Source organism: Amblyomma maculatum, chromosome 1, assembly GCF_055883805.1.
Source record: "Amblyomma maculatum isolate TAMU_Amacu chromosome 1, ASM5588380v1, whole genome shotgun sequence".
Classification (NCBI taxonomy): Eukaryota; Metazoa; Arthropoda; class Arachnida; order Ixodida; family Ixodidae; genus Amblyomma; species Amblyomma maculatum.
In genome coordinates, this window is record NC_139344.1 from 395,740,047 (window position 1) to 395,884,225 (window position 144,179).

At 47.3% G+C, this 144,179-nt stretch overlaps 1 protein-coding gene across 3 annotated transcripts; it reads left to right on the forward strand.

Moving 5' to 3' along the window:
* Positions 1-16,707: 16,707 nt before the first annotated feature.
* Positions 16,708-109,976, forward strand: LOC146208635 (uncharacterized). Of its 3 annotated transcripts, none has more exons than XM_084595573.1 (19): positions 16,708-16,918; positions 17,723-17,891; positions 23,056-23,277; positions 26,601-26,688; positions 26,850-26,971; positions 27,603-27,750; positions 30,641-30,764; positions 45,905-46,045; positions 56,795-56,957; positions 58,572-60,575; positions 64,099-64,640; positions 65,779-69,775; positions 70,452-70,655; positions 77,907-78,079; positions 82,173-82,520; positions 90,890-91,059; positions 91,751-91,918; positions 96,300-96,349; positions 108,977-109,976. In XM_084595573.1, exons 2-19 carry the CDS (start codon positions 17,730-17,732, stop codon positions 109,187-109,189), a joined length of 9,039 nt encoding a protein of 3,012 aa, XP_084451699.1. In that variant the 5' UTR covers positions 16,708-16,918; positions 17,723-17,729; the 3' UTR covers positions 109,190-109,976. The 3 variants fall into 3 exon arrangements, with proteins under 3 accessions (XP_084451699.1, XP_084451696.1, XP_084451703.1); XM_084595570.1 differs by having other exon boundaries at positions 16,708-16,914; positions 108,977-109,975; XM_084595577.1 differs by lacking the exon at positions 91,751-91,918 and having other exon boundaries at positions 16,708-16,914; positions 108,977-109,975.
* The last annotated feature ends 34,203 nt before the right edge of the window (positions 109,977-144,179 follow it).

Sequence of the window (144,179 nt, forward strand, 5' to 3'; positions counted from 1 at the left end):
TACGATCGTTTCTCATTTTACAAAAGTTGTTCAAAGTAACGTTTGTTGCGGCACGCACTACATGCCGCACTAGAGTTTCTGGTGTGTGACCATTTTTACAGGTTTCCAAGGCGGCATCTCGCAGAAATGAAATGCTTACGGGGATAGCCTGCCACCGGATTTGTATCTTGTAGGCCGTCATTTCACCCGCCACCGCTTCGGTGGTGGACAACGGCATGGCCCTATGGGGCTGGGACTGGTTCAAGTAAGCTGTGCAGTTCGGGTAAATAGGTGGTATGGCATTGGACACCAGATGAAACCTGTCACTGTCAACTGTCGAAGTCTTTCCTGTTGCTGCATCAATTTGTGATAGCTCCTTCATTAGGTCTTTCTCTTGGATGTGAAGTTCACAAACCTGGGCAGTGTATGAAAAATATGTAGTTACTTATTGTCGGTATATGGACATACTATTACATAATTTGCGTGTTATTAAGCATTCCAGCACAGTACTGAATACTTCTGCTCATTATCCCTGGCCTGGTCAAATTCACTAAGACTGCCAGTTTTTTCACGTCAAACATTATTTAAGCACTACCTGACCTTCTGGTCGAGCACGTGGGACATGAGGAGTACGGCATTAATTTCAGTTTCTCACCATTGAATGCACGCTGGGTGTGAAATACTTCCGTGTGATTACTCTAATCCACGATTCATTTTTTGGAAGAAGGCAGCAGAGCAGGTAACAACACACAACATAAGAAGCGCGCACAAACACAAGGACAACGATTCATTCCTACTGGCATTCTTTGGAAATGCGAGAACACGCACCTTGGCTATAGAATAGCAGCTTGGGCATGTTGGTTATGCATCTTGAGGATACAGCGCGGAACGTGGACGGGAGCACAAGATTAGAAGACGGCACAACGAGCGCTGTTGTGTCGTCTTCTAATCTTGTGCTCCCGTCCACGTTCCGCGCTGTATCCTCAAGACGCACCTTGCGACCAGTTTCATAGTTCCCGCGACACCCAGGAACACAACACCGCCCCATGTTACGCCACGTCAAGCGTAGTTTTCTGCGCAACGCCATATCCTCGTTTCAAGCACTGGTGATGCTAATCACACTTCAATATTTTGCACGTACTAATACATGCAAAAATGCATGCACACGATTGAAAGCACACTTGAGCACGGGAAAGCAACCCAAAAATAACGTCAACGCGGAGCTGTGAAGCACCAAGCTAAACCATTGATTGATTGGAAAACATTTATTGTCAGCAATGAGCGATTTGTGGGCGCTAGATGGCCTCAAGACCGTTGCTCTCGGCGACCTTTTGAGCCTACTCAGTAGCCCGAACTTGCGTTAACGGGTCTGAGCTGGCCAGTATAGCCTCCCACCGCTCAAACGAAGGGACTGGTATTAGGTCTGCTGGTGGCGGCGCTTTTTTTGCAGCTCCATAATATGTGAGCATATCCTGCTATTTCACCGCAGTGTTTACAATTTTGATTGTATTGTGCTGGGTACATGTGCGCTAATTTAGAAGGGCTGAAGAAGGCACGCGTTTAGAGCCGACGCCAGATTACTTCTTGCTTTTTGTCTAGTTTCTTGTCTGGTGGAGGATATATCCGCCTTTCTAGTTTAAAGTGATTATTATAGTGTAGTCATGAAATGAGATTAGTGAATCTCTCGAGAAATTGGGGGAATCAACCTGGCTCACTGCTCGGCTGACATAACCTCGAGCTATACTGTGAGCCAACTCGTTTCCTTTGTTCCCCGAGTGTGCCGGCACCCATATATTAATTCCACCTCTTTTTGGTTCCAGTCTTTATATCTTAAAATTCGCTCTGTCTCTTTGGAGATCATACCCCTCGCAAAATTGTTCGAACCTGTTTCTGGAAAAGTTCGGAGAAAGCCTTTATTGGCTCATACTGTCGTCGAAAAAAGCTGTCCAGGCGAGCGGCGCACCTGATTAGTCGACAGAGAAGTGACATCACCAGCCACCAAAATCTAAGCGACCAACCAGAAGTCTCATCTTGTCTAGCGTTCCTGCCATCTGCAATCCCACACTTGCACGCGCGCCAAGGAAAGCCACGCGACAGGAGCGATATGGTGTACCGTCCAAATGTCAATGGTGTTGGGAGAAAAGGACAACTAGCGTGACGTAGACTGCTTGGGAGAGGAGGATATGAGCAGGCCTTGTAAAAGTCGAGAAGGTGTTGGTCCTTGTCGGTGTTTTGTTTTCTCTCCTTTTTTTTCTTTCGTTATACTGGAGGGTGGCTGCAAAATGTCTCTGCAAACCAATGCGCGGGAAGGATGAAAGGAGGCCCTTGGCAGTAGGAGCGCGGCTTCCAGCTGGGGGAGGGGAAGCGTCTAACCGTCCTAGCCGTCTAGCCGCACGCTTTTTCTTCGCAGTGAGGGGCTGGCAGGCTAGCCAACCTAGACAGAGCGGTTTTAAACCAGCGGCGGCTTGGAGCTGCCCTCGGTTACCGCTGTGCTGACGTGCGCCGCATGGGCTCTGGCCTTACGACCGTTTTTGTGCGATGTGCCTCGAAGCAACAGGTATGTAGGACCTGCTGCTCCTGGTGGTTTTTGGATACATCGCCTGATGCGGTGAGTTGCTCAGCTGGCCTGTTTTTGAACTTTGAGTGTTAGCGCAGGCATTCTTACTTCACGTAGGTGAAAAAGACGCATCCGGCGAACGCCGGAGCGCTTTTCGCGATGGTAGGCGTGAAGCGCCTCAAGCCCTTTACTTTTTTCGGTCGTACCGCAAGGCATGACCACGGTGGAACTCACCAAAATACTGGTAAAACACTTCTCGAAGACGAAGTTGGGTGGAGTACAGGTCTTTATACGGAGGGAAGTTTGAGATTTTTCTCAGGACGCGAGCATCTGTTGAGAGGTTTTTGGAAGACCCCGTGGTTGATGTAAAAGGCACAGCGGTGACATTTGAGTACTGGGGAACGCGCTCGAAGTTAGTGGTTAGTGCGCATCTTCGGGTACTCCTCGAAGCCCCACGATGTGGAGTTGACGAACGCGCTAAAGCCATATGGCAAGATCGTCAGCGTGGCTAGGGAGAGTGTCGCCGGCTTCCCGTTTGTCACCACTGGGATCCGGCGCGTGAAGATGTAAATGACAGCGCCAGTTACAAACTTCTTGGATGAGATCGACACGACCATCCAATGCGAATATGAAACAGTAAAGAGATGGTTTGGTTTGTGGGGTTTAACGTCACAAAGCGACTGAGGCTATGAGAGACACCGTGGTGGAGGACTCCGGAAATTTCGACCACCTGAGAGTAAGGAGACTATGCCGCCAGTGCGGCTATGAAGGCCACAGCTGCGACACGCCGCAGTGCGAGCGTTGTGGCGCGTACGGCCACGAGAATTGCAATGCCGCGTGCCCCAAATGTGGAGAAGATCACTCGATCAAAGTGTGCAAGAGGACGTTCGCGTCCGTGTTGGGAAGTGAATAAGACACGGAAGCGCCCGCGGACTACTGGGTACAACCAGCTGCCACATGCCTGCCGGCGATCGTCACAGTTGAGAGCCAGAATGAGAATACGAAGGAGGACGCGTCCTCAAATGCCGCTACCGAAGACAGCAAGGAGGCGCCGACCTACGACGTCGTATAAGGAAACCGAGCAGAAGAACGCAGAAGAATCCCATGAGATGCTCCCAGTGTCCGCCGCCAACAACCAGACGGACATTGCTGAGCCTTCTACCGAAGCCCAAGAGGACTCGTCAGAAGACGTTGACACTGAAGCTAGGCACGTGCCGCCAACAGCCATCACGGGCGAGAAGCAACAGTATGAGGCCGCTACCGCCGCTGCGTCGAAGAACCACATCTCCGCAGCGGAGGATGAAACAGACATGGAAGCAATCAGCGCGCGCCCAAAGCGCAAACGCAGTCCCCCCAAAAAAAGGCCAATAAAACGGCTGACTCAAAATCTTCAAAATCATTGGTGGACGCCCCACCCACGAAGCGCGCTTTCCTCAAAAACCCGCCTCCGTCAAGCGACAGCGACTCCGGGAGTGACGACGAACCACCCCATGTATGCACCTGCCGGTCGCCACCGCGCGATCTTAGTAAGCTGCGCATGCGCGAGAAGAAAGAAGGTAGGTGAGGAAGTGCCAGCTTCATAAATAAGGTCACTTCGATTTCATATAGTAGCGCTAGCAACCTGTTTTTGCCAGCACACATTTTGTACCCACCTTTCATGAGGCACAAGGCATTCATGGTGCAGGAGAGCCCATGAGCAGAAGCTGCGACTTAGCCAAGATCCCAAAATCGCTGTGCAGCAAGATTATTTCGGCATACACTGAAACAAAAAATAGAAATGGTTGCTTTTGCTAAGACAGGACTATTCGGGAGCGAAACGGAGGCGCACTCGAAAATGAGCCGCCGGCGACCGATCGAAGCACGGGTATTGAAGGGACTGCTTCCTGGCGCACGGAAAAGAGCTGCGTTGATCCTCTGCGCTTCACTTGAAGCCACCGACTCACAGCAAGATGCCGCAAAAAGAATTGAGATCACTTAGCAATAGCGCATCGATGCAGAAAAACTTTCCAGACAAGCTGTAACGTGAGAAGAGCGGCGCCATGAGCTCTCCTAAGTTGGCGAAGAAAGTACGGGATGCCGCCGTAAGTGTTTTGCTCTGCATTTTCGCTGTACTTACGAAAGTCTGAAGAAACTTGCAAGGATGGGTGCCGCCCAGTCTATTTTGCAGAATACATTCCAGTCCGGTCAATCTGAAACAACGCGGCGCGAACAAGCCTCCCGCTTGCTTGTACCACTGCGCGGCAAAATTGAAAAGGTTGGTTGGTTGGTTTGTGGGGTTTAACAGGAAAAAAAAAAAAAAAAAAAAGCACCTGCAGCTGCGGAGGCGACGATAAAAAAAAAAGCGTGTGGGTCCGAGAGTACAGGCAAGCAAAAAACAAGAATAGGCAATGTTTTACGTCACATCCGTCAGATTACACAGATCCTCCTCGCCTACCTTCTTTCTTCTCGCGCGTGCGCAGCTTATCAAGATCGCGCGGTGGCGACCGTCAGGTCATGTATGCCATCTCTGCAACGCTACCAATTGCATTTGTGTTTCTGTAATCTCCGATGAGACCGCACTCTATCATCAAACGTCCTTTTTTTTCATTGGAGACTGGAATGCTAAGGTGGGGAGTGAAGATTACCCCGGAAGGAGACTGCAGCCATGAAATTAGGAGACGCCTGCTTCTGGGAAAGAGAGCCATGACTATCCTTGACCGCCTAGTAAAGAGCAGAGACATTAGTCTGCCAACCAAGATCCGTATAACTCGTGCTATGGTCTTTCCAGTTGTGATGTATGGATGCGAGAGTTGGACTGTGAAGAAGGCTGACCACCGAAGAATTGACGCGTTTGAATTGTGGTGCTGGCGGTCCACTCTTGAGAGTTCCTTGGACCGCCAGAAGATCAAATCAGTCGATATTGTCGACCATAAACCCTGACTGCTCATTGGAGGGTCAAATTCTAAAGTTAAAGCGCAGCTACTTTGGTCATCTGATGAGAAGAGAGGAGTTGCTGGAGAAAGATTTGATGTTGGGAAAGGTTGAGGGTCGCCGGAGAAGGGGTAGGCAGCGAACGCGATGATTAGATGGCATCCTCGAGGTGCTGCCGATGAAGTTATGTGATGTTAGGAAGATAGTGAGAAACCGGAAAGCGTGGCGTGATATGGTCCATAATGTCACGAAGAGTCGGACATGACTGAACGACTGAACTGAACTGAACTGAACTGAATCTCCGATGATTCTTACAACTCCTCATTGGAGTCGCCCGCCGCGACTCCCGATGTTCCTGATTCCTCACGATGCGGCCGCGCCTCCCCCTCCTTCCTAGTTGCTACATACTAGCATTTTCACTTGTTCTGGCCACCTGGAATATCCGCGGCTTCACCAAAGCCGCGAAGCAAGTTGAGACTATCCACCTAGCCCGAAACAAAAACATCGATATCCTGGCTTTGCAAGAGACATATATCCACAAGCAAGAGCAGATAGCTAATTTCGATTCTCAATTCGGCACCCGTTCGTATTGGAGCTTTGGAAGGAGGGGATCCGGGGGAGGGGGGGGGGGTGAAACCGGTCTGTCCGCAATTCGCCACGACCGGGACAACGCAGGCCGCTATATATCAACCGACCTGAACAACGGCACCCGCATCATTAACATATATGCCCCATGCCGCTCTGGAAAACGCGATTTCTTTGAGGGTCTTGAAGAAAAGTTCATAGGCCCAGCCCCGTCATATTCATGGGCGACTTCAACTGCGCCCTTCACATAGAGGACCGCCGATCCCTTCGCGGCACACCCAGACGCATAACACGAGACCATGGAGGCGCCCAAGCCCTCCGAAACCTTGTTGAGGAACTGGACCTCAGACAGCTGGCGTCTGCTTCAACCTGGCCGAGCAGGCATGACTTGGGCGGGCCGTGGTCTACAAAGCCGTATAGACCGTGTGTATGTCTCGGCCCACATAATTTCAGCGCCACAGTCCATTTGGGTATTCCCGACAGCTCTTAGCGACCACCGGCTTTTAGTGCTGCGTATGTGTGCTGCTGACATCATTCCAGGTTCCAAAGGGATCTGGAGGCTAAATACGCGCCTACTCGATATTGAAGCCACACAACGAGACAGTTTCAATAATAAGGTGATATATATTTCCCTCCATGAATGCAGAAGAGTGGGATCAGATGAAGAATTCGGTGAGGGAATGCCTGCGTGAGGGGGGAAGAGAGTCGCAAGAGAACAGCGCGAAGAGATCCGCATTATTTCGGACGCGATAATCGTGCTCCCCCCCCCCCCCCCCCCCCCCTATCCCATGGCCCCAGCATCGCGCCAGCGCTCGTGGCACTCCGCAAGGAGCTTCATCAGCTGCTCAACCGACAGTCGGATAAACTGCATGCGCGCAACAGCGCGCGCCGAACGCTGGGAATGCGAGGCATGGTGTTCGACACCTTTTGCGCCGTCGCCTCGCAACTAAAAGCCACACACTGACAGCAGTGCAGGACCCCGTCTCAGGCATTATCATAACCACCCCAGAAAAAGTGATGGATAAAGCACGCAGCTTCTTCCAACAACTATATATACCGCCGAACCCCGCAATCCGAGCTCTTCCCCCCTCCATAGCCCGGAAGAAAAGCCCCTTGTGGACGCGACATGGCTCACCGACGAGGAACTGTACGCAGCACTTAAATCAATGAAGTTGAACAGGAGCCCAGGAACCGATGGCCTACCACCCGCCTTTTATAAACACTTCTGGCCGCTCTTGAAAACGCCTTTCACCAACTTATTGAACACTCTACTGGGAGAACGGAAGCTCAGCTCCAGCATGAACGAGGGGCTCTCGACCTTACTGTGCAAAGACAGCAACAGGGCCATGGACCTTACAGCATGGAGATGCAGTGGTCTGAGAAAGCCACTGCATCTCAGACCACATGCTCCAAAATGAAAGGGAGTGAAATTCCAAGTCTACTACTTGAAAATAGTGTTACCTCAACATCTCAGATAAAAAAAAATTACCCGTCTCTTATATTCCGCTTTTAGTGTCACGACTTCTCGCAGCAGTTCAGAGTTGGAGCGCCTTCTTATGTCAGCCTCAGTACAAACACCGCACGTACTACGGAACAACAAATGGGTACGGATATATATCAAGTCAGTATCCGAGCTCAGCATAAATGCGCACATCTATAATATTATTCATGGCAGTCAGCGAAATCGAAGAAATCTATAGGAACATATATAACTGTCATCAATAAAGGAATGGGTCGCCAGAACTTGCAAAATTTCTTTTGGATTCACCCATTCAAACATACAACTGAAATATCGTCAAGTTTTGCAGGAGGTCATGTTTAGCTGTGACACCCGGTGCATTGAAAAAAGAAAAAAGAAACGGCATCTGTTGTCTCTTGTCAGCGCGCGCTTCGCGGGGCACCAAACAGGAGGGCAACCCCCGTTTCTCTCTCTCTCTCTCTCTCTGTGTTCGCGCACCGCCGTCTGCATGCGAGCCCGCGATGGCCGCGCGGCCGCTTCGCCAGCGCCATTTGCCAGCGCTCGCTCGGTCGCGACACTCAAGCCGTGACGTAAAATCACGTGAGAGAAGCGAGCGCGCTCATTGGTCCGTCTTTCGTGGGGCGGAGTCCGCCGCTCGCCGGACCGGCGGCGCCTTGGAGCAAAACCCCACGGCGCCGGCCACCCGATTTCGGGGAGTACTGGCACCATCAACTCCCCTTCTCGGGCGAGCGCCGGCGCGACGGAGGCGACGGAGGAGAGTAAAACCGGCTGTGAGAATGAGGTCCGCCAACCAAGACATAGAGGAGGCCTCGGCGTCCCAGACCTCACGGCCCTGACTAGAGCGTTGCACGTGAGATGGGTAGCACGAGCAGTAAAGTGCGACATACCACTGACAAGGCCCCGCCGGGGTGGTGCAGTGGTAAGACGCCCGACTACTGTGCCGGAGTTCCCGGGTTCGAACCCGACCGCGGCGGCTGCGTTTCGATGGAGGCGAAACGAAGTGGCGTCCGTGTGCTGTGCGATGTCAGCGCACGTTAAAGATCCCCAGGTGGTCAAAATTACTCCGTAGCCCTCCACTACGGCTCCTCTTTCTCTCTTTCCACTTTCATTCCCACCTTTCTCCCTTTCCTTACGGCGCGGTTCGGGTGTCCACAGAGCAAGTGTGACAGTTACTGCGCCTTTCCCTTCCTGTGAACCAATTTATTTAACTTAACCACTGACAAGAATGTTCACCACCTACTTCTTGTCAGCCAGGTTCACAGGCTTTATCAGGGAACCCCTGTCGCATACCTCCCCTCGCGCTAGGACGCCGCTCACGTTTTATCGTATGGCTGCGGAGGATTCGCTACTGCTGAGAGCCTCAGAGTGCGCAACTGAAGACAGTACTAGGCCTACTGACTCCACCTCTACCGAACCATCTACACAGAGATCTAATGTCCGCCGAGCGTCCCATGTGGAAATACATCTCTGCGCACTTCCTGGATGCACGCCGCGCGTCATTCATGTGGCGCTACGCTCGCTGCATTTTACCGATCCGGCGCCGACCCTTTGTGCCGACATTGTCTGCATCCATCGATGCATGTCACTTCTGTGGAGTGCGGGAGACTGCGGAACACATTTTTCTCGAGTGTATCCTCCCTGCCTCACTCCTGGATCGCCTGAAAGAACTTTTTGAGCGGCCAGGAATACCATATGCCACCGTAAGGTATCTCAACCCGCTGCCCAGCAAAGCAAGAAAGTAGTTCGTCTTGACTCTCGTTAGACGAAAACACCCTGTCTCCTTGAGGTGAAGAAGAAAATTAGGAAGGAGCTGTGGTTCCATCTTGAACGGGAAAGACGCCAGCTCGGCAAGAAAACGTTCTATGAAGAATGGGGCCACCCCATGATAATTTTCAAAGAAGAAATTGGAAGAATTGAAGTCAGATATTAGATTTTCACGCGTCAGGCTTTGACCCTCCAGGGTGGCAGGGACGTGGTGCACTGGCACTGCGACTCCGCACCGGTGGGAATAAGCCAGATTGCATGAGCCCCGTGGCTGGGAAAAGCCCGCTCCCCGAACCCCCCCCCCTGTGGTGCGGGAGGTTTTGCCTCACAGGACTGCACCTGGTGCATCCTTCCTTCCATCTGACAAGGCAAAGCACTGAGCTGTATATATGCACGCTCGCTTCCTTCCTTTCTTCTCGTTTTATTAATGCGAAAGCATTACTTCGCTATGTTCACAGATTTCTGTCCGCAGCAGTTGTAATTGAGAAGTAGTATGTATGTATGTATGTATGTATGTATGTATGTATGTATGTATGTATGTATGTATGTATGTATGTATGTATGTATGTATGTATGTATGTATGTATGTATGTATGTATGTATGTATGTATGTATGTATGTATGTATGTATGTATGTATGTATGTATGTATGTATGTATGTATGTATGTATGTATGTATGTATGTATGTATGTATGTATGTATGTATGTATGTATGTATGTATGTATGTATGTATGTATGTATGTATGTATGTATAGGGTGTTGCACAATTAGAGGCGCGGTGTAGAATGCTTCTCCCAGCTAAACCGCGGAATCCTCGCAGTTCAAATTTTGCATAGAAATGGTATTTTGTTGCTAGTATTTTTTAATACCAAATTTGTTTGGGGTACTTGCCTGATTCGATCAAAAGAAGTCAGATGTTCCCATCTTATGCGGCGGCGACAACGCCAGACGAGCCACTGCCCCAACAATGGTACTGGTGGCGCCACCTCATGCTGCTTACAACAACTCAAACCTTCTGCCAAAACATTCGCCCGCTCTTTTTCTGCTACAGAGTTGTTGTAAGCAGCATGAGGTGGCGCCACCAGTACCATCGCTGGGGCAGCGGCTAGTCTGGCGTCGTCGCCGCTGCATAAGATGGAAACATCTGACTTCTTTTGATCGAATCAGGCAAGTTCCCCGAACAAATTTGGTATTAAAAAATACTAGCGACAAAATGCCCTTTCTGTGCAAAATTTGAACGGTGAGGATTCCACGGTTTAGCTGGGAGAAGCATTCTACATCGCGTCTCTAATTGTGCAACGCGCTGTATGTATGTATGTATGTATGTATGTATGTATGTATGTATGTATGTATGTATGTATGTATGTATGTATGTATGTATGTATGTATGTATGTATGTATGTATGTATGTATGTATGTGTGTATGTATGTATGTATGTATGTATGTATGTGTGTATGTATGTATGTATGTATGTACGTATGTATGTATGTATGTACGTACGTATCTATGTATGTATGTATGTACGTATGTATGTATGTACGTATGTATGTATGTATGTATGTATGTATGTATGTATGTATGTATGTATGTATGTATGTATGTATGTATGTATGTATGTATGTATGTATGTATGTATGTATGTATGTATGTATAATTTTATTAAAGAGCCGGCAAACGACGGGTTAAAGCGTCGTGACGCTGGCCAAGCGTCGACCCGGGGTTATGCCCTACTCTGAACTACCTCATTAGGCCAGTTTGTGGTGGGTTGTGAGTGTGGGAGGTTAATGAGTGTCAATCGATAGAGGGTGACGTAATGTTGTGTTCGAAAAAATAATTTGGCCAATAAGTTAATTAGTAGTTAATTAGAATGACTGGTTCACAGCAAAGGAAAGGCACAGTATCAGCCACACTTGTTCTGTGGACACCTGATTGATTTATCTGATTAATTTATAGGAAGGGAAAGGCGCGGTAACTGTCTCACTTGTTTTCTGTGGACACCTCAACCGCGCCGTAGGGGAAGGGAGGAAGGCGGGAGTGAAAGTGGTAAAAGAGAAAGAGGAGCCGTAGTGGAGGGCTACGGAGTAATTTCGATCACCTGGGGATCTTTAACGTGCGCTGACATCGCACAGCACACGGACGCCTCTTCGTTTCACCTCCATCGAAACGCAGCTGCCGAGGTCGGGTTCGAACCCAGGTACTCCGGCACAGTAGTTGGGCGTCTTACCACTGCACCACCTCGGCGGGGCGTGGACACCTGAACCGCGCTGTAAGGGAAGGGAGGAAGGTGGGAGTGAAAGCGGAAAGAAAGGGGCGCTGGTAGTAGGTATGAAGGATGTGACGCCATGCAACCGGGGGGGGGGGGGCTACTCTGCCCTGATGGGGCTGGTGCCGGTGGGTCACCGCTGCTTGCGGCGGGGGCTGGCCTGGCACCAAATTTTTATCTGTTGTAGGCCGTCATTGCACATGCCACCGCTGATGGTGGGCGACGGCTGTTGTTGCGGCGCGCGTCTTTCTTTCCCTCTTGCTTTCCTTTCTTCTCTATTTTCTCTTCTATCTGCACGAGGCAGCGGAGGTGGCTCAGCTACAGAGCCAGTAGCAGGCCTGTGCATTTTCTTTTCCTTCTTCCTACAGCCACAACAACAACACACGCAACCGGAAGTAGGGCCGAAAAAAGGGCATAGGAAGGGATTGGAGCGCAATTTGAAAGTACCGAAGACTGAAATGGGTAAACAATGAATGAATAAATGCAAACTTTTATTTTCTACCGAAAAAGGGCCCTTTGTTTCCCGCCCACGGCACACAGGCCAAAAGGCGGGGGGGGGGGGGGGGGGGGGCTCGGGAGGATTGATTGAAAACTTTATTTAGTGTATGGGAGTTCTCGGAGTTGTGGGTGGTCCGCCTATTCCGGCAGCCCAGTGGCCTGCGCCGCAGCGTGGGCCCTGCGAACCAGTCATCGTTGTTGGTCGGGGTCCTCGCTGTGCGGAATGGCCTCCCACTGCTCCAAATTGGGATTAGAAAGTTTATCGATAAAGGGATTTTGGTATACCGCGGCGGCTTAGACGAGACCACAATGGCGCACAGGCCTTGCGTGATCTGGTGGAGGAGTTGCACTTAACCGATGCTTGGCGCGCACTCCAACCTGGTCGCGCCGGCATGACCTGGTCTGGCCGTGGTCTCGAAAGCCATATTGACTGCGTCTATGTCTCTGCTAGCGTAGCTGGTTCCCTGCACTCTGTGTGGGTATTCCCCAATGCCCTAAGTGATCACAGGCTGCTTATCACGCGCTTGTGTGCGGAATGCCAGGGGGAGCTCGGAGCGAAAGACGAAGTGAATCGGCTCCGCACTGGCAGGAGATACCTAGAATTCGGATCGTGGAATTTCGCCCGTACCGGCTCAGTTAAGCTAGCCCCAGTGACCAACATCGTGACAATATTACTCCACGAGAAAAGGGTTGCTGGAAATTAAACACACGACTTCTGGATGACGAGCGTGTCCAGCAGGAAGCGTCAAAGTTATAAAGCGTTACGCCTCCCTAACATGGATGCAGAAAGCTGGGATAATATGAAAACCTCCATCAAGATTTGCTTCCAAGAGTGGGGGAAGAAGATGGTGCGGGAAGAGAGAGAAGAAATCCGAATAGTCTTGGATGCCATCATCGCGCTCTCGGCCTCATTTTCTCAGGGACCAAGCATCCCCGCGGCGTTGGCCACCCTGCGTAAGGAGCTCCATCGTCTACTAAATCGGCGCTGGGACAGACTTCGCTCAACAGCACGCGCTGAACGATGGGAAACCGAGGCACGGTGTTCGCGTCATCTGCTACGCCGTCGCCTTGCCAGAAAGAACGAAACTCTCTCTGCAGTCGAAGATCCACTCACCGGCCATATTGTTACGAACCCTGAGCAGGTATTGAGTTTAGCACACGATTTCTACATTGAACTTTATGCTGCTGAGCCCTGCACCCCCACATCGTTCCAGCTACAGGCAGCAACTGACGCACCTAACCTGGACGACACATGGCTGTCGTCTGAAGAGCTACACACAGCCCTAAAACAGATGAAGCCAAACAGAAGCCCGGGTATGGACGGACTCCCGCCAGCCTTTTACATAAAGTTTTGGCCGTCGCTAAAGACCGCTTTCACCAACTTAGCAAACGACGCCCTAGAGCGAGGGGAACTAACTCCAAGTATGAACGAAGGCCTCATCACACTCCTGTGCAAGGACACCTCCAGGAGCAGCGACCTTAAAGCTTGGAGGCCAATAACCCTTCTAAATACGGACTACAAGACAATTGCCAAATGTCTCTCCTTACGCCTGACGCTTTCTCTATCCTCAATAGTTGACCCGCACCAGGCTTGCTGTGTCCCAGGCCGCTCGGTAGAACTCCATGGCATGGCTCTGAGAGACCTTTTGACATGGATGAAATCGCGCAGCCTCAATGGCTTTCTTTGCTCTCTGGACCAGGAGAAGGCATTCGACCGCCTGAGTCACGAGTACCTGTTTAGGACACTTGAGCTCGCGCGCATTCCCGTACAATACATAAATATGTGCAAGGCGCTTTATGCCGCACCACAAGCAGCAGTCATTGTACAGGGGCGCATCTCATTGCCATTCCCCGTGGAAAGAGGTGTCCGACAAGGTTGCCCCCTCTCCCCGTTGCTCTATGTCATAGCGATTGAACCCCTCCTGCAAAAGATTGTTAGAGATGGCGACATCCGCAAAACACCATTGCCAGCGGGCCCTCCCTGCACTCCAGTGTTCGCCTACGCGGATGACGTTTCTGTGGTGGTGCCAGACACAACATCAGTGCAGAGACTACTTGAACTAACTACGGAGTACTGCCAAGCGAGTGGGGCTCGCCTCAGTCACAAGAAGTCCACTGTTATGGCCTTGAACACGACCCCCTCCCCTACCGCTATCCAAACGATCTCTGTTACTCGCGAGACACGAATCCTCGGATATTTCTTCGATTCCGGTGGACCAGCGCCTAGAAATTGGAATAGGGCTGAAGAGCAACTATAAGCATCAAAACCCACAATCTTGGTGCTCTAAAATGTCCCCTGACCGCGCAGGCCACCATCATCAAGAAACTGCTGATTTCTACCCTCAGCTTTGTGGCCAGCATTCTTGACATCCTCCCAGACAAGAAAAAACAGCTACAGAAACATATATACCGCTTTTTGTGGCAGGGAGCCCCCGATAAGGTAAAGCGAGCTATTGTCTGCCTGCCCAGATTCAAAGGTGGCTTGGGGCTGCCCGGTCTGGATATTCTCGCAAGGGCTCTGCACATCAAATGAACCTTGTCAAATGGACATTCAGAGCCGTCGAATGCGACATGCCGCTAACAAAAACGATGGCTTCGTACTATCTGTCGACACGGCTGCGAACATTCACCGAGAAGGCCATACACCACAACACCCCGCATGCAGGGTCATCCTTGCCATTTTGCCGAACCGCAGCCACGGACTTAAGTACCTGAAAGAAAACTCGTCTGACGTTGACCCCCGAACCATGCACCTGAAAGATATTATCAATATGATCACCCCTCCGCTCCCTGCCCGCCTGCTACATGCCATGTGCAGAAAGACCCAGTTGGCAGTACATAACCGCCCCCTTCCTCGATGCACGCCGAGCCTTCCTGATGTGGAGGTTCGCAAGAGGCAACCAATCAGAAGGCGTGCCTTCGTCCCTGCGACGTCGGGGATTATTGACCTGTGTCCCTTCTGCTTGGCGCGAGAGACAGCGGAGCACATCTTCCTTGCCTGCCTAATTCCCGCAGCACTCCTAGAGCGTCTGAGAGATATGTTCGGCCTCCCCGGGATCCCATACCCTACCGTGCGCTACTTCAACTGCTTCAACCCGCTTCCAAAGGAAAGGCGCAAGAAGTTTGTCTTGACACTGGCAGAGGTAAACTATTAGGTGTGGTTGGCCCGCTGCAAAGCGGCCTACTCGAACAAGACTCCGAGCCTACATGAAGTGAAGGCCAAAATCAGAAAAGAACTATGGTTCCACCTAGAGAGAGAAAGACGCCACTTAGGGAGAAAAGGTTTTTGAAGAATGGGGACACCCCATGGTGATCTTCAAAGAAGAAAACGGAAAACTAGAAGTGAGATATTAGAAGACTTGCTCGCGTCAGGCTTTGACCCACCGGGGTGGTGCGGACGTGGTGCATATGCACTGCGACCCCGTCCCAGTGGGAACAGGCCGGATTGCATGAGCCCCTGGGCTGGGAAAAGCCCGCTCCCCGAAACAAAAAACCCCCCAAACCTTATGGTGCGGGAGGCCTTGCCTGGGGTAGCCGTAGGATGATGATGGTCGCAGGTTGAGGTCTGTACCCTGACAGGAGGATCGCACCTAGTGCATCCTTCCTTCCATCTGACAAGGCAAGGAGTTCACGGCCTCAGCCGCCAGGCGGATGGCCTGCTGCTGAACGGCGGGGTCTCCGCTGCGCAGCCAAACCTTCTCTACTATTATTGTTCATGAATGAATTAATGTGAGGTAGAGGATGTGACGTCACGCAACCAGAAGTAGAGCCGTAGAAAGGGATTGGCACGCAATTTGAAAGTACCTAAGTCTAAAATGGAACTTGAACTTGCAAACAAGAAGTGAATTAAGCAACTAGAAGCAACCAACAGCAGCAAGCATACGTGCATTCGCATTACTCCAATGTAGATTCAGCAGTGCTCTTTAATTTTTTTTACTAGCAGTGAGGCATGGGCTGATTTGGCCTGAGGTGCAGTGGAGGGTGCGCTAAAGATTTGTCTGCTTCTGTGTGCAGCGGCACAGGGCTCAATAGGCCGCTTTTGCACCTACGCCCGTAATGTGAAACAACTGTAAAGACAGAAAATTGTCTGTCCATAAGCTAAGCAACACCTTGTATATATTTCACAGCTTAATTACGTCAACGTTTACGCGTCCTTAAGATATGCTCTCAGTCTAGACAGTTATTTTCCGCCACTAAAAAACTGCGCGTGTGAGGGCGCACGAGCGTGCAAATAATTACTCATGCGCAGGTACTCAATATATTTGCGGCCCCGCATACGGTCAGTATACACTCCACGTTTTCATTACAATGAGGAAAGCAAACGCACAGTACCTGCGTCGCTTCGAATACCAGCCACCCGCCAAACCACTGGAAGAAAACGAAATGAACGTACATGATCGGCGCCACCTCTCCGCATCGAGGTCGAGCTTTTTACTAATAAGCAACGCGGCAACGCGCCTTCCGGCTTATATGTTTGCTTGGACGGGAGTTAAAAACTTTTCATATTTAATAAATAGAGGCTTCGCAAAGTGTCCGTCTCGTACGTGCTTCGACGAAAACGAAACCGAAAAAAAGGTTTTGAGCTGTTCTGTCAGCGCTGATAGCGGTGAGCGGCGAACACGGCGGCAATTGCCAATTGGCCAATCGCGAAGCGTCGTTTTGTACGCTGCAGCGGCTGCCAGGCGGCTGCGCGTTTTGAAGCGATTTCGAACGTTGGTGACGGCGTCAACGGCTCTGTAGCGCTGGACGTGTTGCTAGCGTTGCGCTGTTGACAGTTGAGTCGTTGAGCTTCGTTGAATTTCAAGTGCGTAGTTTGAGCGGAAAGTCCATTTGTGCACTGTCTGTTCGGCTTGTCCATGGAGACTTGAAGTAATCGTGAGTACGCATAGTTGTAGGTTCTACCTCTCATAGGCTTCTGATTCGAACGCGTACGCCAACGGCGTCCCGTAAAGCAGTGCATTAACGGCAATAGTTTTTAAATCGTCTTCCTTAATTAGTGAGCTGCAGTTGCAGTGCCTTTTAGAAAATAAAGCTTCGTTAACAGGTTTCCAAAATAAACGTCTTCAGTGTCTTTGATAAACGAACGTTGCGCTGCATTAGGCTGGCTGTGTCCAACCAACTAGCTCCAGAAGTTAACTGTCAAGTTACAAATGCTGCAAATGCATTGTGGTATGCGAGCAAATATGACATTTTCTGTGCTTATGGTGACAGTACGTTTTGCATTGCTACTGTACAGTGGCTTTTACGCGTTCGTATTAGCACTGTTCATTGCGAGTTTTTAAAACATTATTACAATCTCATTTGTGATTTCTGGGCTTTGTGTAGGAAGGTATTGCTTCAGACAATTACCACCTTGCCGACTAACTGCTCATGGCGAATAAGTTCTTGAAGGAGTGGGCATAGTTTGTGTTTGTTGCTCGCCCTCTTTTTTAAAAAAAAGTTTCGACTTGCTGTCGCAGATGAAAATATTTGTGAGGCGTAAGAAATAAGCCTATGCCTCCACCGAAAAGCTGCCGCAGCGGCCGAGACTCGATCCCGCATCCTTGGGCACAATAGTCGAGCACCCTAACCACTGCACCATTAGAGAGATCTTTTTTTCTTTTTCATCAAAACTACGGCTACGGCAATTGAGCATTGGACAACTGAGTTTGTTTCTAATCTGTTGCTTTTTTGTGTACGCCAGGGGAGACATGAGTTGGGCGGATGGAGCCTGGAAGGATGGGCTCTCACAAGTGGCACTGCGTAAGGTCGAAGCCTTCGAGCTGCAGGTCACTCGGCTGCAAAAGGATTGCCAGCAGAAGCAGACCCAGGTCGACTACCTACAGCAGCAACTTGACAAAGAAAAACGCAAGGTATGCATGGCTTCATTGTAGCACAAGGTAGTTCATAATTGGGGGATTTAGAAAACACGCTGGTTTTTGCTGTCGTCCTGGTCTTTAACACGATGGGCACTGTGACATACGGTCGAACTGGTATAGGTTTGGGAAATAATTTGACGTTCATAATTTCTTACGCAAAAAATTGCAATAGATATAAGCTTATCTGTACCATAGTGGCAGGAATATTATTGGAGGCAGAAGTGCCCAAGATGCCGAACCACTGACCGGAACAGGGAGAGCTACAGTGTTGCGCTGTCAGTGGTGGTTCACCTGGCTAGAGGTCAAAGAAAAGTGCATTTGCATCCTATTTTGTGTGCAAGACTGCACTGGCCGGCTCACTTCATGCGAGTCGATTTTCAACTGGAACTCTTCCACAAGGGGCCAATCAGTGGGCATTAGCTGAAAGCATCTCTACACATGCTGTTGTGCTAGTAATAGCATTTGTCTTGCCGGGTGGACATATGCTTTTTCGAGGAAGTGTGCATTGAATGGAAAGCATTTTCTTCTTCGTATTATCTTTAATAGCAGCATCTCTCTTTTTACAGTCTGTTCCCAGAAACTAGACTTTGTTTTTGATGTATGAGAAAGTGGTACGCTTTCCTTTGGTCAGGGTTATAAGAGTTTCAGAGCAGGTCATTCAAGACCAGGGAGTGTACTTGGCGAAAGATAGTAGCAGCGAATGCGGTGTTCCATGCGCAGTACAGATGCCGATTTGCGAAGGTGGAACCCACTGTGCTTATTGAAAAAATAAAAAATAATGCTCACATAGCGACATCAGTTGAACAAAAACTAGTCTGGTCAGGGACAGTCTTATCAGAACAGGAAATAGTAGATGCTGATGATAAAATAAATACATTAGGGGGGACGCTTAAAGGGCCACTGTCCAGGGAAGGACCTTTTAAGCGAAGGAGCTCAGTGTTTCGATCAGGTACCGGAGATAGTCTGTGCAAAATGCTACAGTGACACGTGCGCCGCAAAGCTACGAAAATACAAATCAAAGCTCTCTCATGCTCTCCTTCGGGAAGCCAGCTGCCCTGTTTCCTGCGCTGGCCCGTCGAGCCACAGTTATGACGTACTTCCCGAGAACGACGTCCATTGGTCCGTTTCACTGACTGACGGGAGAAGGATGGGTGTCTACTGCTCGCTGCACGCGTTTCCCTCACCACGGCCAGACTGAATCCAGCGGCGCGTGCTTCCTGCCCCCCCCCCCCTCCCTTCTTTTTTTCTTTTTTCTTTTTTTTTTTTTTTTTTTTGCGCCCGCGGAGTGCCACGCCCCACCTCCCGCCAAATGCGGAAGAGGAAGGAGAATTTGTCTTGCGGAGGCTAGACGACCTCGGGCAGGAGAGTGAAAAACATTTGCGAGGGAACGGAAGGAGAGAAGCATTACAGAATCGGGTGATTGCGGTAGCTGTAACTGCGTTATTAGTTACTCTTTTGAAAAACATTTTGTGGCCTTACTTTCTAGGGGTGAAGTCTCACAGTCACCGGGGAAGAAAATATTTTCGACCGGAGGGTGGACAGTGGGCCTTTAAGCGCTAACCGCATGAGGCAACAATTCGCGGTGACATGCGTCGTGCAATGGGCTGAGGGCCGCAAAAGCATTGCTGCTCGTCGCTGTCGCTCGGTTTCTGGGTTTTTAGAAAATTTCGCGTGTCGCCCGGAAGCAGCTCGTGAGGCAGCCAAACGCAGAGGGCTTTGGGGTGCTCACCTTCCGTTCTGGCTTTTTTTTTTTTTTTTTTTTATTGCGCGTGAAGTTTGTTTTCCTTGTCCAGTTTGGATGAAAGTGCCTGCGCGCGCTCATTTCGTCTGATCCCATGTATATATGAGTGCATCAAAATAATTCAGTAAAAACTTGAAAGGGTAATAAAAGAAAAAAAAATGGCGTAGCGAGATATTGTTAATTTCCGAAAGGAGCAGGAGAAAGTCACTGCTTGCAATGCAAGTCGGCATCACACCGCTGCGCTGTGACCCTTTAAAATGCGATGCGTTACAAGAAATTTCATCAGTGTTTTATCGTACTTCATGCTGTTTAGTGTTAGAAATGGGATATAGCGTGACTGCACTCCCCTTGACTGAATGACGAGGCGGTGGTAACAGAGCAAAGCTGAAAATGCGCCTCTCTGTCGCTGAGCCCCGTCGCTCCCCGCGGTATGACCAGCGCAACGACAGGCGTTGGCGGCGGCGTCGCGCGACGAATCGTTAGGAGTTGTCGCCTCATGCGTTTACCGCTTTAAAGGGAAGCTGAAATGCTTTTTTGAGAACTTCCTAAGATATATGTGTCAAAATAAATGAAATTTGTAGATTAAACTCCCCAATTTGTTGCAAAGGTAAGACAGCATTGACTATTAAAATTGTGACAACCTTCAGGCTTGTACCCAAAACACTGCAGTGATGCGGAGAAACAGGATGATGACATCATTATCTGTGGTGGTCCAAATTTCATATGCTTTCTCCCAGCCCCTTCTGTCAGTTGTCCGACGATGCCAAAAAATTTCCTTGTGACCTTAGCGTTCGTTGGCATTGGCCTCCTTGCTCAGTGCAAATGTTTAATCCCGAATGCAGAAATTGGTCTTATTCGCACTTGGACTTGACTTGGGCAAGCCAGCTTGAAGCACCAAGCCTACTTCAAAATGCCCGAGGTGGCCAGCACGTTTCCTAGACGCTCACGTCGACTTGCTTCTTCAAGTCAAGGGCATGCTTCAACATGAGAGCCTGTTGCTCATCTGTGACCTAAATGAACAATAAATTCATTCCTGAAACGCATGTTGCAGGCAAGAAAAGTGCGTGATTAGGAAAGCATAAGCAGACACGTAAATTATATCAGATTTTTGCAGATGAATGCTTGCAACGAGCACTGCATATCAGTGCTCTCTGCTTCTTTTACATGAATAGTGTTTGCGGTTGGCAACTTGCCTGGCTGATAGCCAAACACGCCATGCATATGCAGTCTTTTCATCTTGGCATTCATTGGACTTGGCCGCATTCTTCCAATATTCCCTTCTGATAACGACAATGTCGCAGCTACCCCTTTTGCAGCTGGCATCATCGGGGTCCCTACTCATCACTCTGCGCTGCAGAGAAGCCTGAGCGCTGAAATAGTTTTATTTGGTGATTACGTCGCCAATTTAAATGCTAGCACAAAATGGCACTGCCCGCTTATTTACGAATCCCTTAATTTGTACCTCTAATATATCACACATTCTTATTAGCATTCAGTACTAAGCTATCACATTATCCAGCTGCCGGTCGTTGCCGGCCACTTGACATATAAAGCTCCGCGGTTCCAGGCGAAGGCGAGGAAATATTCTTCCCACTGGCTAGCATATGCGCCTTGCCCCTGACCCTAACATTGTTACCGAGCTCCCAAAGTTAATGGTTCTGCAACAGTAGGCGCAGTTGCAGTGGGAACATAGGATGCTCTAAATAGTGCAGTGAAAGTGAAAACACTACGTCATAGCAGAGGAGGAGAAAAGACAGAGACGTCCTCAAGTCTCCTTTGGTGGAGCAGTCCATTTTTTACATTTCTAAGGGTGTGCTGCTCATAGAAAACTCGCTGATGCGTCACTGAGCTGCACACGCCTTATAAGCTCAGTTTTCTTTTTCCGTCTTGCCGTTGCTGTTTCCTTAGTGCTCCAAGCTCATCGGATTCCCTGTCAAGAATTGCTTCTAAGTGGGCTTGGTTCGGAAAGCGTGACATAAAGGTTCGCGTAGCACCCATCAATGTAATGATGAAGATGGCATGTCGAGGCCTGAAAAATTCTTGCTTTTAACGATGCAGTCATGAAAAATGAAGGTTTCCCTGGTGTGTGATCCTCGCAGCTGCCACCTGTTCGGTCAGCAACAATGAACAGGAACCTATGCAAAGGCCTCTTGCAATCGATAGTTTCTCTGGGACTTCATTTTTGTCAAAGGTCCTTTCACTTGAGTATATGTGCTAGTGGGGCCACATTCAGGAAGATGTGAATTAAATATACCGTAAACCAGTCAAAGCTTACCAACAAACTTTTGCCTACAAAGAAAATATTGTAACCCACCTTCCCATCATTAGATACTTAAAATTAACGAATTGTTTGTTTCTGTCATAACCGTATAAACGGTTGTAAGGGCCATGACCCCTATTTCCCAAAGCAAATATTTAAAAAAAAACAGCGTAAGGTCCACACCCAAACATTGTGCGACCCTCGCGCAAATAGCCTTCAAAATGCATGTGCACAGGAGGAGCTTCCAGATTCCGCCCACGGATGGTGCCTGAAGTCGTGGGCCATCATCAATATCATATTTTCCCTCTGCCGTGAGCTTCCGCAATCTATATTAGCGGTATCGCCAGCCTCGGCCACCTCTGCTTTGTTTTGTCACTATCAAAGGCACGTGAGTAGTGGTGGTGTGGCTGGCATGGTCGCATGCCGTAGTTGCGGCTCTTAAAGTGACGATTGAATGGTAGCGAGTCATGCTGCTAGTGACGATTGAATGGTAAATAAACAGTGCGCATTCACAGATTGGTCTGTTCTTACTTGGAAATTTTTTTTTTTTATGTCGCGTGTTTGGCCGCACCTTGAATATTGGCCCTCGAATCTGAAAAAAAAAAAAAAAAAAAAGTACGGCCCTTACACGCTTTTATACAGTAACAAAGATATTTTGTTGGCACTTTGATATTCTTATAAATGGGTTTGACTTTGTGAAAAGAAAAGCATTTTGCATTTGGAATGAATTGCAGCTGGGGGAAAAGAGTCTTAAATCCAAATTTTTATCTGCCCGATTGCAGTCGTAAAATTGTCAGGAAGCATGCATTTCTGTGTGCCGTTTCCAAATATGCCATTTCATTTCTTTCAATATGAGTCATTCTGCAGCTACATAACAAGGTACTACACTAGTTTTTGCTCAAGGCTTTTGGGAAGTTTTGGGGGCAGGGAACTTGCTAAGATGCATGCTATGTCCTGTCATCAAGGAAATAAATAAGGATAACAGTTTTCCTGCGGGTGTCATTGAACTCTGTTGTTAGCATTTTGAATATGCCACTTCACAACCTGGAAGAGCAGTTCCCACTCCTCTTTCTGAAGTGACAATCCTAGACTGGTTTCGTTGCCCAGCTTTCACTGGAGGCATGATGTAGAAGCACTGTTCACTGCGTCTTTCACAGAATGACGAGCAAAAGGGAGCCCAAGGCGGGCTTGTGCGAGACGTGCACACGCTGGAAAGTGAGCTGACTGAGCTGAAGGCCAAGTACAGCAAGCTACAGCAGGAGCTGGCAGTGAAGGACGCGCAGCTCTCCCAGCTAGAAGGCCAGGCGAAGGCGTCTTCCAGCCAGCCACTCTTGGAGCCAGCCTTCCCAAGCACCCCTGCTGGCCGCAGCAGGCTTCAGGTGGGTATTCTGCCACGTGGCACTCGTGAAGAGAGGGAAGCCCTTCTTTGTAAGTGTGCACCATAGCTGGCTTCTGATCATGTTTTAATAATTTCAGGGCTTCCTCCTTTTAAAAACGCTTCTTTACAAAATATCTTTGTTTTTTCACAGCATGTGCTTTTATGGTTGAACATGTATCGGGGACAAAATTCCCTGGATCGCACGGCTGGCGATTTTGGGCTAGAAACGATGTAAACGAATTATCACGTTCTTTTTCTAGTGCACATGACAGAACTCAAGTCCAACTTTCACATTGACAAGTATGGTCCGAGACTACTGGCCGATACGAAAGATATGCGCTTTTATTGCAGTTTGCATGGTTACAGATAGTACATGACTGCTGGCAACCATTCATCTTATAAGCTACAAATTTATGCCAACCCCAGCGGTTTGAATATTGAGGTGACAGTTACATGCGGTTCAGCAGAGCCCAGTCGCTCTGCAACAGAAATTTTCTTTTTTTTTTTTTTAAACAAGGAACAGAACAGCAAAAGACGGGAGGCTGAAACCCAAGCTGCACTGCTTGGCGTTATGATAATCGGAGGTCACTATCATTGCTGGCAAACTTTTCTTGACCATATAACTTTCGGAGGGCAGCGAGTGTCGGTGTGTTTCTTGCGTCACAGCAAATGCAGCATTGTCCGGGGAAACCACACAGGTTGATGTGAGAGAACAGCTGGGGAATCTGATAGATTTGGACAGAGCAGAACCTGCGGGGAATGCTCTCCTAAATTAACACGAGCCCCTGAAATATCTCTGGTGTTGGCCTCTGAAGCCCGTCCATATGCACTCTACGCACTGCTACGAATCCACCGGCCTCGTTGGCAGAGATTGCAGGGAACTTTAGAACCTTTGTTGAATGTGTTTGGTCTTTTGTGGTTGCGGAGTGAGGAAATTGTGCACAAGGCGATGGCTATAGTGCCTAACTATTGCACTAACTACAGTAAACCCTCTTTAACTCGAAGTTGTAAAATCCGGGAAAAATTTTGAGATGAGCAGAGTTTCGAGTTAAGCAAAATGCCAAACATTTCTGGCGATCAGTCGCGCGCCGCCGCCGCCAATGCACGCCGCATGGAGCGACTGAACTCTGCGACAGAGGTGCGTTTTCAGCGTTGCATTGTTATTGCCGCTTCGTCGTTCGGTCAGGGGAGTACAATTACGCTATATCCCGTTTATAACACTAAACAGCATGACGTACGGTAAAACAGTGATGAATTTTTTTGTAACGCATCGCATGTAAAAAAAAAAAAAAAGTAACAGCTCAGCGGTGCGCTACTACAATGCGATGCAGGCAGCGACTTCCTCTTGCTCCTTTTGAAAATTAAAAATATTTAGCCACACTAGCCTTTTATTTTCCTTTACTACCCTACCAAGCTTCTACCGATTTGTCTCGATGCGCTCATATATGCACGCATCAGACAAAGTGAGCGTCTGCAGGTTCTTTGCTCAAACCTAACTAGGAAAACCAAATTCGCTCGCGAAAAAAAAAAAAAAAAAAGAAAGGAAGAAAGAAAAAAACAAAAAAAAAGCCAGGACGGAAATTGAGTAGCCCAAAGCCTTCTGCAATTGGCTGCCTAGAGAGCTGCTTCTGGGTGATACGTGAAATTTTCTACAAACCCAGAACCTGAGTGCGACAGCGACGAGCGAAAATGCTTTGGCGGCCCTCGGCCCGTTGCGTCTGTCGACGCTCCACTGCACAGAGGGAGCTTTTGTAAATAAACAAAAAAGAATTCTCAAGAAAAACTCAACTTTATAATTTTTGATGGAAGAACTGGGTAATGCTTGCCCGCTTTGCGTTGGCATTTGGCCCGACAAAGGCATCCTTGAGCTGCTAAACGCGTCGCATAGGCCGTTGGTCGCTGCCGCTGCATTCAACTTTGTTGTGGAGCAAGCGTTGCGGACACCACACATACAACAAAAATCAGTCAACGCTTCGTGCACATAGCACGACGAAACAGAACCACACAATCACTAAATCGCTCTTGCCGGTATGCACGTGCGGAGGGCAGCTGACCGAGCCATGCCCGATAAGACCCATCAGCCCCTGCGCACGATCGGCGCTCACGTGACTACTTCCAAAGCGATAAACGGCTGCGTCCGCGGGAATTTTGTATTCGCTCTTCGAACGTGACTGTGTTCGGCACTCAGCATAGGAACAAAGCGCTTGCTCGGAGCCCCTATCACCTTTCGGTAATGACCTTTGCCTTCTGTTCTTCCGGTCAAAATTTCGAGATACCCGCATTACGCCCAAAAAATGCTTCGAGATAAACGGGAGCTAATACATAGCACCTATGGTGAAAGCGCGGCGTAGAAAATTTTCGATTTGACCGATTTTTCGAGATATGCGAGTTCGTGTTAGCGAGGGTTTACTGTATAGCACTAACTATAGCATAGCACTATAGCAACTATAGCACTAATTGTGCTATAGTTATCTGTGGGGTCTCTCTGGAAGTCACATACTGCTTGACGACTGTTAGAATTGAGTAGCATCTGATTTCGCTGTTGTAATTTTGTTGAACGTTGCACCTTCTTCATAGGCTGTTTGATGGCACACATGGACCTCCCATCCCTTTTCTAATTAATGCAACTTAAGTGCCCTTTAATGAATCAGTTTTCAATATGGCTGCAAAATTTTGTTTTACAGCGGTGGCCTTCCGAGATGCTTCATGTGTGGGGCAAGAATGGATTTGGTGTCTTAGTATGCCTTATGGAAACGTCCTGCATTGAGTTAGCCGGTGCCAGAAGATGATGTTACCTAGACAAGCCTTAGGTTACAGGCTAAGCTGGGCGAGAAGTTAGGCTGGTGCTCTGCATCGAGCTTTTGGGAAGGCACAGAAGACGAGGACATGTAGTAATTCTGAGCTTGAATTGCTCTGTGGGACAGGCTTTTGCGTGCACCACTGAAATATGGCAAGATATGGAAAGGTGAAAAGCGCCAGATGTCGCACTAATATGTCGCACAAATGATGTGTCAAGCGTCGAGTTACACTAGTTCATTTTCCTACTGTTCGATTTATTCTTGATAGCATTACAGATACTAAACAGACACAGCAGTCGCCCAGAGCACGAGTCCCAGAAATACTTCCTAAAAGTGGTGCTCTTCATGAACGTAGCTGTGGTTCAAAACTCTAATTTTGGCTCACATTCTTTGTTTACTAGTAGATCAAGAAATAACACTTACCGTATAGTGAATGGTTTGCAGCAGCTGTGATCTTGTTTATTAGTATACTGTTTGCGCAATCTTTGTTGACAGAATTCTGATGTGCAGTTTTTATTTTCACCAGCGGTTCGGTCACGGTGACACTCCGGTGGCAACCCCCAGTCATCGAGAGCTCCAGAATAAGATTGTTGATCTGGAGGCAAGGCTCAGAGGTAAGTGACTGCAATGAACATTCTGCTTGTGCAAGCATTGGATAAGATGACCGGGTGCCATTTTGGTGCACAGCTGTGTGTCTAGGCTGGAGCAGTGGCATGCAGGACGCCATTTCAAATGTCCCTCTAATTAGTATGCTGTGACCTCGGCACATTTACAGAGAAGCAAGATGGCATCCAGGCCAGTTCTATGCTGAGCACCCCCTTGAGGGCACAGTCTTTGGACCGCAACAACCATGAGATGGACCGGCTGAGAAATGACAACATGCAGCTACGTGGCCAGGTGGGTGGTACTTTCCTAATGAGAGGAAAAAAAAAAAGCGTGGGTCTTGCGCTATAAAAAAGTATGTTGGGCTGAAGATCGACAGTTACCAACTTTAGTTCTCGCTGGCCCAGGCTGACATCCTTCAGGTCTAAGCAGGCAGTAACACTTCCTTTTTTCACCTGATGGCTTCCTCCTGAAACCTCCTTGCCCATCACTGCACGAAAGCCTCTCCCCCCGCCCCCCGCCCCCTTCCCTCTTCCCCACTCGAGAAAGGGTGAAAAATTTCCAGTGCACATAAAAAACTGTGCATATTTGCCATTGTTTGGCAACCAGTTGCTTGTAAAAATTTGGCCCAGTGCAAGACTCCAAGGAGGAGGGCTCCAGATTTTTCGACCACCTGGAGTTACCTAAGGTACATGAAGTCGCGCAGTACACGGGAGCCTTGCTTTTTGCCTCCATCGAAAAGCGGCTGGCACGGCCGGGAAGAATGATGCTTTCTTCAGAGTAGAACAGGGGACCTTGTCTGGGCAGGGGCCTATGCTTGTCTTGTTACTGTAGTAGCACTTCCCATGCATGGCTGACTGCACCTTTGCACCCACTTGGTGTTGATTGTCATTTTCTGCCCCTCCCTTGCCCCATTGACGGACAGGTTCAGGAGCTGGAGCGGAGGGCTCAGAAGCTGAACCAGCAGATGGAGTGCCAGACACACAACAGTGAAGCTGCACGCAAGGCTATGGAGCAAAAGAACCGTGAAAAGGAAGCAGAGCTCAAGGAAGACCTACGCCTGATGTCCAAGGGTCTGTGCTTGCTCCTACAAATGTACACTTATGACACAGAATGCGCCACCGTGCACACTGACACAGCAATAGATTGTTCCGCATTAGTGATGCTGGCAGATAATTTCATCGAGTTCGAAAATAAGGAGAAAGGTGCAGTGGAACCTTGGTTATGTGTCCCTTGTCCATGCAGCAACCTGCATTTTATGACTAATTGACGTACACCCAGTTAACCTGTCATAGAGATGGTGCATTAAAAATCTGCATTACACAATGTAAACATTATATGCATCCAGCATCATCTCATGGCCAATGGGAAATGAGGAGGCCTGAAATTGACTGGAATGAACTCTTTATTGGGCTGACAGGCTTGCGCCCACAAAAGAACTAAGCGATCGGCGGCGGCGATAATAGCAAGCGTGCTCGGCGGTCGTCTATCTACGAATGCCCGTTGCATTCATCAGCGCTCAATTTATAGTGGGCGGAGAATCGTCTAGATAACCGGCCAAGGGAACCTGGAAACGTCTCGAATGATACGGAAACAGTTGTGCTTCGCTGCGATCCTTTGGGAAAACTCTTGCCGCATCTTGGGCTACAAAGAAAGCGATAAAATTGTCTCACGACAATGAATATGAACAAGTTCGTCCCATGCATTAAATCATAGTGATAAGGCCGCTTGCTGGCGGCTGTTGAGAAACTTCCAGGGGTTTGCGGCAATATGCTCGTGCAGTTTGTTTGTAAGTTGGTTTAACTAGTACAGTTGAATCCCGCTATAACGAAATTCACGGTGCACGAAAAAAAATTTCGTTCTCGCGGAACTTCGTTATCGCAAAAATTTGACGTGAAACGCAGAAAGAATTGCCCAAGCAGCAGCAAAGGCGTTTAATGCCAAAAATCTGTAAGCTTGGTTTGCTTACGCTTCACGGCGAGCAATGCCGTCACGCGATTTTCGCACTCGGTCAGCAAACCCATTGCAACATCGTCGTCTCGGACAGCAACGAAATTCCTGATGACATCAAAAGCGTCCATCACCTGTACGGTGGTTGCCGCAGCCGGCGCTTCCTGTACGTCGTCGTCTTCTTCATCGGAAGAGTCCTTATCATTCCGGGCAGCTTTTATGATCTGCTCATCACTCACATCTTCGTGAACAACAACACAAGCGTCAGCGCCGATGTATTCGTCGAGCTCGAGATTAGGCGGCACGGTTCCTATTTCTCCCAGCGTTTTCCAGGCGGCCGCGATCCCCGGAGCCGGTGACGCCTCTTCGTCGTCGTCTGTAACGCCTGGTGTTAGGCCAGCAGAGTGTACGGGTCGACCTTCGGCAAATCCGGCGTGCCTGAAACAGTTCACAATTACTGAGCGCCCCAGTGTGCTCCAGGCAGCAGACATAATCTGCAGTGCCACGTACAAGTCCACCTTCGTGTCTCGGCCGGTTTCAGTGTTAAAAAGCAGCCGCTGAATTAACCTCCCGCGGTAAGCGCGCTTCAGGCTAAGAATCACGCCCTGATCGAGAGGCTGTAAGACAGACGTGCAATTGGGAGGGAAAAACCTCAGCTCCGTGTTAGTGAGCTTGACTTCGTCGGAGTGATGCGCTGAACAATTGTCCAAAAGCAAGCAAACTTTACGGCCCTGCCGCTTCATGTCGCGGTCGAATGCCATCATCCACTCGGTGAAAATAGCGCGGGTCATCCATGACTTGTTGTTCGCCTTGTACTGCACAGGTAGGCTACGAGTTCCCTTAAAACAGCGCGGCTTGGCACTTTTGCCTATGACTAACGGCGGACGCTTGTCCGAGCCATCCATGTTTGTGCAAAGCAGCACTGTGATGCATTTTTCGCTGTGTTTGCCGCCGTGACAGCGCTGCCCCTTGAAGTCGAGCGTCCTAGCCGGCAACATCTCGTAGAATAGCCCGGTCTCGTCGGCGTTGTAAATGTCTGCAGGCGCGAAGTTGCTTAAAATTCCGGCCATGTTACTCGCCTTCCAAGCAGCTGCTCCGTCCACGTCTGCTGACATTGACTCGCCGCACAACACTTTTCCAACGATGTTATGGCGGGCCTTGAAACGGTTTAGCCAGCCAATGCTGGCTTTAAAATCATCAATGCCAAGTAGGCATGCATAGATCAAGGCTTTCTGCTGGACGATGCTTCCGGACAGGGGGACGTTGCTGGCTCGTGCTTCCACAAACCACGCATGCACTGCTTTGTCCAACTCTTCATGGAGGGGCCGCGTCACCTTTTTGTGCTTCGAGGATGTGCCTGAAGCAAGTGCCATTCTCACGCTGTCCTTATTGCCTAGAATCGTTGACAGCGAACTTGCAGGAATTCCGAAGTCTTCAGCAATTGCCGCTTTCTTCCTTCCGCTTTCTGCTTGGGCGATTATTTGAGCTTTTTGCTCAAGGGAAAGAGTTTTGCGTTTTTTCACTTGCGTTGCCATCGTGTCCTGCGGATGAAAACTCGTCGTTGTCGAAGAGAAAGGCAGCGAGTGAACAACGCGACCACGACACAAAGCCAAAATGGCGGAACTGCAATCACGTGATTTCATGCTTAATGTGGCTTTGGATTTGACTTGGACTTCTCGCCAATAAAACTAGTTTCGGTTCCGATTTTGAACGCGAAAATTTCGTTGAAGCGGAAACGCTCTGCAAAAATGGTTCGTTGTGCAGAGAAATTTAGGCCATTAATTTTTATAGGATACTCGCGGGGAATAAAAAATTATTCGTTGTCGCGGAAATTTCGTTGTGGCGGTATTCGTTGTGGCGGGATTCAACTGTAGGTACTAGTTCATCAGATTTGCTAAGGGGGTTGTCTCATACAAGAGATATCTAGTAGTGAGTAGTGTAGTGACTGGCTCCCAAGGTATCTTTCCTAAGCTCACTGTGTCTACTCTACAATGTCCCATCTTCCACCTCCAGAGAGAGACCAGCTTCAGAAGGAGCTGAGCACCACCCAAGCTCGTCTCCAGCAGGAGCTGACCGCTGCCATCAAGTCCCTCGATGCCACCAAGGCCCAGCTGGAACGCAGTGAGGCCAGGGTGTCGTGAGTGTCCTGCTCAATTTGGCATAAAAGTAAATGTGTGAAGGATTGCATTTGATTGAAATTTTTGGGTGCTCCCATTACCTCTTTTTCCTTTTTCTTGGAAATGCAGTCCTAGATTATCAATGATGTGAATCTCACTAGCTCGAAAAAAATGTTTGCATTATCAAGAGCGGAGCAAATCTTTACGCATTAGTGCGGGAAACGTAGTGAATGCCTGGACTGTAGTTGTCTGTAGTGTGTTAGAGATGGAAACTTGAACAGCAGCCACAATTTGTCTTGTTTTCGGCAAGTTCTTTGCTCGTGCACGCAGTCAGGAGTGTCTAAAAATAGCTGCAGAGTCGTGAGGTATTCCATGGCTGTTCTCTCAGTGCGATGCAGTACAGTGATACAGTGAAATCTTGTTGGCACAGTCCTACGTAATACGTCTTTTGGCATAATAATGCAATATTTTTTTTCGATCCTGGCCGACACTTTATACAGTTGAACCTCGCTACAGCGAAACTGACTGGGCACATGAAACAATTTCGTTGAAGTGAAAATTCCGTTTTGACAAAGTTAGCCCCGAAACACTGTCCGATAAAACTATACACTTAAAACATACTGATTCAAGCAAAAGCTTTTAGAGAAGCAAAGCAGTGTGGACTTGCGGAAGGGCAGATTGGTGGTGGTATACTTATTTTGCTGTTAAATAAATTTTAAATACATTAAATCCAGTCTCTCTAAGCAAGAATTTCGTTAAACTGGAAACACGGCCAAAAAATCTATCGTTGCGGAGAGACACTTGTTCCCTTTGCTTCTATCCTGAGCTGTCGAGGAATAGGAAGTATGTGAAACGGCGTTCGTTTTAGCAAGTTTTGACTGCAGGGTCAAGGCATTCTCGTATGGCTAGCGCAATCGTGTTTTCACATGGATTCGGATATGATCGCGAAAATATGTGAAAAACTCGCAGGGCTTCGAATTTCCCTCCAAGAGGCAGCGACCAGCATACGGGTGGGATAGTAGCCCGCATAACACTCCTGGCCGATGTTTCAATGCTATTTGCTAGCGTGATTAAGGGGGGACCCGGGTCTTTGCAGCCGAAAATTGGTCAGAAAATGGGATTTTCACACTTCTCGTTTTTGCGATTATGAGATCCTTCCGCAGCTATCTCCGAAGTTTCGTCGAAAAATATCGCCTAATTTGCGCGTTACAGCATTCCAAACACGAGAATCTGCACGTGTGGCCCTTTAAACTGAGGTCAAATCGCGCCAAATTTCGATCTCCCGCCAATCGAGAAATATGCGATCCGCAGGCATAATCTTTGTGTCGTTCGAAAGATCGCAATTCAGGCCATTCCTATATCTCGGTTGGTGACCATGAGCGAGCCCACAGAAGCGGAAAACAAAGCGACAAAATTGCGTGAAGCACGCCCTGCTATTGGACTCCCACCGCACGTCAGCAAAATGGCGAGCTTTGGTTGGCTGGCGGCGTCGACTGCTCACGGTCCGGCGCCATTTTGAAAAGGTCTCTCCTAGGCCTAGTCAGCCTAGCGCCGTTCCCTCATCATAACCACAACGCGAAATGCGCTTCGTTATTAGCCTGAAAAAGTAGCGAGAGGAAATAAACGCGCCGGCGACGCTGCATTGCCACATTTGGTTATCTGCAATCAATGACGAAGCGCCGACGCGGAGTCCGCGATGGCGTAGCATAGCCGGTCGTGCTCAGTGCGACAGCGAGGAGCGGCACGATCTGCCGCGCACGGAATCGTGATGATGCAGATGAGCAAGTGCAGTTTTCAACGCCGGGATAGATCGCCCTGTGAAGCAGTGAAGTGACCAGCCGCAGTGGTAGTCTCGAAGCAGCGTCCCGCAATGCGCGGAACATAGAGAAGAAGATTGCGCGGAATACCAAATCTTGTCAAAATAAACTTGCTTCTGAATGCTACGCGGTGCAAGACGAGCAATGGGCACTTATCACTAGTTGCAGGCTGACTGCGTTTACAGCATGAACGTGAGAATGGCGATCGCGCGCCAGAACTTAGCACCAACTTTTGCGGACGTCACAATGCAAACGCACTAGTCTTGGTGGCGGCTTCGAGAGCATGCATTCGCCGGCAATTTTATTCGTTCGAGGGCAATTATATCGGTGGTAAATGATGCACTGACATCGAAACCCAGTCAGAACTCACTTTAATGAGTTACTGTTAGCTGCATATTCATATATAGGCTTATTGCACCACTTGGCGACTCTAAATCATTTAGAAATAGAAATCTTCTCCACAAGATCTTAAGTTTAATCACCAAGGCTCCTACAAACAAAAGCGCACCAAGAAAAATGACTGATTATGTTCCTGGAGGGTTCTAATACAAAGTGTATGCTATTTCATGTCCAAGTTTGCAGTAAATAAGTTCAGGCTATGTTTTGAAACTTCTTTCCTCGTTTTCTGAGAAGTGTTTTTCTTAGCATGACATATGGTGTTGCCCAAGGTATCTCTTGATGTAGTGGTCAGATTTCAATCATTCTTGATGTATATGAAAGCTTATACATCCTTCTGTGCAACTATAACAAAAAAGTACTAATGTTTCTTAGCGAAATTGAATTATTTTAGCACTTCCATAGAAAAAAAAAATTGGCAAATTTATGCACACCTTATTACAGGCTACAGTTCTTGAACTGCTGCTGCTAAAATTATGCTGATGATATAGTTGCACTCTGGGGTTACAGGAGAACAAGTAGACATAAAATTTTTGCCAGAAATAATGTACGAATTATTAAAACTTGGGCAGAATTCTGATTAATAAAACAATTGAAATCTTAAAATCTAACAGAGAGAGGCAAAAATGGATTGCATATTTGTTTTTAGGATGCCAAAATACACGAGCCACAAACATTTCATCTCTCCAAGTTACATATTAACAAAATTTGGTCAAAGACCAGGGTCTCCCCTTAACCCTCTCCCCTTCCACTTTTGGCATTGAAAATGGACTATTTTCGTAGTGGGCCCCTCAGTTTCGTGCCATCGTTGTCACAGTTTGCGGCGCTAGCCTTGGCAACCTGCGTAGATGTTATCACTTTATATTGCCTTTTAAGGAAATGTCGTGTGGGGGCGATGCTCTGGCCGAAGCTTTGGACATTCTTTTTGGATTTGTTGTGGAGACAGGTGACGAAACCGTGACTTGTTTCTACAAGTTTCCGAAAAGCTTACTACTGGACATTGAGCAACAAATATTTCGGTGCAAAATTTGAAATTAATTTAAGTAAAGTAAAGCACGGTAAAAGTTGTGCTTCATTCGCGACCTTTTGTTGCTTGTTTTGGATAATTAGAATTTTGGATAATACGTTTCAATTTTCATCAATGAGATTTCGCTGTAGTAGTGATGTCTCTTGACAAACAACCCCATTGCATTTTGAGGATGTATTACCTAATGGACTGTGCAGTTAAGCATCCTCAAAATATGATGGTTCAGTGTACTTTGAAGAACGAAGGAAGAATTTCGAAGCAAGAGAAAGAGAGAGATGCATAATCAATCAAATGGGTGAAGGCATCTCAAAATAGAACTAAGAGACCAGTGGCGCACAAATCAGTGTTCAAAATGGCGCGAATTGCTGATGGCATGCCCGGCGACAGTGGCAAGATGTTGCTTTAAGAGAAATGAAACTGAGACTACGCTGCTGGGCTTTAAAGCACACCTGAGCTGCAGAGGTTATGCGGTTCTGGTTATGGGCAGTGTGCTCAGACCATTGCTGGCTTTGTGGACCATTCTTCGATACGACCATCCATCTAATTCAATGACTGCAAGCTTGCCATGTTTGAATTAGCCAGCGTCCAACGCTATCCGACTCTTTGTTCACATTATCCGAATTTCCAAATTAACAGGGGACGAGTTCTTTAGCTCAAGGGGGACGGGGGTCTCGAAAACTTATTTTGTCAAATTATCTCGTTGAAGCAAATGTCATGCAGGAGCAGCATAGAATGGTTTTAAATATGCATTAATGTTTCAAATATTTCATCTGGAGAATATATGGCAAAATAACATAAACTAATTAGTTTCTTATAGACCATTATTTTGGTAATTTCTCATTAAAAAAGAGGCCTTTAAGAACATGCAGACACTTTTGTAAAGGTCCATCGCACATCGTAAAGTTTAGTCATTTTGTTGATTGCACTAAATGGATGCCAAAGTTTGCAAAAAAAATATGGGAAATAATTAATCCAAATTTGGTCTAATTGCTAGTAATCACATTTTTGAGGAAAAAGAAAAGCTTTAGGAAATGGCTAAGCTATTGCTGAAGATAACCATACCAAGTTCGCTGAAATCTGATCATGCAAAGATTTATCAAATGCTTTTGTGAGACAAAGGCATCTGACAAAAAAAGGCAGCCGGAGAAAATTGCATTTGAAGTTTTATGGCCACATGGAAAAAACTCTAGGCTTTATTGTGTAGACCGGTTGTTGCTGAACACAAGAACACGGACTTTGTTGATGGGGGGACACCCCTCTAGACTTATTCCTTTTATTTATTTGCAGATTTGTACCAGATTTTCACCGTTCGCACATTTTTTATGCGGATTTTGAAGTGGCAAGCAGTTTTCACCTATAGCTGGTAGATTTAAATACATTGGCAAATGTTGGGTCTTTTGTTTGGAGGAAACATGGTTAGTAAAGATTAGACCTTGTGGAAAAGATTTTTTTCTTTAAACAATCTAGAGTCAGGACTACAGTAAGGCACAAATGAGCATTCGAGGATGATTTGGACGAAAGTTGCTGCTTGTCTAACTTGGCAAAGAAAAAGCTAATTTTTGTGATAGACAAATGGTTTTGGATGGTTTTGGCAAACAAGCAGTGGCTAAAAGTTGCTGTTACTTCAGAGTGTATGAATATTTTTTTAGCGAGAAAAAGGAAATCATAGCAATTATAGAAATTATAGCAAATAATGATTGATGACCTAGAAAGGAAAAGTAGAAAGGTAGGCTTGAAAATCAATATGCAGAAGACTAAGGTAATGTTCAACAGCCTCGAGAAGGAACAGCAGTTTACATTAGGTAGCGAAGTACTGGAAATAGTAGGTGATTATGTCTACTTAGGACAGGCTGTAACCGCAGATCCGGACCATGAAAAGGAAATAACGAGAAGAATAAGATTGGGATGGAGTGCATTTGGCAAGCACTCGCAGATTATGACTAGCAGCTTACCGGTATCGCTCAAGAGGAAAGTATACAACAGTTGCATCTTACCTGTACTCACCTATGGGGCTGAAACGTGGAGGCTAACCAAGAGAGTTCTACTTAAGTTAAGGACCACCCAGAGGGCTATGGAACGAAAAATGGTAGGGGTACCATTAAGAGATAGGAAGCGTGCAGAGTGGGTCAGAGAAATAACTCAGGTTACCGAAATACTAGTGGAAATTAAGAAGAAGAAATGGGCATGGGCAGGACATGTAGTGCGAAGAGAGGATAACTGATGGTCGCTTAGGGTAACAAACTGGATTCCAAGAGAAGGAAAGCGTAGCAGGGGGCGGCAGAAAGTTAGGTGGGTGGATGAGGTTAAGAAGTTCGCGGGGGTCAAGTGGATGCAGCTAGCACCCGGGTCAAGTGGAGAAATATGGGAGAGGCCTTCGCCCTGCAGTGGGTATAGTCAGGCTGATGATGATGATAGCAATCACTGCAAAATGCTGTGTCAAAAATGCAGTTTTGAGAAATTGCAATTGACGAAATTGAGAATCAGTTGTTTTTTTTGCAACTTCATGATTACGCTACTCTTACGTGGCAGGAATCAATCACCTTGTGGAAATTGTCCGCGCTTCTCGCCGTCGCGCCAGGCACTGCCAGCTGTTATAGGGCCATTGCGGAGTGTCTGCACCGTGTTGCTGGTTGCAGATAACAAGATGCAGCAATGCCGTGTCACCGGTGTGCCTCTTATCTAGTCGCCGTGGCTTCTCCTTTTAGGCTAGTATGACTCTAGAGTATAAATATTTCGCATGTCACACCGTGGTCGTTATGATGGAATGGTTCCGCCAGGCCACGTGCAGTGAATGTGGGCAGCCAACTGAAAGGGATCAATCTCACCATATGCTTTGAACTTTCTTTATAACAGCTTGCATTTTGCACAATTTTATGCCTTTGTTTCCTGAAGCTTTGAGGGTCTGTTTTTGGCATAATCTTTCTAGCGGGACCAAAGTGATGCCGGTGGAGCGCATATTCCTTGAACTGCGGCCTACCAAAGCTTGACGGGATTTGACCTCAATTTAAACAGCCAAGCGCTTAGATTAGTGACTTTGGAATGTTGTAACATTTAAATTAGGCGGTATTTATACCAAATTTCACAAATACTAGTTGCGGAACCATCTCAGGACCGTGAAAATGAAGAGGTCTGGAATTGTCTAATTTTCAGCTGTAAAGAGCACATTCCCCCACCCCTCCTGAAATCAGTTCTTGGAGACTTTATCAGAAATTTGATATGCCACTGGCACTTGAAAGTCGCTTATTTTACCGGTGCTACCACACTGTCCTGAAACTGTTTTATTTATGGCCTAGAATATCAAATGTTTCTCCGTGGATTCCAAATATGCCACCATAGTTGAGATACTGGTTTTATATCTTAAGGTTATCTCGCTAAGTATTCAGTGTAATTAGGTAATTTCTTTGGGGGGGGAGGGGCAGATATATGAAATTTCGAATATAATGTTTGTTATTCGATTCAAAAAGTCGATATTCAGAATTAATATTTGCATTCACCACAGTTTCACTGCAATGCCTGACCGCGTCAACTGTGCAGTGAGGCATCCTCAATACGTGAGGGCCCTGTTTTGTGAAGGGGGACCACTGCTATTGCCTTGCACTGCCTCAAGGGTAGTGCGGAGGCTCTGCAAACAGCGTGCACAAAGCGAAGCACGTGACAAAACCAGGAAAAACCGTCATCTCTCGGATTTCATCTCAGATACGAGCAACCATTGTGCAGGTGTTCATAATATAGAGTAGTGTGATGCAAATCGCTTTGAGCAAGTTTTCCAGGCCCATTCGATAACACGAACGTTCAGTTACCTCTAACATTTCTCTATTTTGCTTGTCCTCTGCAAAAGCCCCTGCTTGCTTGTATTCTGCTTGTCCCCTGAAAGCAGAATTAATGAGTTTCATGTAGTATATTTGAAAGCGATATGGCAGCTACACCTAGTTTCGTGTAAATTCATCTTGTACAGTGAACCGGTGCACCGAATCCCGTATAATAATCATGCTGGACTTTTTGGTAAGGTATGCAGATCAGTGCCATTATTTTAATTTTAAACAAAACAAGCAACGTCTGCTATTTTTATTAATTTTTTTGTCACTGATTAGATATTCGCTACTTAAAGGTATTTTTCTCCATATTTATATGGTGAAACTTCATTTCAACAGGCTTCAAGTCACCTTAGGAAAAAGTTCGTTACAGTGAAAGTTCTCTGAACTGAAATAAGTGTGTGGAAGCTTGTTTTCATCAGCTGTAAGAAACATCGGGTGTTAAGTGGAATCTCGCTATAACAAACACGGATATAGCGAATTATCGAATAAAGTGAACTAAAATTAAAGCTTGGTTGGTCTATGCTTTATTTCTATGGGAATTCTTTCTGTATAGTGAAACGAAAAATTTTTTGACGCTAGATCGGCTATAACGAAGCAGTTTTTTTCATCTTATTTCATTCATTTCATTTATTAATACTGTCTGCCTTTGCAGGCTATTACAGGAGTGGAGAAAAAACAATGCACATTCAAAAAGGGAGAACATTTCATCAACTATAAAAGTCTGACACAAAAATACAAGCAAATGCACTGGACTTAAAGCACAAAACCAAATAATACAGCAAAAAAGAAAAAAAAAAAAGCAGAGGGAGAATTTTTATATAGGTACATTATGTTCAAAGTATGTTTTCAGCCTTTCAAGAAAGGCATCTAGAGCATTACTTTTTACAATAAATTCAGGCAGCATGTTCTACTATTTAAAACTCTAGGAAAAAAAGCTGTATTTAAAACAATCATTATGAGAAAGCGGCATAGGAATATACATACTATGGCGATGCCTTGATGGCTCATTGGGGTGTATTGCAAAATGGTGTGATGTATTAAAGGGACACTAAAGACATCCAAAGATGCTATGAAAATCTAATAAACTACATTTGGTGACACTGTCGCCGCATATCCTGCAGCAAAAAATCGAATAATTGCTGAGATATTGCGATAAGAAGTTGAGGTTTTTTCTTGTTCTTGCCGGTCGAATTCAAACTGTTCCCTCCGACTACGTAGTCGGGGTTGAGTGACGCACACAATGACGTAAGCGGAGACTCCATGATAGCTAGCGAGCCGGCGCGGCCCGCGGCGTCGCATCGCATCCCTCAAGGGCCAACATGGCAACAGCGTACTCGCAATGACGGCCACAGCCGAAATAAATAAAACGATGAAGAGAGTAATTTGCCGGGCGATGGGCCCATAAAGGAAGAAAAAAAAACAAAACATAGAGCGCTTGTAATGCACAATACTCTACATGTTTCTCAAGCTTTTGCGCTCATTCTTGCACTGTGTATAAACAAACTGAGCCCTCGGTCATCGCAACGCTTCCCGACATGTTTACATACAAATAAGATTTATTTACCACCAAAATAGTGTCCTCGCTGCTGGGCTTGTCAGTTTTGAAGCTTCGTCGCACTTTTTTTCCTTCAAGGTTCGTGCTACAGCTCCATGTTCAGCGAAAATTACGTCCACGGTAGCAGAGCATGACCGAAGAGCCGGCGCCACTAAATCTGCCAGCGCTGTGAAATTCCACATGTTAAAATAGATCCAGTGCACAATATAGTGCGCATAGGCATCCAGAACATTAGTTGCAAGTCGTGAGAGCAGGCAGCATGCTCCGATGGTTAAGAAGTTGTAATTTTTACACCGACAGCAGAAACATTTTATTGTAAATGGGGCCATGACATAAAGTGCAGAAACATTTCCGGTGTTCCTGTGGCGCGGCGTAGCCGAGCGGTTAGCGCCGAACGTTACGGAGCAAGCAGTGGCGAGTTTGAATCTTACGATTACTAGCGTCTTTTTTTTCACAAATCGATTTTTTTTTTACCTTTTGTAATGTATTTCTGGCGCTTCGTTATTTTTAGTTTTTACTTTTTACGGCGGGCGACGAGCGCAATATATCGACGCTCTCCTTGGTATGAGCGGCAAGTATGCCCCTTTTGTTTACGATGCCTGCAAATAGCACGTTGAAGGTCTTGTTGACGCAGTATGTTGGTCAGATGTGCCATGATTTAGGGAACAATTGAATGATAATGCGTTTTTCCTTTGGTACTTAGCATATGTATGCTTTTCGTAGCGTACATAGCTGCAGTCGAGCGTCGCAGTCGAAGCCGCGACGGCTGCGATATGTTGGCGCAGAAGTGTGAACGAAGGAGCGTGTCGGCGGCAGCGGATTTCGCTCACTCGCGCCTCTGAATGCTCAAATGGGAACGAGCCAGGCGCATCTGCTGCTCCAAGCTCGTAATTCAGGCGCTGCAGGTTCAAACGAGTGCGCACGAAATGCCTGAGCTGAAACATAACCAAAGCTGAAGTGGGCGCATATTTTTGTATTTGCGTTGCAACGTTTACGTTGTCTTTTCGCCGTCGTTTACATATGATAAAAGCGTGTTATTATATTTGAGACAAAACCTACGCCCGCATTCAAACGGACAACGTAATTCATATTTGCCAGCCTCCGTGATCCCCAGCGCGTCACGTGATTTGTAGTTGCGAGTTTCGGCTGTGGCGGCGATACCTGTATTTCTGTTCTTCCTCTTTACTACCTTATAACAGCTCTGTTTTCAGTAAGAGTGGATTTTTTGTAATCAGGAATTGGCATTCTATCGATGCAAGCCCACTTCAGTTTTCTCTTTAGTGTCCCTTTAATCTTAAAGTGACCATGGATTAGGAAGGAAGAGATACTTCAGCCTTTCTATCTTGGCTGATTTGCATAATTCGGTCGGTGAGTTGATTCAGCGGTCTTTATCCCCTTCAAGCGCCAATTAAATTTTCTGAAAGGAAAACTTTTTTTTGCACTAGGCTTGATCAGTGGGCCAGACAGAATTCAAAAATAAAAGATATCGGGAGTTGCACTGCGGATATTACGACCTAGCCTTCATATTATCCTGTATGCCTTAGAGCATACTTTAGTTATTGTCGTATATCAGTGTAGGTCAGAACTGAAAGTCAAACCAAGATACTTGTGCTGTTGTACCCTATTTACTTCTTTACCTGCAATGCAGTAAGGAAATATTAGTTTAATCTCGTTACAAGAGACACTGTTACAAGAGACGCTCTGTTATAAGAGACATTTGAAAATGGTTTGTTTGGTTTTCCTGAAGCGTACCAACTCAAACATGATGCACTTCAGATTCCCTTATCTAAATTCTGTTTCATATCAGCATCCTTTTTATTACAATATCTCAGGAACTGAGAAGGAGCGCTTCGCCATGACCGGAAAGTCAAAATGACCCCGTTGTTTCAACCACTGGCATTGCATTACTGTCACATACGAAGCAAATCAAATGCATGAATGACATCCAGCGTTTTTAACTCCTCGCTGTTAAAATTTGATCACAAGATGAAAGCTTGGAATCCTGGGGCCGTATTACGGACCGCTCTATAATTGAGAGCGCTCTAAAACGCCCGCTCCTATTGGTTGCCGTCGCCGTCTTGAAAAGTTGCGTCACGGGATGCTGCGATTGCGTCGCGGAGGCGAAAAAACAGATGACGTCGCGCACCTAATTATGCCCGTGGTTTTAGACTATTTTTGTAGAGCGCGATGAGACGGTCTAAAACATTTTAGAGCGAAAATGGCGGCGGCGTCAGCGGTGGAGTGGTGTGAGTGGTGGCTGCAGCGCTGAAGCGGCAACGACGAAGGGCGGTGTGTGAGAATGCGTTCTACTTGTTCGGAGAGTTGTTCCGACGCCTATTTCGACTTGAAAATGCGAAAGCGGAATGGTGGTGCGACGAATGCGCCGATGAACTGTGATGAAGCTCGCAGTCGACCGCTCTTGACGGTGCGGCTGTCATGTGTGCTCCGATCTTTTTTTTTTTTTTTTTGCCTCCGGAGGATTTCGTCTCCACAGGTAGTCGGCCCCTCATAACTGACGGTGAGCAAGTGCGTGCGTCAAATGGCTGAACTCAACTACTGCAAAGTTGGCGCTGAAGGGTGGTTGGGCTCCGCAGTGCGCCCAAAGCAAAAGGCGGAGGCGAAGGCGACATACAGTGCAAAACGAATGAAAACGACCGAGGTTGGTAGTGTACGCTCAACCGCATTGCTTTTCCCCGTGCTCGTTCTAACTGAAGCATTTGTGTGTGAGACGTTCGTGTGGACATAAAAGTTTATTTTGCCTGTGCTCTGCGATCGATCTTTCTTTTGTTTCTGTTTCCTAAAGAAAAATAAACAAAGCCCCGATTACACTGCTTTCGATATGATTTCTTCGCGCATTTAGGACCATCACACAGTACCTTGACATCAGACGATGTGCAAAAGCCGGCACTATAGCCGTGGAATCAGCTGTTTTACTGAAAATCGCCATTTTTACGGTTTGTTTATCTCTGCCAGCGCGCCCTCGCGGCAAAAGAAGCTACCCACGAGAACGTTTAATTGCAAAACTGTAGCTGCTTCTTGATTTTTTTTTATAACACTTAACTTTAAATGCGGCTTCTTGAAAATATAAAACTTTAGTTAATTTATTCACACGCTTTTTTTTAAAAAAGTTCGCAAACGGCTCCTTGACGTGCGAATAAGCCTGTTGCCGTGAAAATAAGCGGCCCGGGGCGGCACCATGGCGATCATTGGTTGATTCCGATTTTCGTCACGCGTTGACGTCTAGCTGAGACATCACGGCATCGTCATTTTGACGTCACGCTCTATAACTTTAGAGCGAGAACCGTAATTCGGCCCCTGATGTCCTTCTCTTTGTGGACAATGCTTCTTGCAGCACAAAAGTTCTTGTGCTCAAAACCACCAAAGTTATTTTCTCCCTCCAAACTCCACACCCTACCTTCAACCAATTTCAAGCAATAGATAAAGGTTGGTGGAACGCCTGTGGCTCGACAGGCAGCAAGATTGTACAATAGTCATCGATGCGATGGTTGCTGTTCTGGGGATTTGAGGTGTCTAGAATGTCCTGAGAAGTGAAGCTATGAAAAACTGTTTCACACAAGTAGGCTTTAAACATAGTGACATGATTTAAGAGGGCCCATATATGGATACTGTGGAAAGCTTCCTTGAAGATAAAGCTTGGGTGAGCATCCAAGAGACTGCTGAAGTAGCCTAATTTTTTGAGGAACTCGTATCTGCAGATGTGGGCCTTGTGTGCTCCCGAAGAGCTTACAGAGTGTGCAATTCTCGCGCAAGTAAATGGCACATGTGCCATAGAGGATGACTATGAGGACATCTCAGAGGAAAAGTGTCAGCATCTGAGGGTAACAAGCATGTAACAGTGCTTCAGAGGTACTATTAGAGTAACAGCAAGGCTTGCAAAGTGATGTGCTTTGCCTCCAGAACTTGAGAAGGAATACACTCTGCATTCACAAAAGTACATACTACATAGTATGAATAACTTCTTTAAGCTTTTCTGAACAATTTCCTGTTAATGCGTGTGAACGCATTTATATGCTGATGTGCAGTAAGGTGATCAATACAGTGCTTTTCGAATTATTGGGTACTAGAGACCTAGCTTACAAGAGACATCTTTTTTGGGTCCCTTGAGTGTCTCTTGTAACGAGGTTTTATTGTATAATAATTTTCTTCCTGATAGCATACATGATTGCAGATTTATCAGGTTTTAATACCATTGGCCATTTAGTGCACCAGAATTCAATTTTTTGTAGATTAGTGTTCAGTTCTTGGTCACTTGATGACTTGATTGTTTTGTGCACCACACAATCATCAGCGTAAAGTCTGACTAGAACAGTGATCGATTTTGGGAGATTTTATAAAAACCAAGAATAAAAGGGGGCCCAAAACACTTCCCTGTGGCACACCTGTAAGCACTGGGGAAGAAGTCGATTTAATAACCTCCTAGATATGAAAACTTTACAGGATGTGAGGTAGGTAGAAAACCAGGTTCCGGACATTCAAACAACAAAAAATGCGCACAGGAGCCGGAAAAATATTAAGAAACGCAATTTTTCAATCGATTGAACCACTCTCCGCTGAAGTGTGTTTAAATCGCCCGCGCCTTCTGTGTCATCTAGCAGCGGCAACAAAAACTACCGCCCACGGCTTATGGCTTATGGACTCGAGCGGGGCTGCTGAAGTGTGTTTAAAGGGCCACTGTCCAGGGAAGGCCCTTTTAAGAAAAGGAGCCCAGTGTTTCGATCAGGTACCGGAGGTAGTCTGTGCAAAATTCTACAGCGACACGTGCGCCGCAAAGCATCGAAAATACAATTCAAAGCTCCCTCATGCTCTCCTTTGAGAAGCCAGCTTCACCGCTTCCTGCGCTGGCCCGACGGGCCCCGATAATGACGTACGTACCGGGAACGACGTCCATTGGTCCATCTCGCTGACTGACGGGAGAAGGATGGGTGTCTACCGCTCGTAGCGCGCTTTTCCCTCGCCACGGCCAGACTGAATCCAGCGGCGCGCGCTCCCTCGACCGTTTTTTTTTTTTCGCGCTCGCGGAGAGCCACGCCCCACCTCCCGCCAAACGCGGAGGAGGAAGGGGAATTTGTATTGCGGAGGCTAGACGACCTCGGGCAGGAGAGTGAAAAACCTTTGCGAGGGAACGGAAGGAGAGAGGCAGGATAGAATCGGGTGATTGCAGTGGCTGTAACTGCGTTATTAGTTACTCTTTTCAAAAACATTTTGCGGCCTTGCGTTCCAGGGGCGAAGTCTCACAGTCACCGGGGAAGAAAATATTTTCGACCGGGGGGTGGACAGTGGGCCTTTAAATTGCCCGCGCATTCGTGTGCTGCGTCATGTAGCGGCAGTGACAAAAACTAGCTCTAACGGTCCATAACCTCAGAGATCACACCCCCGCACGTGGTGATCTCGGAGGCCATGAATGGCCATGGCCAGACTCGATCGGCGCCGCCGCCGCTTGAGTGCCTGCCGTGCCTCTGCCCCTCCAACCGACCTGGGCGCGCATGCTGCACCCCCGAGTCCGTTGGCTTCGTCGCGCAAATCGTGCGCAGAGGCAACATCCCTTCTTGAGTATTCATTTTTGCTCTCCAATATGGAACGAAAGACGAGATTTCATGTTTATAAGCTTTTAATGTGAAAATTGTGTTTTTGCACCTTTGTGTTCTCCATATTAGTGCGTATTTCGTTTCGTTTTATTACCATATTTGCAGGAATTTGGGTGCACAGTTTTAAAATGAATATCGGATATAATGAATAAATTTTCGCGCCTGTTCTACTTTGTTATAACGAGGTTCGACTGTATCAACCCATTTTATTTGTCACTGTGCTGATTTGCTAGAGAAGAATGCAGTAAACTTTTGTAGACTTTCGAACTTAAGACAACTGTGGTCTTGAACTCACTGTGGGGAAAATCCGGTGAACCTTTTCCAGCACAGTGGTCTGCTAGGGAGCAAAGGCCTTCACTTTCTCCAAGCAGATCATTGTTTCAGTTAAGCAGCATGTACACATATGCCTTTCTTGGGAGTTAAAAGACCTCATAAAGCAGAAGCTCTGGCTATGGCTGGCTATGACTGTGGAGCCAATTAAGCATGCAGTACCAGGTACTGATTCGGCTGGCTACGGGCTTGTTTAGATAGCCAGACCACTTTCTGTCTTGCGGTAATGAAACATGGTTCTCAACCTAAACGTATGTAACAAAAAGTGCGGGTTGTGCTTGTTGAAGGGCTCAGTATTAAGGGATGTGTGTGTTTGGGGGGATGGGGGCGAAGCACAGAATGATGCCACGGAAAATGTTCATAGAACTTATGGAATGAGCCATAACAGAATTTCGTTAAAGTGAAGGGCGTTTGCATAGTGCTCAGTGCAGCTTCAGTGGAGGGATAATAAATTTCGTACAACTACTCCATTTTAGTGACATTTGTTCAAGTGGTATTCTACTGCATTTAATTCGTATTTGAAAGTTACAATATGATCAGCATGGTGGGTAAGGTGCCTTGAACGGGATATAAAAAATATTATGGCTTTTTCTTTTTTTTTTGTCCTTCCTTAGGACACAGGAAAGCCTGGTGGCGGACTTGCGGAAGCAGGTGTACAGCCTGGAGCAGCAGGAGAGGCAATCGTCTAGCCAGCTGGCCGACGTTAGCAAGGCTTTCAAGATCCAGGAACAGGCTGCCAAATCCCTGGAAGCCAAGTAAGCGTCTGCGTGTTCCTCTCGCGACTCGGTGGCGGTCCCTGGGATTGGTTTTAGGATGCGCAGACGGACTTCTTATATCAACGAGGAAAAAAAAGAAAGAAAATGGGAACAATCATTTTTGTTCACTTTTTATTTCTACAATAATGTTTGTGCGCTTTTTTGACGAGCAATAAATGGAGAATGACAAAGATGCTTTATTATAGCTCATGCTTTGTGCATTAAGTTACTTAAGCTCTATTCACATATAAGTGCTTTTTATTTATCTTACAATGATGTAACCTGAGTGATAGCACCAGTCATGAAATTTCAAGCAAATGCAAGTGAAAAGTAAACAACATAGAATCGTTTCTCTACAGTGATTGTATGAGTGCGACGTGGCTGGCATGGGTGACAAAAACACGCCAGTTTACACAAGTCGAGGGGAGTTGACCAGCTCGACTCCCGAACTTAGCCTGTGACCAGCGGAATCATCCCCATGCTTGCATTCATAGTTAAAATTTATGAAGTTAAGGGGAGATGCTACTCGAAGACACTTTTTCTTTAATATTTGACTTAGAGCTATGAAACTCTGGTTAATAATTCAGTTTTTTATGCTGATTTCAAATCTGCAATTAGGTTTATTGTAAGTTGCATAGTTTTTGTTCTGTTTAGTGACAGTGTGTAAAATATACACTCTTTTGCCCCCCTTCTTTGTCATACTAAACTTCCATAAACACACATCGTTGATGGCTCATTTTGATCCATATAAACTGTAGAGTGCCAAAAACTAATAATAAAGTACATATTAAGTATGCTAATGACATGAAAAATTTGAACCTGGCAAGTCTACATTGTCAAGACACCACCATGTGGTAATTATTTTTTTTTTGTAAATATTTGATCAGTATTTATTTTTGAAAGAGATAATGGCACTCCTCATGCCTCAGAGAAAATGTGTGCAAAATTTCATTCAGATATGAGCATCAGAAGTACCAAAAACATGAAGGGCAAATACTGAAAATTGCCCAAAATTGCATTTTGAGAAAAATGCATTTGAAGTTAAAATTGCATGTTTATTTAAAAAAGAGAGCTTCAATTCCGATCAAACTTTGGAACAAAAGAAGAAAATTGTCCATAAAGCAGCCACTGGCACTAGAAACTTCCTGCAGCATATGTCGCTCCCTCGTGACCCTTGCGAGTGGACTCCGACATGCGCTTTTTTTCTTCAGTGTGCGGCGATTTGCGTTCGCTTCCGCAGTCAGCTTCAAGGACATTTGTTTGTGCATTGTTATTTCTCTGGATGGGCCAAGCTATGATGCATTGGCTTGTGGAGTCCAGTAATTGAGGAAAATCGCACTAGCTGCTCATATCCAATTCCTATAAAACAGGCCGCCACAGCAGCTTTGACGTTGACGGCGAAGCTTTCATCCGAGCTCCCGCTGTCAATCTCTGCTCGCATCCCTGCACGCCATAACTCGCCGCAATCAGTATGTTGTGGAAAGCACACATTGCGGGCAGGAAGAGTTCTCACAGAGTAGTTCAAGAAACGAAGCGAGTCTGCGCTTTGCGGCCGGTTCCCGAATAATGGAAGTCCTGAACGCTGGCTTGGGCAAATCGCGCCACCCACAAGAACGTTCACCGCTGCCAAGTCAGTAACTACAGATGACGCCTCATCGCAGGCTATTTCCTCACCTTAGAAATGCCCAATCTTTTTTTCCGAGGCACTCACACAATCTTACGCCGCTTCAAATTCCTCGGAGGCATCTGAAACGCTGGAGGGATCGGCGTCGGTTCCACTAGGCCTAACTGCCACAGGTCGAGTTGTCACTGGACGAGCCTTCTCTTTCGATTTTCGCCAACGTCCTCTATATTTGTGAACAGAACGGTATTTCACTCCTCGGTGACTGCGCTGGTTCAATTGTGCTTCATCCATGACGAAGATAAAGTTGCCGAACGATCGTCACTCGGAAACGCACCTCGACGTAGCATGGAGCCAGCAAGTGGGCTTCGCCACATGCGCGCGCGCGGCGGCCAATGGCGAGGCTCGATTCGTACCACGTGATTTAAAAACCAGTCGCAGCGCTTGAAAAACGCGACATAGGCATGCTTTTTTTTATTATTGCTTGCGTTTTAGACGCCGGGCAACTGTGGTGATTGGGAGAATGCGGCTTGGCTGATCTCCTCACGTGATCCGCAACGGCGATCAACTGCGCTATGCCGACCGCGGGACGCTCGAAGATAGCATACTTTCGGTCATTTAACTGCCACCGTGCGCTCTTTAAACGTAATTTCAGCCCATTTCCTGTTTAAACTCAGCTTTGATTTTTATTTTCATGAAAGTAGAGATACTAAACTTGACAAAACAAGTAAAAACAAAAAATCAGTCATTTTCGAAAAAACCCGCATTTTTCGACCCGCATCTCCCCTTAACTTTAACTTTAGCCCTTTGAGGGTTTTTGCTGTATGGTGACGGTTTTCCGTCCCACAAGGTTTTTGCTGTACCGGTACGGTTTCAATCCTCCGTTTGAAATTTTGCACCCTAATGACGATGCATGTTCACTGGGAGGGGCTGCCACCTCCTAGAACTTACAAGAAGTGCTTGAAATTTATTGCGCTGCCTTCTTGCGAAGATAAACAGAAGTGATTCCTAGCTGCAGCGTGTTGCCCGGTCTGCGGCAACGCCGCCGCCTTATCGCGGTTTCAGTTTCGCCACATAATCCCAACGGAGGCCCAAAACTTGATTTCTATCTTTATGGGCGCTTCCGTGCAGGGGATAAACAGAACTTATTCCTAGCTGCAGCTTGTGACCCCGTCTGCGGCAACGCCCTTGCATGGTTTCGGTTACACCCCCCCCTAACACCCTCTGGGTAGGGAGGGTCCTCTGAGCAGCGTCACCTGGCGACAGATAGTGGAAATATTGTAAAAATGGATAAGAGTGCATTTAAAGCCTGTCGTACTCGTCGCTTCAGTGCCGCAATGGATTGACAGTACTTACCTTAGCACTGAGCGAATAAAACATCTGTTCGAATCCTGTTTATTTTAAATCGCAACGTTAAAATAGGCTACTAAGATCTTTCCTGGGGTGTGCTCCCCTTTAGGTTGCATTATGCAATGTTTTTAATAGCCGCAAATTCAACCGTGTACAGTGCCACAGGGTGACGGCATGAAAACGGTAACACTAATTACTTTCACCGCAATCATTTCCTGCCTTCAGTGAGTGCATGTTGCCTTTAGGTTGCGTTCAGATACACCTCTCGGTAACAATTGCCGTTTAACCCGCTGAGAGGCAACTAGTGAGGAGAAAGAAGTTGCGGGACCCTACCATAGAGGAAACGGAATTACTACCCCCCCCCCCCCCCCCCCCCCCCCCCTGTCCCGTGATTGCAATGGAGACGCGCAAAACTTGATTTTTATCTTTATGGCCATTCCTGGTGCAGGGGCCACTGAAACCGATTTCCATCTTTATTAGGGCAGCTGTTAGCTTGTTTATATCGACGCTCCTGCTCTCCTTGTTGTTTCCTGAGGTTCCCAAGTTTGCAGTGGGGAGCAACGTTGACTCCAAAATACGGTTTCTAATATTTTTCTACAACTTTTCCTTGACTTTACTCATATTGAACTCTAAAAATCAGCAATAAAGTACCATATACACGCGTGTAATGGCTGCACTTTTTTTTCCGAGATTGGGGTGAAAATCAGGGGGTGCGGCGATTACATGAGAAAAAAGACAGCGAAAAAAATTATTCGCGGTGGTACCTGCCTTTATTATTGTAAAAAAACTCCTCGTCCTCCTCCGCTAAACTCGTCGGGATTTCAGGCTCGTCCCGCGTCCAAAACATCACTCCTCGTCGTCGTCCTCCTCCGAACTCATCGGGACTTCAGGCTCGTCCTTGTCCCAGATGAGGTCATCCTCCGTACCGTCCAGCCTGTTTGATATCCCTGTCACCTTAAAACTTTTTTCCACAGTCTCGAACGAAACCGTGGCCCACGCTTCGAGTATCCAGTGGCAAACGGCTTCTCTGGAGCGCCATTGCCGTACACATTTTTCGTCCACGCCGAACTTTCATCCAGCCGCTCTTTTTCCTTCTTCTTTCGCGTAGTGAATCACTTTCAGCTTAAAGTGAGCGGTATAACTAACGTATTTTCCTATCGAGGAAAAAGAAAATCTTCAGCTCACGAGCGCAGAACAAATCAGGGCAGCGATGCGTTCCGATTGCGAGATCGCACGTGATATGCTTCGGGCGATCGAGGAAATGGCTGTAAAACGGAGGAGCGAACAGACTTGGATTGGATTGGATTGGATTTGCTGGCCTCACCCTCTGTAACGGGCGGGCATCGCTGCGGCTAGGAGCGCCCCCTTTGTAACGGAGGTGGTGGCCGCTGCCCCCATGCTCGACTTTTTTTTTCCTCAAATATTTTGTTTTTAATTCTTATTGGCAATTCTACTTCTAACCCTATGCTTCATTTTGGCTTTCACTTGATTTTTGGGCCCCACCTGGCGGCAGTAACCACAAAACGTTCTGTATTTCTTGCACCGCACAGTAGACGGCACTGCCCAACTTCCTGAAACTCGTGGTGCGGCTTTTACTCGGGAAATTTTTTAAAAGTCTTTTTCCCAATTTTCTTTCTAAAGTTTCGGGTGCGGCCATTACACGCGTGTATCCGGTAATCTGACCATCTGGGAAAGTTTTTTTCAAAAAAATTCGACCCTCAAAGGGTTAAGCCTGGTCATACCAGCCAAATTATTCACTAACCGCTGTGCGCCATTACTGGTTCTTTCACCAAGAAAATCTCAGGGCGTGCTCGAATTTCTGCTAAGCTGCTAGAATTCGCCCGTAAGAAAACAGTCACCACACAACTCTGACCTGTTGCACATGAACAAGTTTCCACACATGCATTTATGCATGCCGAAGCACCACGGTACTCATCGTACTCTTCGTGCATACAAGCCCCTGTTTGGCGTACAATTTGTCATGAGTATACAGTCGCTCTTTTCTAAAGGGCATCTTCGGCGATTTTCCGACCAAACTGAGTTAATGGCTGATTTATATTGCTGAACGCTTAGCCATCACAGTAAGCGATTGCATTTTTTACAACACATGAGCAATAAATCTGAATAGGCAAAAACGTGAATCAAAATTGGAACTTCCGCGTGACAACCCGGAGACACTGCTTTGCGTTGTGTCGCATGATGACAGAAGCATACAGCTGAGCCACACGCATGCGCTGCTGTTCTGCTGAGGTATGTGAATGTCATTTGCTGTCACTGCTCCTTGTAGAATGTACTGGTTGATGTTGGTGAGATGTCCTTGCTGTCATCGGGCAGTGACAGCCGGGGCTTTTCATTCAGTTATTGTTAAGGGGGGGGGGGGAAACAACACAAGCAGTACCGTATTTACACGATTGCAAGTCGACTCAAATGTATGTTGACCCCCCCAAATCTAATGTCCTGAAAAACAACAAAAAAAACATACCGATGAACGCTTTCAACAACAAAAGTTTAAGAACTTGCAGTCCACAGTGCAGTTGCTTCTTCGGCATAAATGAAACAAGCTCTGAATACGTTTTGGACTGGGGAGCTCATGACTAAGCATGTGGCCGGTCGTAAAGTCAAAAGTGTGAACGTATGAACTCAGTGAATGATCGGTGTTGGCTCTTCCATCAACCATCGACACTTCCTGGAAGTGCCGCCGTGTCACGTGACCCAGTTCGACTGACGTACAAAAAGCAAGCGTCGCCGCGATTTGAATTGCGGCTCTTCCGTAAACTATCGACACTCCTGCAGTTGTAGTGGGTGCAGTTTGTGCTGCGCAGTAGAAGGTACAAAAGAAAAAAGAAAAATTGTTTTTGAGAAGCACGCTCAGTAACTGAATGTTGCACTTAAATCTTTAGAGCAGACAAATTCGCTGTAGCCTTCCTGCTATAGGTTTGATCTTGCTCTTATTAACAGTGCCATGCTTTCGACCCCTTTTTTTAAAATTCAAAACTTCGAAGTGGGGGGGTCGACTTACAATCATGTAAATACGGTACTCTGCACGCATGGCCAGTGAGGGCAGAACAAGCGAGCAATCTTGAATGCGCCTATATTTCTGCTGTATGAAGCATTCACTATGCTTTTTAAGCTGTTTATGCACTGACACACCCTGACGCAAGTGGCTGGTCATTACTGCTAATCCAAATTCCCATTCTTGCCTTGATGCCGACCCAAAAGGCCGCCTCATCGTGAGTAAGTTTATTGTTCTACAGCCGCAATACCCCTTCCACATGGAAAATTCAATGCCATTCCCACCTAATTGCATTTGTTCAAGGCACCCATGTGCTGTGCTATGTCAGTGCATGGTAAAGAGCCCAAGGTGTTCGAGATTTCTGGAGCCTTCCACTATGGAATCTCTCATAGCTTCAGTCGATCTGGGACGTTAGACACAATAAACCAACCAAACAACTTTTCTTAAACTATGCTGCACGACCAAAACTAATGCCTTTTGTGAAAATAATGCCAGTTGCGGTGGGATAAAAATTAAAACAACCAAAATTTATTTTGCCGTGCCTTGAATATATCCGTTGCGAAAATGATTGCGCTGTGAACGAAAGCAGCTTTTAAATTCAAGTTCATGTCTTGCGTGCCTTGTAACCAATACGTTGATCACAACTATCCTTTATGAAGCTTATCAACTGTGTCGGTGTTTACTTGTTTATGGAAGGGTATGGAAGGGTGTGTATCCACACCAGCTGTGAAGAGCACACGAGCTGGCCATGTTCTCTTAAACTTTACACCCTAAAGGTTTCAAGAGCAACACATAGAATGGGCAGTGTCTAGTGTGCCGTCTGACAAAGCTTTCACACAACCTTCGAGTATCGCCTGATGGCGCAGTATACTGCCCCATCCGGTCTTCGCGGGATCATTTGCTCAGCGTATTGTTAAGTGGTATGTCGAAAAATGCCTGACCCCAGCCACATTGAATAAGTAGACGACAAATTCACAGCGTTTGCCGTACCAGACGTTGTGAGCTTATCCTCAACGGTACTGCTCGCAAGAATGAAGGACAACGGCGCTCTGGCCATGCACTATACCCTAGTCGTCACTAGGCCTAAACTATTTTGCTAATTGAATCTGCAGTTTATGATGCTTTGGAATTGATTAGCATTATAGTAAATGGCCAATTCGTGGAACTGCCTGTCAACCCAGTAGTCTCAAAGTAAAAGAAAGCTGTAATTTTTGTGACTCCTTAGCAGCAGATCTAGAGTATGAGATCAGATGAGCTGCGCCACACCGGCATCTGCTACGGGGCTGCGACCATTATCGCTCCTACCAGAAACTCGTTGCAGGTCAGTGATTTTGAGTAAGGGTTATTTTTTGGCATTCCCTTATCCAAGCGCATATGGTATTATTTGAGTGATTTTGGTATGCTTTTCTGAAGGTGGTGCAAAGAAACTGCTGTGTCAGTACCGACGGACCCTGGCAGGCAGTTTAGCTTGTGTCGTTTGTTGGTAGAACGTCGGCACAGCATCCAATTTCAACGATTGCCTGGTACTCGCGGGGCCGAACTCCTCCAACTGAAGCATTCGTTGTTGGTAGCAGTCCCGCATGAAATGTGCGGAGCACATGCGTTCCCAGGTTCAGAGACCAGTTGGGGCGCCAGATTGCACGGCTCAATTGGCCACAAAGCCTCTTGTCCTTCAGAAATAGGTGGTAATCACTGTGTTGTTTTTTGTTGAATAATTTGTGCATCCAAACAACACAGAATTGCGAGGGATGCATGATTCAAGTATGGGCTGAAACTGCAAGACAATGATTTCAGGATCGATGCTGTTTGCAAGCAAGCTGCCGGCCGTGTCTGTGGTATGCCAGGCTGTTTCCAAGTAGTGCCGCCATCTCCCTGGCCCATGCCAGGAGCATCGCTTAAGATCGTGCATGTCAGGATAAGCTGCCTCACACCAAACAAACCGCGCCCAGTAGGGCCGCTGTATTGTCGCTGTTGTCTGCTTGATGCTCCTCCACGACTGTGACATCATCAAGCACAGTGTTGGCTTTAAAGATTTCTTCTTTTTCAGTGCTAATCATGAGTCCTGGGGCAGCATTTTGAAGTTACTGTATTTACTCTAATCTAGGCCAGCCATTATTCTAAGCAGAGACCTGAAAGAGACCTGAAAGTCCACAGAAAAAAAAAAAAAAACTTACCACGATTGTAGGCCGACTGAAAAAACAACTGCGAACAAGAAGTACAGCATGCAAACGACATTTATTTACATTATATTGCTCAGTCGTCGTCATCGCTGACTTCTTCAGCGATGAGCTCCTCCTCAAAGTCGCCTGGCAGCTTTTGACAGATAGACGTGCGACGTCGGAGGCTGAAGCCAAACATGAACTTTTGCAACCAGCTCTGGCTGGCTTTGAACTGACCCCGTGGAATGTCTCGCACTCTTGCCAGCTCTCTTGCTTTTGCTTGTAGCACTTCCGTGATCACTGGAAGTGCCGCTGCTCTCTGCAACTGGCGAACTCTGCCAGTGTTGACTCCACTTCGGGATGACGGCCTTTCTTCGGTCCTGTGAAAGTCTTTCTCGTTGCAGCGTAAGCGAAAATTCCAACGGCAAACATTCTTTCATCCATGCCAAGTCCCGCCCGGCTTGAAGATTTCACGATTCTTCTGCAGCGAGTATAACTTTTCGCTTGGAGGCGGCACTATAGAGACACTGTCTGCTTGGTGCCATGGTGTCGGTGAAAAAGCTGCACGCATAAAAACTGCCGGAACGCACTCAGGGTACCACACGAGCACCCGAGAAGACAAGGCTAAACTGGCAGCCAGTGCTTGTGTGTGCTTTGGCCGGCGTTGCGTACGGCTTGTCTTTTGTTAGAGTTCCGTGGGGGCGCCACCTGGGTGCTACTTTTTTTTTTCCTATTTTATGATTATGGGACCCCGAGATAAAATCCTCGAATCTAGACCAACTCGAGGGTTCTATATATCGCTTTTTTTTTAAACTATCAGCCCAGATTTGAATAAATACGTTACTTTATGAGACAGCTAAAATGTCCTCAGCTGTGCCGTTTGGCATACATAATCTTGACGTTGAGAAGGACTGCTGATAAAGACTTTGTTGATATCTTAGAGCATCGAGAAATTGCCGGAGTTGCCTTTTAATATACAGCTCCCGCTTCGAATAATTTAACGTGCAATACTGCTTTCCGCAGAAGCTCATTTCACAAAATGTAATCTGTTCTCTGGCACTAGGAAGGCATGACAGTATTTTCCGAAAGAATATGTACAAATGGGGCTTGCGAGACCAAAAGACACACTTATGCTTGTTCTTGTGCTGATATTTTCTCAAAAAAGCTAAAAGCTAAATATTTTTTTTTTTTTAGTAAACTGCCTGTCGGAGACCACAAATTGCCTATGGTGTAGGTTATCCACTTTTCATATGCAGGGGTTGATCAGTATGAGGGGGTTTGGCCAATGCCATTGATATCGTTCGCTAACAGCAGGGCAGATAAAGTGACTACATACTAGGAAAGCGAGCAGGATATGTGTGGAAACGCTAGGGATGGTCAAGTATAGCTCGCGGCCCATGATGTTTGTTCTGTCCAACAAAGGTTCAGGGTTCCATGTAATAACAAACAACTAAATCTGTGTTGCAAGTCCTTCATCTTCTTCTCAAGAGGTGGATGGATGATTCTCAGTCGATCTTTGGTGAAATGTACGCCACCACCTGACCCTTGCATTATTTTTCACTTATTTTTGTTTTGGTGTCTTGTGGGACAGGTTCTCAGGCTTGTGTCTCAACTGTATACTACAAACCAACTGCTCTGCTTGTGCTTCTGTCATTGCAGTCTTCTCACAGTAAACAAAGAGTTCAAGGCAAAACGATAAATTAAAAAAAAGCAAGAAAAACAAAGAAATGGAAAGAGAATGCGAGAGAAAGTCCCAGTCCCAACAATATATGTGGAGGGTGCCTTCAACTCGGAGCACCCCGTTCCCTGAAGTAACGTTGCCGCCACGTCAGACCATTGTACCACAGCCAATACTGCCTAATCTTGGCCCTAGCTGGTTCCGTTGAGTGTGCTGCTTCAGAGGTCTTTACCTTACTCTAAAAAGTGACCTGTGGGAAATTCTTTCAACATGTTCTACGAACGCCCGAAAGCGGATATTCGGAAAGATGTGCGAAGGCTTTCTTGGGATGGGGGAGGGGATAACGTCCCCCCCCTTTTCCATACACCTTCAGAGTGTGCCTCAGGTTAAAATCTAGAACTGCAGGTCCATTGGCCGCTTAGTCTGTTATGGGTGTGCTGCTTAGTCAGCCAGGCCACACATAAGTGGAAGGCACGGAAATTTCCCTAATTTATTGGCTTTGATCACCATTTCTTACCAATTGCTGGGCGTAAATGTGATTGCATCATTGCTTCATTATACAGCTGTTGCTTTTAGTTGTGCGTATGCTGTGCTGCCTTGTTTAAAACCAACAAAGAGAGGGTCCAAAAAGAACTATTCATTTGAAATGAAAACGTTAAAATTTAAGTATTGGAATGAACTGAGTGTAGAATACTTCACTGTATGTCTAAATATTTAAAATTATCTAACCTGCCAGCCACAGGTTTTGTTCAGTGAACTTGACATTTTGTGACGGAATTTGGCAGTCAATCTTGAGCTTTTGTGATACTGTCGTTTTTATTGAAAATTTTAACTTCTTGGCAGCCGCTGTGTTTAAGTCCCTCTGCGTCGTGGCAATGTGAAACTGGCCAAAGATACATTCAACGTGCACTGTTTGGTTTGCTTGCAGAAATGCCAACATGGAAGTCAAGATTCGCGAGCTGGAAGCAGCGGGTGACAGTGCCGACAGAGAAGGTCGCCGGCTTGAAGCCGAACTCCGGAAATCAGCGCAGGATTTGGAGCAGCGCTCACAGGACCTGGCACAGCTGCAGAATGTACTGGCCAACACCAAGGTCAGTGCAGTGTCGCAACAGTTAAAAAAAAAAAAAAGCCTCTCACGCGAGCTTTCCTCGCAAGAATATGCTTGGTTTTGTATAGATCCCCACTACCCCCCTTGGCTAGCTGTGCACAACTACCCAGAGTTCATTTTGCCTAATTCTGTTTCCAGCACACTAGAATAGCTACTCTTTAAAATTAAGGTACAGTTGGTTTCTGCAAATGCTTTGGCAATGGTTTGTAACAGGCGAGTGCCACCACTAATGTTTTGTTGGGTTGGCTTCTCCATATGGCAGCTGTATGACTTTTAAAATAGGTGCAAGGGATTGGAGGCCACATTCACATTGTCACAGGGTTTCGCAGCGCTAATGTTCTTCTATAGGCCTCACTCTACATCCTATCTTGTCAGTTAGTGCCGAAGGCCTCACGACTGTAATCGTGCGGAATGCGATTGAAAAGTGCCGTTAGAGGCCTCAGACGGAGGAGCGCAACGCCTAGTTGGACATGTTGAATTGCCATCAAATTTGGAGTTCGATATACGGCGTAACATCTTATGTTCTTTTACATAAGATTTTTAATGGGATAATCTGTGTGTTCAATGCATCCAGTAATTGGAAGTATCCAGGTTCGGTTATAAGAAAAAAGAATTCTAGGGGTCACTCTGGATCACTGAACTGCGATGAGGTGAAAGCCTCTATCGCGCGGTGGTCCGAAGCCCTCCACTACGGCACCTCTTTCACTCTGTTTTCACTCCCACCCTCGTGATGACGCCATAGCGTAAGCTACCAGCCAACGTATAAAGCCCTGCTTTAACTGAGCCGTATGAACGTGCCTGCGTGGCCTACGTATAACGTGAATGCAAGGGTTATGGCAGGCTGATTGTGATATCATACTCCCATATGAAAGGAGAGGCCCGAGTTTGTAGTTCGTGCCAAACGTAATGTCTGGAAGCCCTACATCCAGGTAGTGCTCGTCCATGTCAGCTGCCAGCTATCGCCTCCCACAACTTCTCCTTCTTCTTCTAGCTTTGGATGTAATGGACGAATGGTCACCGCGAGTATGAGTGCTTAAAGGCTTTCGCCTTAACAAATATTTTTGGAGTATATGAAAAGTATTTCCAATCTCATTGTTCGATAAGCAGTCTCTTGTGTTCTCTATTCTCTACCCCTCTAAAAGAGGTGAAGGGGAGGCTGTAGCTGGCTCTTTCATGTGCCAGCCCTGGCTGGTTGTGAGTGTTTGGTACCTTCGGGAGTGGCTTTTCACTTTTTCATGAAGTGTTATTTCGCAGTGCGCACTAGCGAACGGTAGAAAGCTGACCAACACTGAAGTGAAGAGTGTTGAATTCGTCTGGAGCAAAGTAATTGCCAGACAAAGCTTCCTGCAACAAGCTCTGTACTTGGCAGTCATTGCATCGGCTACATTCTGGATTCTGTTCAAAAGTACCGCACAGGACATTTATTGCTCTTTATTGCACTAACAACCTAGGTTACAATCGCTACAGGTTCATTAGGCAGTTGACTGATATCAACTGAATTGAATGTCACACAGCTGCTTTGCAGTGTCACATTGTCACTTCTGTGATTTTTTTGCGCCTTGCTTTGAGCATTCAGTGAGTGTTTTTCTTGATGCAGAATCAGCTGCTTGCCTTGGAAAACCAGAAGCAGGCCCTGGAGAAGGAGTGTTCCCAGAGCTCCTCTGAGCTGAAACGTGAATCTGCTCGCTGCCAAGATCTCGAGTCTCAGCTTCAGAAGGCCAAGGAGAAAATTGATGAACTGCAGCAGGGAATCAGCCAGGGCAATGGAGTTGCAGAGCGGCTGCGAGCAGAACTTGACAGGTCACAGAAAAGTGCTGCTGACGGCCGCGGTAACATTCAGAAGCTCGAGTCCAAACTAGAAGACTGTGAACGACGCGAGAGGGAAGCAGTTGAGAAAGTGTCGGCTCTGGAGCGCAGTGTTCAAGACCTGCAGAAAGCGGCAGAGGAGAGCCACGCCCTTGCCAGGGCACTGCGCGAAAAAGAATTGGAGATGTCTACGCTCGTAAAATCAAAACAGGCCCTTGAAGAGACTGTGAAGGAGCTTTCAAGTGAAGTTGTGGCTTTATCAGCCCAGCTGGCAGACGAAAAAGCGCGGGTTGCTCTTCTTGAAAAAGAAATTGCTGACGGCAAAGGCCTTATCTCGAGAGCAGAGAAACTGCAAAAAGATTGCGAGGAAGCTGCGCAGCATGTAGAAAGGATGAAGGCTGCTTTGGAATGTAGTGAGCGACAAAAACAAGAACTTCAAGATGAACTGGCAGGTCACGTTGCTCAGTTCGAAAAGGTGCCTGTCCTGGAGAGTGCACTTCAAGAATGTAAAGCACAGCTTGCTAAGAGTGAAACACGTCTTCGAGAACTTGAAGGCTTGCTGTCTGAAAGGGAAAATGAGAAGATGAGGCTTCTGGAGAGCCTCTCTGCAAAGGAAATAGCCTTGAAAGATTTTGAGAGTAAGGCTGAAAGACTGCAGAGAGATGCCGAGAAAGTAGAGACCGAGCTTGGTTCGGTTAGAGACCGGCTTCTTAAGAGCGATGAAGCAGTGAAGGGGCAAGAATTAGCCCTCAAGGAACGAGAGGTTCTTCTTGAAGGGGTGCAGAAGGAACTGGACGATGCCGTCCAAAAAGTGCAGAACCTCCAGCAGGCCGAGGCAGAGCAGCGGAAGCTGACTGAGGAGAAAGAAGCCGAAATCACGGCCCTGAAGCAAGATATATCCGCAGAAAAGGAGCTCTCCAGGTTGCTGGAGCAGCAGAGCCTTAGCATTCTTGAGATGGAATCTTCCAAGAGTGCCTTGGAGTGTGAGCTTGCAAGCATGGAGGAAAAGTATGTAGCTTTGCGGCATGAACATGAGAAGTGCCTTGAGATTGTGCAGTCAAAGGACACCGACATCCTCACCCTTCGCAGCCTTGTTCAAGAGAAGGAAGCAATAGTAGAGGGCTTGCAGGGTAGACTTGTGAGTGCCAAAGAGAAGGAATCTCATCTTTCTGAAGAGATGAGTAAGGAGAAGCAAGAGCACGAAGAGAAATTGTCACTGGCTGTGAGTGACATAAGCAACCTGAAGCAAGAGCTGAACGAGCAGGCAGAGCTGCACCGCGAAGTTGTTAACAAGCTCGAGGCCATGAGAACAAAGCTTACCGAGCAGCATGCTTCGAACGAGGCACTGGTTGAGGAGAACAAAGTGCTGAGATTTGCACAGGTGGCCCTAGAAGACGAAGTGGCTGCAAGCAAGAGGAGGATCGAAGAATTGCAAGAGGAGTGCACCGCACTGGGTAGCCAACTTTCGGCCCATGATGCTCAAGCTCAAGCTTTGCAGGAGGAAGTTCAGGGAGAACTTTGTCTGAAAAATGCCGAGGTTGAAGAGCTTAAGAGGGTAATAGACGACCACTGTGAAAAGCTGAAGGAGTTAGAGACTTTACGTGAGCAGGTTGCTGCTACCTCGAATAAGTGCTCAGAGTTTGAACAAGAGTGTGATGCCCTTAGGCGAAAGTCTGAGGAGGCAGCGTCAAGAGAGCAAGAACTGCTGAGTAGCATCCAAGTCTTGTCTTGCCAGCGGGATGAGGAGCGTGCTGAACGAGAGGCCCTGGAGCATGATTTGGTGGAACGAAATGTGGTAGGTGTTTCCTACCCCTTGCAGTGCTTGTTTCGGGGATTTACTGCATGTGGAAGTAATACTTGTTAAAGTGCACTTGGTGACTGTGCGTTCGGAAGGGCGTTAATATTCTATTCACATTTTTGGGTGCTTCTCTAGCTGCTCATCTAATTGCTTTCTAACTGCGCTGCACTCTTCTAACTGCTAAAATGGATTTTATTAAGCTAGGTACTAGGTCAGGTTGCTCCCTAGGTACTTCCTAGGTAGTCGCTCCCCAGGTCGCTAGGTACTAGGTACTAGAAACGGTTGCTCCCGCGTGGAGTGAGAGGCCTGTTGGGGTTTCTCTTGGTACCCATAAAAGCAGCCCAGGGACCCCAGTTTTCAGAGTCCAGCTCTATGTGCACTGGGGTCCCTATACACTCAAGCAGCCACTGCAGCCAAATCTTGATATAACAATTTACACGGGACCACGGAAATTTTCTTATTTTGAAATGTTGCTGTTATGAAAAACTTGTGGTTATAAGTGAGTGGTCAAGCCTAGGAATACCTTAGCAAAAGACAAACGAGCAGGCAAGAAAACTCTGAAGCGAAAATGTTGCAATAACTTCATAGCTGCTTTATTTGAAGTTATTCTTCTTCTGGCGTATGCTGCACATATGACAAGTTAGGAATGCCTTGGAGCCTTCCACTTTGCGCAGTACATCATCGGGTGCGTCATTGCACTGAGCGATGAAGGTGTAAACTTTGTTCATGGGCCCTACAACACGACAACAACAAAAATAATGCTTGCCTGCACTTGTGAATGGCACAAATGACGACTGACTGGACATTAATACCCAACGCAGAAAAGAGGAAAAGGTGGCTAAGCTTGATACGTTGTTCTAACAGCACATTAAACCACAGCTTTGTAGTGGTGTTAGCAGTTGGCACTACTCATGTTAGTAGAGTTCAGTGCGATCATAGCGAAGCCACTTGTAGCAGAATATCAGTTATAACGAAGGGATTTCAACTTCCCACTCCCAGTTTTGCATTTTCAATACAATTTGGGTATGGATTTAACGAAGTAAATAAAAGCGTTTTTTTTTTTTTTTTTTTAGTCGATATTTATTGCCTCAGGGCATCAGTAGGTTATGAGATGAAGGATGAATAAATGATTAAATGAATGGAAAAAGGTTGGCTGATTTTATGAAGTCCAGAAGTGAGCGATGATGAGGTCCCTGCGTCCAAGTGACGTATGAGGCAGGATTGGTTGCTGAAAGGCCAGCTATTCTCAGCGTCTTCGTCGGATATAGAGGATTTTGTAGCAGATGAAAAAATAACCTATCAGTAGGAGCATTTTTATGCCTTTTAAGACAAATTTCGGCGCTGAAATAAGAGCGAAACCCAGCTGACAGACGCGTGCGTGGCGTCATGTGCACTCCCGCGAAACGAAAGGTTGCTTCACTGCCTAGCTTGGCTTGCTGCCCCCGTTGATTCTTCATTTCTCGGACTATGTCATGTTTCGCTAGCTGATGGCCACTGCAGAGGCTGACGCTCTAGGGATGTTCCTCTAGAGTTCGGAGAGAAATTTGGCTCCGTATTTGGACCTGGAGGCCACGATCCTGAAGTCGGCACTCTGGAAACGTGCTCAAGGAACACTGGACCACTTGTTCCAGCGCGATAAATCAACTTGCCTACAGTTGACGACAAATTTCTCATACTCTCTAGGGACCGCGAAAACGTCCGAAAAATTAAATTTTAGGGAGAAAATCACTTTGCATAAACTTGGTTCCGCTTGACACATAGGGGAGGAAAGGGGTCAGCAGTCTTGTGCACATTCTGATGCTTGACTGCCTCCCCGCGCAGTGTTTACACAGACGGTGGGCAGCAACTGGCGTTCAATGACTGTATTGCCTTTGACATGTGGCGAGCGAATGCGCAGGCCTAGACGAAGTACAGATGTGAAAGCGAACCTGCCATGGCGAATTTGCCTGAATCGTCATGTTTTGACGGCGCTTCACCCCAGAGTCCTCACAGTTCATGTGCTGAAGCATCCTCAAAACTCTGTGGGGCCACCTGTGAAGACGCATCACTGCTACTGTGTCGCACTGTGATTAGGGCCGCGGACGCACTCATGATTTTGCAGTATTTATTTCAGGTTCTCATGTACGTTAGTTCTGTCGAACATGTCGCCGCGAAGAAGTCCAAATAATTAAGCATTCCTAAAGGTCAAGGGTCTGAATTTTCGGTCGGCAACTGTTATGTTTTTTAGAGTTTAGATATAGCGAAATAGTGGATATAGCGAAGTCATTTTCGGTTCTCGTCGACTTCGTTATAACCGGGCAAAATAGTACTAGTACTACTGTCATAGCTAGTATTTCCCTAGGGGCATTCTAAAGAAATGGTGGCGTCTGTTTCGCGCACAAGCTGCGGCGCAGTTAGTCAAATATGTAATACTACTGATGTTCCTGGATTATAAAGAAGATAAACTGCACGTTATTCTACATCATATTAAAATTTGTAGTTTGAAACATCTTTACGTTGAAAATGTTGCCAATCTGGCGGGAATTTTCGGAATATTCGTACATTTGAAAAATTGGTTAATGTCGTGTTCGTATAGTAATGAGATTTGACTGTAGTATACCTCAAGTGGCGGTGCATGTGTCGCATAGCCTTGGCTGTCCCACCCACCAAGGTGGCTCAGAAGTTAGAGGTTTTGGCTACTGAACCGGACTACTCTGGATGCCGTCTTGAGTGCGGTGGCTGCATTTCAGTGGAGATAAATTGCTGAAAGCACTTTTGTGCTCTGCAGGGTCAGCATACATTGGAAAACCCCAGGTGATCTAAATCTAGAGCCTTCTCTCATAGCCCTTGTGTCACTTCGGGGCATCAAAGGGTACAAATTACAATTTTCTTCTCTGTTTGACCCTGGTGGCTTTGATCACATGACAGGTGCGCCTTTGAGGAATGTGTACCGATCGGTGCTCTTGGGTGTGCTGCAGAGCTGCAGAGCTTTTAAATGATGTAAGAGATGGAACAATCTTGACTAGTTAAATCGACGATCGCAATCACAGTTTCAAGGTTTTAACTGACATTCCTCTTGCTGGCAGCCAGCTTTAATTCTCTGGTTATAAACAGGTGTCTAGCCTTAATAGTTAACCGTGGCTAGCTAACAAGAATTGCTTGTTTTCTGATATCTGGCACTACCATGCCTCGCCTTGAGAGCCGTCACCACATACGCTGTGATCCACTCTTCGGGTGAACATGCGAGTGCATGGGAGTGCTCTTTGAAGTACGGGTGTGTCTGTCTCAGCCACATGCTAAGCTCATGTAGCAGACATCATGAAGCATTAATTCAAACCAATTTTTACTCACCTTCCAATTAAAATTACTCAGTCAGCAGTATTTCACATTAGTACTTAGAATTACATTGTTGTGTAGGTGATGTTTTTCTTAACATTTCACTGCCTTGAAAAGCTGCCCCATTATTATGTATGGTCCTGAAACTTGTAGCGTTTACATTTTGCAGTGGCATCACCTTGGTCTCTGTTCCTCTTTTGACCAGGAACGGGACGAAGGCCTGCTGCAGCTGGCATCAGCACAGAGCTACTTGGAGCAGGCGCTCGTGGCCGGGACAGAAAAAGAGGCCCGCATTCACGAACTTGAACAGCTTGCCACTAATACAGCGGCAGCACTGGACGCTCAAAAAGAGGAGACTGCTTCGCTCTCTGAAGCTCTTCGTGCCGCAGGCGACACGTTGAGAGAAGCCCAGGAGAGGCAGTTGCAACTCGAAGGGCGGCTAGAGGACGGGGAAGCTACCGTTGCAACCTTAACTGAGGAAATGTCTCGGATAAAGAATGCAAAGGCAGAGGCTACTGCAGCATGGACAGAGAGGCTGGCGGCCTTCGAAAGTTTTCGAGAAGATGCGGAAGAACTGAGGCATGAACTTGTCGAGCGCAATCAGGAGAGAGACAATCTATACATGGCGCTGATGCAGTTGCAGAATATAACAGCGACCCGGGAACAGGAGCTTGGCCTGGACAACACTTCCGCGACAGTCTTTGCATCGAAAGACAGCATTGTGTTGGATGAGACACTGCCTGAGGAGTGAGTTGCACACGTTTGTCTTTTGAAGCTGTTTGGCACAAGTTTTCCTACTTAACTTTCCACTTTAACTTGCTGAGCACTTTGGACTGAGAGTTCTCTAGGGTGCATCTCTCTACACTCGCTCGAAACCAGTTGTGTTTAGATACACTAGGTGAAACGTTTTATTTGTTTAACTAGGTTTTGTCTGCAGAGCTCATTTGCCCATGCAGTTCCACTGGGATTTGTTGCCACATGAGATGTGCAGCCTTATGAGGTTCCAGTCCTTTTTGTTGCACAGTATTGCGAACACTGATACTATAGAGTTGAATAGAGACAGGAAACCTCATGAGGTTACCCAGCTCTGGTTGCCATAGCGTTTGAGGCTCTCTGCAAGTAGTCATCAGCCATTTTTGAGCGCAGCTCTTAAGCACCTGTGCATTTGTTGAGCATTGGCCTTGGCCTCATAACTAGCAGAGTGAACACAGAGCACAGTGGAGGATGAAAATATGGCAGTAGTGAAGAGAGGGGAGGAGGGTAAGGCAAAAGCATTTGCCCGTGCAGTTCCACTAGGATTTGTTGCCCAGCCTTATGAGGTTCCATTCATTTTTGTTGCACAGTATTGTGAACACTGATACTATAGAGTTGAATAGCGATGGGAAACAGGAGGTGGGTACACTTCACTCCAAAGTTTCTTGTTGAAGGACTGCATTTCACCTTTGTTCGACTATACAGATTGGAGCCCGCCAGCAACATTTCATTTCATCATTTCTTGAGAAGGCTCCTCGTACGTGCATGCGATATGCAAGGACTTTGCTATATCAGAAGTGGTGCATAAAATTGATGTGTTAAATTCCGGTAAAGAAAAAAAAGCATGGTCTTCACTGCTTCACAGTATGAAAAATGATAGAAATGCATTACTTAGCAAATTTCATTAATGTGAGGTTCATTATGTCGAGGTTTGACTGTAACCTAAAAAGCTCCACGGAGGTGATTCTCAAACATCTCTCCTCGCAGCATGTTGAGGCAACTGGCACTCTTTTTTTTTTTTTCCAAATAACATCCTACCCTCCCCCCATTAACGCTGTCTACTGTGGGATTGCAAGAATTTGAACAGAATAGAAAAAGGAACAATTTTAACTGTTATTTCTCTTCTTTTCAGCTTGTCTCGTTGCCAGACAGAGGCAACTGCTGGCTGCACCGACACGACAAACATGTCTACATGTGAGCTGACCTTGTCATCTAGTGACAGTAATGGGAGTGAAGATGACTTGGTTGATAAGATGGCTCACGTGTGCAGATTGCTGACAGCGCTGCGTCAGTCACTGCACGGCCTGCTGAACCAGACTTCAGCGCCGCCTCATGCATTGCTCAGCACTCCACTCCTGTCGCACTATGCCCGACGTGTTGAGGAAGAGTATGTTGCCCTGCAGCAGTCAGTTGGAGTCCTTAAAGGAAGGCTGCCTGAACAGAGAGAGCAGGAACCTCAGCACACTGTTAACGTGATGTCAGAGTTGCGCGTGCAGTGTGATGGCACCGTTGAAGCTGCTGCTACTGTATTTTTCTCTCCTGCGCTTCCACAAGAGGAGGAGGAGGAGGAGGAGGAAGAAGAAGAAGAAGATGATGATGCTTTTGCCTCCTTCGATGAAGAACCAAGCTCTTTAAATGCACAGAGCAGCCAATCTGAGTCTGCTTCCCAGTCAGAATTTAAGGCAAAGCAGAATGAAGCTTTGAGGGAAATATTCGTTGCTTTTGATGCAAAGCTAAATGTCTTCTTGGGGGAACTTTCCAAGCTTAGCTGCAAGGAGGAGGTGCAGGGCGAAGTTAGCAGTGAAGGCGAGAATAAGCAAGGTGAAGCATGCGGAAAGCTATTAGACTACATTGAGATGTGGACTTCACTCTTCAGAGAATTCTTCAGGCAAGCGAAAGAAACCTCCGCACGGATTATGCGTATTCTGTACGAAGATCCGACTTCCACGGAGCTTGAGGTCAAACAGGACAAGCCTTTCATGGAGAGGGAATTTGCTTTTTTTCAACAGCTTGTGCAGTCTGCTCTTCAGCAACGAGATGAACACGAAAAGGAGAACAGAGTCCTTCAGCAGAGACTTTTAGATGAGCAGTCCACTGCCCAGGCACTGCGGCAAGCTCTGGAAGAGCAAGAGCAGAAGAGCTGTCAGTTGCAGCTGGAGCTGTCGTCCATGCAGCAGCAAATGAATGAGGCCGCAGAAGCTGAAGTACAAAGCTTGTCACAGAAACTCGAAGAAAATGAGCAGGTAATTAAGCAACTAACCAGTGCGCTAGAGGAAGTTGAAGATGCCCTTCAGTCCACGGTTGCTGAGAAGCAGAAGTATGAAGAGAGTGCAGCAGCTTTTCAAGATCAGTGTGCCAAAGCAGAAGAAGAACTGCAGAGAACTCAGAAGGAGCTTATGGAGGTGAAGGAGGCTGCTGAAAAGGCTTCGGCTAAGAAGAGCCAGTTTCTCGCTGATATTATGGATGCCAAGGCAGTGTTGGAAAGTGAGAGGTGGCAGCTGTCTGCACAGGTTGATGGGCTTTTGAGAGAACTGTCTGAAGCAGTGAAGAGCAAAAAAGAAACAGAAGACAAACTGGAGGATGGAAGTAGACAGCTTGCTGCATTGGGGTTAAATGTCGAACATCTACGTTCATCTAACAGTGCTCTCGAAAAATGTTGTGAAGCCCTTAAGGAAGAGTTGAAAAGTACCAGAGCAGTGCAAGAAGCCCAAGTTGCCGAAATACGTAAAATGTGCCTCACAATGGACGTGTCTTTCACCGAGCTCTCTACAGTTGGTGATGCTGAAGTGGACTTGGCAGCCTTGAGGGATGCTTTGAGTCGGCGACAGCAAGAATTCAGCGGCCAGCTTCAGCAGCTAGCGGAAGAGAGAAATGCGGCTTTATCAGAACTCACCGAGCTCCGTGAGAGGTTCTCCCAGATTCAAGCCGAGCGGGAGAGGCTTGAAGATGACAAGCGCCAATTAATGCGGCAGGCTGAAGAACAAGAAGAAGAATTGATCAACAAAGATTCCCTTCTCGAGGAAAAGAGACTCCTGCAGGCGGATGTGGAGAGACTTGTGATAAAGCTTGACGAAATGGAAGAGCTTAGAGCCCGAGTTGTTTCCCTAGAAGAAGAGAAGAGCGTGAGAGAGGCGCACATGGAATCACTGGCGGCAGTCCAGTCTTCAGTGAGACAGGTGCAGCTACAGCTTACCGAGAGAGAGCAACAGCTGGCTGCTCTTGAAGAAGAGATTGTCTCTCTGAAGGGTAAGGAAAGTGAACTCGAAGTAGCCCGGCAGCATATCTCTGCACTGGAAGGTGATTTGGCTGACTTGAAGTTGGAGTACGAGGGCACTCAAAAGGAGCTCGAAGCCTTGTCTGACGCTCGTGCCAAACTGCAGTGTGTCGAGGCCTCAGAGGCTGAGCTGAAAGGACATGTCGACACGCTAAAGGACCGCAATCAGCAACAGGCACGGGAGCTGGAGCAGCTGACACGTGAGCTTGAGTGCCTGCAAGCTTCAGCAGAGGAGTCTAGCGGTGCTCTGCAGGCATTGAGAGACCAGCTTGCAGCCAAAGAGGAGAAGGCAGCTGCTCTCGCGGCCGATGGCACCAGGCTTGCCGCAGAAGTTGCCAACTATGAGCGACGCCTTCAACTTGCACAAAAAGAAGCCGATAGACAAGCTGCGCTGCACCGTTCCCTCGAGCATACTGTTCAACTGATGACAGAGGAAAAGGAAGAGACAGCTAAAAAGCTGCAGTCCACGGAGGAGGAGAATGAATCGCTCAAGTCTCTTCTGAACCAAAAGAGTGAGCTCAGTGAGCGTCTCCGTAGTGAATTTGAGGATGCCTGCCAGCATCTTGACCAGTTGAAAGCAGAGTTGGCACACTTGGTTACAGAACAGCACGAGCATGAGCAGCAGCTGGCACAAGCGCACGGCGAGATTGAGACGCTGTCAGCTTCAAAGTCTGTGCTTGAAGGTGAAGTGTCCGCATTGCTGCAGAAGGTAGATGTTGCAAATGAAGGGCGATGTCAAGCCGAAGGTGAGGCCCAAAGTGCAAGGCTTTTGCTAGAGAAGAAGACATCAGAAGTAGAGCAGCTTCAAAGGGAACTCAACAGATCAAGTGTTCAACTTGAAGAGGCTAGAGCTGAGTTGATGCGTTTGGCCACAGAACAGCAAGAGCAACAGCAGGAGCTGAAGGCTGCTCAGGATGAAATTGGGAATCTGTTGGCCTCAAAATCAGCTTTGGAGAGCAAGGTGTCGGAGTTGGTGCAAAACTTAGATGCAGCCCACGAAAACTGTGCTCGCGAAAGAAATGAAGCGCAGTCATTGAAGCTGCTTCTGGAGGAGAAGACTTCGGACTTGGAGAGCATGCAGAGTGAGCTTGGTGCAATCACGCGTGAGCTCGAGCAGGTAAAGGCCGAGTTGGCACGTTCATTCCAGGTGCAGCAAGAGTGTGGTAGTCAGCTGAGCTTGTCACGTGATGAAGTTGGCAGGCTGTCAGCTGCAAAGTTGGCCCTGGAAGGGAAGGTGTCTGCAGTAACGCAAGAATTGCACAGTGCGAGAGAAGGCTGCACCCAGGCAGAAGGTGAGGCACAAACTCTGAAACTCTTATTGGAAAAGAAGACGTTAGAAATAGAATGCTTACAGAAAGATTTTCACATGGTTAGTCGTCAACTTTCCGAATCCCAAGTAGTCTCAATTGAGTATGAAAATCAACTGAAACATACAGAAAGCCTTCTTTCGAGCACCCAGGAAGAGGCTGAGAAACTTGAGGGCCTGAAGGAGTCTCTCGAACGCAACGTGGAAGAACTGACAACCCAGGTAGTAGCAGCTCAAGAAAGGCAAGAGCATGCTAAAGACGAAATTCAGAATCTCGAGAGGTTACTACAGGAAAGGGATGCTGAAAATGAGCGCATCCGCCATGACCTGAGCGCTGCCCAGGGCCAGATTGTAGAGCTGGACAATGCTTACGCTATTGACGTTGAAAAAGCGTCTCGCGTCCAGTCGTCATTACAGAATGAAATCGAGGCAACGAAAGAAAAGCTCCAGGAAAGTATGAAGAGGAGTGAAGAGCTCTTAGAATCCAAGCAACAGTTGGATTCCAAGCTGCAAGCTTCCGAGAAAATCAGAGAGGAACTGCAAGCATCGGTAAGGTTTGCTTAAAAAATGTTATTGTATTTTTGCTCATGTTGCTTCATCTAGGTAACCTGCATACCTTAATTGGGTACTTGTGATAAGACATCCAGTTTATCATTGCATTACCTATACGTTTCTCTGAAGGATGAGGGAATGTGCACAAGTGCAGCTTTTTTTACTGCAAACAGTGCTCAGTTTGTCTTGAGAACAGGCTTATTTACTTTGAGGTGCTCCTTGCAACACTCAGTCCATGACTGCTTTCAGCCGCAGCTGTCACTTTTATTTTCTCTGTCGAATTTCATTATTGTCATCCCGTTTGTTACTAAACAAAGTTACTTGTTGAAGGTTTTGAGCACGGTGTGAACAGGAATTAGCCTTTATGCTTTTTTAGGGTTTTTCAGGTGCTCCGAGGGGCAGCTTACATTGTCATAAAGTGAACCCACTGCCTATTTTCATACCTGCCAACCCTATTGATTTGCCTGGGAGACTCCCAATTTTTTTGCAGTATTTTTTTTATTGTACGACCACTGCCCTATAGGAAACTGCCCTTTTGCACCCCCCTGCTGACACCCATGCACCCGGAGTTCTTTGGCACCATTTGGCAGCTGTTGCGCTTGCCGAAGCTAAACAGATTGAGAGCTCCTGGTGTTGTAGCATTTTGACAACTCGGCTGGCATGTTTCATGCAGGTTGCATCATTGCAGTCACAGCTTGCGTCATCGGATAAAGCGTACAAAGAGCTCGAGTGCAAGGCGGCCACCGCCAGGGCTACCATAAAGCGCCAGGAGCGGGAGTGGCGTGTGCTGGACAGCGAAGCAGAGAAGCTTCGTAATAAGCTCGCACAGGCCGAGGCAGAGCTTCAACAGTTGAGCGACAGTGCCAAGCACGTGCAGGTAGTGTTATCTGAAAATTTCAGCTGTTCAGTGCTTGGGGAGGTGGGGAGGGGGGTGATGAATTAAGGAGGGAAGGATTTTTCTTGGCCAAACTACACGCTACTCATGATTGTAGGAATAACAGCATACAAAACTGGATGGAGAAAGGATTTATACATGCACGGACGCACGGGCAGTTCTTAATCATGTTTTCTGCACTGTACTTTTTTTTTGTTGTGAATCTGTGCCTTCTTAGTAGCTCTTGCTCGTCACATACATACATAGAGAATTTTACGTAGAGGTGGCATTTGTTTATTGCTCGGTTTGCATGGTGCCTGCTTTTTTTTCTTGGAAGTGAATCAGTGAATCTCTGTGCAGCATTGTCAACACAAAAAGAATTTTCGCATGTCAAGGAGCAGTGTAGACATCTATTTTCCCCTATTGGCATGCCATCACATTCTTCTACAGACTGGCACCACCATGCACAGCACCATACTTGGATTTGTTTTGTAAAAAGGAAGCTCATTCTCCGCCTTACATTCACCACTTCTTTGTGAAGTTGGAGAGTGAATGAACGAATGGTGTGCCTGGGATCAGTCTGCCTCCTAAATAAACTGCTTATTGTGCACTTGCATAGCCAGGAAATAGGGTGAGCTATAGAGTAGCTCTAGTTACTTAGTTGAATGGCATTCACATGGGGGATCCTGGCACAGATTGTTATGAATGATATATTGCTTTCCGGTCTTACAGTGAAAGCTCGTTAATTTGACTCTCGATAATTCAAACTTTCGAATATTTCGAACTACACTACTGGGTCCGGTCGAGCTCCATAGAGGTCGGTGTATAAGAGAGCCTGCTAATTCTAACCCGCGTCGGTACTACTATGGAGAGTTCGAACTATGCGCCACTGCGTCTAGGCGGCCTGGCGCCTAGCACAGGGCCAAAGAAATGCCTCCGCGATGGGGAATCGTGGTTAGAGGCTGTGTACGTTCAAAGTTGGGTCAGGTGATGAAATCAGGTAAGAGGAGGAGCGGATAAAGCCTAAATGGCGCCAATACTGGCGCAGTGATCGCTAGAGGCTGCGCACTTCCGAAACGTAGACAGAAGATGAAACCAGGTAAAACCATGGAAGAGTAAATGAAACCTAAATAGCGCCATGAAGCCTAAATGGTTTATCCCTATGCCCCTAAGGCACTGCAAAAGAAGCCGCCACGTTTCTCCTCATGAAGTCACGTGTCCGCGGGAACAGGCACCTTGTATGCTGCCTGGTTGCCTTTTTTTTGATGCTTCGCCCCATTGCGCCTAGCACTGCAGGGAAGCAACTGTGGCGGGTGACCGCCGCCACGTCGCGAGCGCTTGTTAACATATGTCCGGCTGATTGCAAAACGTATCACAGTTTGTCAAAATTTCAAACATAGTAACCAGAAAATCGTGTTATCTGGGAACATATTAACCAGAAGGAAAGTTAGGTAACTCTATGGGAGGTGTTTTACTGCCCGCGATTTTGAACATATGAAACGCAGAGGTGCAATGGCTGCGCCAATTGCGCCATTTTGATACAGCTGCATATTTCTGTGCCAAACTGCGCCATAAGCGTGAAATTTGTTGAATTTGTGTTATGCTGCACCAAAATGCTCTGACTATCCACAGAAGTTTGCCACACTCAGAGACATCTGCAGCCAGTCACAATGTTTCAGGAACTGCAGCATGCATCACTGGCCTTTTAGTTTTATTTTGAGATGGCATCATGGTGTTCTAACACCTACTTCACCTACCTTCCTCCGTTTTCAAGTTCACTAAACTGTTGCGGTTTGAAGATGCTTCACCGCACGAGTCACTGTTCGTGCAGTGAAGCTTCCCCATAATGCAAGGAAGCCGTTTGAGATGAGGCACCACTGCTACTGTTTCGCACTGCAAAAAGGGCCGTGGTGGTACTTGAGATTTTGGAGCAGTACTTCAGTACTGTGTTTCAAGCGCTGCATGCTTTTATTGGATGTTTCTCTAGTTTCTTATGCGGCTAATGGAAGTTTTTGATATCTTGTTGGGCCATTCATGTACAGCGAGAATGTTTCTATGTTGTCTCGTCGATAGACTCACTTTCCCATCGTCAGATAGTGTAGGAGGTGTTATGGCTGTGTTTGTGGTAATATAACTGGAGGTGGTACATCCGAAATTTATTTCGGGCATCAGCAGTTCGGGGAAACTTGCAGCAGCCTTAGCTATTATTCCATAATGCCGCAGTGGAACCCAAGACTGCCAGAATTAACATTTGCGGATGCTGGAACATCAATATAATAAAGTCAGCTTTGTGCACGAAATACATAACCTAATATCCTGAGTAATCACCCACTTCCCCTTAATCAAAATATCCAGTCAAAACCACTGAGCCATCGCCAGCCCATAGGAAGTAGGAATCACGGGCCGAAAACGCAATCGCTGGTCACTTTTCTTTGCTTGGGTTTCTTATCTGGTTTCGGCATTTGTCTTTCTTGTTTTCTTTTTATCTTGTTTTCTGCGTTTGATTTTTAATCAATGTTTTGTTTTCGTACTGCGCTCGCTTCTGGACACAGGTTGATCGCAGTCACAGCTTCAAATTAAGCTCTTCTGGAGCTGCCCTCGCACGACACACGGTGTGTATTTCGCAGACAGTAAAACATTGTTTTATGAGCCTTGCAAGCAACATAAGATTCCGTGATTAAGATTGTCAAACCGCACTAGATGCAAAAGAATAATAATAAAAGTATATTCTGTAGCTTTTTCCATATTTATTTGGTCCCCGAAGTTGTAAAAAGCAGCCTCTTCAATTTTATGGCTCATTTTTTTTTTTTTTTTTAGCATGCCTTGCAGTACAGAACGCTTATTTACTACAAGAATAGGTACACATAGCACCAGTGATAGGTGGCCTTTGCTAGATTTTGTTTGGATCATATCCAGCAGGTCTGATATTCGCATCTCTCTATGCTTTATGTCGAAAGTAAGAATTATTTCCTGTTTAACGGCTCAAAAATTTGAATTCATGCTGCAATGTGCAGTTTTTTTCTGTGAGCTGCTCCAAATATGGATTTTACTGCTCCAAAAATTGCTATAAGTCTTATTTGAGCTGATGCACCCCTGGAAACGGGAAATCGTATGAATCGGGAACATATCAACGAGGTTCTACTGCATTTCGTATTGCCATGCATTAGTTGAACTTGTTTTATATTCTAATGTGATTTTGCTGGTCACGGAGGTTACCTGAATCATCGTCATCTATCTTCTTTGCACTTGCCGTGTAGCTGTGCTGCGCTACTCCTTTTTGGTTTTGCTCGTTTACAGCACAAAACCTCCTTTGCAGTAAAGACCTTTCCAAAGTCCAAAATCCAGAATTCTCTGTGTGAGCGGGGTATTAGTTTTTTGTATATATTTAAGGTTTAAGGATATTACTATAGTCGATCTTAGATATATTGAATTACTGCTTATACACTTGAACCTTGCTATAACGAAAGTGACAGGGCGCGTGAAAAATTTTGTTAAAGGGAAAATTTCATTGTGGCCAAATCAGCCTCAAAACGTTATCAAATATGACAGCACAGTTGAAAAACATATCTATTCATAAATATGTAGGTGAGTTGCCTCTCCTTTATTTATTTTTTGCCTTGAGCCTTGTGGTGCAATTCGTATATATTCAATCAGGAATTGCATCACAGTGGGGTTTTCATGGGCACCGACAGAACATCGGATCACACCATATGCGTCCCTCGCATCTAGATGGTGGTGCTACAAGATACTGATTGATTCTGGCTATAGCTTTGAGGAAAATGGCAGCTTACACCTGCGCCATGCCCCAAAGCAGTCAGCCAGCCCAATTGTTATTGCCACCAAGCAATGACGGTCTTAATGTGTGTTTAAATGGGTCGGTCAGCAGGGCTCTATATAGATTCAAGTTATAGTTTTAGTGAATAAAAGCTGTGTGGATGTATGGAAGTGCATAGATTGGCGGCAATATCTTTATTGCTAAAAGCATTTTTAAATACAGCTTCTCTTAGCAAGAATTTTTCTTTGAAGCGAAAGTGTGCCACCAAAATGTTTCATTGTGGCGAAAAATTTGTTTTATTTGTTTCTATGGCAAGCTGGCGGGGAATAGAAAATACTTGTGCGAAGCGAAAATTTCATTGAAGCGGCATTCGTTGTAGTAGGGTTCAACTGTATCAGATAGGGCATTTTCTTGAAAATTCTATGCAAAGATATGGCAGTGTTTGCGTTTATGAGAGTCTGGTTCAGAATTACTTCGGAGCCCTCCACTATGACACCCCCTTTTTTTTTCCTTTGGGCTTTCACTCCCACCTTCCTCCCTTCCCTTAAGGCGCAGTTCAGGTGTCCACAGAACAAGTGTGATAGACACTGTGCCTTTCCTTTCCTGTGAACCAGTTATTTATTATAAACATCAATATATCAAATGGCTTTTCTCTTATTGGTATTCCTGTAATCACTCTTTGGGCATGGAGTCATATTGGTTGCGAATCCTTGTGCAGCAGCACTACATTTGTAAAACCACATGACCAGGAGAATGTGCGGTGTGATCAAGGGTGGCTTGCGGTCCAGCATGCTTATTATCAATGTGACACTGCTGTCTTGCGGTGGAACCAGCCTTGCTGACTGAAAGGTTTGCTGTGGCTATCATGTGACCTGCTTTTCTGCTGAAGGTGATGCAAAAACCAACTGTACCCTATTTTTCGGTTCAGATATTATTCCTTTATAGTGTATCGATAACACGGTTAGGCTTCGTATGATCGGTGATATCTTATCGCAAAACGCTGTCTACAGCGGCCTCAGTGTGAGGTCAGGCCTAGCGACGTCCAGGGAACAAAATGCTGACAATGTGATGGCAGGCAGCATGTCACTTCAGGAAGAGAGCAGAGCCGCAATTGCGGGTACACAATATTCACAGGCCTTTGTTACCGATAAACTTATCTTTCACAGTTTCTTAACATTGATTTATCAATATATTGAATTATATTGCAGTCTTCTTTGAATCAGCATATATGGGATTGATGGTACTATTTGGTTGCCATGTTTTATATATGAATTATTTTGCAGTTCTTTTAAGTAATGTTTACCTGGAATAGGTAATGTCTGCAATTAACATGTAAAATAGGAAGTCGTACCCCTATCAAGCGTGCGAGTTAAGTCCACTTAAAGGGACAGAACACTGGCCAAAATATGTCGATGTTATGGTGGAAATGAAAAGACCTTGCCTCATATAGTACAGGTCGAGCTTTGCAATATCAAAGAAAAGAAGCTTTACAATTTTAACTTGCCATTGAAAATCGCATAAAAACAACTGAAGCGCTACCTTGCGGAGAAAGCACATTGTACCCCATGTGACTGCATCTCAGCAAAATGTCGCTGATTTTTGCAAGTGCACTGCTCTTTTTACTTTTTTGGGTGCTTGTCATAATTTATTATATTTAGTGCTCTCTCCAGTGGGTCCTTAAATAAAAACCACCCTCGCATCATGAGAGGCATGCTGTCAGCTTTTGCCACTAGATGGCACCACAGTGTTTTGAATTCTGTGGATGAAGTGATGATAGTGTTTATTAAGACTTTTATTGACAAGGCGTACATTATTTTGCCGTAACAGTCTTGAGTGTGGAAACTGAAAAGGATGCTACATGTTAAAAAATGTCTAATTACTGTCTGGCGAGGGAAATTTATATTTATTTTCGGTGCTTCTTTTCTGACGACCACCAGCCATCATCGCGGTCGCTGCTCACGGTTTCCAGAATTGGACTACATAAAAACTGGTGCATGCACTCGTCGAAAAATTCTCGGTAAAAATTTTCTACAGCGTCTCTACCAAAACCGCTGTGGAAATGAACATTTTAGACAGCAATCTCTTCATTGCGCTGATAAAAAATTTGATGCTAAAGTTTCAGTGCCTTGTCCCTTTTAGGGGAGTGACACTTTAAGTGACACTCAGGCTATGCAGCGGCTAAACGGGAAAACTGAATGTGCTTATCATACAAAATGATGGTGACAGGCTCTGAGCGCAAATTCTGAAAAAATCAGTAGCAAAGCAATAACTTCAAAGACCGATATTTTTATATTTTCCAGACCTTTTATGTATTATAATTGAAAATATTATTCGTTGTAAAAGTGTTCAAAGTAGAAGCGGGCTAAGATGAGCTCTTAATCTATCCAGTGTTTGACAGTAAACAACATGGTGGCGTGTGCGGAGGCAGCATTTAATCTTGCTATAATGTAAATCCTGCTTGCTAAAAAGAACTAATTTCGTATGAAAGCTTACTAACAACTAAAGTAAGGCTTTTTACCTTTTTTTTTTCTTACACACTACATTTTGCTCCTTAAAAACCGCTGTCGCTGGCGAGGGTACACGCTCGGCCCGCAAAGTGTGTTTTCTGAACGTGCTCTGCTTGTGACGTTAAGATCTGGCGACGTGCATTTGTAGTGAGCGACACTTGGTGCACATTAAAGAACCCCAGGTGGTCAAAATATCCGAAGCCCTCCACTATTGGGTCTCTCATAGCCTGAGTCGCTGTGGGATGTTAAACCCTGCAAACCAAAACAAACTTTCTGTAAATGCAATTGCTGGCATGATTGCAATTGCAGACAAGCTGTACCTATCTAGATCTTTTAACACGATAGCGTTAAAGTGTCACTCTGCAGGAAATCTAGAGTTGTCGGTGTCCAAACCTTATGGGTACGGCTCTGGCAGGTGGCAGCTGGCAGGTGAATCTGTTGTACATTGATTGGCCAATGGGTTGTGTTCTGTCATGAGGCCACACGACATGGCAGGAGCTGCCAACTATTTCTTCTTTTTTTGAAATGGATGGGAGAGTAAGATGGGAATTGAACCCACCGAGACCCATGCAGCCCAAGTAAGGCATGCTACCCTTAGGCCACTCAGGCACATTCATATGTATTGGTTAGAGCAGGGCTTTTTATCTATGCATGATGGCCTTCCCTTGATGAAGTAGCTCGCAATTGTATGCTAATGAAAATATGAGAGATATTAGGGGCATAAATTAAGGCACCAGTAATTAAGTGAGCTGCAAACTGCATGTATGCAAACGAGGATCTATCTGCGTGGAGAGCTGCAGGTAAGAGCCCTTAACGTCATCGCTTCATAAACTGAAGTGTCCCCCGATTTTTTTCCTTTAGGGTTATACTGACGAGTGAGACCACGTGCATGAAATTAGGAGTTTTATTAACTTTTCAAAACCTGCAGGTTGTTAAGTGTTAAAAAGTTGCTGGTGGTTTGGCTACTTGCAGGAGCTGGAGACGGCAGTTGAAGACCTGCGCCGGGAGCTGACAGACAAGCAGGAGAGCTGCATCGAGGCCTGGAAGAAAGTTTCTTCCCTGAAAGCAGAGTTAGAAAAGAGCAAGGAGTCGGTCAACTGGCTGCGGTCCCGAATGCGTAATTACAGGAAGCGGATCTCAGAGCTGTAAGGATGCAGGATTGGTTTGAGTTCGAGTAGATTTTTTATTTCTTTCCCTGACCTAGTGAACCAGACTACTGGTTGTTTCACCTGTTTTGTGATTTGGCTGAAGTATAGCTTGCACCTGTATTTCACTCCAAGTTGCTATTCAGTGATCCGTTTTATTTCGGGTGGTTTTTGGTTGTGGTGGTGGTTGAGTTTTTGTGCTCATTATTCCCCTCTCAATTTGGAAGTGTTGCCGTAGATATGTAAATCTCCCGAACATTAAGTGTATTGTGCTCTTGTGAAAAAAACTGTACGGCATGTTGTGCAAATATACGCATCCCGCAGAATGCTTCTTGCAGCTAAGCTGTGTCAGATGTTCACATTGCCCCTAGCAACGGCAAAGTCTCAAACAAACCACTGTCCCAGTGATGGCACCAGTAGCGTATATGGGGGTTATTCTCGCAAGAATGCTCCACGGGTGGGGGTAGACACTACAGTCACCTTCTAGCCCCGACGTGCAGCCCTAACAGACAGAGCTGTGACCCCCAACCCGCGGTGCGAGAAGTCGCTACTGCAGCGGGTTCGAGCCAAAGGGGACAAACACCGAGTTGCGTAGTCGAAGCGTTTATAATGCTCGAGTAACGGCAAGAAAAATACACTCAAGAACAACCGCCGTGTAGCGAGCGAACGCCGCATACGGGTGTGAAATCAAACCACCTAAGGGGGAAGCACACGCATGGAGTGAGAGGTAGTCTGCTCACCTGCGCGGCTTCATGCTCACGGCCCGCGGCGGTAAGTGCGCGCTGAACAGGGAGCAGAGGGCGAAGGCGGCGGCCTCCCCGACGGAAAATTCTGTACCGTGCGCGTGCATGCTCAACCGCCGAAAGACGCCGAGAGAGTTGCGACAGACGCGCTTCTCACCTCGGCTCGGTTAGAGGAGGTTTCCCAAGCAGGCCGGGAGGAGAGAAGGGGGAGGTTGAGAGGGCGGCCAGTGGGCCCTCTCCTCGCGAACTCGAAGAACTCAAAGAAGACACTACTATATTGCCACCCAGGATATAGAAACACCAGAGGAACAGTCCCTCGCTGATTCTAAACTTGCATCTCTGGGAGACACACAGAAGCATTCTAAACAGATGGAGGAAACAGAGGTGTAACAAGAAATTAAGGTCCAAGTTAGCATCAATTGAATGACAGATCGAATCCGACGCACAGGAACTAGGCAAAAAACAATGGGAACAGATCTGCAATGGGCTGAACGGTCAACTTGGGAACAAACGAGCCTGGCTTCTTCTTAGACACTTCTTTGATCCCACACTCACTAAAACAGCAAGTAGATCTCACATGAATCAAATCATACACAAATACCCAGGTGCAGATGCAGATCTGCTAAGCGAACTCCGAAGCAGATATCTCAATACCGGTAGCAACCCCAGTGTCACCTACGAGTACAAAGGGATTTCCTAATGAAGACTTAGACAGAGAGATCGTGGAAGCGGAAATTTGGGCCGCAATTGGCCATTTACGTACTACCTCGGCGCCTAGCAGTCGGAAGGAAAACGCAAGACAAAGTAGAGATAAAAGTCTGCCTGCACGGACTACCCATACCTACATTCGATACTGTTAGAGTACTCGGGCTCTACACCCAGAGCAATAGGAAGAGCAGTGTTACTATGGTTACTATCTACAGGCTGGAAATGACTGTGCAACAAATCAATAGACTGATACACAGAGTAACGGCAAGAAAAAAAGGAATGAAAGAAGCTGACATTTGTAGTCTTATCCATGCCTTTGTACTCAGTCGATTCACATACTCAGTCCCTTATCTCCGCCTCATTCAATCTGGCAAGGAGAAATTAGACACGCATTAGAAGCAGCTACAAGGCTGGGCTAGGTATACCCAGAAACACTTCAACCAAAAAACTTCTCTCACTTGGGATACACACTGTAGAGGAGCTGATCACAGCACATAAGACAGCACAGTTACAAAGACTAACAAACTCTAAAGCAGGCAGACAAATGCTCAACCGCATGGGAATTAATGCTGAACCACTAGCCAACCACCCAGGACCACTACCAAGAGGAGTATGCGACAAAATTATCTCCAAACCTTTGCCCAAAAACATGCGGTGGCGCAGTGGTAAGACGCCCGACTACTGTGCCGGAGTTCCCGGGTTCGAACCCGACCTCGGCGGCTGCGTTTCGATGGAGGCGAAACGAAGAGGCGTCGTGTGCTGTGCGATGTCAGCGCACGTTAAAGATCCCCAGGTGGTCGAAATTACTCCGTAGCCCTCCACTACGGCTCCTCTTTCTCTCTTTCCACTTTAATTCTCACCCTCCTCCCTTCCCCTACGGCGCGGTTCGGGTGTCCACAGAGCAAGTGTGACAGTTACTGCGCCTTTCCCTTCCTGTGAACCAATTTAACTTAACTTAACTCCTTCCGTGAAGGCAGGAGGAAAGCTAGAGCTAGGGCCCTAAACAGAAAGTACTGAAGTCACGATGGGGTGGTGTATACCGACGCCTCGGACTACAATATGGGCATATCAGCTGCTTCAGTCAAAGTCCGCTACTCGGACCAGGCGGAAGAAGCCGCAATCGCTTTAGCCATCGCTATAACAGATGCGGACATAATTGTCACTGATTCAAAATCTGCCATACGTAACTTCTCGCGTGGCAGAATATAAAATATTGCCAGAAACATCCTCGCGGATATCAGACTCGACAGAGATAGAACTCGTATAGACACCTGCCCACTCAGGGACCCAAGGCAATGAGGCTGCTCACCAACACGCTCGAGGTTTTGTTGGCCGAGCGGTGAGACCTAATGCCGAGGAACTTGAAATGGAAGGATTGCTCACATACAGTGACCTTACACAACACTTGCACCTTACACAACCCCCTAGGAGAGTATACCCACCACCACACAAATCACCAACGAGACAACAAGGAATTGTTTGGAGGAAACTACAAATGAACTCCTTCCCTAACCCTGCGGTTTACTCACACATATTTCCGGACAGCATAAGCTCATCATGCACTAAGTGCGGAAAGAAAGCCGACCTTAATCATATCCTGTGGGATTGCTCAGAGGACCCGCCTCCCAAGGCTCTCATAGAAGCTTCCTCATTTGAATCCTGGAGGAAGTGCTGCATAACGCGAGCCCCGATATACAATTGGGCACCGTAAACCGCGCTGAAGAAGTCGCCGCAAGCCACCAGCTAACGGCCACTTGGCTCTTCCACTAAGATTACTCCCTACAATAAAGTTTTCTCTCTCTCTCTCTCTCTCTCGTGGTCCTCCCTACCGCCACGCGTAATGACACGTGTTAATTACACGCGGCCCTTTATAATGGGGCAGGCGATTATGAATCCCCATACATAACACCGGAGTATGTAACTGACTGCCTGCCAAGCGATTCTCGCAAAGCGTGACCAGGGAAGTTGGCAGGCGCACAAAGGAGAGGCTGCTCATCCCCTTCCAATTGGGGAAGCTTTTGTGCTGGCCGTGAAAAAAGCTGCTCACCTCCAGTTCCCCCTCGTGTGAATCCCACATTAAAAGGACCAGAAAATGGATTCAAAGGCATTTGGTAATTGTGTTCACTGTGTAGAAGAATGCTTTTAAGCATTTTCCCAGTATATAACTTCTTGGAACGAAGCCACCGATTTGTTGGTAATTAAAAAAAAATTGTGTAATGTGAAATGTTTGTTTCTTTTTCTGCTGGCACTTTTCAGAGTGCCAGCAGCCTTGACAAGAGTGCCGGCGGTGACTTGCTTGGCTCTTTTTCAGTATGTTCACTGTCGCGCAGCTATTGAGGTGGGTGCCGTCCGCTGGCACAAAATTATCGGAATGGGATAGCAGCAAATGCTTTTTGAAACGAATGATGGTAAAAGCTGGCATCATGATACGGCTGACCATGTGCTTTCTTTGGTGATTGATGGGTGGAAGGATGGATGACTTGTTTAAAAAACAAAATGTCGGCTTTTTTCTGCACATTGAACCCTCTGCGCAAACTGATGTCGATTTTTCGTGAAAAAAGTGGATCCGTTGCGCTAGCGTCAGCAGACTGATCTGCCACTGCCATGTCCTTGACTGCCTTTGGTTCCAATCTGAAATGCAGGGAGGCGTTTGGCACTGCAACAGGCAGCAAGGATGAACAGGAAGGCGCTAGTGGAGGTGCCACACCAGCGACACCTTCCAGGCTTGCGCCTGAGCTGCAACCCACACCTGTAGTGACGCAGCTCAGCGTCAATGCACAGAGCCCACATAAGGCTGAATTTTACGTGACGGTGTCAGCATCCAGAGGGGAAAAATCATCTGCGTCAGGCACCCCTGCTGCCAAGCTGTTCAAAAGGACACTGTCAAAGCCATCATCTGCCTCGAAGCCTACTGGAGAGAGCGTGGCGTCTGCCACTTCTAGGCCAGCAGCAACAGGGGGACCCAAGCGATCACTGTTTTCGCAGATGAGGTGAGGACAGTCTCCTGCTTTGCTTTACCATTGTGAGCTTTTGTCTAAAAGGTGTGAAATGTTCTAATTTGGTTTAGCAGGGTCCATATTTCAAACTGGCATCGTTGTCAAAAGCGTTCACGTGTCTCCGACCTCGAGTTACCTGATTAATGGAAGCACCGGTACCGGTTGTCACCACCGCTTCTGGTTCCAGCATTTCCACCAATCAGATGACTCGAGGTTGGGGAGATAGCGACACTTTCGATAACGATGCAAACTCAAAATACGGACCCGGGGGTTCTCAGTTTTTTTAAAATCCTCTGGGGGAAAAAAAGAGGCCTTCTTTGAGAGATGGTAAGGCACTTTTTGTCTCTGGGCTTCCATCTTTGCTTGCCTGACGTGCATGTAACGAAAGATGCGCAGATGCAATACTCCTTAAGAAAATGCCCAATACATACACAGCATTTCAGCGGAATAATCTGCTGCAGTACGATGGAATTGCTGCTGACACAGATGCCCTTGAGCATTATGCACTGTCTGAGGCATAACACAGTGTAGTATGCACTGCGAGCAGGGATGCACAGCTGTTAATTCCACCAGCAGCAACTAGACCTGCAGAGCGGTACAGTAAAAACCCGCATAATAATGTGGAGTCTCGTATAATACGAGGTGTAATTTTGGGATAGCAAAAGCGAAAAGAAAAAGTGTTCATCCACTTACAATGCGAGCCATGAAAGATTTATTTAAAGCATCTATTTGCATTACATTTCGCGGTTGCCCCATAAATCATATGCACGCCGGTCCTTTGCGACTTTCTCAACCCCTCACCAGGTGTTGCATGGTGCCACGATTCTTCATGTGTCTGTGCTGGTTCACTCCTTTTCTTGCGCCAACACGCTTGATTGGAGAGTTCCACATGCCGTGAGGAGTAAAGCGGCTCACATTCATCCCGGCAGTGGCAGAAGCCACGTGGTCATCTGTCTGTTCTAAAACCAGTAGTCTGCTTCCAGCTCTGACGCGGGACAGCAGTACACGAGCTGCCGGCCATCATGAGCCACGCTCGCGCCTACTTGCATCTAGCACCGCGTCCAGGAAGTGTTCTCAGATTCGGGTTTTTCGTGATCGTCGTCATCCGATACGAATATCATCTTTTGAGAGACGCTTGCTGCAGACACCTTTCTGTATAAAATCTTTTTCGGTATTTATAAGCGCGTTGAGTATCCCACAATTGTCTAAAGTACGACCAACGTGCTCCTTAGGAACCCATAAGAGGTCTGAGAAAGAGAGAGAAAAAACTTTATTTGTCAGCGATTTAGATTGTTTTTGCATTAAGCCGCTCCAGGTGGCCAGCAGCCCAGTCTTTCAGCGACCTCTTGCGCTCTTGCTGAGGCCCAGGACTGGACGTCTGGGTCCCGGCTGGTGAGAATAGCTTCCCAGTGTTCCAGCGAAGGAGATGGTACTAGATCTGCTGGAGGTGGAACCTCCGTGCAGTTACAGATTATAGGTCTAAGGTGGCAGGCTCACCGCACAGTTGGCAGTACGGATTTACTAAGTCGGAAAAGATTTTGGCATATGTCCAGGGGTTTGGCTTCGACCGGGTTTGCAGCCGCTGCCACATGGTAGCCTGTTCTCGGCTGAGCGAAGCGTGTGGAGGAGGCAGGCTCGCCCTGAGCTTCTTCTAGTAAGTGGTAATGGCCTGGTACGTATCCTGTGACTCACCCCGTCGGGCACCCACGTCCGAGATTCTCTCACCAGCTCGGCTGACAAAACCTCGAGCATATTGGTGAGCAGCCTCGCTCCTCGGGACGCTTGAGTGAGCCGGGACCCATACGAGATCCACTACGTTCCTATCTTGACAACGCACTAAGAATTTTGAATGCAGTGGTGGAGATACGACCCCTTGCGAAGTTGCAAAGGGCTGTTTTGGAATCACTGAGAATGGTGCTGGTTCCGTTTTGAACAATTCTTAGGGCTATTGCTGCCTCTTCTGCCTCTTCTACTCGGCCCGTGACCACCGTAGCTGCTACCCTGCGGGAGATGCTCACCGCGCTCACAGCGAAAGCCTCCTTTCCTGTAATGTTGTATTTTGCCGCATCAGCATACACGGCACTATCATCCCCTTGATACTTTTTGCCTTACGTCTTCGCCCTGGCCCTCCTCCGATGTTCGTGGCGATCCACTTGCATGTTCTTGGGGAGTGGTTTGACCCGAATGCGTTCATGCATCTCTACCGGCAAGATTACCTGGCTTGAAGGGTCCTCACCCCCTATACCTAAGCCTCTCTGGATACACAGCCCCGCCTGAGCCGCTGCTCTTGCAATGGCAGTTGTGCCTCAATGAGCTCTTCGTGGGTGTTGTGGACCCCTAGTGACAGAAGTCTCGCGGTGGACGGGTTTCTGGGGAGAAATGCCTGCCTTGTCAGGCAATTCAATTTTTCACTAATCAATCTTTTTGAGGTCCAGGTAGGGGGTGGCATACACGAGCCGACTAAGGACAAAAGCCTGAACGAGCCGGCATGCGTCGCGCTTGTTGCACCTTGTTGCACCTGTTGGATTGTATAAACATCCCAAGCACGCGTATCATTGGGACTTTAACACGCGACATCCAGCGTGGGGATATCTCAAAGGAGACCTGAAAGGCACGAAACTATGGGAAATCATTCAAGACCTAGGCCTAATCACCTTGAACGACACACAACAACCGACCTAAAGACATGAGCCCTGACCTCACATTAACGAGAAACGTTTGGAGGGGTGAATGACTGAATACGAGAGTACCATTGGGCAGCGATCATTATGTGGTCTCAGTTACCTTTGACACTGCACAGCACAAACGCAAACACCTCTGGCAAGCATAGCCGACTGGGATAGATTCCGCAAAATGAGGGAAGCGCGGATAGGCGGTGCAATTTCAGATTTGGATGCCTGGATAAGCAATCTTAAGCAAGATGCTGAGCGGGCCACCGGAGAGGTGGACATCACTGAAGAACACCCCGCGGCAGACAAACAGCTCATGCACCTGTGGGAGGCGCACGCGTCTCTTTTGGGCAGGTGGAAGTTGGCCAAGCACAACAGGAAGCTCGGACTCCGCATTTCCAAATTGGAAAGGGAGGTTAAAGATCACGCCAGTGAACTCAGGCAACAGTAGGGGCAGACGGATTAAATGGGCAACTGGGAAGTAAGAAATCTGGCTTCTGTTGCGGCACCTTCTCGACCCGACAAAGTCCACGGCTCGAACGGGCGAAGAACTACTTGAGGACTTGAAGGGTAAATACCTCAACCCAACACTAGACGGGAAGGCACCCCCTCAATATATTGGGGTGGAGAAGTAGGCACTAGACGCGGATATCGCCACCATGGAGGTGATAGCTGCAAGGGAGAAACTCCGGACGACCTCGGCGGCGGGGCCGAATGGAATAACTACCAAAATCCTTAGAAATCTGGATGACGATTCGGGTCCATGCTTTAACAGAATATATGAACAAGGGCTGGAAGGGGGGAAACCTTCCGCCGGCATGGAAACATGCAAGAGTCACTTTTATACCGAAGCCCGGCAAAAAGCTCAGCATCGAAAACCTTCGACCTATTTCTCTTACGTCGTGCCTGGGTAAGCTCACGGAGCACGTGTTCCTCGCACGTTTGCAAAACTACTTAGAAACCCATCACCTCATGCCGCACACAATGATAGGGTTTAGGCCGCATCTGTCCACGCAGGAAGTGATGCTTCAACTCTCTAGAGAAATCATAGACTTGGGGAATGGTCACGGTACGCGGGCCATCCTGGGGTTGGATTTGAAGAAAGCGTTCAATAACATCTTCCACGAGGCTACCTCTCTAAACTAAACGTAGGGCGACACACCTACGACTATATAAGAGATTTTTTGTCCAACAGGACTCATACCGCTGGGAAACAGGTGCACGCTCACGGGGGTCAGTGTTATCTTCTTTTCTATTCAACACTGCGCTGATCCCGCTGCCTAAAAAGCTTGACGCCATACGCAATATTACACACCCTATGCGCTGATGACATCACGATTTGGACGAGTCGGGGATCAGACGGGCAGATCGAGGAAGCCCTGCAAGAGGCGGCGGACATCGTCGACGCCCACGCCTGTTGGGCAGGACTGGAATGCTCCCCACAGAAGTCGAAACTGTTGGTCATCCGTAATAACGGAAGGGCTTGCAAAACAAAGCCGAACAAGATACAGCTAGAAATCCAGGTGAAACTAAGTGTGAGGCCTGAGATACCATGCAAAGTGTGCTCGGCATGTTTCCAGTCGCGCGTGCGTCTCGGCCATCATGGTCACGGGGTCAGCGTGGTGAAATCGAAACCATCGAAACAGTCTGCCGATGCCAACATTAGATAGCCCCTCCTCTTGCTGGAAGCCTGATGCTGATGACGCGATAGAATCTGGACAAAACTTTGTACAGTCGAACCTCGATATAACCAATCGCAGGGGACCATCTAAAATCGTTTATTTTGAAATACCATTGTAGTGAAAAACTTGCAGTTATAGACCCTTTACAGCGTGAGTGCATGGGTGCTGCCATATTTGATAATGTGACACTTCTGCCATTGCCAGCCTTTGGGCCTTCTGGTTTGACGGCTTCCGGCACACTGGCACCCGGCTGCACTGTGCTGCGTACCCGCTATCTCTGGGGACAACAAGCTTGTAGATAGCCCAAAAACCATGTGAATGCTCATAGTATGTGTAAGTGCTACAGAAAGTTTAATTCAACTATGTAGTTCGTTTATTGCGTCCTTCTGACTATCTTCATTGGCTAGAACATGACGACAAACCCGTCATCTTGTTTTTTTTTTTTTAATTTTCTATTTCACGCTTTTTGTGGAAAACTATGTTTACTGTGAAACTGAATAGATTACAAACCTATATCCCTCAAAGTTTTTTTTTTTAATTTTCTTGTGCGAAGGGTGAACACGTGTTCTGACCGTGCTGACTGAGACGCATTATGAAGGTTCACCGTTTAGCATTGTGCACAATATTTACTGCTCAATATGGACGCGTGTGTAATCCCCGACAATTGATAAGATATAATTTCACCTTCTGTAAACGTCCTGGCTTGAAAAGACTTGCGCTGCTTGAAGTCTGCATCAGGTGCTCAGCAGCGTTCACCTGCGCTTGGGTGAAAGTGACTGGAAACTACACCGGAATTCAGAACCCACAGTAAACAGCCTGAGCAATCGGGGATATAAAAATCTTATCATGGTAAATTTCATCACTGACCTAAGCATTAGTTTCATAAAAGCAGCAGTTATTACATGTATTGCACCAGTGCTTGTCTAATTAAAATTTGGTTTGGTTTGCGGGGTCGTCCCAAAGTCACTCAGGCTATGAGAGACGCCGTAGTGGAGGGCTCCGGAAATTTCGATCACCTGGGGTTCTTTAACGTACATTGACATCGCAAAGCACACGGGCGCCTGGCTTTTCATCTCCACCAGAAGGCGGCCGCCGAGGCCAGGATTTGATGCATTCTTGGGAACAAATAAAGTAAGCAGGTTCACTCACATGACCACATTGACATTCCCTTTCTGCACAATCAATTCTTATGAATGCATAGACATTAACAGCCACGTCATGGTACGTCTTAACGCCTTGCGAAAATAATGTGGCAGCAGAGCAAAGACTCAATGTACAAATCCTGAGATCATACCAGGGTCATTCTCGTATTCCCATGGCTACTGCCGGTGCTAAAATGAGCTGGTGCTTGAGGTGTACCCTTTTCCTACAACTCACAGGCGCTTTCTTGTCCCAGAAAGGAACTTGAACTCGTGATACACCTTCGAGAAAAACGGTGGCCTAGGCCATGATGTGCATCTTATGTAGAAAGCATTGTCTGTTGTTCCACCAGTAAACAACGGGGTCATTAGCTCTACTTCCTCGCAGAATACTTAGACAATATGGACGACACCTGCATCAAAGCAGCGGTGTTTAAAAGTCAACTGGCATTCTCACAAATGGTGCTCAGCAGTAGTCTGCACTGCGGGCCGATGCGTTCTGAAGGCCAGAAGTGATGGCTGTCCTGGTTGCGCCACCTTTTTGGGAGAGTGAAACTACTCTGTGTAAACAGTCTATAAGCCAGTGGTCAAACCTAGGTATGAAAGTAACGTACCTTGGCAGTACACACATATGCATACAAGCAAAAGCTCAAATGGAAATTTTGCATGAACTTCAAGTCTGCTGTATTTGAAGAAATTTTCTTCTGACCCATGCAACACATCCCACGGCGGGATCTGAGTGGCGACAGTGGCAGGAGGAGGGCATCTGGAAGCCGTTGGCAACACGCACCACCTATTAGAAACTCTCCACACCTTTCACTTTGCGCAGCGCCTCATTGTGTACGTCATTCATGCGCAATAAAACACAAAGTTCAATATGACCTTCTTCTTGGCGCCATCTCTGGCTGCATTCACCGTCGAACCTCGCACGAACTTCGCAATAAGATTATCCGCAACAAAAATTCCAGCTTGCTTGCGGAAATGGCACGAACAAACAATCAGCAAACACACAACAGCAGGTGGCTAGGCCTGTTGCTTACTGCATATAAAACCACAGCTTTGTGGTGGCGTTAGGTGTTGGCACGAGATATGGTGATGATGGCTATAGCCTGCGGCATACATGCAAAAACGGCCGTTTCTTTTCCACTTGAAAGATGCAGCGCTTTTCATTTAGGCAAATTCTTAATACTATGCTCCTTGATTAGAGAAGAAAAGATAATCTACATTATTCTGAAATATGCGCTATATTGAAATTTTTAGTTCTGAAATAATTTTACTTTAGAAATTAGTTGGGGATTCTCAAAAAGTTTGTTAATTTGAAAAACTCTTTAATGTGGTATTCGTGGTAACGGGATTTGACTGTATTGTACGCTAGTTTTTACGGTGCTTCCTGTGTTCAGAATACGGATTTAGGTCATACACATATTACAATTTTTTCGAACACGTGCTATGTAAGAAATTATTGAATGAAAAGTTTACTGCATTTCAGCAATTGTTAGTTACCACCCATGAATGTGCAGGCAGAACTTCTTAAATAGCTTACTGGAAAGACTTAACAGTTGGGTTCGAGCCTTTTGAACTAAGTGGGTTCACCACGCTTCTCTCTGCTTTATTCTTTACTACACTTCTAGGGGCAGGTATGGAATGTGTCAGGTGTGCAATATAATAGCCACACATTAGGTATATACATAGTCCCTAGGCGTGTGCTTGGTTGGACCTTTACTCGATTTCAAAGTCCTTTAGTGGGATGCAATATTATTATACATGTGCTAGTATACAGGTTCTGCTTTAAAATAAAATTCATGTGGAATTCTGCGTACCTGAAAAGCGACGCAGGAAACTTCATTTTCTTTTAGTCTGTTGATGCGTGGCAGCTTTAGTTGGTTATGTGCCAGTGAAAATAATTATTTTCCCCCATCCCGCTCTAATAGTAGGTCACTCATTATAAACATTTTGCTGAGATCTGTACAACCAAGTGCAGCCAGTCACATCTGATGACAAAAAGAATAGACAGTACAATATGGACTTTCAGGTTTAATTATATACTGGGACAGAAAAGAAAACTCAGTATTAAAAAAGTCCCCCAAAAAATACAGCTGAAGTTTTTTTTTTTCTGAACCCGTTTGAACTGTTTCGAGCAGAGTTGAACCAGTTCGAACTGGATACGAAGTTGTCACAGGAGCCGAACCCGAAAGGCGTGAACCTGAACCGAACCCCCCAAAATTCTGGTTCGGTGCCCTGTATGTAGGAAAGAGAGACCGTACTTAGTTTCTGCATTGGTGTTTTTGTGACACATTGGTGGTTGCTGAAAGCATGGCGCTGAAGTTACCGTCCTTCCGCTCAACGACAGTGGCGTTCGTGCGGTTTCACAGCAACCATGGTCGACTTTATTGGTGAAAGCAGCAGCTTTGAGCCAAAAGTTGACATGCATTAGTCTAATTGTGCAGCGATGAATGTTCTGTTCAGCCCGGGCAGGTGACAGGTGACCATTTATCACTTTTATTCACGCTGTTGCTGAATAGATTTCATTTTTTTCCTGAGCCCGTGTGGTGGTATCGGGCATGCTGTGAACAATACCGGGCCACCAGCAGACACAGTTTACCTGGTCATTCCATAATGGTGTAACCCATAGTGCTGCGTAGTATATGTATATATATTTTTTTCTGTCATGCACGCTCAGTCTGCTTGTTTAGCGTGTTCTGTGGTTTTGTGCATATCTATGGAAATAGAATTTTAAGTGATTTTCCGCGATGAAGTGTTTTAAATTTAGGAGTGTGCAAAAACATTACACGCACTGATACTCTGAAATTGCCTTGTTTTTCCTAAGATGTCTACCTAGCAGGGTTCCATGAGCATGTTGTGTGCGATTGCAGCCGTGGCCAGGCTTCCAAGTTGCAGGAAGCCAGAGGGTCGCCGGCCGTGTCGGGAGTGATGACGAGGAACCGCCGTGCCGCGGCCTCGTCCACCCGCAGCAGCCCAGCACAAGAACAGGTGGCCGATGCCAGGGCAGCCACATCAGCGCAACAGCGCAGAGTTCCCAGCTGTGAGTATCGAGAGGTGGCATTTTGTAACTTATTTTAGCCAGCAAGTTCTAGCACCGAACAAAAACAAACTTTGCACAAAGCTTTTAGAAGCCATTAATTGAGTTACACTAGAGGGTTAGTCACTTTGCCACATGGCAGCATCAGTAACTTCCAGTGAGCTTCTACGAGCAGTGTTGCTGCTGGGAAGCTTGCGGGGCTCGAGCTCGCGAACGGTGTTGTACCACTAACGAAACTGACTGTGGATGTGTTGGGGGAACAGGCCTCATTTTCGGGCTGTGTTGTCATTTATTGCTAAGCTTCATGATAAAAACTTGGAGTTAGTCCAAGTGACCAGGTAACTAGTAGCGGAATGATTGTAAGAGTCTTTGTGTGAGTGGGGCTTTGCTTCCCACACTTATTCATCCTTAAATTTTTTTTTTTTTGCATTGGAATTGTGACTTTAATGCACATTGCAATCTTGCCGCTGTACTTGACGTGGTGTAGCTCTTTGGACGAGCTCTTTACCTCCTAGGGTTCTTTAATGTGCACTAGACAGCGTCCAGGTACTGTGCGGTGTCGGCGCACTTTAAAGAGCCGCAGGTGGTGAATATTATTTTTAGCCCTCTGCTGCAGCATTCCCTCATAGCCTGTTTGGGATGTTAAACCCCATAAGCCAAACCACATTTGCATAATGCGTGTCGCATCTTGTAGCGGGCCCAGCTTCTTCGGCACAGGGATCGGTTGCAGACAAAGAGAACGTCGTTGAAGGACAGCGGGCGGCGGTGACTTCAAAGTGTAAGCAGCTGGAGTCTCTCCAAAAGCGCCCAAACATGAGGTGCTGCAAGCAGCCGGCCATTGGAATGTCTCCCTTCGGCAGGGGTCAGTTGTTTTTTGCCTCCCCCACAAAACAGTCACCCTCGCGGTTGACACCTGCTGCTTCGCCATCATGTCGTGCCACTGCTCACTGCTGTCTCCTTCTTGCCTGTAGCACGGAGAGTTTGTTGCGGGAATGCTGCATTTGTGCTTGCTGGTATCTGGTGTAGCTGTACAGCTGCAGTGGTTCTACTCTCAGCAAAAAGCATTAGCAGGGCTCTCTACAAGCCCACTGTCACAAGCCTAACAAGCTCAGAACAAGTCCGTAAGATAGAAAATGAAGCTGTATATTAAATGACAGCTTGTCACTTTTCTTGACAAATTCCGTTATAGTGTACCTGTTTGATGGCCGTCCAATTGTTTGCCTGCCTACGACCTTGAGTGGTGGTCACGTGGCATGTGTGTATATAAGGCTCTGTGCTTGCAGTGGGAGGAACAGTATTAAACAAATTAGATTGTATGCATGTGTGCGTGCATGTGTGTACTCCTGTGTGTGTGAGAGATTGAGTTTGGTCCTTTTTTTTTTTCCTGAATTCATACAGTGAAACCCACTTATAATAATACTGAAGTGCTAAATAAATGTCGGTTTATAACTGGGTGACGTGTACTGAAAAAAGGAAAGACAAAATTCATGGCATTAAATGACATCAACGTAGCTTTACGCTGACTTCATTTTTCTGCTGGGAGAAGTCCGTAATAATTCAGATTTGACTGCTTCACAGCAATTTTGCAGGGAATTCGACTGTTGTACTTAGCCGAGCAAGAGAGTCTTGACAAAAGAAAATCCGACAGCTATTGATGGGTTGATTCGATAAGAACACGAGAGCATGAAACACTTTACTCATCACTCGTCAAAGGAACAGCTTTCCGCACACTGTCAAACCAGCGAAACACACCAATAAAGTATGCAGTGCAAGGTTTCTTTAACTGCAAACAAACTCAGCGGAGCGCAAAATTAATCCTTTAAATTATACATGCATATTTGGTATCTTTCCTTGCCACTTTGTCACCCTCACCACACCGGTGTGCCTGCTGTGCTTTCCTCGTTTTATTTGACCGTTATCTCATTTGCGCTATCGCATGGTCGCGTGCTCTTTTTGTTCTCTGTGCGCCTGCTAGCTCCATTGGTGAACTCTGCACACGCGTGCACTTTAGCTTGACAAGAGTGATTTGGCTTGAGTAGTTGCAGTGTTCCAGTTTTTGTTTTTTGCTTTTAAGGTTGCTCCTGAGGGACAGGATTTAATTGTTATAACTGATAATTAGGTACTACAGTACTGCTGTGAGTGCTTTATCTTACTTTGTGTGGCAAAGCTGGCAGGTGCCTCTGTGTTATATCCTGTGTGTTGTTCTAACCAGTAATTGTTATAAGTGGGTTTGACTATACTTTCAAAGTCGGAATAAATGCAGTGCGTTCCAGTTAGTAGGAGCATTGGGCATTTGAAAACACCGTTGCTATTATGCATCTCTTTGCACACGGTACTGTTGCATCCTTGAACACAGTGCTGCACCCTGCGAGAAAGAGCACCTTTCTTTTCTTTTGCATGCGTTCTTGTGTAGCACACAGCTGTGGAATTTCAGTTTGCCTAGAGGAAAGTTTGCTGTACATTGCTAGCTTCTCACAGCTTATGAGGGAATTGGTGCATATCATGGTTGCATACTTGGAGGCATGGGTAGTATCTGGTGAAGGGTGAACACCTTGTGCACAATGCTCGGCTCTTTCTTGCCTTGCCTCTTGCATGAAGCTTTTGAATTGTGATTTGGAAGGTGTTGCCGCAATTGCTTTCCTCGGCAAAGGTTTCAGTGTGCAGATGCTTTCGGAAGTGTTTTGGAACAAAGAAGCCGCAGGAAACCTGAACTTCCTTGCTGCCTGTACATGTAGCCCAACATTGAGGGGTTCACTGTTCAGTTTACGCTGGGAAGTGCTCAGCACACTTTTTATTTCAAAGCTATGTGCCTGACTTACAAGTAATTAAGCTTTTTCACGGCTCCTCCTGTGTTTCAAAAGCTTCTGTAAGCAGCTGCACATTTTACTACAGTTGAACCTCTGTGATACGAATCTCATGGGGTCGCGAAAAAATTTGTATCATACGAACATTCGTATCATCAAAACGAACGAAAATATTTATGCAAAAGCATAGAAAAGGCAGTCGCGCATCTCTATTGATGTTCGAGAAGGTTTATTACAGTCGCATGGTCACAGCTTGGCACTCGCGGCGCACACAACGCGACGGGAGCTCGCGACGTTGGTGACATACAGGCCGCATGCCTCCGCGGACTTCTCGCGGCGCGTACAGCAGGACAAGAAATGGTGACGAGCCAGCCGTGTGGCCCCGCAAACTGCTCGCAATGCGTAAAGCGTGACTAGCGGTCGCGAAGTCAATGATGTGCGGCCCGTGCGCTCCTGCTGCCGCGTGCGCAGCCAGCTATTACTCAAGGCCGCGCGCCGCTGCAAACCTTTCGCAGCGTGAAAAACGATTGCGATGCCGGCGATGTGTGGTCCGCCCACTTCCGCGTACCTCTCACGGCGCGTACAGCATGAATGGAGATGGCGACATGCGAGCTGCGCGGCTTCACAAACTGCTCGCGGATCGCGATAACGGAGACAGCGATGTCTGGTCCGTTCGCACTTGCCGCGTACGCCGCCAACAGCTCCGACAGTTGCGGTGTCTGCGGTTTGTGGGCCACGCGCCGCTGAAAGCTTTTTGCGGCGTGAGCCCAACAAAAAAATCGTGACATCGGCGAGGTGCAGACCATGGGTCACTGAAAACTGCCCGTGATGCGCACGTACAGCGCGGCTGGCGATCGCGGAGTCAACGTTGTGCGGGCAGTGCGTAGTGCTCAAAGTTGCGGTCACAGTTTGTGCGTTCGTATCATCTGTAGTGGCGCGGGAGTGTGTTCGGACCATCCGAAATTTTGTACATTGTACACAATGCAATTTGGCCGGGGAATTTCGCGAATTCATATCAACTGGATTCGTATCACCGAGATTTTACTGTAGAAGACATCCTTGGTGTTTGTTTCCAGTCAGTAGTGCAGGAGTGAGGTCAGGTGAGTCTTTTTGACAAACCGATTTCATTGTGTTTGTTTTAGTTGTTGGTTATAAGCCTTGTAGTTGTAAAGTAAGGGCTGGTTTACAGTAGCACACCTTGTTCTTAAATTCTGGTAGCCTTGTCAGATGGACTAATTTTGGGTAATGCTCCCAGCTGGTTTACAAAGAGCACACTTCTTGAATATATTGTTGTTGGATGCATGACTTCCGTCTTATTACTCGAAGCCCAGCTTTGGTATTGTCTCTCATGTTGATGTGGGGTGCGAGTCTCTGCAAGTACTGCAAGGCACCCGCCAGTGATACACAGGACGCAAGCTTTCCGGAGGCCTGGGTGCTTGTCTCATCTGGGATTTAACGCTTCAGAAATGGCTCATTGACCTCGCCTTATTTAGAAGAAAATATCTTATGCCATGATGCTCTTTGGCTAAAGGTGCCCTTGCACCATAAAAACTAATTTTTGTCACTCATTATTCCTGCTTCCTAAAGAGTGCTATTTTATGTGAAAGCAAAAATCAGTATTCCGTCACAAAATCACGCTGTAGGGTGGCGACATGCATTTGCAACTAGTGCCCTGCATTAGGTTGGCTGGAGTCCAAATTCTGGTTCCGCCAGCCACTAGCGCATCACTTTTCCAACTTTATTTAGGTCAGCATACGTCCCGCTGTGGTGGTGCAGGGTTAGGGTGCTTGACTACAGCGCCCAAGGGTGCGGTATATCGAATCCTAGCCATGGCAGCCGCTTATTGATGGAGGTGAAAAGCAAGGCGCCCGTGTGCTGTGCGATGTCCGTGCACTTTAAAGAACCTCAAGTAGTGGAAATTTCTGGAGCCCTCCACTACGGCATCTCTCGTAGCCCGAGTCTCTTTGGGACGTTAAACCTCATAATCTTAAACCAGCCAACAAGTCGGCATACTTTTAGTGCAATTAGTCGTTCTGTCTGCTCGTATACCTAGATGTGAAAGGTCAAATTAAAAATAGTGTTTTCACAAAATTTAAGTTTTTCACTGTGTTAGTCTAAAATACAATTTAATTTTTATTTTAAGTAATGTTTTTGACAGCATCGTATTGTGTTGCAACGTGGTGCGGCCATTTGACACAGGCATTTTCAACAGTGCAAGGGCATCGCCCCGGAATTAAGACACTGGCAATCCATTTCGCTGCCATTGCTGACTGATTTGACCAGCTGCTTCCCATTTCCATCTTGAGTGTGTAAATGGCAGTATTATGCATGCTAGTGTGCGCATACACTGTTAGAATTTAGAATCTCTTCCTGTGCACTAGTTTGATATCCGAGGACGTAGCTGATGATCACATTGGGTCTGTTTTTTCGTGCTTCTAGATTCGTCAAATATCCGAACCAGGACCGGTTCAGCGGCAGAAACACGAAAGGTAAGCTTGCACGATTCAACACCAGCTTTGTTTGGATGTGCCTGTTGTTTATATTTCTCATTTTTTCTACTGAAGTTTTTTTTTGTTGTTGTTGTTTTGGTGCTGTATTGCCTTTCTTGGTAGCATGATATGTCACTTTATATTATCCACTCTGTTTTCGTTGTCAAGTGAAGTAAGGGACTTATCAGGCAAATGTTCGTTATTGGAAACAAAGTGGCTAGCAAGTTTTCTTTTACTAACCAGATGTAAAGCAGTAGTTGCTCCCAATGTTGGGTTGTAAACCTGACATTGTAAGCACCTTAGTATCATCGCTTTTTCTGAAAAATGTGTCCTTTTCTATGCAGTCTATCCCAGATATATCTTACTCGATGGGGACAGCTTGTATACATTATAGCCGAACCTCGTTATAACGAAGTAGTTCGGGGCGCAAAAATTTGTTCGTTATATCCAATATTCGTTATAAAAGTGTGCACCCAAATTCCTGTAAATAAGTATTTACAACACAAAGGTGCGAAAACGCACAATTTTTTAAAAATTAGAAGCTTAGTATAAGCATGAAATCTCGCGTTTCGTTCCGCGTTGGACAGCAAAAATGAATACTAAGAAGGGGTGTTGCCTCTGCACACAATTTGCACGACCGAGCCAAGGGACTCTGGGAGTGTAGAGCATGCACGGGTCAGTCACAGTGGCAGAGGCACGGCAGGGACTCGCGCCATAACGACACAGTGGGGATGACATGCCTGTCAGTGGTTGCGTGGCCGGACTTGAGCAGCTACGGCGGCGATGCTTGAGCCCGGTCATGGCCGTTCATGACCTCCGAGGTCACCGTGTGCGGAGGTGTGATCTCGGAGGCCATGGGCCGTTGGTGCTGGTTTTTGTCGCCGCTGCTAGATGACGCGGCACGCGAACGATTTAAGCACACTTCGGCGCCGCCGCTTAAGTTCGGCCATGGCCGTTCATGACCTCTGAGATCACCGACCGCGCGTGGGGGTGTGATCTCTGAAGCCATAAGCCGTACGGCGATAGTTTTGTTGCCACCGCTAAATGACGCGGTACGCGAACGCACGGGCGATTTAAAACACTTTTGCGGCGAGTGATTCGATTGAGTGAAAAGTTGGGTTTCTTGATGTTTTTTTCCAGCTCTTTTAAGCATTTTTTGTCGTTTTAATGCAAAAAACTGCTTCGTTATAACCTATCGCGTCAAATTCAGAAATTTTTCTTTTGTTACATAGAAAGAACTCCCATACAAATGAACCATCGACCAACCCAACTTTGATTTTAGTTCGTCCGATAATTCGCCATATCCGTGTTCGCTATAGGGAGGTTCGAATGTATAGAGTTTTATATAAAGCACTAATGCACTGCACCTTCACTAGTAACTTACTGCTTGCTAGTACACTGCAGAGTCTCTACTCAGTGTGTTGTTAGGCCTTGCTGACCTGAAGCTATAGCGATGCTACTTTAGAAAAAGCCACCACCTATCATACAGGCCTAATTCTGCTACCAATTACTATAGATGCAATAATATCTGAAATAAATTTAGAGCACAGTTGATTCTGCATCACTTTCATCAGCAAGCAGCCTTTGATAATCCATCCTGGTTTCACTGTATTACAATTGGTGCACCTAACACCAGCGTTCCCAGTATGAAAGCAGTATGGGATTGAAAATATGTGCACAAGGCAGAGGTCTACCCTCAGGCATACCCCACGTTTATTCATCTTGTCAGTCATTTTGCAGCTTGATGTATTGAATGTTCTGATAAACAGGCGCCAAGTAAATGCAAACAGTGCTTTACTTTTGTGTGGACTTTTCAAGGGTATGTTATGACATTTCGATATACAGTCGAGTCCACTTATAACGATACCGGTTTTAACAATATATCGGTTACAACAATGAAAACCTGCTGTACCGTCCACTTTTGTATGTATTTTATGGTAATATAACCCGCTTACTACAGTGCCCCCTTGCCACATTATCGGTTATAACAATGAAGTCTCCCTCCTGAGTTCTCGTGCCAAAAGGTAGTTGAATGCGAAATCCTTGAAAAGAAAAAGAAAGAAATTCCAGCTGCTGCACCCTTCCCGCCGCACGCTCATACAATAGAACCTGTTTTCTGGCCTCCTCCGCATTGTGAGCCCGCGCACCTTTCTCCCACTGTCCTTCCACCCCTCGGAACAGAAATGGACTACGCCCATAGCTCTGCGCTGCGCCACCCTCCGAAACACAAATGGACTTCACCAACGCGCCGACAGCGCTGATCCGCTGATCTGCTCACTCACTCTCTCGCCCCTCATTTTGCGCAGTCCTGCAAACGGATTTGTTTGTTTGTGCAAGTTGATTGCGTCGAAGTCGTTCCTGGCCACGCGGTTTCTTCGTCTCGTTTGAATCCCTGCCGAAACGTAAGATGGCTGATCCATCCGCTGATAATCGGACAACGTTGCCGGTGAAAAGAAAGCGCACGGCACGGCTATCGATTTGGAGACGGCAAGTGCAGTATCGCGAAGGAGTACGCACTATCGCAACCGACGGTGTCGACGATCATCCGCTCCTCTGAGAAGTTCGACAAAGAAAAGTCATTGCTTGACAGTGGGTGCAAACGCGTTCGACAAGGCGCCTCACGACGGCAGTGATGGCGACGACAACGACGATGACGCGGTAGGGCAGGCTGCCTCAACATTGTTCTCTCAAGAGGTCCTGCAGTTGATTCAGTCCCTCTAGGGCTTTGTTTTCGCGAGGGACCTTCCGCTGCACTACGTGGTGTATCTAAATGCCATGGAGAAGGGTGTCGACACGCTTCGCATGAGCCAACCAAGGTTAACGGACATGGGGTTTTCTCATGTACAGTCGTGAGCAAAAGTGGTATACAACACTCAGCCAGTGGCGGAGCTCTAGAAAACTGCACCCCGACTTTATCTAGCAACACCTATCTATGATCGAGACAATAGCAGCGGTGCCCACTTTTATCCACATGCATGTGCCGATGTCGCAGTCCGTTATGCTGTTGCTAGATAGCATTTCGATGAAGTTTTTCCGGAGTCTGACGCTGGCTGAGTGTTGTATACCACTTTTGCTCACGACTGTACGTGGTGAGATGCTTGCGGCAATTTCACCCCAGGGGCCTGCGTGCTCCAATCTCCTCTGCTTTTAAATAAAAGTTTCGTCTTTCTCTCTCTCTCTTCACCCCAGCGTTACTTTGGGATTTCTCAAGCTGAGGGGCAGCCGCGGCAACCTTTTCGTATTTTTTACAAGACCCCTTTCGGGGCCACCAAAACGATGCCTCGACGGAGCTCGCATGTCACTTGCCGTCTGTGACCCTTCTCTGCAGTTGTTATGCTTTTTTTCGTGCAAACCATTTATAATGTAAAAGGGGGTTTATTGCTCAGATCAGCAGGACTCGATCAGCAGGACTGGGCTGATCAGCGGCGAGCACAGCAACAGCGAACACCGTCAGGTTCAACACGCGCAGCGATCACGATGCCACTGCTTAGAATGTTCCTCGTGTACTTCTTCCTCTTCACAATTGCCCGCGGGACGAAGAGGAGACATCCTGGCGACTTACGGCGTGAGCAAGATGGCAGGGTCGTAGCGCTGGACGTGAACAATCTCGCATCCGCACCGGCGTAGATCATGAGATGGCATAAGAGGTTCCGCCACATAATTAACCGGAGAGGTGCACTCCAGAACTCGGTATGGGCCATGGTATTTAACAAGAAATTTTGAAGACAGTCCAGGAGCATTGCAAGGTATCCACAGCCACAAAAGAGCGCCAGACGAGAAGTGCGGTGTCGAGTGTTGGTTGTCATGGTTGGATTTATGGCGGTATTGGGTGTTAGCCGTGAATGCGCGGGCAATTTGTCGACAGTCTTCCGCATGCTGGGCTGCTTGAGACGCTGGAGTATACTCTGATATGTCTGGCTGATACAGGAGTATGGTGTCGATAGTAGCAGAAGGGTGACGGCCGTAGAGGAGAAAAAAAGGAGAGAAGCCAGTAGTAGACTGCGTTGCAGTATTGTAAGCGTAAGTGACATACGGAAGGACGAGGTCCAAATTTGAGTGTTTGGAGGAGACGTACATAGAGAGCATGTCGCCAAGGGTACGATTGTAACGCTCAGTGAGTCCATTAGTCTGGGGATGATAGGCGGAGGTTGTTCTATGAATAATGTTGCACTTGGTGAGCAAGGCTTTCACAACGTCACTCAAGAAAACGCGTCCTCTGTCACTGAGCAGCTCTCGAGGTGCGCCGTGGCGAAGAACAAATCGCTGTAAAATGAAGGAAGCTACTTCTGACGCTGTGGCAGATGGAAGTGCGGCGGTTTCTGCATACCTCGTCAGATGATCAACGGCTACAATAGCCCAGCGGTTGCCGGCTGCAGTGTAGGGAAGCGGCCCATACAGATCAATGCCAACGCGGTCGAAAGGGCGTGGTGGGTTGGGTAACGGTAGCAACTCTCCAGCGGAATGTTGAGGAGATGACTTGCGACGTTGACAGGTGAGGCATGAGCGAACATACTTGAGTACGAAGGTGTACATGCGCAGTAGTAGTAACAGTAGTAACGCAGCCGGAGACGAGTGTATGTCTTGAATACACCCGCGTAACCGGATTATGGGTCAGCGTGGAAATAGTCACAGATTTGCGAACGTAGCTGCTGGGGAATAACTAGCAACCACTTGCGGCCATCTGCGCAGTAGTTGCGGCGGTAGAGGAGGTTATCGCGAATGGCGAAGGAAGCATGGCAGCGGAGAGCACGCGATGGAGACGCAGCTGTAGGATTGGAAATAAAATATAGGAGAGAATTTATCCAAGGATCTTGCCGCTGCGCTGATGGCATGTCATTGATGTGAAGCAATGGCGGGGAAACGTCGGAAGAGGAAAGGCTCGCGACCTCAGCTGTAAGGGAGCAGCGGGAAAGTGCATCGGCGTTGTGATGCTTGCGGCCGGAGCGGTAAACAATGCGGACATCATATTCCTGAAGGCAAAGAGCCCATCTTGCCAGTCTGCCGGACGGGTCATTCAGTGAGGAAAGCCAGCAAAGCGCATGGTGGTCCGTCACTATGTCAAAAAGGCGGCCATAGAGGTAAGGATGGAATTTAGTAAGAGCCCAAATAATCGCTAAGCACTCTTTTTCTGTGACAGAGTAATTGGATTCAGTTTTCGTGAGTGTTCGGCTAGCATAAGCGACCACGTATTCAGTATAACCTGATTTGCGCTGAGTGAGCACAGTGCCGAGACTAATACCACTGGCGTCCGTGTGGACCTCAGTAGGCGCTGTGGGATCGAAGTGACGTAGGACAGGCGGTGCCGTGAGGATCCGGCGTAAAGTATTGAAGGCATCGTTGCACGTTGGCGACCACGACGAAAGGTCGGAACTGCCGGACAGAAGGTCTGTCAAGGGAGCAGCAATTGAAGCAAAATTTCTAATAAAGCGGCGAAAGTAAGAGCACAGCCCGAGAAAGCTACGTAGATCTTTGATGGATGTCGGTTTGCGAAAGGCTGCTACGGCATGAAGTTTGGCAGGCTCTGGACATACATCTTCTTTGGAGACAACGTGGCCAAGAATGGTCAGCTGGCGGGCTGCAAAACGACATTTTTTCAAATTCAGCTGCAGTCCGGCATCAGATAGGCAGGTCAAAACGTGCTTCAGATGGTAGAGGTGTGTGTCAAAGTCAGGAGAAAAGACAATGTCGTCGAGGTAGCAGAGGCACGTCTTCCACTTTAGGCCATGCAAAATAGTGTCCATCATCTGCTCAAATGTTGCCGGAGCATTACAAAGGCCAAACGGCATAACTGTAAATTCGTACAAGCCGTCGGGAGTTACAAAGGTAGTTTTGGGGCGATCAGCCGCTTCCAGGGGAACTTGCCAGTAGCCGGAACGTAAATCTAAGGAAGAAAAGAGCTCGGCGCCTTGCAAACAATCAAGAGCGTCGTTGATGCGTGAGAGGGTAGACGTCCTTTCGCGTAATCTTATTCAGGTGGCAATAATCGACACAGAAGCGGATAGAACCATCTTTCTATTTTACGAGGACAACAGGTGACGCCCAAGGGCTGCTTAAGGGCTGAATCACGCCATTCTGAATCATTAGGTCGACTTGCTCTTGATAACCTGGCGTTCGGTTGCAGACACACGATAGGGGCGCTGTCGCAGTGGTGTGTGGGTGCTGGTGTCGATGCGATGAGTGACTGTAGCAGTTTGACCCAAACAACTTTGATGAGAGTCGAAGGAGGTGCGAAATTGATGTAGTGGGTTCAAAAGCTGAGTGCACTGCACTGGAGGAAGATCGGCGTCAATGGAGCGGAGGAACAAGTCTGTAGAGGGAGGAGCGGGCACAGGTGAAGAGGGGCTGAGCGCAGTCACGGCAGAGCGCGACGCGTCGTCAGATTCCTCAGAGATCAGAGGAGATGCGATTGGCTGGATACTGCCGAGGCATTCACCATGGTGCAAAGCAGTAGGGGAGTTAAATGGGTTAGAGACCCATAACATGGAAAGGCCAGCAGAAATAGTGAGCACAGCGTAGAGCAATGGAAGACACTTGCGGCGTAGGAAAGTATGGGCTGGTGTGAAGAGAACGGTCTCATTGCTAACAGAGGCACAAGCGACACGAACAGGCACAGAAGAGCAGGGAGGAAGGTCAATATCTTCGGCTACGAGGGCTTTAGCACAGGAATTTCGTGGATCAGTGTCTGGTAAGGCATCGGGCAAAGTCGAGAATCCCATTTCAGCTCGAGCACAATCGATAATAGCAGCGTGACGCGACAGGAAATCCTAGCCTAAAATAACAGCGTGTGAGCAACTTGGCAGCACGACGAACTCAATGGTATAAAGGCAATTCTGGATAACTACTCGAGCAGTGCACGCTGCTAAGGGCTTGATATGCTGAACGCTGGCCGTTCGCAGCGAAAGTTGCGCAATTGGCGTTTTCACTTTCTTTAAAGAGCTACATAGTTTTGCGTCTATAACAAATCGCAGCACCAGTGTCAATTAGAGCCATGACAGCCACGTCCTCGACGAAAACTTCAATAAGGTTGGCCGGCGACAGATGAGGACTTTGAAAGTTCGACAGGGTTGCAGTTCTCGCCTCAGGAACTGCGGCCTGTAGTTTTCCTCACATGAAGCGTTCTGTTGACGTCGCATCGGAGAGATAGAGCGGCGGCGTGGCAACGGTGAACGGCGGTCGGTCATGGCTGAGCGGTCTGGGGAGAAATGACGGCTGGCTGGAGGCTCAGTAGGCGCGGAATACTGAGGCGTAGAAGACCAGTACCCAGAACCATGAGTAGGTGGTGCCGACACTGGGAGACTGTTTCGACAATAACGAGAAATATGTCCAGCCATTCCGCAAGTATAACAAATTGGGTGGTTATCTGTCGTGCACCAGGGATTGCGCGGTCTTGGGGCCGGTCGAATAAACTGCGCAGATCCTCGAGCAGGACCAGGAGGCGGCTGAACGTAGGCAGGTTGCGGCGGAGCATACGTAGGTGGTGGTCGGGCAGCAACAGCCGCATATGTCAACGGGGCTGCGACAGGCATAGATTGAGGGGCTGGAGGAAGAGATTCAGCTACTTGTTCCTGAATAATCTGGCGCAAACTGGGAGCTAGGTGTGAGGAAGGCTCTTCATGGCAGGACACAAGGGAGAGCTGTCGAGCAACTTCTTCCCGAATGAAGCTCTTAATTTGTGGAAGCAGCGCAGAATGTTCAGCTGCATCTGTCAGGCCAGCAAGTGACTCAGAGTGCATGGTGTTCGCGCGAGTTATGGCCCTTTGCTTGCGCAGTTCATCATAACTTTGACACAGTGTGACCACTTCTGCGACTGTGCGGATATCTCGAGCATTCAGCATCTGGAAGAATTCGTCATCAATGCCTTGCATAATGTAGTTAATCTTGTCGGCCTCTGACATCTGTGCATTCACACGCTTGCACAAGTCGACGACGTCCTCGATATAACTTGTGAAATTCTCACCAACCTGCTGAGACCGCGCACACAAGCGTTGTTCAGCGCGGAGTTTCCTCACGGCCGGACGGCCGAAACCTTCAGCGAAGCTAGCTTTGAACACGGACCATGATGGAATGTCCGCTTCATGGTTGCGAAACCATAGATTTGCTACGCTGGTAAGATAAAATATCACATTGCTTAACTTCATTTCCGCGTCCCATTTGTTATAAGCCATGGAGGAAGAAAAAACTAGGAGGGAGCGCCGCGGCGGAAAAGTGAAGCCTAGTCATAAAAATATAATGGAAAGAATCTTGGGAAATTAGCCGTCACGTGATACGGCAAGCGGTAGTCGGTAGCTGGTTTCGGTTGCTGTTTCGCACGCTTCGCTCTCAAGGAATGCCCTCGCGTGGCCTTCGCTACGCGACGCCTGCACTAGAAACTTGAGACGCGCGCTGCGAGCAGGCGGTAGATGGAACTTTGGACTTTTAGACGGGTTGATCCCGGGGGGGCTGCCGCCGCTGCACAGTGCACCCGTGTATTTCGCGAAGTATGGCTGGGTTCTCTCAGCTGCGCCAAATGAAATGCTTGCGGGGCTCGGCGATCAGACGAAGCACGCGAGAACAAGAAGGACGAGGGGACGAAGCACTGATCATCGCTTCGTCCTGTCGTCCACTGTGTTCTTGTCCTCTGTCTTTATGCGCTGAGTCCCGCAAGCATGGAATCAAACCAACTAGCCCAACAAAGAGTACTGCCATATGAAATGCTGCGTACTGGGACGCAAGAACTACACGGATATACCTCTCGGGGCTGTCGCTCCAACGGTGAGTATCCTGTTATGCGCACTCCTTGAGAAACGAAACGTTTGTTTTTCAGGGCAGGTGCATGTATTGTTCGAGACGAAAATCGTTTGATTCATTTAGGAAATGCAGACCTCAAATACACATTGTTACGCTGAAGCCAGTTCCCCAGGCATGCAATGTTATGTCGAATTCGTAGTCTCCCTGACGAAGTTCTCACTAGTGTGCCTATAAACACGGAGTACAATGCAACAACTGTAAACAAAGTAACTTGCGTGTTACGACGAGACGCGCAACTTTCGGCAGACCACTCTGGTAGGCTTTCCGCGGGAACCATCCAAAGTCACTAAAAAATACCATGTACCCTGCTGTTTTTGAGTCTGGCAACTATGTTGGCTAAATTCCCAAGAATCATTGCGCCAAGAGAGAGAAGGGAGCGGCGTCAGAGGAGGTTGGCTTGCGGAGGCTGCGCGCGTTCCCTCCTAGTTTTTTTCTTCCTCCATGTTATAAGCGCTCACTCGCTCATAGGATGTGAGCCAGTCCTCAACGTCATGGTCGTCAGTGCCGCTGAAGATGGCGGGTTCTCGCTGGCGGAGGGAGCCAGGGAAGATAATGGCCGAGCCAACTTGTACGGCTTGGTGGTTAATGTCCTCAGGCATCGCAGGAGGTGGTAATGTGTGGCTGCGGAGTTCCAGGGCGAGAGGATAGATCTTTACTGGTAGCTCCACCAAATGTAAGATGGGGGTTTATTGATCAGATCAGCAGGACTCGATCAGCAGGACTGGGCAGATCAGCGGCGAACACAGCAATAGCGAACACCATCAGGTCCAACACGCGCAGTGATCACGATGCCACTGCCTAGAATGTTCCTCATGTACTTCTTCCTCTTCACAATAACAATTATCGGTTATAGCAATGGAAATTTTGTGGCACTTGAATATTGTTATAAGTGGACTTGACTGTAAGCAGTAATTCGATATATTGGCGATTGAATGTAATATAGTTAAACCTCAATGTAAAGAAGTCTGTAAAATCTGCACACTTTATTTCAGAACATTTCACTGATCATTCAAAGGGAATACCCTTTAATTGTAATAGAAGGGGACGATGTGCCATCACCACTGTCGTCGCTCTTCTGAAATGAGTTTCCGATCATTCCACGGCATGCGTTTGGCCGTTGCTGCCTCTGCAGCCATATGGGAAATGTGAGTTGGCGAGGGTGGGCCACGCTGGCTTTCCCGACTCTCTTTCTCCACGTCAGCGACAAATCAGTGCCCATCATCACACTTGATGACCTGAAGCCTGGTTCACACCTATTGCCCTTTGCGCCGCACGCGTGAGCATGCGTGTCTATGTTCGCCTGTGTGCAACGTCCAAGTGGAAAATGAGGCTAGCAGGTGGACACCTACCCTTTCGTTTCTTCTACCAAGCTTTATGGGAATAAACGCAATAGTCGCAGCGCTGCTCGCCTTGAGTGCAGGCACTGCGCTGCATTCTGTGCCTCTTGCTGCAAGGGGCCGCTCTTTGCACAGATGAGATGCTCATACTGCCTAATTGGTTCGACTTCATTCGTGATACTCGCTTTTACTACCCCAGGTGGCACAACAGGTGGCGTGCTTTGCCACTATCTTTCGTTTAAATTAGCCATGTGCTCTTCACCTGCTTTCCGGGCAGTGCCCGTATTCATGTACGCGCTTCGTAGTGCACTTTGATGGACGCCCTGCTCATGCCTTTGAACTCGCGATACAATTTTGCCTCGGGGTTTGTTTCTGGCTAGCAAAGAAATTTCACATTGAAAGGGCAGTAAAACTGACTTCGTTAGTGAGTGCGACAACATACCGTGGCGCCACCTCTCGGAAGCGCCCGCATGGCGAACTAAGTGGGATGGCATGCGTTGAACTGATGCTGTGGGATGCTTTCCTAGGCAGTTTAGTCGCACCTTAACATTACGTTCATTTATTTATTTTTTTAATATACAGCTTGGCCTGGGCCTGTATCACTGTGATTGCTAATGTTAGACAGACTCATTCGGCAAGAAAGCGCTTCACCAAATCATCGAGTTGTCGAAGTTGGCAAGTTTCAGCTATTGTGATGGCAACACGCGCCTGCTGCAGCATTGCTGTCGTGGAAATAATTGAAGCTGCCACACAACCAGTCAGATGTAAGCAGTCACTGAATCTCGATAGTAAAATTTTGCAAGAGCAGCAGAGCTGTCAGCTGCCTGACAGCTGGATGCTGAGCGCCTTCGAATGGTGCCGCTGGAAGCGGCACCATTCGCTCTAATGTTGGCGCTGGCGCCCAATACAGGAGTTGAAAATGTATGGTGTCCCTATGGACACGAAAGTGTGTAAACCAAAATGCTTCGTTACATGCTTCGTTACCCGAATGCTTCGTTACCAATGCTTCGTTACCCGAAGTGGTTCAAATATCCAGAACTGCTCCCTTGAATGTAGGATAGCAGGCAAGTTGGACAGGGGGGGGAGACATGGATTAATTTTTATAGCAAGTGTGAAGTGCTCCACGCAGCGAATTTTTGCGCACTGACTGCCGTCATTGGCGCTCTTGGTTTGGTTGCATATTTGTTTTTTCCGCTCAGAGTAACTTTGTTGACACATACCTCAGCACATCACTGCAATTGATGTTCTATCTCTCATTTATTCCCCTACTCAGTCATTTGAAATTACTACAGTACTGCAGGAGCTGCCTTAGATGACTCATCATGCATACTGCTGCCCGTGATGGCAAAATCTTCTAGTTGACTTCTGCGAAACTTCCGTATGAACGCCTACATTCAGAAGAATTTGAGGCCTTCTGGCTTTTGCACGATCTTTCCTTACTCTGGGAAAGTACTGCTTTGTGAAGAAGCCAGCATCTTTTCTATCCTACCTGCAATACGTTTTCGTTAGCTTCACAAGTGATAAGTGCAAATTAAAAGCACGCGCAATTTATTCTGCCATCGTACGAATTCAATCAACAATTTGCTTCAGCAGCAGTGAGAGGAGTCACGTGATCCCACTTGCTCCCCTAGGTCGACGCCAGCGCTGTTCGCTCTAATGTTGGCGCGGGCGCCCAATACAGGAGTTGAAAATGTATGGTGTCCCTATGGGCACGAAAGTGTGTAAACCAAAATGCTTCGTTACATGCTTCGTTACCAATGCTTCGTTACCCGAAGTGGTTCAAATATCCAGAGCCCTGCACTGTGACATCCCCCATATCCTGAGGCGCTTGGGGACATTAAACACTGTAAAGCAACAGATCATTTGAAATTGTGTGCTTGCACTGCAGGCTGTAGCAGCTTAGTTAGCTAATTACCTTGAACACCAGAGACATCTCATATTGGAGAGGTTCGGTTAGCTCGTCATGCCAAAATAACCACTGTCCTTCGATTTTATGCGAATTCTTTTTTTTTTTTTTTTTTGCTAGTGAAACATTTTTTTTTTTTTTTTAAACAGGAAATCTCGCAGACATGAAAAAAGTCATTTTAACATAATACAGACAGTAAGGTTCTTATTATTGCGATTATAATGTGGTAGTTGAGGAATTGTAGAAAGCCAGCCACTATTTGATCAGTACTGCAGTTTGTGAAACAGTGTAGAGCAGGAAGTTTCGCAGTAAGACAGCAACGACTAGAAGTTTGGTCTAGTTACGGTGGTCGATGTGCTTGTTGTTGTACTCGGAGAGCGTGAAACAGTGACATTCTTGAAACCGAAGCTGGGCAGCTCAAAAAGGGACGACACCAATGATATATCACGGGCACATTATGGCGGGGTTGTGGCTCTTCCCATAGCATGCATTTGTAGGGTAGATATGACTTGGAAATCTTGATGTAATTTATCTGCTGCTCCAGGCGGTGATCTAATCATGCGTGCCAACATCCACCACCCATTCTTGCATGAACAGCGACCACAGCGAAACGTGCAACAGGTGGAACAGGAGCAGCAACAGCAGCCTCAAGCTGAGCAGGCAGCACCAGCACAAAGTGCCACCACCGCCGCTGCTGCGCCCAGACCAGCTGGTGGCGTCATGACGAGATCGCAGCGGGCCAGTGCCGGGGACAGCAAGCCTAAACCTAAAAAGGGGGCTGCAAACCCAGATGACTGCAAGATGCAGTAATCACTGCCCCTTTCGTGTGTTTTGCTTGTTTTATTGATTTTATTCCTCTTTTTATGTTATTCACAAAATGCCAGTACAGTACAATACACTAGTACAAAGTGCATTGTGTGTTAGTGTCAGGCTATTCCAGCAGGTACTTAAATAAAAGGGCCAGTCCTGTTGTTTGTGTCTTCCTTCCTGTTTTTTGCATTACATATACTTCTAAAATTTACTTCTATTTAAGATGAACTGGCACACCAGCGCATACCAAAATTTTGATCGGTACTATAAGATTTAAGCTTGTGTCACACTTTGCTCTGATTTCTACTTTCATTGTGAATAGCCATCACATTCTTATGCTGCTCTTTTTATTTATTATGCATATTTTATATCACTTGACTCGTTTGATTGTTCAGCCCCTCCTAAGGTGTGTGGGGACATATTTCCATGTTATGCTTTTGACGCAGAAAGTATCGTGTGTGTTATATTCTTCCTCACAATTTGGCGATGTCGCTTTATTCATATAAAATTGTCTTTTTTCTTTTCTATAATCTGTGCTGTGGTCACCAATGCTTGTTTGGCCAAACCTATTTATTTTGCAAATAAATGCTTTTCTACAGCAGCCGAGTACCACAATGAAATCTTTTACTTATTGTCAGTGCCTACTTCCTTATTTCGTTCTTAAAATCCAGACATGCTTTTAGTGTCCTACCATGCAGTTTGAGGGTTCAGAAATAGTGTTCGCGCATGTGAACAGAAATTCATGTGTCGCTTGGCTCGTTGCTCAGACCTGCCAAAATAGAAAATTTTGCTCATTCGCCCGGAAGTAAACGTACGTCACTGCCACTCATTTCGTATGCTTTCTTTATTTTGCAGTGTTGCATTGTGATTGTGCATTACCGCGTAAATTTTTCGCTTTGTACGAACAATGGTGAATGGCCAAGGGTTCAAAGAATGTCCAATCGCAACTGAAACAAAAAGGGGGGGGGCTCACGTAACTACTCGTACAATAGAGGTTAACATAAGTTCGATACGGTTTGTTATAAATAAATTCGACTTTGCATCGCGATGAAGCTTGCACGTGGAGGAGTTTTGTCGCGCTGGTGCGAAAATGGCAACCAAGGTTCGCCGGAAAAGAAAAAATATACAAAAGCGCAACGCGCGATTACTCGCGACGCGCTGGCGAATGATAGCGGAGGAGGCAGGAGGCGGCGAGGAGGAAACTCAGGGGTGAGCGGGATGACTGAAAGATCTAATAATGGCAGTACTTTTTGAAGGATACAGGGGTTTTACATGGTGGGAGGGGGGGGGGGAGGGCTAGAGAGAAGAATGCTGGCAACACTGGCGACAGGGGAGACATCATTACAGAAACTGTAGAAGAACGGCTGATTGGGCGAGTTGGTGAACCATGATGGACAGTAATGTATAGTGCGCAAAAAGACGAGACAAAGAGGAGAAGTGGACGACGACGGCGTTGTCCACTTCTCCTCTTTGTCTCGTCTTTTTGCACACTATACATTACTGTCCATTACAGAAACAGCATGTGCGCGTGCGGTGGTGATGCGCGAGTGATCCGCTTTGGCGTGGTCTTGGTGGGCTCGGTAATTGAATATTCGGTCGAATAATCAGGTATAATAATAATAATGATCAGTTCAAATGTTTGGCATTCAAAAACTCTTAGTATTCGTCTCAGGCGAATAACGTTTGTGGAACCAGTGTTTCACGTGGTTTCCGGTGAACGTATCTCTTTCGGGATGGCATGCAGACAAAATGACAAACTCCGGAAACTGCCTTGCTTCATTCGTATGTTGTCGAGTAGGCTCGCGCCATGAGATGACTTCTGGATTCGTCGACGCTTCTTCACGTACCTCCGCTTGATGCTTTCTCGCCTCGCTCCCAGGTACTCACCGAGCCCAATTTCTCCTTACCAAATAACACATGGTACATACCCACACAGGGTTATCGGCCAATAATTGGGCGGTAGAGAAAGTTTTAGATGTATACTTACATATCTAAAAAGAAAATGATTGGAGGGGAGGAAAAGAAGCGAAAAGGGGAAGTAAATGAAATAAAAAAGGAAAAGTCATATGCTGTGATTTGTAGAACAAGTTATATTAAAAATTTAGCAAACCAAGATTTGATTCCAGTAAATAATGTTGCATGGCAGTAACAGCCCTGTGTCCGGCCAAGGATGGTGGCACCAAATGATATCTGGCTATTTAAACTGAGGCGAAGCTTAGAATGACTTTTCGAACAACCGCCTTCTCATCGTGAGAAAGCAGCGGCAAAAATTGCCTTTGCCTGGCTGCACTAGTTCTGAAAAGTGCTGCAGCGGTGCCAGGTGGTCACGTGAGCGTGCAGTGCCAGTTCCGACACTAGCGTGCGGCGGCAGCTGCCAAAACGAGTACACAAGTGTAGGACTCTGCAACCTAGCAGACGCGTGCGCGCATCATGCATCGCGTGCTGTAACATGATCACGTCCAGTTTCGAAGCCAGCTGCCGTAGGCCTACAGAGCTCGATCGGAAAGTGACGACGACTAACAGTGACACCAATTGACCAAATACGTGCGACTGCGCACGATCGTTATATATCGGACGGTCTGCGAAGGTGCCATTCATGCGCCTGGGTACGAGAGAATTAACGTTGTAAGCAGTTGCCACGAGTACTAGTTTAAATAGTTAAGACTGCCTAACAAGACGCTTGATTGGTTTCCACGAACTTGTCCAAAAGCACTAGCTTTGTTTGTACCTCATTGCGCTCTCAGACATTCTATGTGCTCCGTGGGCGACAAGTTTGATGTCGTATAGTCGCTGCGAAGCTGTCTTGTGGCACACACACTTGGCACGACAGAAACTCGATCGATCGCAACTGATTTCTGTTCGCATCTACCCGTCTTCCGAGGTCACAACTCGATTAAAAAAATACTACATAGGACAACGCGCGCGAAAGTGCCGTATCGCGGCCACGTACCACTACATATGTGGCCACAACTACATATAATACCGCTCCTCCATCAACAAAATGCCAATCACCAGCATGCAGCCCAACTACCTTGTATACGCAACCATTTGCGGATCCGTTAGCAGCGAACCGTCCGGGTTCTGAAGGAGACGGACTTTACAAAAGCTATGCAGAACGATGCGCAGCGTCGTCTGCTCTTGGCCAAGCGGAGCGTACGCCATGCTGCACTTTTTTCTGCACCTCTTCTGGAGCGAGTGCAGAGTGAGCGAGAACTCGTGCAGAACTAGCCCTGCACCTTAACAAAACGAGGAGAGAAGTGCAGACTGCGCGCGCGGCACTGGCACAACGAGGACAGCGGTGCTGCACTACTTGAACTAGTGCAGCTGGTGCAGGCAAATCGAAGAGACCTTAAGCCACCTCCGCTGCCTCGTGCAGACAGAAGAGAAAATAGACAAGAAAGGAAAAAAGAGGGCGAAAAAGACGAACGCCGCAAGAACAGCCGTCGTCCACCACCGAAGCAGTGGCGGGTGCAATGAAGGCCTACAACAGATAAAATTCGTTGGCTGGCTAGCCCCCACCGCAAGCGGCGTTGACCTACCGTCCCAGCCCCGTAGGGCCAGAACTGCCACCCTTCACCACCACCTCTCCCCAGGCAGATTGTGATTACAATAAAGACAGCGATGAACATTGCGGAGAGTGACGTCACTTGCAGGTGCCGCAAGGAGACTGGCTGTCGTGGTAACAGCGCATGCGCAGTTGTGGCTATGTCTGGGCATTGCGAATTGCGCTTCTGCTAGCCTAGTGTATACCTGATCGCTACAAAATATTTTACATCAGCCAACCTTTTTTCATTTATTTGACCATACCTTCACATAACACTCGCTTTTATGCCTTGAGGCAATAAACATCGCCAAAAAAAAAAAATGTATTTCGCCGTTTGTATCTATGGGCTCTCCGGCAGACGAGTGCGCAGCGCCATATCCTCAGAACGGTTTAGAAATGGTAGGCACTTAGATGACAATCTGTTCGTGCTTACTCAATGCATATATATAGCTGGGCCAGAAAACAGACCTTTATAGTTATCCTTCCTGGACATAAACGGGGCATACCACAACTTAAACAAGGAACTTAATTCTGTGGAACATGCTAAAAAATGTAGGTATACGCCATGAGGTAACAGATTTCCTACAGGAAATGACGGAGATACAATAAAAATTACATGCAAAGGCAAAAGAAGTACGGAAACGAAATATGCAAAGAATTGAGACAAGGTTGTTTTCTGTCACCACTTCTGTTCATGCTTTATGAATTAAATATGAAATGAAGGCCACAAGAGAGTAATCTGGGTTTTAATCTGTGGTATAGATTTGGCGGAAAAGTTGTAGAGCAGTGCCTTCCCGGTTTAATGTACGCAGACGATATTGTACTGTTAGCAGATAGCCAGGAAGACTTGTAAACTATATTTAAATCTTGTGGAGATGATGGGGACACACTAGGTTTCAGTTTTAGTGCAATACGGTTCTGATGATGCTCAATGGTTCAACCGATCAGGCGCGTAAAATACAAGGCCATGAAATACCCTGAGCGGCATAATATGAATATATCGGGGTATGATGAGTAAATAAAGGACTGCCATACATAGAAAAGCACGAATGGTATATGTTGCACGAAGGGCCAAAACGATGCCGGAATAACGAAACAGCTAGGGCATTGCGGGGATACAACATGCATGAGGTATATTTACAAAGGAATTACGGTGTTCTTACTTTTGAGAAGGCTGTTTTGGGCCTAGGCAAAGGTAGAGTCGAGATTAGAAATAAATCTCGGAGCTTGAACGCGCGCCATGGTGTACCGTCCGAACTCACACTTGCCGGAGAAAGTGTGATAGATAGCGCCTTTCCTTTAACCAATTATAAATATATGTAGCACTGCAACGAATGCCGACAATTTTATAATTATATGTAGCACTGAAACGAATGCCGACAAGAGCCCCGCCGGGGTGGTGCAGTGGTAAGACGCCTGACCACTGTGCCGGAGTACCCGACCTCGAACCCGACCTCGGCGGCTGCGTTTCGATGGAGGCGAAATGAAGAGGCGTCCGTGTGCTGTGCGATGTCAGCGCACGGTTAAGGTCCCCAGGTGATCGAAATTACTCCGTAGCCCTCCACTGCGGCTCCTATTTTTCTCTCTCTCTCTCTCTCTCTCTCTCTCTCTACTTTCACTCCCACCTTTCTCCCTTCCGTTACGGCGCGGTTGAGATGTCCACAGAAAACAAGTGGGACAGTTATCGCACCTTTCCCTTCCTATAAATCAATCAATCAATGGCTCAGCTACAGAGCCAGTAGCAGGCCCGTGCATTTTCTTTTCGTTCAATTCCTACAGCCACAACAACGTTAAAGATCCACAGGTGGCCGAAATTACTCCGTAGCCCTCCACTACGGCTCCTCTTTCTCGCTTTTCTTTCACTCCCACCTTCCTTCCTTCTTTTACGGCGAGGTCAGGTGTCCACAGAAACAAGTGTTACAGTACTATCCCCAAAACCTAATCTACTGTGCCGGAGTAACCGGGTTCGATCCCGACTGCGGCGGCTGGCTTCGATGGAGGCGAAACGAAGAGGCGTCTTGTGTGCTGTGCGATGTCAGCGCATGCTAAAGATCCCCAGGTGGTCGAAATTACTCTGCAGCCTTCCACTACGCGTCTCCGCTTTCTCTCTTTCCACTTTCACTCCCACATTCATCCCTTCCCTTACGGCGCGGTTGATGTGTCCACAGAACAAGTGTGACAGATACTGCACCTTTCACTTCCTGTGAACCAATTATTATTATTAAATAATTATGAACAAAATGGCGCCGATTACGGTACTTAATAGTAATGCCTGCGCGTCAAGAGCGATCAGCACGCGCGCATTTTTTAAATTTCACTCGCCAACTGCGTTGCTTCGACCTGACACAATCGCACCGACATAGACAAGTGACCACCATAATGTGCAGCGACCACCAGAATATCGTCATGCGTAGACACCCGTGCTCATGTCAATGTGACCAGCACGAATAATTCATTGCACTTTAGCTAAAACATGCAATTATTCGCCACCCAGGGTGACAGCTTTCCATGCATGTATAAAAGTAGACTACCCCAAAACCCATTGTTTGTTTGTGGCTGCACAACATGGACATGAGTCATTGTGCTTGCATTCCTGCAGTCGGGCAATCTAGGCGTAGCAGCGGATTACTCCGCTGTTTCTACTGGCGATTGTGGTGCCGTATGTATTTCTAACAAAGACACTATGGAAGAGCATCGTTTATGCTTCTTTGTAAGACGCTGACAGCACTCAGCTATAAGAATTGGAGGACACGTAAGCTCCGCCTTTTAAGGGCCCATGAAAAGCTGTTGCTAATAAATCTACAAAACGCGCGCACGATATAGGTGCTTCATCAGTTCGTCATGCAGTGTAAAGCCAGAGTCCTGGCAAAACTTTTGAGGTTAACTTCATTTGCACCGAACACATTGGCGATCGACAATGATGGCCCTCCTAAACACTGCGCACTGCTGCGCGCAAGAAAAAATTCAGAGAGCAAGTTGCGACGGCGCCCCGTCCAGCCCGCATCACTATATGAGCATCCAATGAATGGTAGCACTCAGCAAGCCCAGATGATGTCATCGGGGAGGTTTGCGCGCGGGGTTGTGTCGCCCAAATCGGTTGAGAGCGGTCTCCAAGAGAAGTTTTTACAATTATTTGTAAATTATAGGCTGAACTCAAAGCTTTTAAATTTTGTTCGAATACTCACAAAAACTACCTCTGTGAAATTCTTTATTCCTTCAAAAACCGTTTCACGGGCCCTTTAATGGCTGTATGACTCGAGAGTGCTAATCACTTCCGTGTGCCGGCTTCCCTCGTGGACCGCTTCTCGTCCGTACACTTCGCTACTTGCCTCTGTTATTATGTACATTGACATGCAGTCCTTGATCGAGACACCACCCTAAGTGAGGCTACCCGACATAGATATAAATTCCCACTCTAATTTCTAAGCAAGCCATTGGAATGTGCGTGTGTCTCACTCAGGACCCAAGGTTCCTGGAAAGCTGGATTCCGACCTCACCCTCCCACATCAAAGGACGAAGCCCGGTTGGCATCTCCTGCAAACTCGGTCGTGTCATGTGGTCTCGCCATGTCGCGCAACCCGTAACGGCCATGTCATCTGCTAACTATGCCAGCTGCCAGAGTCATGCTTATGATCACTACACCGGATTTTCTGGAAAACGGAGCCTTGAACGCCATCGCGTTAAATGTGCAGTCATGCGATTGCTCAGAGACATCGTGCAATATCCAGCACCACAAGAGTCATAACGGGGATTCAGGGTAGAACGAGAGAAGAAAGATAGCTACACGGTATGAAATAGCGCTGAACAAGGGTAGAGGGGGGAAGCCTCAGTTCGCAAGTCGATCCAACGTTTCGACAAGTGGACTGTCTTCGTCTGGGCAGCGTGATCATCACTAGTAGGTGTTTAAATACGCTTTTGCTTCTGAAGACTTTCTTCGAAATACCTGTCCCCTTTCAAGAAAGTCGTGTCAGCATCGAACCTGTTTTAGGTGCTGACTCATCATGTACCCCGTGTTTTGGTTTTTCCTGCTGCTGCCGCTTTTTATTTTATTTTCAGGCCACAGTATCATCGATTCCAGGCAGAGAAATACATACCGAAACAATTATTTTTCACTCCTTGACTTACTTTGTTCTCCCCCTTCCTCCCTCTCCCTAGCTTTCCTTCTTGGGAAGCAAAAGCGTATTAGACATGTATTAGACCCCTGCCAGTGATGATCGCGCTGCCAAGACGAAGGCAAATCCACTTGTCGAAACGTTGGCTCGACTTGCGAACTGACGCTCCCCTCCCTTCCCCCCTCTGCCCTTACTCAGTGCTCTTTCATAAGAGTCATAACTTGTGACATAGCAGAAATCTGCTGGGTCTTGAGCGATATCGTAATTACTAGAGAATGGCTGGTTTGTGGGATTTAACATTTGAAATCGACCCAGGCTTTGAAAGACGCTACTGGAGAATTGAACGAAATTAGAAAGGAGAATTTGCCCTATGAAGACTGCCTGAAACTAGTGAATGAATTCAGTGTCTACATGGAATCCACATAGAAAGGAGAATGGAAGCCATGCTCATGCCAATAATGTTTTTACAAGGTACTTTTGCGTGGGCGCATCGGACCGCGCAGCAAAGAAAAAGACTGATTACAAGTCCAAACTTAACAATTGTTGGAAAAAGCTTTTCCCTTAACGTTACTATGAGCACATCTGTTATACTCCCTTGGGGACAATAACGCCGCTTCTTTCGCTATTTGCTGAAGACAAACGCCCCACGGGAAGCCACTCCCCTACACTGTCTATTCTATATATGTCACTGTAACGGAAGTATATCGCTGAAAATTCAGTATCGGAGGCTGCAGAGACGGCGAAACGGCGAGCAGCATTGACAGAGGAGGAGACTCAAGCTCGAGTGTTGTCTTATCACTTTAATTAATGCGGTTGCATTCTCAGCACATGATGTGATTAAATTTTCTATAAAATATTAACGCGATAGCGTTAGAGGCCCCGTTCACCCGAAAATCTGCCGTTATCGGTGTTGTGCGCTGAAAATTACGACCATGGCACTGGGAGGTCAATGACTGGCAGATGACATGGGCGCGCTGAATGGGCGTATAGGTTGCCACTTGCCTGACGTTAGGCTGGCAGCTACTACCAACTCTGGCCTCTCCTCTCATATGTGAGGGTGGTACCAGAACCAGCCTGCTTGGTCCCTTGCATTCTGAATCAGACATGTTACCCCTCCCAGCGAATACTGCAGTGCGGTATAGTTTCTATGGTAATTAATCAGTCTCTAAGGCGCGACCTACCGCTCTGTGTCGTGTATGTTTCCTTTTCCATGATGCTCAAACCAATTAAAATAGTGAAAATCAAACTAGATTGTGTTCGCTGACAAAAAAAAGCACTTAGTTGTTGAATATAGGTTGTTTAGCCTCCATGGAGCTCTCCTATGTGAGCATGCATATAGCAGAGTTGTAAAATTGCAGCGCAGTCATGTCCGTCCGTTTTCCGAGCGCTGAATGTTCGTGCTGTATTTCGTGCTGATAATTAAGGAGCCTGAGCAGAGTTCGTCGCTGATTGAAGCCTTAGAAGAACAAATTATGAAGGAACCAGAAATGTAACGATCACACTGTGGGAGGTTGATATATCCTCGCTCAGAAACCTCATTAGAAAGGCGTCATTAAAACATTGGATGCCACAAATTCGCCACATTAGCGTTTGGTCTGTTTGAGGCACTAATCCGAGTGATGTAAGAAATTCAATAAAATGATTTTAATAAATTTGCAGAAACTTTGTGCTCGCGCTGAGAGGCAGACGGTGTTTGTAGCCACGGACATATTTCCGGCCTTTGAACGTGCAGTACGGCCGCTTTCTCCCTCTGACTTTCGAGAGAATCGTTTGCCTAATTCATACACTTTTCAGCTTTTTCTCGGACCACGATTAGACTCTGCATAGCGGCTCTACTAAGCGTTTCATTTGATCAACAGCATTACCACCTAAAAAGGTAGTAACTATAATGCGCTGGCCAAAGGAGGGTGGATGGGGAAAATCGAGCCACATCTATATAGGGATTCATGTCACAACTTGCACTGTCTGCATCTTTCTGGTCTGGCCTGCGTGTCGTTTCGGTCTCGTACGCTCTTATTCAGTTTTTTTTTTTTTTTCTTTTTTCTTTTTTTTTTTTTTACGTTGGAAAACTATCCATCCATGCCGTGTTTGTTGTCATTAGCGGACGAGTGTCCAGTGCGTCTTTAGGGATCGCCTGTTTGAATGTTTAGGGCCGTGTTTTCTGACAGCGAGCGACGGAGTGATCAGGCTATAGGCCTAATCAGGCAGCTGCATGTTGTAACTTGTGCGGGAGTCAATGGCTACGAAGACGAAGGAACTAAGAGGAATGTGTGCTCCGGTGCATTATTCGCCTCTCTTGTGTGGACACAAGCAGGTCGCTTTCCTGGCAAGTATAGTATTCGTGCGTTATAAGTACGATCGTATATACGGCAGTAACGGGAAGCAAAGTGTAACTCACTAAAATGTTCGAAATCAAGCCTGTCCACGAATTATCGTGGAGTGAATCGTGTTTCTTGGAATTCTCCTCTACCGTGCATTGTGTATATAGCGCTTGATACTTCGAAGCCGTGGGATATCCGTCAACCATGTGACGAACGTCCTCCGTCGTGGTGACCCATTGCCTTGCGTTTGGATATACGAAACCCGTGAGTACATTTTCTCTTACCTGTGTTAATGAATTTCCTCTCTGCAATAATTTAATCTGATTCATATTTGCTTGCATATTTGTTTGTCTGTCATCTGAATAATGCGAATGTTAGCAGTCGTCATATTTGTTGAACTTCTCTAGTTTGCAGGTAGTGCATGGTATATTTAATATTTTTGTTTCCGCTTGCCATCGCCACGTTCCTTGAGATAGGAACATCTCTGAAAACAACATACACAGTGACAAAAATTCTCGTTTCGAGAAGCGTCATATACGCACAAGAAAGGAGTTTGTAGGCTTGTTTGCGCGCAGAAGAAAGCACGCTTGATATTGCCGCGAAACCTACAAAACTGTATTTGTTGTTTGGTAGCCGCCGGCATGCGGCCTTATCTCTCTGATTCTGGCTCGGGTATCAGTTTTGTATTCTTTGTTAATGCTCGATGTCGCGAGACCCACCTTTATCAGTTTCGTTGTAGCGCAAGATGCCCCCCGATCTGTTTCGAAGATTCCGATCACTCGCGTATGTTTCTCCAGTGTTATCGGTTGTTCTATAGCAGTTTGCGACGTTATCTAGATTGTTCTGAGCAGCCTTTAAATTGAGCGTTGACGTGTGCGGCGGGCATTCTTAGTTCGGCGATCGACGAGCACGTTTGTTGCTATCGCCGCCGAGTTGCTTCGTTCTTTTGCGGGCTCAAGTGAGCCCAATAAAGCGTTAATTTCAGTACTATCAAGCCTGTCACTACACCGCCAACCTCTGCGAATACCTAAGCGCAACTGGACTTCACTCCTTCTTTTAACTTTCTATCTCCTGCATCCCATTATCCTTCTTAATTTATGCCTTGTGGCAAACGTTTGACAACCACATATGGTCCGTCATAGTAGGCCAAGAGTTTTTGATGTAGGCCACGGCGCCGAATTGGACGCCACAGCCAGACTAGACCACCTACAGAGTACGTGACCCGCCGGTGACTGGCACCGTATCGCACTTTAGAACGTTCTTGTGAAGCACCAGACCGTAATCGGGCGATTCTTCCGAGCTTCTTCGGCGAGACAGAGGGTCTTAGCCAGGCAGGGGTCTTCACGGCTTGTGAAGGCTTCACAAGCCGTGAAGACCCCTGCCTGGCTGAGACCTATCCTGCCGGGCAGGATAGTATCCAAGGGGTAGCGTGGCGGCCTGGCATAGAGCAGGAAAAATGGACTGTACCCAGTCGTCTCATGCGTGGCGGTATTAAACGCATACGTTAGTATGGTGTCCCAGTTCTTATGCCCTGCGTCCACATACATGGCTAGCATGTTGATAAGCGTTCTGTTGACGCGCTCAGTTAAGCCATTTGTCTGGGGATGGTATAGCGTCGAGTGCCGGAAAGTTACGGAGCATAAACACATGAGCTCTTCAATAACATCAGCAGGGAATTGTCGGCCCCGATCAATGATGACAATTCGTGGTGGCCCGTGTCGTAAGATGACTGAGTGCAGCAAGAAAAGTGACACCTGATGCGCCGTAGCAGATGTAAGAGCGGCGGTTTCACAGTAACGTGTGAGATAGTCCACGCAGATTACAATCCAGCGATTTCCATCCACGGACTTCGGAAACGCACCTACGAGGTCAATGCCTACTTGATCAAACGGAGCTGTCGGGTTCTTCACAGGGTGCAGCAAGCCAGATGGAGTTGTAGTTGGATGCTCTGGGCCAGTAAAATCTTTCTTGAGCACGGTGGAGTGTTCGAATCGATCCCAAATGCCCAGAAGTTGGATCATCATGCATAACACGCAAAACGTCCGTGCACATTGTCTTGGGAACTACGAGTAGGTATCGGTGGCCGACAGGCGAATAACTCTTTTTCCATAGGAGGCCATCACGCACACGAAAACGGCTTGTAGGTACGCTGGCTTGGGCGGCGGCAAAGAGAGGCTGCAGACTGGTATCAATTTGCTGTTCCGTTTTGAAAACATTCGTGTCGGGGAACGCTGACTCGAGGGTCGATATATAATTGTCGAAATCGTCACAATTAGGTCCGGTCGTGGCCATTGGCATCCTAGAAAGACAATGTGCGTCTGCATGACGCCTCCCGTTTTTGTACACCACGGCAAAGTCATATTCCTGTAACTGGAGGGCCCAGCGTGCGAGGCGACCGCATGGGTCTCGAAGGTTCCGCAGGCAACAGAGTGAATGATGGTCAGTTACGATAGTAAACGACCGTCCGTACAAATATGAACGGAAACGTTGCACAGCGAAGACTACAGCCAGGCATTCCTGTTCGGTGACTGTGTAGTTTCGCTCCGGCTTGCTCAGGGTACGACTTGCGTACGCGATAACATGCTCTCGTTCATCGTGCCGTTGGACAAGGACTGCCCCGAGACCGATTCCACTAGCGTCCGCGTGAACTTCTGTCACTGCAGCAGGATCAAAATGATGTAGGATGGGTTTCGATATTAAAAGAAACTTCAGTTGACGAAATGACGCGCCGCAGTCTGGTGTCCAGTCAAAAGTGGGGTTTTTGTTGAGAATGCACGTCAATGGGTAAGCAACGTCAGCAAAGCGATATAAAGCGTCTAAAATACGAACACAACCCTAGAAAACTGCGCAACTTCTTCACTGTCTGCGGGGGTTTAAAAGACTGAACAGCGGCAGTTTTCTGGGGATCCGGCATTATACCATCACCATTGACAAGGTGTCCTAGCACCAGCGCTTGGCACTCTCCAAAGTGGCACTTTTTCGAGTTTAGAATTAGGGCGGCGTTGTGCAGACAATTCAAGACGCGTACTAGATGGTCATTGTGTTCTTGGAATGATTTCCCAAATATGACGACATCGTCCAGCTAGCAAAGACAAATGTCCCATTTTAAGCCGCACAAAACTGTGTCCATAAAGCGTTCAAATGTGGCTGGCGCATTACACAGCCCGAATGGCATAACATTAAACTTATAAAGGCCATCTGGCGTTACGAAGGCTGTTTTTTTTTCTTATCCGCAGGGTCCATTGGAATTTGCCAGTAGCCAGATCTGAGATCAAGACAAGAAAAATAAAATGCACCAGAAAGGCAGTCGAGGGCATCGTATACGCGAGGAGGAGGATAGACGTCCTTTTTCGTAACAGAATTTAGACGCCGATAATCGACGCAGAATCGCCACGAACCGTCTTTCTTGCGTACAAGAATAACAGTATCACCTTCTTCCGTAGCATGTCCTCCACTTGCTCATGAATGACTTTGCGCTGATGGGGACACGCGATATGGCTTTTGACGAATGGGACGAGCCGAACCAGTGTCGATAGTATGATGGGTCCGATGTGCAGGGCGAGAGGTCGGTTCATCTGTTTGAGAAAAGTCAGACATAGGCGAAGAGGGTAGAAGAATATCCACAAGAGTACGGCGTTGAGGTGAGCTGAGATCGGCGCTGATCATGCGCAAGATCTAAGTTTCATAAACAGGCAGAGGTACGGTGGCACTCGTAGCATCATGTGACCAAAGCAACGATATGGGGCGCATCGGGTCCACAGGAGGCAAGCTTCAATACCGTTAGTAAAACTGCGGGCTCGGACGATGGATTGATTGTCCATAACGAGGCACTACTGTGATGCACGGAGATCATACAGTGAGGGATAACATTTTTCTTCAGGCATGCTGAGTGAACAGGGTGCACCACGGCCTGAAATAAAACCTGGTCAAGAAGTGGAGCGGACACGAGGACGAACATGGTAGACAAAGGTGGAACTACTGTGTCTTCGGTAATACTAAAAACTGTTTCCTCATTGCGGCCACTTTCAAAAAGAGTCGGCAGATGCGAGCCGTAAAAATGAACCTCTTGACTTCGGCAGTCCACGGTAGCGCCACAAAACTTCAAAAAGTCCATTCCTAAAATTATGTCATGCGTAGAGTGGGGTAAGACTGCGAATTCGGCTTGAAAAATTCCACCACCCACAGACACTTGCGCACTACACACACCCACTGGCCGCAACGCCTCTCCACTCACACCACAAAACGTTGAAGCACGGTCATATTCAAACATCACTTTGCGTCCCAACAAGCACCGAAACTGATTACTCATCACAGACACAGTCGCACCCGTATCCACCAAAGCTAATGTACACACACCATCAATGAACACGCGAATTTTGTTTTTGAGCATTTTAGTTGGAGGGATGTTGGCACACAGCACATTTCCAGCGGCCTCACCCCCATTGGTCGCGCTGGTTAGTCTTCCTGCTGAGGATGCTGAGGCGACATGGAGCGCCGTCGCGATGATGGAGAACGACGCGCACGGAAGGCGGGTGGTGGAATAACACTTCTATCAGATGCAGGGGAGTGGTCGCGGAGATTCTGGTTATGGATGTTGTGGTAATACCCATGCTGAGTATTTGATTGTTGAAAAACGGGACTGTATTGCCGATTGTTGGGTACTGTTGGAAGCGCCGGACGGTTATAGCGAGGGGGGAACCTACTGCGGCAGTATCTGGCGATGTGACCTTCGACGCCGCAGCGGTAGCATATCGGCGGGGAAGGTAGAAAATGCTGTTGTGGACAAGAGCAGGGAACAGCTGGGCGCGTCGTAGGTCTGGTTGCTCATACTGCTCAGGAATGGAAGATGTATGTGCAATTGAGGAGACGTCATACCTTGGGGCGTCAGGCATCACTGCATTCCGGTTGGCGAAATGCATTGGAGGATAGTCAATATAGAAGCTGCAACTACAGGAGCTTGTGGGAAAGGCTGCACTGTAATCGCTTGTGGTGGTGAAGCCGGCCGTCTAGATACTCTCTGGACAGAGACCTCGGCATATTCGTGCAGGGGAAGTGGGTTGAGCCGCAGGAGTTCTTCCCGCACGATTTGCCGGATCGTAGACGGAAGATCTAGTTGGGCGTGGTCATCAAGGCTGGCCACGGTAGGCACGTTGGCCAGCCGCCCAAATTTTGGCGCAATACGACGCGTTTTGAGAGCTTGAAAAGCGCGGATGTGTTTAATAACATCGGAGACGGTTTCAAGGGTGTCTTTGGCGATTAAAAAGTTGTACACGTCAGCCGCGATGCCTTTCAAAATGTGGCCGACTCTGTCTTCTTCGGGCATGTTGGAATTCACACATTTGCACAATCTGAGGATCTCTTCTGTATAAGTGGTACAAGTTTCATCCGGCAATTGAGCTCTTTGAGCAAGGGTCTGCTCAGCCCGCTTTTTGTTCGGTACAGAGTCATCAAAAGGCTGTTTGATCTCGGTGGCAAACCGTTCTCAAGTTGTCGAGTTGTCCTCGTTATTCTCGAACCAGGTCATAGCCGTGTGAGTTAGAAAGAAAATGACATTTGTGAGCATGGTGATAGGGTCCCACCGGTTGTACCGACTAACTCTTTCATAATGAAGTAGCCACTTCTCAACGTCCTCACCTTCTTCTCCTGCAAACGGTCGTGGTTCCCGGTAAGGCTGGCAGGGAATAGAGCTGGAGGGGGCAGGCCTGTCACCAGCCTGGCTTGCAGCGTCGCGGCTGGCACAGTTAGATTCGGTGTTGTCCATGATGGTTGCAAGCGATGGCAGTCCAGCAAGGCGGCGACTACGTCGAAACTCCAGTTGGTCTTGCTGCGCCGTACTTAGGGATAGAACGGAGCACCTTCCACCAAGTTGTTACGATGAAATAGCAAAGGGGTGTTTATTTACAGTGATATGGCAGTGGGATAAGGTGAAGCCTACTAGCCCCCAGGCACCAACGCTTTCTCCTCTTCTTCTCCCAGACCATCACAATCCTTCATCGTCGTCAGTGGCGTGACCACTGTGCCGGAGTACCCGGGTTCGAACCCGACCTCGGCGGCTGCGTTTCGACGGAGGCGAAACGAAGAGACGTCGTGTGCTGTGCGATGTCAGCGCACGTTTAAGATCCCCAGGTGGTCGAAATTACTCCGTAGCCCTCCACTATGGCTCCTCTTTCTTTCTTTCCACTTTCACTCCCACCTTTCTCCCTTCCCTTATGGCGCGGTTAAGGTGTCCACAGAAAACAAGTGAGACAGTTATCGCGCCTTTCCGTTCCTATAAATCAATCAATCAATCCGCAGAGCGTTGTTGTGGCTGTAGGAAGAAGGAAAAAAAATTACCGACGATTACGTTACTTCCTAATGCGAAATTTGAGCGCAGCAAATAAGCTGTTTCACCTTTTCGATAGATTGAGGCAAAGAAATCGAGCAACACATGTATGCGCTATCACAGAATTTTTTTAGAGCGCGCGAAGAAAGGAATTAAGTTCCAGCCGGCGCTTTGACAACCGGAGACTCGCAGGAAGAGGGGGGAGGGGGGCGGCGTGTACACCCAGCGGCAAACGATGGGGGCAGAAGCGCACGCAGCAAGCGGACAACGCGATAAAGGGAGGAGGGAAGAGATAGCAGCGACTGACTGATGCTGCTGACGCCGATAGTGAGTCAACCCCAGCTGCGGAGTTGGTTTCAGGGACAACGCCGCCGATGCCGACGCAAACAATATGATACCCTCGCTTCCGCAGCGCCAAGAACCAGGTCTAGCCGTGGGAAGGTGGTCACGTATTCGTCGACGCGCCGGGGCCTACGTGAAATAACCGGCGCGTCGGCAACTGAAGAGCACCCTATCCGCCACACAGGAACAGGGGGGGGGGGACCCTCCCCTCCTCTTTCTGCATGGTGGAGACGGTGTTCTATGCAGTCACATTATCTTGACTCTCTAGCGGCGTCAGTGGCATCCAGCGGTATCAGTCGGTCGCTGCTAGCGCTGGGGGGATGAAAGGGGGGCGGAGCTGGTTACGAGGCCGACGACGACGCCGACGCCGACGTGAAACCCAGGAACGGACGCCAAAGAGCTGCGCTCTAAAAGAAATGCACGGCCTGCTACTGGCTCTGTAGCTGAGCCACCTCCGCTGCCTCGCGCAGACAGAAGAGATTGATTGATTGTCTTATAGGAAAGGAAAGGCGCGGTAACTGTCTCACTTCTGTTTTGTGGACACCTCGACCGCGCCGCAAGGGAAGGGAGGAAGGTGGGAGTGAAGGTGGAAAGAGAGAAAGAGGAGCTGTAGTGGAGGGCTCCGGTACAATTTCGCCGTCGTCCACCACCGAAACGGTGGCGGGTGCAATGACGGCCTAGAACAGATAAAATTTGGTGGCAGGCTAGCCCCAGCCGCAAGCGGCGGTGACTTACCTGTCCCAGCCCCATCAGGGGAGAGCGTGACAGATAACCGCCTTTCTTTTCCTGTGAACAAATTATTGTTGTTATTATTATTATTATTATTATTATTATTATTATTATTATTATTATTATTATTATTATTATTATTATTATTATTATTAAATACGCGTTTCGATGGAGACGAAACGAAGGGGCTTCCCTTTTTCTCCTTCCGCTTTTACTCCCACGTTCCTCGATCCCTTCCTTCACGGCGCGGTTCAGGTTTTTGTTTTGGACCTGCAAAGCTTTTCAAGGTCAAATTTTCCTCCATGCTCACGGCTTGTAAACCTGACGTGCTGAAGCTTCTACAGCAAAAATGTTTTCAAGGCACTTTGGACTAGTAAAGTGTGATGCGGAGAAAAACTGCTTGAAACGCCGGTGATTCCTACTTTACTGCGTATGCTTCTGTGGGGTGCGTGTGGTGCGGCGTTAGGAAGTGCCAAATGAAATGCGCAGCACAGACGCCTCGGTTGAAGGTCAGCTTCATATATGCGTGAATTGCTTGGTGATGCTAAAAGTTGGAAGTTGAATGTTTATTTCAGGCAGACGAGATACAAGTGTACAGGTCTAAGAGGCTGACAAAATGTGATGCCTGATGAGTGTCAGCCTCTCAATACACACACCACCTCAGCATACAGTGAAAAAAAAAAAAAAAAGTAAGGAAAATGTGGACATGAAAACGGTTGCAGTACAGTGCTCTAGTTGCAGGCACTGAGTGATAGAAAAAAAAAAACGATAAACAGGCAACGATACAAAATGTGATTGAACTGTGAGAAACAGGCACTCAAAAAGCAAAAAATGTACCAAGTCGTCTTGTATTCTATAACATTAAGTAAGCATTCAACTTCTTTTTGAAAACCCCTATGGACGATGATTCATTTGCAATTGTCATGATGGCTGGGTGACGATTTAACAAATCTGGTATAACAAGGAATTCCTTTTGCATGCCTTAATTTGTGCTTATTTTACCCTTGTTGTAAGCTCTGCGCCTTATGATGTAGTTTCACCTCACGTCAGTTCCGGTAATTACAGGTGACCGGATGTGATGTCTTGACGATGCCACGCCCGGTTATGACGGCATGACCGATGACATCACATGACATCATGTCCTGACCGGATGGGACTTATGATGATGTCAGGTCCAGTCATCATACGTGACCGGATGTGATGTCTTGATTACGTCACGTCGGGGGTCATGATCGATGACGTCACTCACAAGGGGTGACATCACAATCTCCTGGTATCCCGCGGAATCTCGCGAAGAAGTGTACACTTCTCGCTGACAGACACTCAGTCTATAAAGGCTTTCGCCTTAAAAGTATACACTTGAAACAGGCGGCAAGTTATCCACCGACTTGTTCTTGAAGGCAGCCCTTCCGACGTACACGCAGATTAAGGGGACAGATGCCTCATTTACACAAATGAAGTGTATAGAGATACGTCCAACGTACCTATTCGATTCTTGTTAAAGGTACGGTGGACGTCTATTAGTTCCCATGATTAAAGTTACGTCTAACGTATGTTAGCATTCCGCTCGCTGCGCGCACATGAAGCTCAAGTTAGACCGTCTTCACGACTCTCGAGGAGATGCTGGCCCATTCTTACCCAGTTGCATTCTGTCTTCACTCAGTGCGGCGAACATCGTTTGTAACGTGCACAGGTTGCGTGCAGGTGAAGCAGCAAGCGACGCGATGTAAACCAGCAGAGATACGCTGATCACGATCGAGCAGTTTTCGTTTCGAACTAAACTGTTAAAGTGTCACTTCGATCTGCTCGTAATATAAGCCAGCTGTTCCTAGCATATGTGCTGGCTTCGATCCTGCTCCGACCTCCTAAGATCGAGCGCCGACACAAATCGCCGCACCGATATGCCATGTTAGTGTACTCTACATGCAGATGAAGGGAACAGGATATTTCTGATTCAGTCCTTCCTCTATGTTCTATCTCACAATCATGGCAAAAGGCATGCCGAATCTACTACATGCATATATAACTGGTATAGCATCGATTGTGTGCTGAATGTTACCTTGTTATGTATTCCATTATATTGCCCCTCCTGCCTGGGCCTACTAAGGCTGGCAGTATCGAATAAATAATAATAAAAAATAATAAATGACCAGCTGGCCGGCGCGCCTGTCGAGGCAAAACCGCGCTGCGCCGCAGTACACGAGTGTACAACCGGAAAGTCGGAAGCGCGAATGATACGCTTCCGTACGTCGAACAGCGATGTTCTTTGGGTATTTATTGAAAGGGATAGCCAATTAAGTGCTCAGCTGGATGCAACTTTGTCTTCTTGTTAAATTTCGCGTGCATTGAGTTTAAATCCATGCATTCCTCTGAGTAGGAGCCATTGCGCCCATAATAACACGAAAATATCGCCCAAAGCGCCTGTACAGTGGTCCGGCGCGAAGCACAGAGGGTCGGACGAATGGTTCGGCACTGGTACACCAGCATGGCCGCTCGTGCTGGCGAGGGCGGAAGTTCCAACACCATGGGCGGAAGAGACGTCAAGTGAGTGGTTGGCACGTTCCAGCACACCCGCTCGATCAGCGATTGTTGCTGTGGTCGGTCGGGTCCGACTCGGACAGGACAGTACCCGAGGAGGGGAAAGAAAGGATAGGAAATGGGTGTCTGGTTACGGGGGGTTTGGGCACTCATAGAGATGGTTTTGGATTGTTGCGCTTCGAAGTTTGGACAGCTTTCTCCAAGCTCTTGTTGTTTTTATTATCCCGGATGGGGCGGCCGCATTTAGATGGAGGCGAAATGCAGAACAGCGCCCGTGTTCTGTTCGAGGCTATTGCACGTTATAGGATCCATAAACAATTGAAAATGCAATGCGCGAGCATTAAAACGCCTCTGTCAGTTGGCGAATTGTTGGCGTCGTGCAGCTACCTGCAAAGAAGTGCAAAAAAAAAAAAGCGGGGGTGGGAGGGGGGGGGGGGGGGGCCGCCGGGAGATGATCGTTTCGAAACCCAGCGCCGGACGAGGATGGACACAAGCGTCCCCCACCCGGTGCCCTGTTTTCTTGCGGGCCTGCGCTGGAAGCACTCCGCAAAACCCACTGCCTACTTTTTGGGGCTAACGCAGTTTAACACCTTGACCTGCAAAGGTGGTTCGTGTTATAGTGTTCTCACGGGATTTAATTTGCAGCTTGGTATGCCCTATAACCTGCGTGTTTATAAACATACCATATAAGTTCACTATCACTGCTGTAAGTGATATTTCGAAAGGAGGTCACTTCAAAATTATGTAGTCCCGGGCTATTGCTCCACCGTAGCTTCAGAATAAGCAAGGATAATCCCACCTGTAGCATACAACAACTCAACTCCCGGGCAAGTCTGGATTCACCTTCAAACAGAGCGTGTGTATGACAAATTATTCGCTGCCATTCTTCAAGTGACACTAAAACATTCGTAACCGTTCTGTGAGTTTCGTTTCTATCTTGCTTTCAGCCGTTTGATCTATTTCCGCTTCCTTCCTTTTTTTCCCCACAATCAGCAGAGCCCAGTCGTCGCTTCAGAGCAAATATATACGCGAGCCACCTAACTTTCCAGAAACCGTATACTGTAGTGGGCGGCCTATGTATACTGTAACCGCTGGGCTACACATTAACCGGCGTAAAAAAACTACTTTGTGTATATATACTGTTATAGTCGCGGTTGCGTTAATAATGATCTGAGCTGTACTAATATAGCTCAAACCAGTTGATGCTGTTGGGTTACCGCACCGTGCCTTTTCCCAGATGGGAAGCTACGGCGGAGCGATAACCTGACAACAGCATTGATTGATGAAGCGCTAATATACTTGTGGCTAATTTGAACCTTATCTGGTTTGCTCATAAGGGAGAGTAGTTTATAAAGGTAATGTTTAAAGTCAAGATTGGTGCGTGGAAAGAAATGCGCGGATGTTTCGCTGTTCGTTGAACTAAATGGAGGGATGCAGGCGCTGCGATTTTCACCACTTGACACGTGTTCCTTTTTGTTTTTGTTTTTTTGCCTTCGTGATATTTATTGTTCGGAACTTATTGCTTTACGTTCACCCATAAGCGGCAGTTTATTTCCTACAGATCAAACTTTAGCTTGAACGATGAGACACAAAATTGATTCTCTATATATCGATGACGCGCACATTTTTGACGAAGCAAATCAATTAACCTTAAATCAACGACTGTTCAGTTCGATTTAAAAGTCTAGCATTTATTTATACAGACTTTTCTTGGAGAAATTCAGTCTGGGGATAGGTTATAAGTTGTCTGTTGGCTTTTTAAATTCAATAACATTCGAAGCCCCATTAAAAAAAAAAAAAAAAAAAAGAAAGCTATCTTAGCTCAGCTAAGCGAGAGCTACGGTTAGGCCTAGTTTTGCTAGTGTATGTGTGTGGTGATATTCGACTGACAACGCACGCGTATACCTAGATTGTCGGACGGTATGGTAGATTAACCGCCGGGTATACCCGTGTCTTCACCCTGTGCAGTTTAGTCTGCATGCTGACATTTCGCTAGCAGTAGGCGTCTTCGTCGTTCAGCTACTTGGATGATGATGATGATGAACAGCATTTATTGATACAAAAGTGAGGGCAGCGCCTATATCCTCTCGTTCTTCGGGCGTGTAGGGCATCCACTTAGCCTTTCTCGCCTCGTTTTCACGCTGTCGGCCGGCATATCCCATCTGCGCGGCATACTCGGCGTATGCGCAGTGAGGCGATGACGTCATGCGCGGCGGACTCGGCGCAGCGGCTGCGGTGGTGGGGTGGTAGAAACATTTATTGCCAATACTGGCGTAGCCCCCTACATGACACTTGAGAGCCCCCTCCATGTACGGAGGGCCCTCTTACAAAGCAAAGGAAAGCCCTAGGAGGGCTATCATAGCGAGAGCGCTAGCAATGATCTTGCGCTTGTCCTGATAGGAGGTACTTGTGAGTAGTGCGCGTAGAAAGTCGCCAGCTTTGTCACAGAGCTTGCAGGAAGAAGAAAAATGACCAGGAAAGCGGGCGTGGAGAAGGATTGGGTATGGGCCTGTGCGCGTTTGTGTAGCTTGCGCCAATGGGCAGCTTGTGTTCCTGTGAGGGTCGGGGCAAGGGGTGCTTAAATCCTCCGATTTTCGTGCTAGTAGTTAAGGACGTCGCGAAAGGACAGCAGGCACTCCCTGGCATCTGAGGAAGACCGTTCCTCCCCAGCCTGGAAAGTGAGACCTCGGGCCAGGGAGTGAGCCTTACCGGGAAGGCCCGCATGTGCGGGTGTCCAAATAAGGGTGACAGGTTGTTGGGGTTGCCAAAAACGCAGAAGGCGGTAGGTGTTGGAGGACACTACACCACCGGAAAAATTAAGGATAGCCGTTTTTACAGTCCGAGATTATTTTCGTAGTGAGTGTGGATGGCATGGGGGGGGGGGGGGGGGGGGGGCTAGAGCGCAATGGCTGCCTCATCCGCCTCTGTTTGGAGCAAAATGTAGGAGGTAATGGGGTACCTCCAGATGGGAGTCCGATTGGAGATATGTGCAGAAGAGAGCAGTGCGCGAGGCCTGCTGGTGTACGTGAAAAGCGGGCCGTCTGGGCTGTCAGCGTGGCTTCACGGAGTTCTTCGTATGCGTATTATGGGCCCCGAGAGTAAGCGGAGTGTCGAGGTGCTGGGAGGAAGGTGCGGGGCTGTTTTCGTACAACTGCGGAGTGACGCGTTCATTCGATCACTCTCCTTGCTAGTGAGGGGATAGAAGAGTGTATGCGACTCTGCTAATAACGTATGCTTCAGTGAGGCGAAGTGTATTTCTTTCATGAAGACCTGTTTTCCGATGTGCTACACGACGGATGAGCCGAGTATGTTTGTTGAGCATGAGTCTGGACTGCGTTAATTACATCCCCGTGGGCTCCATGGGAATAGAGAGTCATTCCTAGCACTCTGATTTGAGCTACTAGGGGAATCGGTTGTGTACCGAGTGTCAGAGTGATAGGTGAGCTATCAACATGAGTGTATTTGGGTCGGTAGATGAAGAGCTGAGATTTAGACGCTGAGCAGGATAGGCCTATCTCCTTCACATAGGGTGACAGATTGTTAGCTGTTTGGAGGTGAGTCTCTATGGTGGCGTCACTGCCTCGGCATGCCCAGAGAGTGATGCCATCCGCATAGAGGGCGAAATGTATGTCTGGAATTTCAAAAAGTTGTTTTGGGATATGAATAAGGGCAATGGTAAATAGTGTCGGTGAAAGGACCGCTCCTTGAGGTGTTCCCCGAGCACCAAGCTTGATGTTTGGAAGCATATGAAAGCTTAGTGTGATGGTCACGGTTCGGTTGCTGAGGAAGGCCCTATATATAGTTATACATATGGCTGCCTACTTGTAGTGCTTGTAGATTAATAAGAATGGCAGGGTGTGTTACATTATTAAATACTTTGGCGAGGTCGACTCCAAGAATGGCTCCTGTATCGCGAGTTTTGTAATCAAGGATATGGTGATTTAGCTGCAGGAAAGCATCTTGAGTAGCCAGACCCTGACGGAAACCAAACATGTAGTTGGGCAGGAGCTCCAGTTCCGCCAGAAAGCTGCTTAGTCGGGTATGAATCAGATGCTCCATTAATTTTCCGACACAAGAAGTCAGGGAAATACGTCGAAGATTGGTGGGGAGAAGCGGTTGGCCTGGTTTTGGTATGAAGACTACTTTTGCGCCCTTCCACAGGGCCGGCAAAGTGCCCTGTTGCCAGCATTCATTAAAGTAATTGGTTAGGAAGGTTATGGAGGGGGTATCTAAGTTGCACAAAGCTTTATTGGTGATACCGTCTAATCCAGGAGCTGATGTGGTATTTAGGTTCTGAAGTTCTGCCATTACTTCTGCTTCAGTGAGAGGCTGACTTAGAAGGTCGTTAGCGAGTCCTTTATAGTCCGGATGGGACGTTGGTTGGTAAAATTAAATGTATGTGCCCTTAAGGTCCTCAAGTAGCTCTGAGGGCGGTGTGGGGGAAGTGTGAATAAGAGTGAAGTTATGTCTTTGTGGTGTCATATATTGAGATGGGTCTATGAGATGTTGGAAGAGGTTCCAAGTTTGAGGCAGGCTCATGTTAGCATCAAGACGGTTGCATACGGATTCCTAGTTTTGCTTCGAAAGCGTAGCTGCCGGGCGGAGGGTTCTGTTCCATTTTTGGCATTGCCAGCGCCTTTCAAGACAGGATTTAGCTTCCCAGAGATGCAGGAGGCGAGCATAAACAGTGTCACTGGGGCAGTCAATAGGAAGTTGTCGTGTGACTGCCTGGATATCATTCTGTAATTGTATAGCCCAAGCAATGATATCGGTGATTGAAGCAACTGTCCGGCTAGGCCTGCATTTCCGAAGGGAGTCCCACTTGGCGAGAGTGGATCCTCTATAGTGGACGGTGAGGAAGGTGATTGTTTAGAAGGATTTCAAGGATGTAGTGATCACTGCCTAAGCACTGCTTGGTGTTGCACCAAGCAGCTGCTGGAAGCAGGTAAGTGAAGGTAAGATCTGATGTGGTGTCTTTGCACACACTATTGCCAATACGTGTGGGGTAAATGGGGTCAGTGATGAGAGAGAGCCTTGTCTGTTGCGCAGCGAGCCATACTCTGCGGCCTTTTGGGGAATCATGTGGGTATCCCCATGCTGGATGCGGTGCGTTGAAATAGCCCACAGTCACGAGAGGACACTTGTTGGCAGTTCTTTTGGCTAGTGTGAACAGACGATCGATGTTGGTATGTAGATGGTTTGGGTGATTATGTATAGAGTCACCCAAAACATCTGCATACCAGGAGCGACGGCGCGCGGCAAACATCTGTAGCTCCAGCGCAACTGGTTGACATAGTAACGACGCATGCGCAGTAGTGGCCTCTGCCCGGCTCCACGAAATGCGTTTCTACACCTTGTGCAGCTTTCGCTATAAAACATTCAAGGGTCCCTTTGTGCCACTAAAGTGCGATGAGGCGAAAGCCTTTATGTGTGGTGGTTGTTTCGTCTTTACTCTTGTCTTCTGTCTTCTAAATTTGTCTAAATTGTCTTCTAAATTTTTGCAATTGGCAAGCTGTACTTTCATTATAAAGCGATGCTTTGTAATGAAATCGATGAGAAGCGGGTGCCTGTGACCGCAATACTCCCTCATGCTATGTTCCGAAACAGCAACCAAATGATGAAACTAAGCCCCGCGCGTGGTTACGGGAGGAGTATACGCGTATCCATCCCGAACCCCCACAGGGATGCCAGTTCGAAAAAGTCCATTTTCGAGCGCCCGTACTAAACGAGAGCCCCGCTCGAAAAGCAAGGCCGCTCACGCAGGCTCGTATATCGGGTTGCTGGCCGCCGATGTTGCATCTTCATGAGCTCAGCCTCCTCTTCCTGCGCGTTTTGTGCGTGGCGGAAAGGAACATGCATGCCGCACGAAGAAACGAACAACGGCGAGCTCACGACGACCTGAACCGCGCCGCGCTAAGGCGGAATGGAGAGGAGGAAATGCGAAGAACGCGCAGACTGGCAGGGCAGAGCGAAGTGGCAGGGAGAACGCCGCCCGAATACCCAGTGCCCCGCGGCTCATTAGGAGAGCAAAACAAGCGCCTTTTACGCCTCTAATTAATCTCTCGCGCGCGGCAGCGCGCAACAAAAGAAATGAGCTCCGTGGCTGGCGGCGGTGCACGCAGGGCCGCCGCGAGGCTGCAAAAAGGCGAGTCTGGCCGCCAAGACGTCCTTAATCTCTTGCCGTTCTTTCTCTGGGCGGCAGCTCGCGGCAGCACCGACAGCGGCTGTTGTGGGGGCCGCCGAGAGCCTTCGCTTGCCCGGCTTTTGAAAGGCACACAAATGGCCGCCGGACACGCCTCTCCCGGACCCGGGAGGTGTTGCTGCGAGCCGACATTAATCACCGTTAATTCCCCCCTACGCCGCCGCGCCGCGCGCGATGTGTTGCGTGTGTGTGCAACTCTTCGTCCGCCGCCGCCTGGCCCGCCACCTCGCGATCGGCGGCCCTCGGCGGTGAGCAACGCCGCGACGTGCCTCTTCGAAGGCGTCCGTTTCTGCAGCGAGGCAGACGCACGAGGTGTCGACGCCGCGCTAGCAACGTTCCGGAGTCGAAAGCCGCGGAAGAAGCAGCGCCATGGTGGTGGCGGGAAGTGGGGTTCGCTGTGCAAACGCATCCGCCTCGCCGATTGGCTGGTGGTCCGCGGACAGACAGGCAGACCCGCGATGGTGTCCGATAAGATTCATCATTGTTTCTGCGTTGCGCACGGAGGGTGCCTAGCGATGGTGAGGGGGGGAAGCTGGCCCGAGAGATAAATCACGCCGATTGCCCCGCCCCGGCAGTGCGCGCGCGGCGTGCATTAGAGGCCTGCAGGGAGGTGCCAACAGCGCCCAAAACAAAGATATCTTTGCCCCCGCCGGGCTCATGCACGGCCGCAATTACTACAACGTGTCAAAGATGGACGCCGATAGGGGGCGCCCGTATCGCCGCCATGCGATCTACCCATTAACTGTGTTGAAAGAAGGACCCCCTCCTCTCGGCGGTTGGGCTCAGCGAGACAACTGTACGCCGCCGCCTCCTGCCTCGGACGACAGGAGCGGCCGGTCGTGAGTCCGAGGCGTGAGACGTATGTGGGTACGGCGAGTCCGAAAGTCACATGAACGGCTTACGGAAAATTGCCTTTCCCTCGGAGTGCCCGCATCGCACCGTTCATTAGCTCTTCACGAAAGAGATAAACGTCATGTGCAGTTCAACAGTCGGTCCTGAGTTGGATGCGATGACAGGTGTAAGTCGCACTCTCAAGCGTAAAAGAGCGAAGAAAGCGTGGCGACGAGATGTACGTCGGGCTCTTTGACGTATATGAAGGGATAGGTTTCGGCATCGTTTCCTCAAAGGGCACTGAAACGGACTATTAAAGCCAGGAACGACGCCAGAGTGATAGATCGTGCTCCCTGCGCATTATCAGCGCTTAGTTTCCTTTTTCGGTTCTGCGCGAACAGGTGAATGCACTGCCGAGAAATCCGCTAAAAATAAGTGCCACGTTTTCTCCCTCATATCCAGTCCCACGCTGCGAAAGCATTTGTACGTACGTCATTCTAATCATATGTAAACCGCCGAGCTCTGGGGATTCAGATAAGCACGAACGAAAACGATTTGGAACGCCGATTAGTCCAGTATTTTAACGCCACGAGGTCAACGTTCCTGTTCTTAGAACATCGGGTTATAGCGGCCCTTTGTTACTGTGGTTACCATGAGATGGCGCCACCGCACCGTTTAACACCACGTATGTTGTTATGTTTTCGCGAGAAACGGCCGCATTGCTTCATCAGTGAGAAGGAGCGTGAATGGCCCTGGTAGTTTGAGCCTGCGGGGATTGTGCTTCGCAAGTTTTCGCTCCGGACGGCTGATAGTGCGTCGGCAGTTTTCACCACGTGCGTGTGATGGGGGGCGTTTTACATGTGCTGATATATTTTTATTTTTATATATTTTTATAAATGTTGACTATGCGCATGTAGGTACAACAAGTGTGTGTATATATATATGATCTGTTCTTCCAATAAATCAGTTGTCAGTTCTGCGCCGTCTTTGTCCACTTCTCCTCTTTGTCTCGTCTTTGCTGCGCACTTATATTACTGTCCATCATGGTTCACCAACTCGCCAATCAGCCGTTCTTCTGCACTAAAGGCCTCCTGCGCATTGGGCGGCATGCGAAGTGAGCGACGCCTCGCATTCTCCTAATTAACTCTGCTTTCATTGAACTTGGATGGCCCTTAATTTCCCGTTCTAAATAGCGTTGCAAGTGAATGCGATTAAGTAACGATGAAGGATTCACTGGCTTGACGATTTGGTTGGACTGATGATTGGATTGGGGTTAACGAGGAGCGTCGCTCCACGTCAGTCACTTTTACTGAGTTGTTTAGCTCACCCAAGCTCTCTTCATTAAATGGCGTAATTTGAAGTACCGGGAACCACTGACCTCTCAATTTATCTATTCTTAGTACTGCTGTGTCCCTATGAAGTAACCTTGCATTCCTTCGTTTTCACGAGTTCGAGCTCTCTTGTTTCCAGTCCTTTGTTCCGAACTCTGTGTGCCTTCTAGCAATCATCATCGCCACACTGTCGGCTACGAGACGTGTCGTGTGGTGCAGCGACCCGAATTAATTTTTGATTGTGGTCCTATAACGTGGATTTAAATAATCAGCGCATGGTCGCCTTCTATTTCGGATTCATGTACCGAAATGCCATCTCCGCGGCCACGGATCGAACCTATCACTGTGCAAGTAATGGACCTCCGTAATTTCGCAATCCTCGATAACTCGGCCAACAACCGGGGACGGGCGTCGGGCTCATGAACATTACCCTTTTTACTTTTTCGTACTCCTCTACCTGTCCTTTCTTCCTGCCGCTTACCTCTTTGACTTCCCCCTCTCTGTCTTCTTGCTATCACTTTATTTCCGCCGGCCATTTCTGGTGTTTCTGCCGCCTGCGACAGAAGATACCGGGGCCGACAAAAATACTTTTACTTTCCCCCATTTTTTTGTTATTTTAATAAAATAACCTCTTACTACTACTAGTATACTTTAGCCAACCGGAACGGCAGATCAGCGCACTTTACCTATAGCGTTTGTTCGTTGCCACGGCCGTTCAGAGGTTGCCGGCGCCACCCCCCCCCCCCCCCCCCCCCCCAACACACACACTCTCTCTCTCTCTCTCGCCTTACTTTTTTATTTTTCTGACTGCTTCCGTCTCTGTCCGTGCAAAATAGCGCGGAGGCGACGCGGCGGGAATATTGCTCTTACTGTCCATCCACGTGGTTTTTATTAGGCTCGCGACTGGCCTCGTTCAGGTTCGAGAGCAGGCGATACTTGCGGTGAGGCCGAAAACAAGTTGAAGCTTTCGAGTTTGTTAGTCCATACGCTCATCTTCAGGAGACGGCCTTTTACGGAAACAACGCGCGCAAAGACGCTGAAAGCGCACTCGTGCTCTCGTGCCCTGACACTCTGTGTATTTATTAGCATTTTTTTTTTTCGTCTTTGCCTCTCTCACTCGGTAACACTCGAAGCCTGACCGGAGTGGGCAAACACTCCTGCCTATAGGGGTTTCCTGTGTCAACTCCTGGATGGCACTGCAAACACTCTTCTGAAGTGTGCAGATGCATGTGAGACTATTTTTCCTTTTCTGGGCATGAGGTGTGTGTTTGTGTACATGAAAAAAAAAAAAAAGAAGAAAAGAACCCCCCCGCCGCCCACTTCTGATATGCTCGCACAGCAGCAAAGAAAAAGGAGAGGGTGGTTTAGAGAAGAAACAGAGCAGGTGCATACTACTCAGGACGCATTAATGCGAGCTGTCGTGCGGAGGAAAACTGAGTGGGTACGTTATTATTATAACGGTATACCTTCACTCCATGTTCCCCGGTTCGCTGCAGCCGTTGCATGTAGTCGCGCACCTGTGTGTAGAAAGCGGGCATGCCGAATGCCGAGTATTCACGTCTCCGTGTGTATATATATATATATATATCGGGAACGCACAATGCGCCCCATCGAAGGCGACGTTTCGGCATTCGATGTCTCAGGGACGTATACGGTACTTCATTGCTTTCCATTACGCGCGCACCGCCTTTCAGAGCGATGTGTGTGCGAGGGGGGGGGGGGGGGGGGCGGTAGCAAAAGGCGCCTAGCGCAAGGCGCTTTTTAGAGAATACTCGGCGTATGAGTTCCCTCTCTTATGGAGGGAGATGGGACGTCCAGTTCGTTCTCGCGTTACGTGCTAGTATACTTATGCCTTCACTGACTGCGGCGTAATGCGAGGCAAGAGGCAGCGAAAAGGCCGAAACGATGCAAAAGCGATAGAGGAAGACTCGGGAGTGTCACATATAGATTTTTTATCTTCACCCCTCGCGTACGCACACGCTGAATGCCGTGCACTTAAATGTATCGTCTTACCCGAGAAAGCGCATCGCGTGCGTACCGATTTCTTTCCTCGCTAACTGATATGCTGCTTCCATTCTGGAAAGAGGACCGCTACTTCAATTTTAGAATTGTGTGGGCACCACAGGAACACATCTTGGCATAAAAGTTCAGACATTAATACCGCCGAGGCAGCTGTCATTTCAAACGCATAAAGTAACATGTATAGCACTCATTCTGTGGACCGGGAATGACAGGTGTTCTAGCGGATGTCCTCGCAACGTCTTCCGGTATACCATAATGATTTCTATATCAGCATTTGTAGCCGTGCTTAAAATGTAGAGCATTAAGCTCGGATGCCATAAAGTATAAGTACAGATGAGGGTGTACGAGGAGCGAAAAGTAACGTACATGATAACGTCACGAAGAGATGACACCGTTTCCAAGCCTCCCTGATGGCGAGAGGCACGTATTGCTCGGACATCATTTATCTGCTCGCCTGGTAACGCTATCACCACTAATGAGACCCGACGCGTCACCTCCTAAGACAGAGCCGAAACCATCAAGGGCCATAATTAAGTCTGCTTCTACTTGTTACTATATCACGTTGCAGCAACAAAACTGCGCACAAGAAAGACGAACTGAAATGCCGTCCCTAATAGAAAACCACCCGGAAAGTTCAAACCGATTCAATATGGCGCCCGCGTACAAGTGACATGAAGCGCAGCTAGGAGGCGCGCAAACTCCGCACTGCTCGAGATAAGCAACGCCCAAGAATCCCCCCGACACCAGGAGGCGCGGTACGAGACGGGGTTGAGGGGAAGGGGGTACCGTTCGGACTCGTTTATCGGGACATCCCAGGTTATAAATGATCCCGGTATAATTTATCAGCGCCGAGAGAAAAGACGGGTTAACGATATAACTGACGTGTGGGTAAATCGGTGCGAAAAGCAAAACAAGCCCGGCCACGCCATGCGCTGTATAGCTCCGTGCACGGTCCTGCAGTAATGACTGCAGCGAGCTGCTATAGCTGCTGCTCATTTCCGTCTCGGCGTTCGCTCGCTCTGCCTTGTTGTATGGTGTACATATACGTGTACGCTAGCTAGTGCCGTTTTGCGAGCTTTTTGCATTTTTTTTTTCTTATTGGTGTAGATGGATGGCTGGGGCGGCTGTGGATGGATGGATGGATGCGGTTTGCCCCCTTGAATCCGGGTGGCGTTCTTTTGCCTCTTGGCTGGTGCCTGTGACCGTCAATACGAAGCTTTCCTAAGCTTGTTTCATGTTTTTTTTTTGTTCTAGCGAGCGTTATATTGAACAGGACTGCGTTGCTATGTGACGTCATCGGAATATATATATATATATATATATATATATATATATATATATATATGGTGCGCATTGTTTACGCACTTTTTGCGCAGTGCGCGTGACTCCCTTCCTTCTTTCTCCGTTTCTTTTCTTCCTTTGCGTCGTTATTCGTGACTGTTTTCTTTTTTACTTGCTGCGTAATGTGTGTCTATCATATGCAAGAGAGTCGGAGCTAAATTCAGCCAAGGTTTTAAGAACACGGTGTGTCCTAGTCTCGTGAAAGCAACTAGTTGCCTGTTCGATGTTGCCTATATATTCTATAGTGTGCATTGTATTTTTCGTTCGCGAATGTTCAGTATAACGAATAATTAGCTGGCTTTTTAAATTATCATCTTGTCAAAGAAAAATGTTAATCTGAAACCTGTAGGCCGCCGCGAAAAACGGCTAGCTATGTTGTTGTCATAAAGTTATGATTTTATTTTTATTCTAAGGCTTGCCATGTGGCATATAAAGATGCTGTCGTTTAACTTAAAAAGGGTAATGCAGTCTATTTTCTTCCAGGAACCGGAACAAGCTCCGGCTCTTAATATAGTCCATTAGCCACAAGTGTAAATGTTCCTCCTTTGTAGCCAGTCCAACTTCTTGTAGTCGTCTTATTCTTGACGGTTGCATTCCTGAACATTTCCATCAAAGGGGGCGAAGATCCACCTCGGCAGATGGCCTTGGACACTTAGGGCATGTGCTCTACTCTGCATCCTCCTCATAGCCCCATCGGCACGTCACCGACGGAGTAAGGGCCGCCCCAGCCCTAATCCTTGTAAGGGACTCCTCCTTTCTCGTTAGGTTATGAGGGAGGGGTAACTGCACGGGGGAATAAGGGCACGTGCACTTTTCCTTTCAACAAATACCAAGATTGGGAAAGCGGAGTGAGGATCAAATAGAAGTCTTGTGGGTGAGGCACTCACGTTAGGGGCTTGGTGTAAGCATATCTGTTTTTTTTTTCTTTTTTTTATGATTTATATATATGTTATTACCATCTTCTTGTATCCAATGCACCTGAACACGTTTTGTTGTTTTCTTGTTTAAAGCATGTATCTCCTGTGTAACGCTTAGTGTTTTTGTAACCCTCTTGAGCTGTTTAATAGCCGCTAGAGAATATGTGTAAATGTGAGCTTTGATTATAGACGGTATGGCATTTATAGCCTCCATCGCATCGCAGATATATCCATTACAAGTGAGTCCTTGCGGTTCGTTCAAAGTAACTCTGCATGTGTGGGGCTGGTAGTTGTCGTTCTTCCGCCCCTTTGAATCACTGATGCGTCTGTATTAGCTATACATATTCCGGGACCTATGTCAATCACTGGACGTCTTGTCGGCTGTGCTTTACGATGGAGCTTGTATAAGGCTGCAACAGGCTCAACATATTTTCTCTTTAGATTTCTTATTTCTTGTGTCTGTAGAATAATTTCCGTCAGAGTGTTCAGCTGTGCATATTCCTGAAGTATATGGGTGTAAGTTTTGGCAAACCCGATTATGGTGCGCATTGCATTTCTATTTATCGTTTCTAGCTCCGCCCACTGTCGTTTCGTTAGTCTATGGAACTGTTTTTGGTACACTATCCTAAAATGAAGTACTGAACGCACAATAGTTCTAGCTCTATCAGTTCGGGCCCCTCCTTCTCTAGACGCGATTTGTTTGATCAACTGTAGCGTAGTCGCTGCTGCCTTTTTTGTATTATGGAGCCATTTAGTTCCTTTGCCCGACTTATATATGTCTAGCCCAAAGACCCTCATCTCGTCCATTTCCTGTAAATTGTGGTTACCAGTCTTCAATGTGAAGTTATCTTGCAATTTTCTTTCTTCCGTTTTTGTTCCTTACATGAATGTAACTGGATTTTTTAGTCGAAATTTCCTGTCCTGCTTCCATGTACGTACCCGTCCAAAGTTTTTAAATCTTCTTGTAATTGAAGGTTCTGCTTCTGTACATGCTTATGTGTTGACTATATTGTGACGTTATCAGCATAAATCAGAAACCCTATATTTGGTATTTCGCTATAGTTTCCAAGCCAATGGTATGAAAGCTATAATAAACAGTAAATGGGCTAACCTTGTGGTACTCCTCTGTTTGATTTGTCATTTCCAACTTGTTCTCCACTGAGCCTAATCGAGAATGCCCGGTCTTGAAGCAAGTTATATACAACTATTGTAACCCGCAAAGAAGTTGACAAATCTTCCATGTTCCTAATTATCTTAGAATGTGACACGTTGTCAGATGCCTTTTTGACGTCTGTAGTCAACTTTGCGCCCAGAATATGGCTATGAGGAGGAGACACCTGCAGAACCTCTTCAGCCAATATTGCCAATCCAGTTCTGTGCCAAGGTTTGAACATTGCCTGACCATAGACTTTCCCGCAGAGCACAAGCAGACTGGCGTCTAGACTGATCTCTTATAGGAAATCGCAGGACACACAACATCATCTATCAAAAATCAGAACGCGAATTCGAAAAATAAATTTCTCGAGTGGTTATTATCTTGACTAATTCGATAGTGCAGGACGACTGGCCGCGTGTGAGAACAAAGAATTAGAGATGGGTCTTGTTTATAAGCTATTGGCAATTTCTTACCGTAAATACGCTGTCAATCATCCAACAGTTTTGCAAATTCATCCAGCAAGACAAACTGAGGCTCGCCTAGGGCAATGGTTCCACATAAACTGCGATATGTCCTATAAGCTGACTTAAAGTAGCAAATAACGCTTATTACTCCAAACGCTGTCATAACGCGGGGCGCATATAGATCTGATCGAAATGGTGGCGCCTGGAGAAAATGGCATCGCTAGTGAACTGGCACAAAATTAATGAAGCTTTGACACGCTTAAATAATCAGTATAATGTGCACTTACACTTTATACAGATCTTTCACATAAAAAAGATATATCTCCATTTTGAATTATTTCCACTTATAATAGAAGAAAGCACTTTATGTACCAGACACTTTTTTTGCCTTCAATTTACGAAATAAATGTATATTTTTCAAGATAGTACATGCATGCAGCTCGTTTCACCGAGTGCCGCCGCCGCCTACCCACCCAATTATTTCCGATTAATAGGGGGGGTCCTTAAGCTCGGCATTTAAGTGGATTATAGAACAGCTTACATGCACTTTCCTTCAAAATCTGTCTCTCCATCAGGGATGGAACCGCTATCCCTCCGATAACCAGATGAGCGCTACTCCACGTCGGGCTGTGAGAAGCAGATCGTAATTCTTGCCTAGCGCAAGGATGACAGAAGCGATAAAAATGACGCTGCAGCTAGTTATTGCGATAATGATGACAGTACCCATGACAATGAAGCTGTAGTTAGTAATAATGAGTATAGTAGCAATGACAATGGCAGTACATTTAGTTGACGACTATAATGATGATAGCACCGAT

Bases quoted from the DNA above. Each gene is read 5' to 3' on its own strand.
- LOC146208635 (XM_084595573.1), top strand. From the start codon at position 17,730: ATGAGTTGGGCGGATGGAGCCTGGAAGGATGGGCTCTCACAAGTGGCA. The intron at 26,689-26,849 runs GTAAGTGACTGC...GCACATTTACAG, and splicing joins TCTGGAGGCAAGGCTCAGAG to AGAAGCAAGATGGCATCCAG. The intron at 70,656-77,906 runs GTAGTGTTATCT...GGCTACTTGCAG, and splicing joins ACAGTGCCAAGCACGTGCAG to GAGCTGGAGACGGCAGTTGA.